The sequence below is a fragment of the Vipera berus genome (genome assembly GCF_964194415.1).
Source record: "Vipera berus genome assembly, chromosome: 1".
Classification (NCBI taxonomy): Eukaryota; Metazoa; Chordata; class Lepidosauria; order Squamata; family Viperidae; genus Vipera; species Vipera berus.
This window is the reverse complement of record NC_138202.1, coordinates 235,837,246-235,981,424: the sequence shown is the minus strand read 5'-3', so window position 1 is coordinate 235,981,424 and position 144,179 is coordinate 235,837,246. Positions and strand designations below refer to the sequence as shown.

The window sequence follows — 144,179 nt, the reverse complement described above, 5'->3', positions numbered from 1 at the left end:
CAAGTGGAGCTCCTATTGATTCTAGCAAATTTTCTTTGCAATATGAAAAAATTTATGTGCTAATAAAAAATAGAATATTGTTTCTGGAAACAATATTGGCTTTCTGAAGATAATAACAGCACTGCTTCTTGTTTGTGCATATAGTCATCATCATTCTCCAGCTGATGAATTTGATTTATGACTCTTAATACCTTTGAAGTAATGTTCATGGTAATTGCAGTGGCGCTATTGATTTTTGACAAAGCCATTTCATTCTGTACAAAACCTTGGATTTCAAATCAATGCCATGCATTGCTAGTTTAGCTGTAATAATGTTACTATTCTAATAAAGCTTAGGTTCAGCTTGGGTTTTGTCAACAGCTCTTGCTTGTCATACACAACATTTAAAGCCCAGAAAAATAGCTAAATATAACATTGGATGTTCACCAGTTCATGAGCCTTGTGTCATACAGAGTAAAATAGGCTTCATTAACCAGATTCTCCTGTAGAAAGGAAAAAGGGGGGGGAAAGGCTTGTTTCTAAGGGAGTTTAACATGAATGAATATTAAATATCTTGGAAAAAACTACTCACGCATGCCGACTTTTTTTATAAGGTTAGAAAATGCTGAGGGGAAAACCTTAATTACAGTAACACAGGAAAATAGCTGACAAAGTTTTAAAATGAAACCTTTTCCAATTAATACTGTAATAAAAAGCAATACTTATATTAAATTATATAATTATTCTACTTTATTGTATTATATATTATATAAATTATTACACTTATATTAAATGTAAATGATTTCAATCCATGCTTATTTAATTCAGAAAAATCATAATTCTTTTGCTGAAATTAACAGAACTTGGCAATTTTTTAAACGGGAAAAAAATCAGAACTACTTTCTCCAGGAAAATATCATCCAGATGTGCTAGCTAGAGTGCAAACTCTATAATCCCAGTCACCATGGCCCACAAGCACATTTGGCTTAGGTTAGGAGATTCTTGAAGCTGGGACTTAACGTGTCTGGAGGATATTAGAGACTGGGGAACATTGGCCTGTTATAAGGAACCAAAGAAAATCAAGAAGCATCTTCTAGAAGAATGGGGAGGAACTTACAAGGAGTTCCAGAACAGAAAAAAGAAACTGGAGACAAATAAAGATTAATAATGAAATATATGTGTGCATGTTTTACAATATGCAGATTTTTCAAAGGGGCAAAGTTATAAGCATATCATAGATTCATGGGCTAATTCACAGTATAGTGTGACTTGTGATTATTGCTCATGAAGAATTGACTGTGCATAACACAGAAACTTTCCCCCCCCCCAAATACTCATATTGTGTTTGTCTTCAAACCCCCTCTTCCTCCAGTGTTTTGCTTTACAGAGAAATAAACTATAGTTATCAGGAAAACATCTTCCCAGTCATTCCATCTAGGCCATGCTTTTAAAAGATGTACTCTGTTCCCTCAGGATAGACAAAGGGGGGGAGGGGGGAACGGAAATTAATTTAGAGAGCAACAATACAGTACTGACAGTAAAGAACACTTGAATTACTCGGCATTTTTCCTTCAGATACATTTCTTTAGCATCCGTTTAATAGTTTTGTAGATCAAGAGTTTTATTATTATTATTATTATTGGACATTGAATACACTTTCTGATGATGCTGGAGTCTTTATTAAACCACTGTCACTGCTCATGTCACAATGTTTGGCAACACTGGCAGGAGGTGAGCTGAATCAATCAAATTTCCAAAGCAACGTCAAAAATTAGGAAGCCCGTTCAGTACCAACATCAGAAAGAATAGACCATTCTAGCAGAAACATTTTTATGTCAGCAGGATATTTACTGTAGCTGTGAGCAGGGTACAATGAAAGCACATTCAGATTTATTTAGAGATTAATTCATAGCAGAATAACAAGGTTTAATTTTATGAGTAAGGTTTTATTTGTTTAAATTAGGATATTAGCTTCCCTACAGTTCAGTGCAATGCAGAATCCATATGAAAATCAGTCGTTTAAGATAAAAATCAACTTTTATTTTTCAGTCACTTAAATTCCACTAACTTGCATTGTTTATTGCAATTAGACCTTAGTTCTTTCTTTTTGCAAAATGATTGTTGTTGTTGTTTTACCCAATAAGTAAGAACTGAATTTCTAATAACCCATGACACATTCATGCAACCACATCATAACAATTGGAGGGAGCAGTTTAATTAGGGAGGAGGTCTGTGCTAACTAAGATAATAATTGACATCAAATACAAATTCAGTAAGGCAAAAAAATCAGTATTTAATCAAAATTGTGTCAACAAATTAGTAAGGTACTCCAGTACTCTTTTAGGAAGGATCATCTGAGTTTTTCCTTTTAAACAGCACTAATGCAATACACAGGGACGCGGTGACTCAGTGGGTTAGGACGCTGAGCTTGTTGATCAGAAGGTCAGCAGTTTGGCAGGTCGAATCCCGAGTGCCGCGTAGCAGAGTGAGTGCCTGTTACTCGTCCCAGCTTCTGCCCACCAAGCAGTTCGAAAGCATGTAAAAATGCAAGTAGAAAAATTGGGACCACTACGGTGGGAAGGTAACAGCGTTCCGTGCGCCTTTGGCGTCTACTCATGCCGGCCACATGACCACGGAGACGTCCTCGGACAAACGCTGGCTCTTCGGCTTTGAAACGGAGATGAGCACTGGCCCCCAGAGTCGGAAACGACTAGCACGCATGTGCAGGGGAACCTTTACCTTTACCTAATACAATACACAATGTTCACAGAGGTGGTAAGGCATAATGTTAAGAAATGCACTCAAAATCAGTGTTTTTTCAAACTCAGCAACTTTAAGATGTTTGGACTTCAACTCCCAGAATTCCCCAGCTGGCATACTGTCACTGTTTTGACTTTTTAAAAAAACATATCCCATGGATATCTTCACCACCACACTATGGCTATTGAGAAAGTGACAATCTAGTGTACCTTTTGCACTAAAATATGTTTAATCATGTTTTATAAATAATTCTAGCTGTTTTGGTCCTAAGCAAAACATTCTGTCAAATTTTAACCAGCTTTTACAATGGAAAGGCTTTCCTATCCTCCCTTCAATGGTACACATTATTCAGAATAGGCTAAATAAGAGCATCTGGTGGCAACTATTGTTGAATCTTGAATTCACATCCTTTCTATTACAATTAGGAATTGTACAGGTAGGAGAAGAACCTAATTTAATCTCTGGTTAGTCTACAGAGCAAAAGAGCAGCGGTGAAGACACTCAACGCCCACTCAGAAGGTTGAGAGTTCAATCCTAGGTAGTGGCAGATGTTTCTTTGCCAGGCCTTTGATGAAGTGAGCCGCAGCTCACAAAAGCTTGTCCTTTTAAATAATATCTGACAGCAAAAAAAAAGTTGCTGCCAAATGCTTTCTGATTTTTTGGCATTTTTCATTGCAATCAAAACATACCAGAAGAAAAGGATTAAGTCAGAACTGGACTTTAGAGCAGAACTTCTGGAGACCTTGAGGATTAGTTTCTCCCCCCCCCCCAAAAAAAAAAAAGATTGCTGAGTTTCTTTTCCAGAAATCAGAGTGTAAATTGGTCCATATGAATATTTTTTCCATATATTAGTAATTGTCTAAGAATTAATCTGAAGGACTCCAAAAGGAACGGAGAAATCGGTTTTTAATATGATTTTTTTCTCTCCACAAAACTAGTAATATAAACATATTTTTAAAGTCAAAGAGTAGCAGCGGTTAGCTTTATAGCTCTGTGGTTTTTATCACAACAGCATTCCTCCCTGGGCTGAAGGATCACTACTATTTTTTTTATTAACATGATACAGAATTACAGAGTTGGAAGGGACCTTGGAAGTTTTCTAGTGCAACTGTCTGCTCAGGCAGGAAACCCTGTACCATTTCAGATGAGTGGCTGTCCAATCTCTTCTTAAAAACTCCAGCGATGGAGTATCCACAACTTCTGAAAGCAAACTGTTCCACTGATTAATTGACAGGAAATTCTCCTTAATTCTAGGCTGGATCTCTCTTTTGTTAAGCTTCCATCATCTCGGGTGCTTTTGAGAATAAGTCAACTCCTCTTCTCTGTGACAACCCCTCAAATATTAGAAGACTGCTACTGTGTTACCCCTAGTTCTTCTCTTTGTTAGGCTAGATATCCCCAGTTCCTGCAACCATTCATTGTTCATTTAGCCTCCAGGTTTCTCTCTTTGTAGAATTTCAACATCTGTTTTGTATCATGGCAACCAAAACGGGGTACAGTATTCCAAGTGTGGTCTTACCAGTGCAGTATAAAGCATTATGTGGAGTATAAATACTCTGTAAACTAAAATGCTCACATAGATCCACAGTGGATAAGTTAATAGTTTTGCTGGAAAAAATTGCACAGTTCAAACATAAGATAAAAATGACTCTCCACCTTTCCAGAGACTTCTTTTACATATGCTAAGTATTCCTAAACAGAAAACGTAGGTTCAGCAACTTTATAAAGGGAAAAACAACAACAATGTGGGTTCTGCAAGTTGCGTTGCAAAAACTATGTTCCCTCTGTAAATCAGCTCACTCCTTCTCACTAGATGGTGCTCTAGGCCTTATCACAAAGCTGATGGGAAAACCTAAGGAACATATGGCTAAGAATTCACTAAGAAAATGGTGCAAAGATTACATTCCCATCGTGACACACAGATTTAGCCTTCCTTCTTCATCCAGGTAGTGGTTTATCTCAATGTCCCTTTAACCTAATGAAAAAGTGGTGATTAATCCAAGTATTTACATGGTCACTAGTTGTAAGAGACACAGACGTGGGCTTTTTACAAGTTGAAAGCCCCACTGAAACACAAATGCATGTAACAATTAATCTTCTGAATAAAAACAAATGCTTTATTCCTGCTGCTTAAAATATTTATGGTCTCTGTGGTTGACTTTACAAGCTTAAAAGCGCAGTGGGGATCTTGCTTCTTTCTTAGGAGGTTTATTGACTCTGCCATCTGATTAAATTCACAGTATGAAAATCGGGTTCAAATTCTTAATTGATTGTACTAGTTGTCCAATTGTACATCCTAGTATTATGCAATAGTACAATTCTTTCCTAGGAACAGATGTTAAAGATTAAAGTTTGATGTACCAAACAGATGGAGGTTGACTTGCTATATCATATCAAAGATTACACCCCACTGCACTGAACAAACTGGGATTTGTTCCTTTGTGCATGATTGCAATGGTAAATTGGTTATTTATGTATTTAGATACAAACCCCACCTTTTGTTCAGGAGCTCATGAAGGTGTGACTAGCACTCCCCTCTCTAGATTTTTTTCCCCCACAACTATCCTGTGAGGTGGATTGGGCTGACAGACAGGAACTAGCCCAAAATCACTCTCCCAGTGAGTTCTTGTAGTTGAGGATGGATTGCAAGCTGAGTCTCCTTCGTACCAGCTCCCTGGTATCTTGACCATTATACTGTAGAGAGTACAAACAATGACCTTGATGAAAACATGCAGGAGCTGGTACCTAGGCAAAAAAAAAAAAGGGTTAAACCGTCTCTGAATCCAAAACAATGAAATAATACTTGGAAGCAGGTCCTGCTTCCCTAATTCACTGGCATATAAAAAGTGGAAGGAGGTACAGCATAAGCAGACCTGCCAGATTAAAATCTGCTGAAACCTAGAGTGGTTGTCCAGATTCTTGCAACCCAGATATGGAGCTCTGGTTAATGCAGTCACAGATCACCTTGAAATTGTTTCTGAGTGCTTAGAGGGTAAAAAATTATAGTAATGGGATAATGTCATTATTTTACGCAGGCATGGTGTCAGCCCGGATACACTTTTTCTTTAAAAAATTAAAAACGTGATTCTTCACTATGGGTGACTTGTACTAAGCTGTGGTTGTTTAATCAATGCCTATTGAAAAGTCACATTTGTCTGGATTTCCTAAGCCATGCTAAATTATAAACTGTGATTTATAAACCACAGTGGAATAGCACACACTTTAAGCCAACCAATTTAACCACTTAATGATTTTGAAGCTGGCTATCAGATTTGGCTTCAAAGTGGGCCAAGCCCCATTAGACAAATTGTTTTACCTCCTCCCCCCCCCACATTTAAGAATACCATAAAATTAATAATATGAATTATCCCTATTTTGATATCAATACAAAGGGCTGTGTACTTTGAAAATGATTCAAAAATGCTTCGGATCTTGCATGACTATAACACCTTTCTGCTACTGATTAAATTGAGCCATCATTTTTTCTGGCTTCTGTGTGAACCTCAAGAGAGAAAAGAATAGTTGCTCTAAGCTTAACTTTAATGAGCAGAGCCCTGTGGGATACATTATGCCCACCCAAAAATGCACTTTGCCTCCTCTGAATCTGTAAAAAATTTTCTAGCGTGGCCAATATAGACTTATTGGCTCTCAAGTTTATCATTACTCACACCATCCCACAAATCTCCAGCTTTTTAGACATCTCTTTTTAATTCCTTGGAGTTTACTTTAACGCTCGTTCTTAATTTTGTCTGTTTTGAATACTAGCTTTTCTTGTGACCAAGTCTAGGAATCCATGAAAAAAATCTAAAAGTGGAGTAAATAATGCCACATCATATTTAGCAACCTCTGCCTTATATTTATGACTTTTGAACAGTGGCCGGTATCTGAGCTAAAGGAGATTGACCACAAACTACAGGTGGTCCTCAACTTACAACAGTTCATTTAATGACTGTTCAAAATTACAACGGCAGTGAAAAAAGTGACTTAGGACCGTTTTTCACAGTTACAAACAACTTTTGAAGCATCTCTGGGTTCATGTGATCAAAATTCAGATGCTTGGCAACTGGTTCATAGTTATGACCGTCACAGTGTTCTGGATCATGTGATCACCTTTTGCCACCCTTTGACGGACAAAGTCAATGGGGAAGCCAGATTCACTTAAGAACCAGGCTACCAACTTGATCAGTTGCAGTGATTCACTTAATAACTGTTGGGAGAAATGGGTCAAAATTCACTTAACAAGCGTCTCATTTAACAACAGAAATTTGGGGCTCAATTGTGGTCGTAATTTGAGGACTGCCTGTACACCAAGAGGAAAAGCAATTTAATTTGGATTTAAATACAGTAAAACCTTGATTTAACAGATCATTTGGGAAGATGAGGCATCCGTTATTCCTAACTGTCTGTTAAGTTTGAATGTACACACTTGTGTCAATCTGTGCTGTTTGCATTATGTAAATGATGTAAATTGACGCCAATGTCTTACAGGCTACATAAATTGTCCAGATTACTTTGGATACAATGAATTATGCTTAACACTGGGAAGATGTCTGGACACAAATTTAATCGGTTGATTCAAAGTCTGTTCAGAGAGTTCCATTAAGACAAATGACGAAAATTATAGGAAAAATGTGAGAAAAATACAAAATCCACTAAACTATATATTGAATAAGAACCTTTTTTTTAAGGCTAGGAACATATTTAGAGTCTTGAGAGTAAGTCGTGGGTTTGATAGGTTCAGCCTGATACAAAATATAAAATACAAATTATCAGAAAGTAAATTAATCTAGACGTTTTGTCTGCCCCACCAGTGGGAGCTTTATGGGACCTTAAGACTTTCCTACAAATAAAGTTGATTTCAGATTTTGCTCTGACTAATGCCAGCTTCCTTATACCTTATTATATATTTTTTTAAATTATACTAAAAGTATGGAAAAAATGAGAAAGAAAGCATTGTAACATCAAGGAAGATGCTTGCAGCACTATGTTCCATATCTCTGACATGGAAAATGATTAAAGAATAAGAAAGCAATTAAGATGTAATGTATTAAAGGAGTAATCACATTAAATAGTAAAAGCAAAATAGATGGCAAATTAAATCTTTAAAATGTATTCAATGGTAATAATGTCTAATTCTATTTACAGTTCATTTAATTTAACATTAGATGAACTATCGATTACTGTTAGGCAGATTTCAGGATAAAAGTCAAGTTAAACATTCCTCCTAAATAATTAGAAAGTTAGAGAAAAGTTGAAAGAAGTAAAAATAAATAAAATATTTAAAATCAAATCATATCTCTTCAGCAAACTATTGAATTCTAATATAGTTATGAAAAGAAAGCTATCAACAACAGAGGTTATGTAAAGCTAAATGGATTTAAACTAACACACCCAAACTTTTCTTCTTAATGTTTTTATGAATTATAATTCTAATAAACTGTGTATTGTTCCACAGCTAGATATCAAATTTGAGGAATACATTCTTATTTTTAATTATTCATTTAATAGGAAGAGCTATTCAAAGGCTCAGCGACAGCCACTGCAAATCACTGTATGCCTAAGTGACAAAATACATATAAATGTCACCATCGTATATAATTGTGTTCTGCTGTCTGATGCAAGTAGATTTCTCACTGCATTTGTGAGATTGCTTTGTCAATTGCCTTCTGTCATTTGCCCCCACTCCCTGAAAGTGTTGCTTCAGTTTCAAAAAAAAAATCAAGTTTCCATGGCCTCATCTAATTGCAAAGGGACATCAGACTTTATCAGTCTGATGCTTTTGGCTTTCAAGACAGGACACAGAATTTTGGATACAATATGTTCATTAGGATACTTCCCTACCGTTTCAACCTGGACTAAGCTTATTTCTTCACATCTTTGAGCTGGGATAGAGGATGGTTCTTACATCAATGCCTTGAGTAAGACTTTAGAAGGCCTTGTTCCAGGTTCACAGTATCACAGCCTCCCCCAAATACCTAGTTTCACCCAACATGTTTAACCATAATGAGGTTCATTCAGTTTTACTACAGTGGGCTGCATGAACAGAGTCAATAGCTGTTTCTGAAGCAAACCATGATTTAGCACATGGGTGTTCAACCTTTTGGCTTGCATCGACCACACTGAGTGAAGAGGAATTGTCTTGGGCCACACATAAAATACATAATATAGTTAATGTATGTAAATAGCAATATCACTTAGACTTATATACCGCTTCACAGTGCTTTACAGCCCTCTCTAAGTGCCTCCAACAATCTGGGTCCTCATTTTATCGAACTCAGAAGGATGGAAGGCTGAGTCAACCTTGAGCCACTGAGAATTAAACTGCTGGCAGTTGGCAGAATTAGCCTGTAATACTGCATTCAAACCACTGAGCCACCATGGCTCCTTATAAATCACGTAATAATATTATAAGTTTATGATCTTATGGGGTCACATTACTAGCTGCCCCAGGCTGTGTGTGGCCCATGGGCTGCCGATTGGACATGCCTGATTTAGCATACATGAACCAAGTACATGGGTTAAACTGTTCAGACTAACAAAAAACCCTGCACTTGGATGAGGCAGTCTTAAAATCTTTCCCTCAGCTATTTGTTTTGCAACATCCCCTATAAACATTTTACTAGTGATAATATTAATAATACTGACTTGATTAAATAGTTTCTGAATAATGCCACAGGATACAGTAAATATATGCTGATGATTAGCTAGCTGTACTATTAGCTCCTTCTTAGCAGAGCTCAAGTTAAACTTAGCAACAAATATCATCTCCTTTTATTTTGTCTGTGTTACAGAAAGCAGAATGCCCTCCAGTGCTGGTGACTCCATAGAGGACAGTTGATAGCCTTCTTCTCTAGTTACCTTATTTGGGGGTTCATAGATTTTTCCTGCCTCTCTAATAATTCTAGGGAAGTATTTGATACACTGATGTTCCCCAGGGCTATTTTGTGTTTTGGTCCCTGGCCTTGGTGTTCAGTCAAAGCTGCTCATCCTATGTTTTCAAGATTAATATTCTTTTGCTGTTCTTCAGGTCTTCATTCTATGGACAAGAATGATCAGTTTGTCCAGTATAACTGTCTGAAACTACATTGATTGTTTCTTTTACATATGCCTAGTTTGATTCCTAGTTTGGGAAGTGTATCCGTCTCATGGAGCAGCAGTTAACTGTTTCTTTCTTATCTAACATTCCAAATTTTCATGGCATGTTTTTTTTCTTGTACAGAATTTTCTTCATCCTGTCAGTCACAAGCTAAACATAGGTTTGTTAACAAATTAACTATATTTTGCCTATCCATAATCAAACAAGCCAGTTGGTTAAGTTTACATAATGCATGCATCCACAAACTAACGAGCCTGAGTGGCAAGGTTCATATAACCCACTAATTCACGAATCAGCAAGTCTCATCATAATTTGTGGTAACAGTTTTTTGGTTTGGGTTTCAAGTATTATATAAAACAAGTTTTTAAACCTAGGTTTGTGGTTTAGTACAAGGAGTGAACTCCATGCACACACATGGTCCAAAACATGAAAAAAGACATAATAAGTTTTGGAGCTGACTGAGGTTGACAGTAAATAATCTGGCATGCCAAGGGACTTGTTGCCATACTTCAGCTTCCAGCATCCATTACCACTGGCCATTATTGACAGGGAGTTGTAGTTAAAACAGTGAACGGAATGCTGCAGATTATCAAGTTTAACCTGCCTGGATAACTATAGGTTCCCCATCTACATTCTAAGGTGCCATTAATTTTTATTTTAAAATAAATTATCAAGTATGTTAGCTGATAGTAAGGTCTTCATTTCAGAGATGTGCACGAAACAAAGAAAACATTTTATTTTAGAAATTCTGCTGAATGGTCCCAGCAAGCAAAATGCTCAGAAGATCTAAAGGTCAGGACATTTTGGTTCTTCTGAATTGGGACTCAAATAAAATCCAGAGATGCCTTGCAAGGAAAGAAAGGCAAGGCTATGCTTTCTCCCCTCCAATTCTGCTTGTCATGTATGCCAGCCAGTCATCAGAACTTTCCTTTCCCCAACTGCAGGATGTCTGCAGATATCCTTGTAAGGCAAATCCAGTCAGCCCATCAGCTTCCAACCTCCCTAAATCCTTCAAGGATGCAGTGACAGTAGCTAAGGTGCTACTAAGGTGCGGTAGTAAGTGGAAAATGTTGGGAAATTCAGGAATAGCCAGCTGGTTGGAGGTACCATCAATGTAGCCAAGGACACTGCTGGGAGCTCACTTGGCTTCAAGTATAATATTTCCAACCAGCTTACTTCCCCAATTGGCCCTGCATCTTCCTTCCCATGCCTCTGTTTAGCTATTACAGCTGTGTCCCAAAGGTGTTTTTTTCAAAAAGCAATTGGACTATGTTTTTTTCCTGGAAGACATTTCACTTCTCATCCATGAAATTTTTCCAGTTCTGAAGTGAAGTAAAGAACTGAAGACGCTTCTGGGATGAGAAGCGATGACCTGGATGATTGAGAATCTCCATAGACATTTTACAGCTGTGCGTAATTTTCAAAGTTCTTGCCAGTATATCCTAAACCATTGTTACGTGCGTAGAATGTTTTATGCCCAGAATATTCGCACATTGCTACTCTCCATCTAGTTTACAGAGGAGAATTTGATGTATTAAAAATAGAGAAAGTGAAATGGCTTCTCCCACTGCAAAAGTAACACAGGCAAAGAATTGCAAAACATTGATGGGTAATGTTTTCTACCAACTACTCTTATGCCAAAATAATAGTAATGAGGTCAGTCTTTATATCACCCCTACGATGTTTGGATATTCCAGAAGATATGATAAATTAACATTGAGGATACTGCTAGAATCTCTTTTGCCAGCAGCAGTTGTTGTCAACACTGCTAATTGGAAAAAACCAGCTATTTGTACATGGTTGAACTTGCATAACAGAGAGATGGAAATCCTGTTATAGATCCACAGCAGAATCCTATTCAGAATAAAATTGATTACCAAAGTCCATGGCCAAAGTGCTCTGCTATTAAAGCAACTATTTAACTTCCCACAAGAGGAGCTATGGAAGAACATTATTCACATGCACTGCAGCAACCAGAACACCAGGGGGGAAAAAGACAGACTGCCTATACAACAACTTTCAACAAAATGGATACTAATGTTACTTTATCAAAAAATGCTTGACCACTCAACCCACTATAGCACAACCAACACAAGATTGGAAAAGAAGAATATTACCATACATCAGAAACATCTTAGAAACAGCCAACAGACTATTACAAACACACAGTATTGCTGTAGCTCACAAACCAACTAAAGTCCTCTAAAGCATTTTATGTAAACCAAAAGACCCAGAAGCCTGAGGGGGGAAAAAGCAGATGTTATCTACAGGGAAAAATAGGAAGAGGAAGGTGTGTTGGATATGTTTGCCACCTTGAATTATTTGTGAAAATAATAAAGGTGGGATATATGACTGAATAAGTACATTGTAAGGACTGGAACAGCCACTATGTAAGACAGACATGAAGAAGACTAGCAGAGTGCATCCATAAACACCAATGAACAGTCAGAAGACACAATGAAAACTTCTTAGTCTCACAACAGAAAAACTCAACCATAGTTTCAACTAGAAAACTGCGAACATCCCAGACCAAGCTAAATCCAAAAACACTACGGAATTCCTGGAAGTTTGGCATTCGGATAAATCAGCAAGCAATGGACAAGAGAAATAAATCATATTTATGCAACATTCAAAAGAGAGAATTAAAAAGCTAAGAAGGAAACAAAAAGACCAAAACATATCCTATTTAGCAGCCAACACTCAGATAAGCAAAGATTAATACAAGACAAACAATCATGCAGGAAAAAAAACAGAATCAAGGAACTACCAGGGGAAAAACCTATATCTCCAACAAAACCTGTCAGGGTGTTACATTATATAATATCACTCTCTCTTAAACTGATGGTGTTACCTAGTTGGGTAATGAAATGTCTGAAGCAAGAAACAAAGCTGACAAACCACCAAGGACTCTACAAAATCAAGTCAGACATCAGGTTAATCTATAATGCAGACCCTTAATAAGGAAAAACAAACTTTCCAACGTTATGTGAAAACCAAAGGCAAATTATAGCACCATACACTTGGTATTGGCAGGAGAGGGAAGTTCATTAAAAAAACAATGGGTATCATTTTCTTTTCTTTTTTTCTTTAAAAAGGCATCTGGAGCTGACAGCAACAGTCAGCTCTTTGCACAAAAACACTACTCCAAATATTGAAATGCACTTAAGAATATCAAAGAAAAGACCAACAAACCTTCTATGTGTTTATTATAAGTATATTGATTGCTTTGCACTTTACAATCATGGATTATTGCAGACAATACACTTTTAGTCCTTCTTTTAAGAGTTCTCATTGCTCCAAATCCTGCCTTTGTTTTTCTTTTAATTTTAAGAAATAGAAAGGTGTATCTAATTGTCCCAATAGAGTCCTTTCCTACTTGGAAGTAAGAGTTAGAAGGCTACAGGCTACTTCAGCCATTTTGGAAGGAGATGGCCAAACAACCTGTCATTATCACAGAAACAATGAGTGGGATACAACGAGTAGAGCAAACAGTGTAATCTTACAGAAATTTATTCAGCAGTAAGCTCCACTGAGTACAAGGGGGCTGCCTCCTATGCAAATAATTGCAGGAGTGATTTCAGGCAAGGCAGACCCTTCCAAGAAAGAAATATATTGGGATGAATTTGCTGAAAATGATCAATTTTTGCAGGATGCACAAATTATCTGCATGGACCATGGCTGCACCATTGTTTGGGTTGGAAGCCTAGCAAAATGTGTGAGAGGCAAGATAGGAAGAGGACAACAAAGGAAGTGGGTGTGATCAACCCCACATGTGTCCAGAATTAAAATTGTCTTCAATCCTGCCCATTGTTATTTCACAGGCTAATGCCTCTTGCCCTCTGCCTCCCATCTTATCAGTTTTAAAACTATTGATTTTAATTTACATCACAAAAATCAATGGAAGCTGGGCAGTTAGTGGGAGCGCAGGGGAACCTTTCGCACATAATTTAAGAGTTTGTTGAACTGTGATCCTTATGAAGTCAATGGGAGACAGAGGACAGGGAGAGACAGAGCCATAGATTGACACAGAGATGATACAGACAGCAATAAAGAGGAGAGCCAAGAAAATATATTTCATTATTAATTTATTCAATCAATCCTACCTTAAAGATTAACAACACTGTCTGTCTCCCCAGTCCAGCATTCCAATCAATGTATGGTTTCAGTAGAAGAGAATTTCTGTAGTTCAGGGCTGAACGGTGAAGGCCTTGGTGCTCTCTGAGCTTGGTTGTTGACTTGCAGATGTTTCATTACCAGACTGGGTAACATCTTTAGTTCTAGATAACTGAAGGTGTTACAGTATCTAATGTAATGTATTGGGGGGTTTGCTTGTACTGATTCACATCTCTGTTTAAATGCTGCTTAATGGTTACTCAGTGGTGTGTCTGTGTAACAGCTACGGACCAAGCCAGATTTCTTGTCTCCAGGAATATCATTGGTAGATTTGGGGTGAGAACGGGTTCCTTTAAACCTATTGGCCGCCATCTAGTGGCCAACCATATAAGTAGCTGTGCAGCAGCCACTGTTTCAGTTCTGTTCTGCTTGACTCCAATAAAGTATATTTCTCTTTGGAACCTTCCGTCTTGCTTATTGCCTGCAAAGAACCAGCTACACAACATCTAAAATAATGAAATGTCTGCAAGCCAACAATCAAGCTCAGAGAACACCAAGGACTCCCCAATCATTATGTAGCCTGAAAAAGCTTACCTGTCAGATAACTTGTTCATCTTGTTGTCCCTTTGCTATTCCTACTGTTCTTTAGCAAAACAAAAGATAGGGAGGGAAATGAAAAACAACAAGTCCATGTTGTTTTCTTAGCAACAACATGACAGCCATTTTATCATCTTCTTTTGGACTTTAACTTTACAATCATGTTACTGCTGTGTCATTTCCTGATGTACTTGCCCGGTCTGACTTTTCTCTTGTCCACCCAGGTTAACATGGTGATCACGTTCATTGATGCTTTAGATAGGTTTAGATACAGTTATGATATAATATACAGAAAGTTTAGGTTTTGCTAATACGACAGAGTGCATGTTTCTTGGCTTTTTTTTAAAAAAAAGTCCTCAACTTACAACAGTTCACTTAGTGACTGTTTAAAGTTATAACAGCACTGAAAAAAGTGACTTACAGTATGACCGTTTTTCACAGTTATGACTTTGGCAGCATCCCCATGATCGCGTGATCAAAATTCAGATGCTTGGCCACTGTTTCATATTGCTGTGTCCTGGGGTCAGGTGATCACCTTTTGTGACCTTCTGACAAGCAAAGCCAATGGGGAGGCCAGATTCACTTCACAACCCAGTTGATAAGATAATTTATCCGCTGCAGTGATTCACTTAACAGCCGAGGCAAGAAAGGTCTTAAAACAGGGCAAAACCCACTTAACAAATGTCTCACTTAACAACAGAAATCCTGGGCTCAATTGTAGCCATAAGTCGAGGACCTGTACCTGTACTGATACATCCTACATATTTCAAAAGAAAAACAAAAGCGGCTTTCCCTGCTAAGGGCAGAGTCAGCAGAAGTAATGAACAGAAGTAGGAGAAATGTTGTATACGTGGTCCCACCCCACCCCACCCAGGGATGGCAACATTGAAGGCCTTTGGGGAGGACCGTTGGGCTTGGCCAAAGGAACAGCAAAGGCTCCCAAGCTTACTGCACTGTGAGGTAATCAAAGCAATCCTCGAAAGAGCCATGTTCCTGCCTTCCACCCCATAAAATTGTTGAGACAGAAATGTATTTGAATAGCCAGCTCTCCCATCCATAGCCCGGATGCAAAAAGCATGTCTTTCTGTCGCTACCAGCATCCTCCCTTATTCCTGCCCCCACACTTTACTCCTTATAGGAAGCAAACACAACAGCAGCATGAAAATGTCTGGTCAATGCGCTCTGGGTTCCATCTCACTACTCTTCCCGTCTCCAAAATGCTTGCGTCTAGAGAGCACTAAACCTCTGATGGGAAAAACAGCTGAACAGGCTAAATCAACTGCGACGTGGTTTGTCTTGGTTCAGTTTGGAGTGGCCGCATCGTGTCTGGTTCAACTATTTTCAGACTGAAATTGAGGATAAGCCCAAAGGAAGATCAAAGCCAAGATAGGACCCCTCTTGGCCTAGTCCCAACTCAGCCATTCAGCCACCCAAGGGAGCCTAAAGCTGGGCAGCAGATCCTACAGGCACAGGAAGGGCAGTTACAGCTTGGAGATCTTTGTTTGTGGAACCTCCTTAAAAAAAAAAGAAACCTGTGAGAATACTACCGGCTTGCAGAATAGCACAAGGTTGCCACGAGGCAGCCTCTGTAAGAAAGCTGAGTCTCACATTGCATTGCAACGTGTTGCATTGACTGCGCCTGGATTCTTCTGCAAAAACCAGAAAAAGTAAGTTGGATGTTGCTTTGCCCCAGAGCTGGCTGAGGAGCAGGCTGAGTCCTGCAAGTCCCTTGGGTGGCTAGATGGGAAGTAGGCCAAGGCCTCCAAGTCGTGACCATCCTCAGTGTGCCAATAGCAACTGCTGCCCAGCTTTAGGCTCCCTTGGGTGGCTGAGTGGCCACGTTGGGAGCAGACCAAAGCCCGCAGGAACCCGAGGGGTGAACGGGGGAGATAAGTGGGGGAAGGCACTGCAGTATCCCTTTAATCAGTCATAAGGATGAAGATGAAGCAGTAGGTTTGAGTCTAAATGGACTCTAGAAGATGGCAGAGGACAGGAAGGCCTGGAGGAACGTTGTCCATGGGGTCACAATGGGTCAGACACGACTTTGCAACTAACAACAACAACAACAAGGATGAAGAACCATGGGGGCACTGCAACAGCCGCAATTTTGAAACCAAGTCATAAGTAGCTTTTGGAGTGTCTGTCGTAACTTCAGATGGTCACTAAGTGACCAGTCATAAGTAGAGGACTACCTGTACAGATTGAGGAGTCTCAATCCCATCCTTCCTGGCCTATTCAGACCACACCTTGACAATCCTTGCTCGTGAACTGAAAGAAAATGATTCACAGCCACCGGGGGGCAAAGACCTTGTCCTGCCAAACTGATGCCCCCGGCTCAAGTGGGCACCCTGAGAGTTGTTAAAGGGATGGCTGGCCTATAGACTGCAGGTTGGCTCTAATCGAATAAGCCACCCAAAAGCACCTTGTGCCACGTCAGCCAAACAACTGACGTCTTGGCACAGATCTTCCCTCTGACCTTCCTACCCTACAACTGCCTTTAGAGAAGCAAGGTGGTAAGCAGGAATATTAAAATCAGCTCTTGGTCTGAGAGAAGAGTGAAGGCTGACTGCTACAAGAGGATGTTGTCTCTCAATTTTACTCTGCCTGCAATTAGGAGTGGGTTCGAAAGGACTGAGGCTTGAAGGAGAGGCTGAAAACAGTTGAAAAAGACCCTTGAATCGGTGCAGTGAAAGTACCAGCGCCATCAAAGCCTGTTTTAATAGCTCATAGACCCCAGGGAAAACGTGAAGAAAAGGCCATTTAGTCCTTGGCTAGGAAAATTAAGGCAGCAAAAAGCCTTTTCAATAGATATTCTTAGAGCTAATGTGAACAGCTAAAGGGGATTCTCCTGGAGTTCTAGAGGCAATTCCTGAGATTAGAATTCTCATCTTCTCTTGAGCCTGTCAAAGTGCTTTTCTGACCCATTGGACTGGCTGCAGTGAATGGAATTCTTACTCTATGGCCACCAGAATGATGAAATTGAAATCATTTAACTATAAATCACTTGAAAATACTGTCCGGCTATGCTCTGCACTGCAGCCCAAAGAACTGGGAAGTTGGGAATTGATAGACTTATGCACAGATCGATGGTGTAACTTGCCAATCTTGCTAATCTTTCCTGACATTCAAAGGAAAGAAAATGAGGCTCTGTTTTAAAGCTAAGCAAGATACTAGCTTTTCTGCTAAATCGTTCATGTGAAAATATGTTAACAGAGGCAAATAAGGGTGTGGTTTTTTCCCCTCTTCCTTATCTAAACTTTGCTGTAGGTGAGCTTGGCAGGAATTATCTCAAGCTGAAAACGAACTTCTTTGGGAGCAAATGTTCTGTTTTTATTTATTTATTTATTATTAATTTATATATATATATATATATATATATATATATATATATATATATATATATATATATATATATATATATATATATATATATATGTATATATATATATATATATATGTATATATATATATATATATATATATATATATATATATATATATATATATATATATATATATATATATATATATATATATATATATATATATATATATATATATATATATATATAAAATTTATTTATTTTAATTGCATTTATATCCCGCCCTTCTCCGAAGACTCAGGGCGGCTTACAAGCTTAGCAGTAGCCTTCATTCTATGTATATGCCTGCTTGTTAGGGCTTTCACACACACCCCCAAGCGGCATTATTACAAAGTCAGCTTATTGCCCCCAACAATCTGGGTCCTCATTTTACCTACCTCGGAAGGATGGAAGGCTGAGTCAACCTTGAGCCTGGTGGGATGCGAACCTGCACTAATTGCAGGCAGCTGGTGTTACTTAAGGAGGCATTAGCCCACTGCTCCACCAAGGCTCTATATATACACATACGTACACATACATACATACATACATTGTAAATAATTCAAGGCAGCAAACATAGCTAATACTCTTTCCTCCTCCTGTTTTCTCCACAACAAGAAAGGATTGGCTGCGTGTTTTCTGCAACGAAAAAAGTTCCAGATATTGGGAAGAATGACGGACAAAGCCTTGGCCAATGCAGGGTGGGTGATTTAAATCATCTCTCTTCAGCTATGATTTCTGTTTAAAAATAATTAATCCTCGCACTGGTACTACATTTTTTTCTTCCCCTCCTCCTCCTCCCTTCCTCCTGAATATTCTCTGGTTTTAATGTGCTTTGGATTCAGCCCAAGCAAAAGAAAATATAAGCAACTGTCCACAACACCTAAATTTGCACGTAAGCACGTAACAATGCAGAAAGAAAGAATTCCACTTGTGTTTAGTCATTCCATTATATAGTTCATGTTCTACATACAAGAGTCTTTCTTAAAATAATTATCTGATACACAATAAACGTAATTCAGTAGCAGTCCACAATTCTGCAAGCAGAAGGTATCCATGACATCTTCAGGTAAAATGCTGGAAAAAATCAGAAATGAGATTATTTTTTCTTTCTAATAAGAATAGAGTCCCTGTCAATCAGCAATACATGATATTAAATTATATGGAGAAAATGCCCAGGTAGTCCTCAACTTACGACCGCAATTGAGCCCAATTTTTTTGTGGTTAACTGAGACATTTGTTGTGAGTTTTGCCCCACTTTACGACATTTCTTGCCATACTTGTTAAGTGAATCACTGCAGTTGATAAGTTAGTAACCTGGTTGTTAAGTGAATCTGGCTTTCCCCCTTGACTTTGCTTGTCAGAAGCTCACAAAAGGGGATCACATGACCACCACCCCCGGCCCGGGACACAGCAGAGGTCATAAATGTAAACTAACTGCCAAGCATCTAAATTTTGATCACATGATCATGGGAATGCTGCAAAGGTGGTAACTATGAAAAACAGTCATAAGTCACATTTTTCGTTGCCATTGTAACTTTGAACGGTCACTAAACAAACTGTTGTAAGTTGAGGACTACCTGTGCTATCTATGCTTACAAGCAGTATTTATATGAAACCTCTGCTGGCACAACTGACCGAACAAGATATTATTTATATACAGTATCATAATCTGAGACTTCAAAGTTCCAGTATTGTTGTTGTTGTTAGTTGCGAAGTCGTGTCCGACCCATCGCGACCCTATGGACAATGTTCCTCCAGGCCTTCCTGTCCTCTACCATCTTCTGGAGTCCATTTAAGCTCACGCCTACTGCTTCAGTGACTCCATCCAGCCACCTCATTCTCTGTCGTCCCCTTCTTCTCTTGCCCTCAATCTTTCCCAGCATTAGGCTCTTCTCCAGTGAGTCCTTCCTTCTCATTAGGTGGCCCAAGTATTTGAGTTTTAGCTTCAGGATCTGGCCTTCTAAAGAGCAGTCAGGGTTGATCTCCTCTAGGACTGACCGGTTTGATCGCCTTGCAGTCCAAGGAACTCGCAGGAGTCTTCTCCAGCACCATAGTTCAAAGGCTTCAATTCTTTGGCGCTCAGCCTTTCTTATGGTCCAGCTTTCACTGCCATACATTGCAACTGGGAAGACCATAGCCTTGACTATATGCACTTTTGTTGACAGGGTGATGTCTCTGCTTTTTAGTGTGCTGTCTAGATTTGCCATGGCTTTCCTCCCAAGGAGCAAGCGTTTTTTAATTTCTTGGCTACAGTCCCCATCTGCAGTGATCTTGGAGCCCAGGAAAATAAAATCTGTCACTACCTCCATTTCTTCCCCATCTATTTGCCAGGAATTAAGAGGGCCAGATGCCATGATCTTGGTTTTGGTCTCCAGTATTATATACAGATAATAAAGGTAAAGGTAAAGGTTCCCCCGCACATGCGTGCTAGTCATTTCCAACTCTAGGGGCTGGTGCTCATCTCCGTTTCAAAGCCGAAGAGCCAGCGCTTGTCCGAGGACGTCACCGTGGTCATGTGGCCGGCATGACAAGACACATGCAATGTTCATTGGTATTTCTGCTCTCTGGAATGGAGATTTCACTAGAAGAAAACCTATTTTGAGTTATTTTTATCCCCAGGGGTTCCAGGATAAAACAGTTATAATTAAAATATTCTCTTTCACACCAAGGTTTGAGGCAAGCAAACAAATAGAACATTTTCAGGAGATGGACTTATAATACATGTGAATTTATTTCTGGCTATACTGCCCCATTAAGAAGTTTCCTTATTGTAAGGGATTAAGATGGCACGAGCATTTGGTCTTAATCCAATGCAGCTCTTCCTGCCATTCTATAAAACTGATAGCACCAAATTATTTTCCAAGAAATAATATTCCTCACTTCAGAACTTATTATCCTTCTAAAATAGGTCTCTTCGGTAGAGATGATTGCATTTCGTGATGGATTTGGCTACCACTTAACCTTATTCGGGATGATCTGAGTTTGAGAGAACTGATCGGCAGTGCTAAATTGCTTCCATGTTACACTTTCCTTTCAGGACAAAGGAAAAGTTACATGTGAGTGAGGAAGAAAGAGGAAGATGTTCAGGGTCTGTATTTGCTTGGAGCTAGGTGATGAATGGCAAGACGTGTAAAAAGCAGGTCGCTTGCTGCGGAGCATTGGCCAAAAGCAAGCACACAGAGGCAAAAAAAATAAATAAACCCTAAACAGTTTCTGTTCAACCAGCACATCTACTATTTTATAAATTTACAGGGCGAGTCTCATTTATATGCAGCACATCGGCTCCTTGTTTAACTGAATCAAAGATAATCAGGAGAGAACTATGTTTTTAAAAGAAGTAAGGGGGAAATAAAACATCAAGAATAAGGACACTGGCTTTTTTGTTCCCGTTTCCCTGAACAGCAGGGCGCTCAAGGCTAAAATTCTTGGCACGTGGCTTTGCAAGCAACATCAGAGAATGGGCATCCAGGCCTTGTCCTTGAGCCAAAGAGCAGGATGACTTTGGGAGTTTCAGGAGTTGAAGCAACCTTAATTAGACCTTTTTATTCCCAGTGTGGTGTGGTGGTGCTATGAATGGAACAGGCGTCTAGATTTTGAAGAATAGCTATTCCTTAGAGCCTCTACATCAACTGAAATTTTGAAAAAAGGAATTTAAGAAACAAACCAATGAAAAGGCAAGGAGAAACCGCTAAGAAGGGTGGCGAGAGTAGAGAAACAAGGAATATCCCCTAGTGCTGCCAGACGTAGCACAAAAGTTTTGTTTTATTTATAGAAGGCTATGTATATATGTCTATATATGATAGGTATTATCAAAACAGTGATGGGAAAAGAATGCAAGGTTTACAAGCGGGAGACTATTTTGTCTGGATGCACAGTAAAGTTCCATGAATAAGGTAGCCTGATGCCATTGTAAATGCTTCACTTTGAAACAACCAAAGAAAATGTTGATTATTTCATGCAGCTTGTACTAATTCAGATCATCTTAAACTAATGACTGATGTGCCATTGTACGATATCATCCTTTAGTGACCACCTTATCTATGATGGTCTACCCCAGTCTGGCCCTTCAGGTCTCCCAATGGTGCACCCATCATTGCTGTAATTAAGTCCATGCATCATTCTGGTTGTCTTCTTCCTCCCTTTCCTTTTATCTTTCCCAGTATTAATAAATAAGGAAAGATTAATCTATATTCTGTCTATAGGCTGAATAAATAAGGAAAGATAATCTTGCCTCACTGTTTCACCTTGCTCTGTCTGGATGTAGCCTCCTGTCCTGTGCATAGATAATCCTCATTTTAGTGACTACAGTTGGGATCGGCAGCTCTGTCCCCACTCTCCTGCCCTTTGAATGCTCACCCCAGTGCTGAGATAGTTAACAGATATGGAACTGATCTTTGTATTTATATTAATTGGAGAGAAAAGGATGACAAGAGAGTAAACAGGCACACAATGGAGAATACATGAGGCTGTTTGTAGAGTGGTGCTTGCTGCTCCCAACACCAAGTGCATATAAAATATGATAGGGATATAAAGTTGCAAAAAAGGAGCCACCACTATTGTTGTGGCCATGCTGGACCTTTTTTGCTGGTAATGAAGGAGAAGGCTGATAAAGATATATGCAAATATCCCTGAGATGAATTTCTCCTTTTTCACAAAATGTTAAAAATAATCTGTTGAACCTAACCTCAGAAAGATTTACGACTGACAGAAGAAAATAACTTTTCACATGGCATTGTCATCATTTATGGTAGTGACAAGGGATCTGCACTTTAGAAAAAGACTAGAGAAATTCACTAGAGAATCCAGCTAACCAGGCATGGTGGATCCATGGGAAGAAATGAAGAAACCAGCATTGTATTATTGTTTGCTCAAGTTCCGCTGGTTTTGTATATGCGTTGAGATGTCATATGCCCATAGAAAAGGGGCACGGTTTGCATTGCAATGGCTTTGAAAACACCCTGCAGTCAATGAATATTTAGGGTAATATTTTCAAGTACTACCCCCTGAAATTGACATAGATTTTTCACTGTTTTATCCACAGTCGAATGATGGTCCATTTATATGTTTCTCTAACTGCTCCAATTTCCTGAAGGAGTGAAATGGTTTTCTCACACAGAACAATCAATTTTAATAGCTATTTCTCCCAAGTGCTGTTATCTACAACCCTAATTTCAGACAGCTACACTATCAGGCCAAAGAAAAGGAGAGACAGTGGGAATCCTAATGCCACAAAACCAGGGCAAAGCAAAAGCTAGAGTCAATTCACAGGGCCACCTTCTCATCAAGGGATAGCTTTAGGAAGATTTAATTTGTAATGGCAATCCGACGCCAGGCTTGTTCTTGTGCTTGGCTTGATGAGCAAATAATTGTTTGCCAACTTTTAGGAGTCTACCAGAAGAAGCTATTTCAGATTGTGCAAGACATGCCAGCAGGTTCCCTGTATCACTCATCAATTCCCTTCCAGCTTTCATGGCTCTTTAGCATCTAATCTCATTTACTTTCACAGAATCCCCCTGCTGCTAATTCAGAGCACTATTGTTCACCCCAGTGAGGATGATAAATATTTATTTAATAGATTTATATCTCTTCTCTCTCCTCCAGGAGCTGAAACAGCTTACATACCTAATATTCTGTGAAGTAGGTTCGGCTGAGAGAGACCTGAGCGTCCTCAAGTCTCCCTAGAATTTCCATGGCCAAGGGCAAACTTGAAACTGGGTCATCCCTAGTCAAAGTCCAAAAGCTTAAACACTACACCAGGGGTCCCCAACCCCCCAGTCTGTGGACCAGTACTGGGCTGCAGCATGCCAGCAAGCATCTGCACAAACAAGCAAAGCCCCATCTGTGGGATGCAGGCAGCACACAAAACCACACATCCTCCAGTCTGCGGAAAAACCTGTCTCCATCAAACCGGTCCCTGGTGCCCCAAAAGTTGGGGAACTCTGCACTACACCATCCCATCATCAAACCAGAAGGTTAAAAAAGGTAGAGGGGTGAGTGAAATTTGTATACACACACACACACACACACACACACACACACCTATATCTATATATATCTATATCTATATATCTATCTCTATCTCTATCTCTACATCTATCTCTATCTATCTCTATCTCTATCTCTATCTATCTATCTATCTATCTATCTATCTATCTATCTATCTATCTATCTCTATCTATCTGTCTATCATCTATCTATCTATCTGTGTGTGTGTGTGTGTGTGTGTAAATTATTCAAATTGCTAATAAAGAATTTTTAGGGAGGCTAATATGATCATTTCGAACTTATGTTCTCATCAGTTAGTGACTAACTGATGAGAACATAAGAAGTTCGAAATGATCATATTAGCCTCCCTAAAAAATTCTTTATTAGCAATTTGAATAATTTATACAAATAATGAGCTGTCATAAGTTGTGACTATAACCTGTGGATAGCCTTGAGTTAGGCCAAACAGAAAAGAAAGATTTAATTAGCAAGGCATATTCAAATGACTTGACAAATATTTAACACACACACACACACACACACACATATAGTGACTAACTGATGAGAACATAAGAAGTTCGAAATGATCATATTAGCCTCCCTAAAAAATTCTTTATTAGCAATTTGAATAATTTATACAAATAATGAGCTGTCATAAGTTGTGACTATAACCTGTGGATAGCCTTGAGTTAAGCCAAACAGAAAAGAAAGATTTAATTAGCAAGGCATATTCAAATGACTTGACAAATATTTAACACACACACACACACATATATATATATATATATATATATATATATATATATATATATATATATATATATATATATATATATATATATATATATATATATATATATATATATATATATATATATATATATATATATATATATATATATATATATATATATAAAACTTATAAAATAAACCACAATTATGCGGCTTCACAAATCCAGAGCTATCATTTACAGTAATAATGGAAAGCTTCATTCAACATACTAAATCTCAAGGGAAACCAACTATATTTTTACTCAAATAGAAATATAATATACACAAGCACTCTGAGGAAGACTAGGTGATCTGTAAAAACTTACAGTTGATAGGCAGCTCATGGTTCTGTCCTGTGCTAGACTCTGAATTAAAAGAATGTATGCGTGTGGGGGGGGGGTTTGTAAAAGATGACACAAGGTTGTTTGTGTCTCACAATGACCACTTGATGTATAGAAAAGAGAAAGAACTCTCATAAATCTTTAACTGTTCTGTACAGCATGGAGGAGAAGGTGATTAAAGAGTTCTTTAACAGGGCCTTAATTTATAAGGAAGACAATAAACAAAGGGCATAATGAGGAGTATTTGAGATGTAAATGTGTTGAACTTGCTGCGTGCCATGCTTTACTACTGATTATAAATTATGGGGGTTGAAATCTCATATATCTGGAGAGCAAAGAAAGAGACAATTGGAATAGCTGATGGCTAAAATATCATGGATTAATCACTTTGGCTCCCCAAATACCATCTCTGGGATGAATTGGAATAGAAGCAATCTTAAACTACATACAAAGACAGCAAATTAAGTTGGTTGCTTACCTGGAGAGCACTAAAAACTAAGCTGCTGTAACCGCTCTGTCTCTAGGCTCAAAGACTTCCCACTTCTTGTTGTACACACTGAGGTAAAATGAGATGGGGGGGGGGGAAACAGACCTAAGAGAGAGGGACAATCTGCCAATCATCACAAAGGGAGCTGGGATTCTGCTTAAGTAGACTGTTTCAGCCATCCGTTCTTGGGATGATTTGCCCTGGATCACTGTACTTTGGATTCATCCACACTAGGAAAGGTACGTTGTGTATATGTCACGCTACATAAACCAGTCTTGATTTATTTCTTAGATCTGGTATACTTGAGCTAACATATCAGACCAAAAGTATACAGATCCTGTTGGCTCAAAGATACCATTAGAGTACTTGAAAGCCACACTGAAAAAATGGGTGATGCCAACATCCATTTTATCAATGGGTTTGGGGTTTTAAGGGGAAGTTCTTTATTGTTTTATACCTACAGACAAAATCTTGCCAGACTGAGCATTGTAGTCCCTCCACCTACAATATACTATGTGAACTATTAGGGAGGACCTGCCTTCACCCTCTTTCTCTCACATGATATCTGGGCTGAGTTGCCTCTTACTGCTCTGGGTTCATCCCTTCCCTCCTGGGATCCACACTTCCTTACTCCATTCCATCATACCTGCTAGCTTCTAGTTTTGGCCCTACCAAATATGAGAGTTGGGGGAATCTCCAAAAAAAAATGATGCTAGTGGCCCTCTTGTGCCCCCTCATGACACACCTGTTGCACCTGTTCCTTAGAGCATTTGGTAAAATTGTGAAATGTATGCTTTTTTTAAAAAAAGAAGCCAAATATTACTGAAGCTTTTTACTACTTCTGCTTTAACGAGGGGCTTGAAACACAAAAGGAACTTAAACAAAGTTAGAGTTACAGTTAGAATATAAACTAGGTTTGGCTCACTTGGCATGATGCAGAAAAACAATAAGCACAATTTATCAGCCATAGCAGCAACATTGGAAAAGAAAAAAAAGAAACATGTAATTGCATAGAGCTAGCTAGCTGATGTGTCTGGACACTCTGCTAAAGTACAAGGGAAAATCAGCCGCCCGCTCTCTCAGTTCATTATTCTTGAACTTTTCTTTGACACTTCTTGTTTCTCTCTGTCCCGTTTTATTCTTTCTACTTTTGTTGGAATAACAACATGTATGGGTGGCTTTCCGCTTGCCCTTGCTTTTCACAGTGCAACAGATTCGAGCTTTGCTGATTGCATCCTTAATTCATATGCTGAATTCCACCATGGGTTATTTGCAAAATGGAAGCAACGCACGGACAGAGACGGGAACGTATACATGTACACTGATAGCAAATGGAGGAAGATGCTCTCCACTTTTGAGGGAGAGGCTATTTCTCTTATTGGCCTTCAGATAAACTGCCCCAGCACAAACCAGGCTACAATAATTTTCAGAGATCTTTTGATTGGGATGTATTGAACTATTTATATTTGTGCCGTCTTTCATTAATCACCTAACAAGTCTTCTATTTCTCTACAGAACACGCTAACTCTAATTATCTCTCTACTGCACAGATGTTTCCTCATTTAGATGTTTGCTGTGTGGCTATTTGTCACTTTGATCTCACATAGATTTCGGTTTGCATTATATCACTCTAATATCTTTGCTGCATCTGAGCCCCCAGGGGTTAGTATGTCCTCTCTGGGTACCAAAAAGATGAATGTGGCCTAGATAGGTGCCTGTACAAAATTGTGCAAGGAGTGTTCTGAAGCGATCTAATGCTTTGGGCTGCAATTCTGCACACATTATACTCATTTCCCTGGCAAGGCCAACCTGAATAAAACATTGTCATCAAATTATTACTTACAGCAATATCTGGTAACTGATAGATATTCAGCGTATTCTTCCTATAATGAAAACAAAGGAGACCCACCAAGAATCTGATTTTGTAATGGAAAATATTGAACTGGGCAATTGAATTTTCCAGCGATGGCTTTACTCTTTAAAAGTAAATAATCCCAAATCACTTTTGTCTTTCTGCAAAGTTCAGCTTGATAAGGCTTCATTTGCAGTCCAAGCCTACGCAAATTCACGGAGAATAATGTGACATGGATTCAGGGGTGCTAGCTCTCATGAAAGAATGCCTCAAGCCGAAGTCTAAGCACAATGACAAGGGAGTGAGAGCCAATGAATGAAATTTACGTTTTAGAACTGCAGATGCTAAGCAAATTTATGGTCAGTACTCCAGCACATATGTTCAGGATCCTCTTTTATTAATTTTAAAACTAAATTTTAATCTATTTTATACTGCATGTTTGCATAATTCTGATAAATGCTTCTTTCAAAAATCCCTATATTTTTCACGTGGGCTTGCTATCAAGTAAACGTCCATGAGATTCCAATCTAACTGAAATCCTTTTGTCTTTGTGTCCACAATCTATTTCACTGAAGAACAAGAAAAAGAAATGGGATTTGAACCCTCTCTCCAGAGGGGAAGGCTGCCAACTGCCTGCTTGGCGTCACATAGTAGGCTGTTGCTTCCTTGTGTATCTAACCACCTATTTTTCCTTGATAGCCTTGTTGGCTCTATTCTCACATGTTTTATGTTTATGTTAGAGTAGAGATCCCATTCCCACAAAAGTAGCTATATAAAAAAGTAGCTATATAAAAAAAGGTGAAGCTGCATGTTTAAAAGTAATCGGGAGGCCAGGCAAGATTTTGTGGCTCAGCTGAAATCAGGCTCCTGGGAGGAGTGCCAGACTCAACTAACTTTGCATCCTGCAATTGGGGGGGGGGGAATACAAAAAGGAGGGGGGAACAAAAAAATTCTCAGAAAGGTGTTTTCCTAAGCTCTCCCAGCATGACGCTTGAACTTTGACTCTCTCCTGGCTTAAGAAGGCAGTCTCTGGTTTTGGAGCATCGGTTCCTCACAAGCTGTAAAGCTGCAGGGTTATGGATAAAGAGATACTGAGGTTTATACTTAAACTAAGGGACGCGGTGGCTCAGTGGGTTAGGACGCTGAGCTTGTCGATCTGAAGGTTGGCAGTTTGGCGGGTCGAATCCCGAGTGCCGCGTAGCAGAGTGAGCGCGCCTGTTGCTCGTCCCAGCTTCTGCCAACCTAGCAGTTCGAAAGCACGTAAAAATGCAAGTAGAAAAATAGGGACCACTGCGGTGGGAAGGTAACAGCGCTCCGTGCACCTTTGGCGTCTAGTCATGCCGGCCACATGACCACGGAGACATCTTCGGACAAGCGCTGGCTCTTTGGCTTTGAAACAGAAGATGAGCACCGGCCCCTAGAGTCAGACTAATTTAAACTAATTTAATCTAAAGGCAAAGCAGCTTTGCCTACTTGAGCAAAGCACGCTATCAAGTAAATATCCTACAGTTGCAGTCAGTTCAGTTTCTCAGATATACTGTGCCTGGACTTTGTCTTTTGAAAGACAGTAGTGGAAAAACAGTCTACCTTGTTCTTTAGACACCAGGCAGTCCAATGAATTATCCAGTACTTACTTAAATGTCAGGATCATTTTAATAAAGGATAGCGTTAATAAAAGATACTTTTAACCTTTTAATTTCAAAAGGTTAAAAGTACCTTTTGGTACTTTAAACACTGATTATTTTTACCCAAGGTATAGAGTTTCTCATAATTTTGATTGCAATTACCACTGCACCTTATTTATTTTTTGCCTATATGTTCATTCATACATACTGTACATACAGTGGCTAAAACGTCATGGATATGTATTCCAGGTCCTCCTCTGGAAAATTGCTTAAAAGTTTACAAAAGACTTTCTTGGGAGATAAAGCCAAATCCCAGCTCAGTGTTTCGGATCAACTTCAAAAATTGACCCAGGATGGAAGGTTATTTAATCAGAACTCCTGGAAAGTAAGAGAATTAATTTTTTGTCACTCACACCATGGTGCAAAGAAGTTGATCCATCGGAGTTAAGTCTCCTATTTGGAAGCTGGTATTCCCCCCCCCCCCGCGCAGACATCCTCATAACCCCCATTACATAACCTCCTTCAGAGTATTGTCTGTGCACACGGAAGAACTTTTTTTTTAAATCACCATAAAGAGGCAATATCTTTCCCCCCCCCCGCCATGCTATTAAGTTTTAAAACAGGGCGTGCTATTTTGCCAACCGCAATTAAGCCAAATAAACTGCTAAATGCAGGCGACAGTGAATCCCAATAAAAACAGGGATAATTTACGCTCATTTAGATTACTTCCAGATGAAGCGTTTATGGGAAACTTGCCTTGTTCCTCAACGTCTATTGTGTGGAGGGGGAAGGAACGCTGTGGCTGTCATGTTCCTTTTGTAGGCATTCTGGATTTCTTCTTATACAAGCGTTACGTTAAAGGGGGTGGGGGTGGGGGTGAAAAATCGGGACAGCTGCAGTATTTTGCCCAGAAACGCTAAGAAGCGCCTGGCTGAAAGCAGTTCTACATTTGTGTGAAACCACGGTGGTTTTGGGTTTTGTACATCGTATTTCCGATGTAAAGAATGCGTTATCTTCCCTCCACGACTACTGCAGGGAAGAGCTTACAATCGCTTCTCCTCCAACTCCGAAGGCGGGCGGAAGGACTGAAGGAATCTTAACTCCAAAGCCCCCCCACCCCACCACCACCACCCCCCACCCGCTTTCCTCCACCATTTCTTCCCTGGTTCTCCCTCGGTCGCCCCCGTTAACAACTGCGGGGAAGGGAATTGCGAGCAGGTTCCCGGTGGGAGCCCAGCAGTCGGTCCTGTGGACAAACAACCCTCCTCCACTTCTTTCTTTCTCTCTCTTTCCCTCCCCCCTCCCCTCCCCAGCTTTGGACGTTTGCCCTGTTCAGCCCCTTCCTTCCAACACAATAGCCGAGCGGCTTTCATCGCTCGGCTGTTTGACTGAAAGATCAATAACCGGCTTTTTTTTTTCTTCCTCACTGGGTGACTAATCATCGCCACAAAGCCGGCTCCTTCCTCCCTCTTCGGATCTCCGGAGTTGATCGGCACGCGAACCTCTCTCCCTCTCCTGCCTAATTCTCCACGGAAGCCGCGGCTAAAGGGACGAGCGAATAAAAGCGGCGGCTGGCAAATCCTCTCCTGAAGAAGCAGCAGCAGGAGCAGCACCAGCATCTATTTCCCACCCCTGCGCCGCATCAGACCCGAGGGGATCCTACCCCCTCTTCCAACCCCCCAACCCCCTCCCGCCCCACACCAGCAGAGCAGCCCGGAGAAGCAGCTTGCCGCCCCGGAGCCTCCCTCCCGCTGGAGCTTCGCTTCTCCGCCTGCTGCTGCTGCTGCTCCGATTGTAACCACCGGGACTCCGACGCGTTTCCAGGGCCGCCCTTCGGGCAGGGCAGGCGGCGGCGGCGGCGGAGGAGGAGGAGGAGGAGGAGGAGGAGGAGGAGGAGGAGGAAGAAGAGCCCGTCACCCTCGCCGTTCCCTTCCCCTCAAGAGTCCCACCGCTCCGAGAGTGGGGAAGGCGCCAGGGAAGGGATGCTGAGCGGGAAGCGAGGAAGAAGGAAGCCGCGGGAAGCCTGAAAGAGCCGGCAGGAATCCCGGAGGGGCTCCTGGAAGCGGCCGGGGCTCGCGTCCCTCGCCACCCGTCTGGCTTCGGGCTCCGGCCAAGAGAGCCGAGAGTTGCGGGAGGGTCCCGCCTGCCCTCCTTGAAGCGCCTGGCCCGCGGGAGGTGGCCGGCCCGCCGCCCGCTTCGCCCGGCGGGCTCGCCAGAGCGGCTCCCCGATCTTCCTCAGCGCCGCCCTCCTCCCTCTCCAAGGTGTTGGGACCACGGCGGCCGATCCCTTCCCCTCCCCGCCCGGTGCCCGTCCGCCTCCGCTGCGCCGAGCTTCCCGGCGCCAGGAAAGCGGGGCTCCCGCCTTGCGCCCTGCCGCCCGCTCCATGGCGAGGAGGGCAGCACCGGCTGAGTCTCCGCGCCGGGGGAGGCGGCGCCGGCGGGGGAAGCCCGGGGCCCGCTCTCCCCCGCTGCCGCTGCCGCTGCCGCTGCTGTGAGGGCTGTAGCGCGGGCGGCGAGGCAGGGGGACGGCGCGGCGGCGGCGGCGGCGGCGGCCTGAAGTCGTTGATCTTGAGCCGCTTCTTGGTGCTGCTGCCCTGGGTGCTGCTGGTGATCCTCATGCTGGACGCGGACGGCGGCAACCGGGCGCCCCGTCCGTCCTCGTCCCACCTCGCCCGGCGGCCGCAGCCCGCGCTTCGCCAGGAGGCGCCTCGCTGGCGGGAGGCCGAGCAGCAGCAGCCGCCGCCGCCTCTCATCTATGCCATCACGCCGACCTACAGCCGGCCGGTGCAGAAAGCCGAGCTGACGCGTCTGGCCAACACCTTCCGCCAGGTGGCGCACTTGCATTGGATCCTGGTGGAGGACTCGGCCGTCGGCACCGAACTGGTCGGCCGCTTCGCCGCGGGGCTCGGCCGAGGGGGAGGCCCGCCCTGCACTCACCTCCACGTGCTGACCCCGCGCCGGTACAAGCGGCCGGGCCAGCCCAGGGCCACGGAGCAGCGCAACGCCGGCTTGGCCTGGATCCGCCAGCGGCACCAGCGTTTGCCGGCCCCTCAGCCGGGGGTGCTTTTCTTCGCCGACGACGACAACACCTACAGCCTGGAGCTCTTCGAGGAGGTAACGGAGGAGGGAAGAGGCGAGCTTGGCTAAGGCTCGGTCCCCGTCGAGCAAGGGGCTCGCTCCGTTAGAGCAGCGTTTCCCAACCTTAGGAACTTGAAGATGCGTGGACTTCAACTCCCAGAATTCCCCAGCCAGCTATGCTGGCTGGGGAATTCTGGGAGTTGAAGTCCACGCATCTTCAAGTTCCTAACGTAGGGAAACACTGCGTTAGAGATCCTCGGTGCTGCCTCCCAGCTTAGGAGCGTTTCGCTTTTCTGGAAGAAACTCCGCGTCGGTCGGGCAAACAAAACTCGCTTTCGCCCTTCCCTTTGCCTCTTGGACGAACCGTTCCTCCCCAGCGCTTCCGCGGCTTTCAATCCCTGGCGGGCGGCGTGTCGCGATCCCGCGAGGTTTTTCTCTCGTCCCGCCAGCCCTTTTCTCCACCCGGGGCTGCTGGCGGGGCTCCCAGCTCAGACGGACCGGTCGGCTGGCTTGACCCCGTTGGCTTTCCTTAAGCAACCACTGTGACCCGCGCATCCCCTTGGGCTCCCTCCCCACTGAATCAGGATCGGAGGCGTCAAACTTCATTTCAGCGCCAGTGTTGTGTGACCAGTAAAAACAAGGGGATAGATATTTGTTATTGTTATTTGCAAAGTATCTAGCAAAGAGATCCTTCCTCCCATCCTCCCTCCCTCCCTCCTTCCTTCCTTCCTTCCTTCCTTCCTTCCTTCCCTTCCTTTCCTTCCTTCCTTCCTTTCTTCCTTCCTTTCCTTCCTTCCTTCCTTCCTTCCTTCCTTCCCTTCCTTCCTTCCTTTCCTTCCTTCCTTTCCTTCCTTCCTTCCTTCCTTTCCTTCCTTCCTTTCTTTCTTTCTTTCCTTCCTTCCTTCCTTCCTTCCTTCCTTCCTTCCTTCCTTCCTTCCTTCCTTCCTTCCTTCCTTCCTTCCTTTCCTCCCTTCCTAAGATTTTAACTTCCACTTAAATTTACACTCCGGGCACTGCAGTAGATTTAATTGCAGTATCCTTTCCTCACTCCAAGCCAAAGCCTCAAACATTAGGAATACCCGTTATATACTGTATCAAGGAACAGTTGGCCACCAAACTGCCTTTCATCTTTTTTCTTCGGCATCCTCTTATTACAGTATTTGCATCTCCCAAGCGTTTAGGGGTATTATGCAGACATTTTCTGCAGTGTTGGCAGTGTCAGTTTGATGTGTTTTTTTTTAAAGAACCAAGTTTGATGCCTTTTCTCTTGCTGAAGTAACTTCCCACAAAAACCCTTACATTAAGCAAACATTTTTTAAAAAAAATTAAGATAGGACTTTGAGATTTGTAAAATATTTTAACTATTACTCATTTCTCTTTCTATCCTTTCCCTTTACACATGTGACTGATTACTTTCTTTTCTGCAGAGACCTCCTGAAAGTTTTGTAGGCTTGATGGTGTGTGTGTGTAAAGGCTTTTCCCCTCTTCATTGATGGCCAGTGTTTCCCAAGAGCAAGTTTTGTTCATTCTTTTAAATAAAAGTTTGGGACATATTTGGGAAAGACTTGGAAGAAACAAGGAGAAGTTAGACAGCCACCATCAATCCCTCCCCCCCCCCACACACATTTCCCTCTGGCAGGAAAAAAAAACCTTTTAAAGGAGAGAGATCAAGATTGATCAACTTCAGTAAACAAAATGTGCAGTTTGTAAGAGTTGGCCTGTCAGCTATTGTATATTGTAAGAGAAATTCTCTAATATATATATATACATATATTTAAAAATCCCCTCCCCCAGTTTCAGGTGAGTAGACTACAAATCCCATCTGCATAGGTAAGAATCCTCATGTGTCCTACAAAACTGGGTGGCATTTCTTTTCTGCTTTGGTGAGTCCAGATAGCGGCAAATTTCTTCTCCACCCCCCACCCACCCCCCATCTGCATGTAACAGTTTCCTCCTCCTTTTTTTCTTTTGCAAATAAGTGCATTAAGAATCGATAGATTAAATCCAGGCGCTGCTGAAAGATGCAGAGCACACTGAGTCCCCAAGAGCCTCTACGGAAGGCTGCTCAACTCTGCCGATGTGCGTTTAGGGTTCGAAATGAGTTCGGGTCTCTTTCAGCAGGCTTGCTTTTGGCAGGTGCTGCTCCTCCCCTCAAGAGCTTGGCTTCCCTTCCTTGTGCGGCAGCTTCTGGCTCTGAAGCTTTCATTGAAAGTGGCTGAAAAGGAGAACATCTAGCTGATTTGTTTTCTTTCCCATTAAGCTGTTGGAGGCTGCTTGGAACTCTTGAATGCATCCCAAGTTCTGGCTGTTCATTTCTTAAGTTACCCGCCTCTCTAGATGCATTTTCCTTTTGAACTGGTGATTTACTGTGAATACATCTCCCGCATTGGGTTGCCGGAAGTGGTACCGAGGCTTTTTTTTTCTAAAAAAATAAAATAAAAAAACCTACTCCACTCTCTCAAAGCCTAAATGAATGAAAATGCAGCGAGGACTAGCAAAGAGACCATACAGATCCACTGAGAACTTGGCTGAGTAAATACGCGATGATAAAACCTGCCTTTTTTCCTATGGTTAACCATCTCTCCTATTTCCCTCCCTCCCTCCCTCCCTCCCTCCCTCTCTCTCTCTCTCTTTCTTCTTTCAATTCAGCAAGGCTTTTATAAAAACAAGATTTTAAGGGAATAGTCTCTTCAGCATGCTAATTATTGGCTAAATTGCAAGGCTAACCCCTACCCCCCCCAAAAAATAAGGTCACTTTTGCACAGCTTTGAGAGACCTCTTGCCTTCTATCTCATTCGGGTTTTTTTAGCATCTTGAGGAAAGGCTGGTGCATTGCAAAGGCCAGCGTTGGCACTGGCTGTCATCTAAGAATGCCTCTGGGCTCCGTTGGGGGGCTGAGGCTTTCTTAGATCACAAGACAAAAATGGTGGATGGCTGCAGCCCAGCGATTCAGTGGATGATTGCCTAGAAAAAAAATAAAAATAAAAATGAAGGCTGGTGTTGATTAGGAATGTCCTGGAGCCTCCAGGCTAGAGTCCATCCTGAAGGGGCTAGAGGAGACGGAACGAAGCAAAGATAGCTTTTTAAAAAAACTTGTCTCAGTGTATTTTGTCTCAATAAAGGAAAATATTTGTAGCTCAGGGCTGAAATGAGGGGTCCTTGATGCTCTCTGGTCTTGGTTTTTTTCCTTCCTTGCAGACGTTTCATGACCCACACTAGATTACACGATCATTGCTAGTGCTGTACTAGCCTTGATGATGTTACCTAGTTTGGGTAATGAAACATCTATATTTTGCCTTGCCAGGTTGGTCAGGTTAGTTCACTATGTTTGTTTAGGCATGGTGTGCATACAGCTTGTGGAACATTCCCGAACAGAGGGACTTTTAATTTATTTGTTTTTCCCCTGCAGGTTACTCTGGGAATTGTAGTTCAGGGGAAAGGTGAATGAGATGTAAGAGAACAGTATTCTCTACATCAGGGCTTTTCAACTAGTGGTAGGGGTACCACCTGTGGTACATTGGCACCTGGCAGGTGGTACACAACCATCCTAGAAAAGTTGTAGCAGGGGAGGGGAATGAGCTGAACCGGTGGCAGCACCGCAGAAGCCTAAGCGAGAGATGGCTGGAGCTAGGCGACTGGTGGTACTCGGATGTTGCCATATCCTAAAAGTGGTACAATGGGTGAAAAGGTTGAAAATCCCTGCTCTACATTGACCTGGCACCCTTTCAAAATAAATATATGGCCACTCTTTGAGAATGTCACAAGCATGCTACATTCTTATCAGAAGGAAGGTGGGAATTGTTTTTTTTTGTCCAAATGATCATCAGGATTTGTATTGGCTACTGAAAGCCTGGGAAACAGTAAAGATTTCTGAGTCACTGCCTTTTCTGCCTCCAAGACCTGAATCTATTTACAAAGCAGTATTGCTTTTCTCTCAGGATAAAAACCTCCTAAATTCTCAGTATATCCTGTTTGGCAGGGATCCAGTCAAACTGAAAAATAGGTGCATGAGAGGAAATTGATGTTCCATCCTTCCAAGAGCAATTTCGAATGTTGATACCCTCACCAGCCATTATCAAGGCTTACCAAAGAAAAGATGTTTAACATTCTCATGACCTATTTCTGCCTTTTCTTAGTGAATGGATTATGAGCTGTAGCTTTCAAGCTGAATGAGTAAAGTGAGACTCCTTCAAAACCAGCCTGCATTTATGCATTCCTGCTACTAAATTTAGCAGGAAACTAACTAGGTTTTTTTTCCCTCTTTCAACAATTTGCTTAGGAGAGGGGAGTATTAAACCTTCTCCCACAATTCTATGTCTTTATGCTTTGTGTGTGTGTTAGAAAAAATGGGAATAAGGACTAAGCATCTCTTTTGGAGCAATATCTGGTTTGCATGTTTAAATTTTCATTTATCTATGAAACACTATTGAAGTGTTCAGAGTGGATTGTTGTATTTTTCTTTTATTATATATCCATTCTGAGGATTTAAGAGTTTATCTTTCTGAAGCAAACAAGATTTTTGTTCTAGGTTAGAATAGAATAGAGCTGGAAGGGACCTTGGAGGTCTTCTAGTCCAGCCCCCCACTCAAGCAGGAGAACCTATACCATCTCAGACAAGTGACTGTCCAGTCTCTTCTTAAAAACCTCCAGTGATGGAGCACCCATGATTTCTGAGGGCAAGCTGTTCCACTGGTTAATTGTTCTTTTGGTTTACAGTGACAACAAGAATATTTGATAAACTGGAGAAAATCCAGTTAACAAAGCTGTTTGGAAAATAAAGCACATTAAAATTATCGTATTACTGATCAGTTTTCAACAATGATAGGGTATAATTTGGGATCTCAAAAGAGTTTTATACTTTTTATAGTAGAATGATAGCTCCACCATTTTTAGCCCAGTGATCATTTTCAAATACTGAAATATATAATGTTGTACCTGTTTATACATCTATATTTATTCATTTAAGAATAGGATATGGTTCGATCATAAATTGTGAAGAATTAGGTGATGGAGGACAATTCCATCTCTGGCTTACTAAGAATCTAGTCTAGGAATATCTTATGACTTTTGAATGAGTTTAGAACTTTGTGGATTTCATTTCAGGATATTGAAGCAAGTTGCTTGTGGATTGGTTGAAAGTCTGTACATTATTACCATGAAGAAATTAAGGAAAATAGTTAAACATTAGATGAATGAAGGAAAGCAACAAAGAGAAACAAAAGCAACTGCAATCAGTTTGACACCATGTTGGACACTTCTAAAGTAAATAAAGATTGATCTTAAGCACTTTTACATATAGTAGATTTGTCAAAAATTAGTCTTGTTGGATAGCCTCATTTCAATTTTTTTGTAGCTGTTGTTCTTAGTAGACAGTGGTAAGGTCTTGACTTCTGCAAAACATTTGATAAAGTGTCCCTTGACGTTCAGATGAACAAACTAGTTAAATATGGGTTGAATGGTAGTGTTTATACAGTGAACCACAGCTAATTCGAACAATAGCCATCAACAATCTCTTCTTTATGAAGTGAGTTATCATGTGAATTGCCTCAGATTTGATCATTAACATTTTTATAAATGATAATCCTTTTCAAGGGTCCAAAAAGATGCCACACAAAAGAAATTTAAGAGCTGTTCTCAATCATTCAAGAATGCAGTACGCAAAATAATCAATTCAAATTATATATTCCAATGAAATGTTAGATGAAAAATGTCTTTAACAATAGGATAATGAGACAATTAAAGAAATTAGTTACTGGGTATTTTCAGTGCTTTAACTTGAACCCAACAACCAAAATGGTTCTAGAATTCTGTGAAATGTGTAGTAGCTCCTGCTCCCAAATCTGAAAAAGTACGTAATATTTTTGTGTCTGAATGTGTTTGTTTTGATAAAAGTTCATAACAGATTGACTGTGCTACCACACTAGCCATTTGTTGTACTAATAATCAATTCCTCAATTGGGGTTGAATGGTTGCCATGGTAATCTGAGTCCCGTAATTCCAATTTGAGTTCTCTGTCTCGGTCTTACCATCTGTATATAGTCTGACATAACTCAAAGTTGCCTTTTGAGAATAGGAAAGACCAATTATAGAACATAATTGTAGCATGACATTTTAAAAGAATAGAAGGAACACCACCAGGGTGTTATTTATGATCTAAAACCACAGGTATCTGTTGATTATTTGGCTTTGTTACTGTAGTAGTTCTTTAGAACGTTAAAGTGCTGAACTTTTGTGGTGAGCTGCTGTTTTTCAGGAATCATAGCAATAGCACGTAGACTTATATACCACTTTGTAGTGCTTTACAGCCCTCTCTAAGAGACAGCCTATTGCCCCCAACAATCTGGGTCCTCATTTTACCTGCATCGGAAGGATGGAAGACTGAGTCATCTTTGAACTGGTCTGGATCGAACTGCTGGTTTGGGCAGTGTTACCCTGCAAAACTGGATTCGAACCATTGTACCACCATGGCTCTGTTATTACTTTATTGCTGGTAAAGGTAGAACCCGTATGTTCCATATAGCAGAGGTCCCCAATCTTGCTTGTGGACTTCAACTCCCAGAATTCCTCAGCCAGCATGAACAACCACCTTGGTTAGCAATGGAAATGCTGGCTCCCAATTGTGGTCTTATGTAGACGACTACCTGTATTTTCAATTGAGAAGTTAAAAATTGTGTTTATAGAACTTCAGTTGCACTTGATTCAAAATTGTCATTTTAACTTTCAGAATTTCCTGGCTTAATTCTATGCATCCCCCAATTCATTCAGTTGTTTGCTTCAAACAAAAACATTTTGAGAATGCAATTTTTGAAGTTTTAAATAAGATTTTTTTACACATCCTTTAAAAATTTATTCCTGCTTTTGGAATGGATTGCAAAGGAAGTCCACAAACCTAATGCCGCTAAGGTTTAATTCTGTTTAGAAAAAAATCTTAGCATTTTATGAACTAAAACATATTAAGTCTTAGTAAATATCTTTAAAGTTATTTATTCCAGATATTGGTCCCCAGTGTTCTCCTTATGGACTGACTTTTATGGGTGAATTAAGATAATTCATGATATGTGATACAACAAAACTGCAGTATTGGGGTTGCTGTGATAGATGATACAATAGAATTCACCTGACCTTTACTGTCAATTATCATTATGCAAGAATTCTCTAGTGGATAAGGTTGCATCTTCGTTCTTAGGGATCAACAACCATTCTTTAAAAAGAGAGATAATCATTCAGCAACCACAATTTGTATATACAACTGGTTCTTCCCTCATTTGAGGTTTTGCTCTAAGAAAGCGGTTAAATCCCCATAGAACACAGGCAGTAACTTGTAAGAAAAGGCCTTGGCATCTAGCTCATATTTTGGAGTCAGAATGATGATGCATTACCTAGGTCAAGTTGCTGTTCTCTCCCCTTTCTTCCCCCCCCCCAAGCTGATTAAGAGGCAGTACTACTCTCTGGACTCAATAGCTCTATTTGAAAACTGTGAGCCGCTTACCAGATGTTTTATAGCCACTGCACTGGAATTCCTTAAGTCAGCTCCCTGGAATGACAAGTTTTTACAAGTCCAGTACAGGTAGGAATATGAACAGGATACTGCTCCAGAGCTCTTAGAAAATCTGGAGGAAAATATTTTTTGAAGGGGCAGAGATTATCTTGTCCCCAAAGATACTTATTTGGGTGGGTGTAGGGGAGGAATCGTTGCAGATCAGACCAATCTACCTGAGATGTTGTCAATATGTGATCTGACTCCCATTGCTGAAAAGCCACTGTTGGAGCTGGGATACCTTCAAACATTAACAAAAAGGCTTTAGAAACTGAGGGACACCCATGCGTAAGGCAGCAACAATTGCATTCTTCATCTGCTCAAGGACTGAACTGAGAAGAAGTCTCTGAAATACAGCTTTTGCAGGTTCTAGCTGCATTTACATCTTGGGTCAAGCTATAGATTATTTTAACAATGGTTTGTGGAACAAGACATCCTTTTTTTTTTTTAACCAGACCTGGAATTAAAGTATGCCAAAGTATAAGCCACAATTTACACATTGTAAGGGTAATGTGCCATGTCGTATTGTACCAGATAATCCCCATTCATCCAGACAGACAAATCTTGTTACGGGAGCCAATCGTATCATATCTAATGAATTCTTGCAAATAACCCTCACAAAGATGCCATCAAATGACTTAGGATACTGTGTGGCTACATCCTGAAAGTCTGATTGGAGCAGTGGCAGTGATGCTTCACCTTTATCAATCACTGTTTTTATGTAGAAAAGACATTTGACTGAAAATAAGGCCACTGTGCATGTTGTGCTGCTTTATCTTCAGTTCGAAGTCTAGGAGTTATACTTAGTACGCACAAGTGGAAGCTAAGATGGGAGGCAGGCAGTGAATCTGTAAGTATAGCTAGTGAAGTAATTCTATAATGGATAAGAAGACATTGTAACGCCACCTGGCATATTTGTTAAATATACTTAAACTTCAAAATCATCTGGGCGAGAACTAGGCACTATACTATGAAGTCATGGTGCTCTTGATACTGAGTTTTCTATTAAGAGTTGCACCATTCCATAGTATATTGGCAGTCCTTGACTTATGACCACAATTGGAACTGGAATTTCCATTGCTAAGAGATGCATTATTGAGTCGTGCCTATTTTTACGACCTTTTTTGGCTGCAGTTGTTTTGGTACAGTCATTAAGTGAATCTGATCTCCCCCATTGACTTTGCTTCTTAGAAGCCCCCTAGGAAGGTCATGACCCAAGGATGTTGCCACTGTTGTAAGTACACGCCAGTTGCCAAGCAATTGAATTTTGATCACAAGACTGTGGGCATGTTGCAATGGTCATAAATGCAAGGACTGGTCATAAGACTTTTTTCAATGCTGTTGTAATTTCTGATTGTTGTTAAGAATGGTTGTTAGTCAAGGACTACCTATAGTAAGTGATATGAAAGCAACAGGCGAGTAAAGATTAGCAGTGCTGCCTGAATTGTTGAAAATAATTGCTTTTGAATTACGGGAAGCTACTTTTTGAATGACAAAGGAGCCAAAAGGTAACAGTAATTGGTTTGTCATTTGTTCATTTTTATGTGACTCTTCCTTTAGAGTGCAGAGCTCTATCTGAAGAAGAACCGTTCATGCTTTCAATCCTGGGAGAAAATATCACACAAAACAAGAGAGAAAAATAGAAGCCAACCAGAGGGACCTAAAAAGGTGTTTTGTTTAAAAACCTAATGAGCAGGTGCCTCTTTGGTTCCAGGTTTTCATAGACAAGTTTATTATAATCTACTATGTATGTGTTATACACACAGACCTGCAGGAAAGTGTGTCTGTGTTCACAATGAATGAGGAAAATGGCTGTACATTTTGACATTGAAAGCTGAGCAAGCATTAAGAGCTAAGAGAGAAATCTACGTTTTATAAAATCAGCTGAAACAGAATATATTTTTCAATTTGTTAATAAACCAGATTTTGATTTTTCAGGGTTATTTTTTAACAGTGCTCTCCTTTTTTATGTTTATAAAGCTCCGTACCAAATTGGTTTTCGAGGAAGGTTAAATAATGCATGAGAGGTTTACCCAAATGCTCGTATTCTTGCATTTTATTAAGTACAAGAGGCCAGCATAATGTTTTATAATGCCTTGGTGGCAATAATACTTCCAAGGCATAGTGTTTACATCTTAAATATTTAATACAAAGAATTCTCTGTTTACTAACCTTTTAAAAAATGTCTTTTTTGAATTGACTTCATGTCTGTGTAATTTTCTTGACAGTTTTATGGGAAAGTTTTGCTGTCATCTGGGATATTTGTTGGGCTCTTCTGTACAACTCACTGGGTTATGACAAAACGTAGTCCTCTTGAAGACAGCTAGACACGCATTGTTGGCATAATCCTTTAATGAGGGGTCTTCAAACTTGGCAACTTTTAAGACTGGTGGACTTCAACTGCCAGAATTCCTCAGCCAGCTAGCTGTGAGGAATTCTGGGAGTTGAAGTCCACAAGTCTTAAAGTTGCCAAGTTTGAAGAGCCCTGGATTAGACTTAATGATCTCCAAGGTTCATGCCAATGATTACGCTTTATTATTTTGTGAATATAAAATTTTACAATGATCTACCCTCATTCTGTGAAAAAGTAGGTAAAGGTAAAGGTTCCCCCACTCATGCGTGCTAGTCGCTTCCGACTCTAGGGGCCGGTGCTCATCTCCGTTTCAAAGCCGAAGAGCCAGCACTTGTCCGAGGACGTCTCCGTGGTCATGTGGCCGGCATGACTAGATGCCAAAGGCACACGGAACGCTGTTACCTTCCCACCGTAGTGGTCCCTATTTTTCTACTTGCATTTTTTACGTGCTTTCGAACTGCTAGGTTGGCAGAAGCTGGGACAAGTAACAGGCGCTCACTCTGTTATGCGGCACTTGGGATTCGACCCGCCAAACTGCCGACCTTCTGATCGACAAGCTCAGCGTCCTAACCCACTGAGCCACCACGTCCCTGTGAAAAAGTAGAGAGAATGTTATCTTTTTTTTCTTCTTCCATTCAAGTTATGTCAATTGTCAGAGTCTGCAGTTTTCTTGGCAAGGTTTTTCTAGGACTGGTTTGCACTTGCCTCTTTCCTTGGGCTGAGAGAAAGTGACTGGCCCAGGGTCACCCAACTGGCTTCATGTCTAAGGTGATACTGGAACTCTCGGTCTCCCAGTTTCTAGCCTGGTGAAACTATTTCTTAGGATCATTTTAGTTATGCTTAATTAAATGTAAATAGAAATGATTTTTTTTGTCATAAACTCATCTTTTAAATGTTGGAGTGTGACTCTTAATGGGATCTTCTACCTAGAAAAAGTTTGTACCATTATGATATACCTTTAAGAATAGATACCACATCTTTTATTTAGTAAAATTGAACTTTCCCTCTGTAGATCTAAGTCGTATAAATGTGATTTCCAAAAACATCTGATCACGCTAGAACGACTGCAATAAATCCAACAATTTAGCATTCAGAACAAGCTGCCCAAGCATTGTGCTTGACTGCTTGCCTCTTCCAGTCATCCTCTAAAGCATGGGTGTCCAACCTTGGCAACTTTTAAGATGGCTGGCTAGGGAATTCTGGGAACTGAAGTTCACAAGTCTTAAAGTTGCCAAGGTTGGACACCCTTGCTGTGAAGCCTTTACTTCTTTTTGCAACTAACTGCAGCTACTCATTTGCCCAAAATCAGAATTGTTGGTAGTGCTAATTAGGTTTAGAACAGCATTTCTGAACCTTCCTAACTTAAAGATGTGTGGACTTCAACGCTCAGAATTACCCAGTTGGGGTGCTGCCACATCTTAAAAGTAGCTAAGCTTGAGAAAGATTGCTATAGAGAAAGGCTTGAAGTTATAATGTTTTCCTGAAACAGAGCTGGGAAACTTCATAGCTAGAATGTATCTGGAAGGCGTTAGGTAAGGAAGGTCACTGTACTTAGAACCTGCCATTAAAAATTGTGACTATTCTTTCTTTGTAAAGAACCTGTTTTGAAAAAGATATTCTTTCTGCTTTCTTCCTTTAGATGCGTACCACTCGCAAAGTCTCTGTATGGCCTGTAGGGCTAGTGGGGGGCCGACGCTACGAGCGCCCAATTGTGGAAAAAGGCAAAGTTGTTGGCTGGTACACTGGTTGGCGGGCAGGTAGGCCTTTTGCCATTGATATGGCAGGTGAGTACCTCTTCAGAAATCTCAGCAATTAATGTAGAAATGGGCATAGATATTAACACTTCTACTTATTGAAATAATAAGTATAAGCCTGCAAACTCCTGGATCTTATTGTGAGCAGAATCACTTAGAATTCTGGTAGTTTTGGCTTTTAAAATACTTATTTATCAGCAGTACCTTTCTGATTGGTAAGAAGTTCAAGAAGTTTGTAGAAATTTATGGGATTGGTATCTTAATAAACTATGGATTTTAATTTAGTAACTTTAACTGTCTTTTATTGTCAGGAGCATCCTGACAAAACTCAATGACCTTTTTTAATTCTCAGGGAATTCTGAATCAAATTGAATTGAATCACAGATTTTTGGACATCTTGGCCAGCACAACACTAGACCCACCAAAACCCAGTTTTATTCTATCTGTGTTGATGCTGGGGTTTTTTTTGTTTTGTTTTTAAAAGGATCCCTAATCTAGGAACTGCCTTGCAAACCAACATACTGTTGCCAATATTCCACCAAGTAAGAGGCCTTTTCTGTGACTTTTAAGTTTGAAAACTGCTAGTTCATCAAAAAGATGAATAATTTTGCACAAGCTGCCAGTTGAAGTGACTTGTAGGCAGATAATAGCTTGAAACGCTTTGCTTAAAGGAGAAATTGACAATAGCCAGCAAAGCAGGAAGACTTCAAAAATTAATCTTGTCAATCTTCAGCCGTATTGTAGGCTGCATAGTTAGCCTGCATGCTTGGTCAATCTCTTGTATATGCTAAAGGCATTTCAAATGCTGTCTGAATTGCTTTTGATGCAGTCACAGATCTATGCCTGCACAACTAGTTTTGAATTTTGATTCATGGGCGTGTGGCTAGGAAAGTGGTGAGCATGGAGGAAAGGGCTGTATAGACATATGGTTTATATTTCCTGCTTTGCAATTTATTCATGCGTTGCTGGTGAAATGATCCGGCTTATTAAAAACTTTCTATAAAATGTTTAGCAAATTAAAATAATAGCGGGAGAATTACTGAGAGTTGCTTCACTCCAACACCAGATTCTGTACTTTTTAATTATGAATAATATTGAGCAAATTGAAATGGGCTAATGCCCTAAGCTATGATTTGTTTGATCATGTTTATTGAATAAACCATAATTTGCCAAATTTCCCCAACTTATATTCTCCCTTTCCTCAGGCTCTTATGCTATGAAGGATTCAATAAATGTCTTTGTCTTCATTTAAAATTGTTTTGGGAAGACTGTACCGAAAGACAGGATATAAATAATAATAAGTCAGTAAGTAATGGGCAAAGCCAGAAAATATTTGTAAATGACGGCTGAATTTATGTAACAAGCTATGCCAAAATTAACGAACTCACATTATGACCTGGTTATTACAGTGTGTATATAGCTTTCATTCAGTCATACAGGGGATTGTCAAAATTCTTAGGTGAATACTGTGTGGAAGCCAACTTGGAACCTGATTGAACGTAGGCTGTTAGATGCATCAATGCATCATACTCGGGGATTAGATTTGCATGACTTCCCTGATCAAGCTGCATCCTTGGTAAGATGATTTATCCCCTGTGCTAATGGTACTTGGTAACTGATGACCCACTGAACTGGCAGTCGGAATCCTTGGAGTCCCAATGAAGCCAGCTGATAAACTATTGGTGCTTGGAAGTAGAAAGGACAGACTCAGGCTCCTACCTTGTTCAGATGACATAGCTTGAGGCATGAAGAGTCAGTTTAGCTCCAAAAAGTCCCAAGTTGTTTGAGGGTAACATTGATTACTTCTAGGTTAATTTCTAGAACAGTAGAAGGTTGGTGTTTTTATGTAACGCTTTACTCTAAAACCAGATAGACAATATTTGAACAGTTGAACCCAGCCTCTGTGTGTGTGTGTGTGTGTGTGTGTGTGTGTGTGTATTGGAAGATGTAACTAGTTGTGGTTTCCCATTAAAAAGTAAAGATACCCCCTCAAATTGAGCTCAATGTCTAGGAATATTTTTTTTTCCTTTTGGCAGAGTTGTGAAGATGATTTCCTGTAGACATGTTCCAGGATGTTTTTAACCCTGTTATTTTTTTTCCAGCTTCTTTCAACACCTCTAGAATTTTCATTACCTGAATATGAATATGTGCAGCAAAAACAATTTTCGCAGATTGTAGTTCAGATTTCACACATTAATTCCTATATTAAGTAGGTTGTTCATAAATGAAACCAAATGCCATCTCGAACTTCCCACTCAGGACTTAACAGGAGAAGAGTTACATTACCCCCTAAGCATCTGATACTAATTCTTGTTATTTTTAAAACTTAAAAGACTATTAAAGATATATTTAACTCTTAAAAGTTTTGAAAGCTAACTGGTTGCCTTTACCCTATACATAAAGCTGCAGCTTTATCTGGAAAAATGCAGACTACCTACTTGTCTGAATAATGGCTAGGAGACTCAATCAGAATGCTGAGTCCCAGCAATACCTTGAAGATGAAAAAAGAAAGTAATGTTCATCAGTCAGGAGCAACAGAATATTAAACATTTCCCTAAACTAATTTTTCGTTCTCCTTCCCTTGTCAGTCCAATCACCTTCCTTCTCTTCCTCCGTAAGCTCTCCCTTTCACCTTAAATTGGAAGTAGAATAAAGCTACTTCAGAAGAACTAGTGAAAAACATCTATTAAGGGACGATGCAGTACTAAACTTTGCAACCCAACATGATGCTGAGATGTTGTGCAAGAGTTTGTATAGTGTGTGACTCAGATGACAGAACTCCTTTATGTTTCAAGTTGTTTCTAATTCATAACTCTTGTAGATGTGTTCCATTACAACTAACAAAATGGATGCAAGAATAAAAATATTGGTGAATGTAGGGAATCACTACTTGTGTTCTTGTATCTTTCAAGGACTTTCTGACTTCTTAACAGCAATGTACCTTGTAAAGATTGTAGTCTTTAGCGATAAGCTTTTTTTAAAAAGCAGCTCCATACCAATTTCAAATTTAAGAACCAACACTTGCTGACTTTCAAGGATCTCATCATATATGGATTACTCTGTTTCAAATGTAATGTTCTTTCAAAATATATTCATTTAAATGGTATTAACGTTTGCCATACTCCTCATAATTAAGTCAAAAGCTTGAACAGAAATAATGTTAAGGATAAAATGCCATTTTTATTCCAGAGCTGCACAAAATTTTCTGGACTATGGGCTACACTTATATTGGGGGATGGAAGGCATATGGTTACTTTTCTAAAAATAGTGGGGCCAAGACAAAAACTAGATTTGATTGCATTTCATTTTCATTTAAAATCAGTTAAGATAGAATATAGCTAATGAGATTATTTTCCAATAATTTAATACATTTTTAGTGTCATTCAAATGTATAATTTGGTTAAGGTCTTAAAGGTTGCAAGTTGTGACTCTACAGAGAGGAATTCCTTGCAACAGATCAGCTTTTACTGAAAGGTTAACAAAACCAGAGGTACTCTGTAATAAACATTAACCAAATTACAGAATAACAGTTGGAAAGGACCTTGGAGGTCTTCTAGTCCAACCCCCTGCTCAATTAGGCAACTCTATACCTTTTCAGACAAATGGTCGTCCATTTTCTTCTTAAGAACCTCCAGTGTTGGAGCATTAATTTTTAAGAATCTGGTTTTGTATCACTTAAGAATTGCATCATTTAAGGATAGGCTATTTCACATATTAAAGTAGTGATGACATGGATTTTGGTTTTAATGTAAATAAAAAAAATGGTCGGCATGTAAATTGATTCAGTCACATTTATTTTTGTTTTAACCATTACATTTACCTTCAGCTTAAATTTTTAATTACAAAGGTGGTGTCAGGGAAGAATCATTGGTCTCATTTTTAAAAAAATCACATTTCCCCTCCAGCCAGCGTTTTGCTCATATGGAAACTCTAACTGCTTATGATGAATGTCACTATTTATACTTTAACAAACCATTTAAAGTTTTAAACAGATATGGAAGAACACAGTTTGTAACTTTTCAGAATAAAGGTGGCCTGTAGCACACCAGTCAGTTTGCATATGTAACAACATGATAGACCATTGCGTGATACTGAGTAAATACTTGGGAACGAATTTGAAACGGTAGGGTTAAACACTCCCTCCCCCCCTTTAATTCTAGAGTTCAATAAAATGTTTATAAAACGATTTTAATTATTATTTGATTTCCAAAGGGTTTGCTGTAAGCCTTCAGGTGATTTTATCCAACCCCAAAGCTGTATTTAGACGCCACGGGACACAACCTGGGATGCAGGAATCTGACTTTCTGAGGCAGATTACCACAATGGAGGAACTGGAGCCCAAAGCCAGCAACTGCACAAAGGTATCAATGTTATTTCTACAATGGTCATTAGTCTCCAACTCAACTTGTGGAGAATCAATGCCAACTAATGTTTTTGTTCAACTTTTTCCAGGTTCTCGTATGGCATACTAGAACAGAAAAGGTAAATCTAGCTAATGAGCCAAAGTATCACCTGGACAATATCAGAATTGAAGTGTGATCTGTCAGCACAAATGGGATATGCCATAATTAATGGATGCATCAGACATGCTTACCATATTCAGACTGTACAAATTGCTGTTGTACAGCTGCAGCCTCTAGCAGCCTAATGGAAGACTGCTGGCAGATAGCTGAAGACGTGTCTACTTAGGCTTCACTTACTTTGCATGCATTTCTCTGTCCTGCTTTAATTTTCTAACTGTTCACATTTCCTTTACACATGTTCAGTGAAGAGGCGGTAATGCACTGAAGTTATTAGTCTAAAAAAAATGAGAAGCTTTTACGGCGTGGCTTCCAGGTTTATTCCTGAATTTAAAAAGCATTGTTTTTAAGGACACAATTCTTATAGAATAAAATAATTACACAATGTTTATGGATTTCTTTAATATAGGGAAGCAACTGCTTATCAATATGAGGCACCATAAAATGTAAACACAATTTACTGGCAGAAACCTGGATACAACTGCAAAGACAAAATTAAATATATAAATTGAGTTCCCCTGTATAGATGCTGTGCAATACACTGTTGATTAATCCTGTATAGTTCTCTATTGGTCAAACCAGCTTCTTTTGACATAGGCAACTCAAAACAGTGGAAAGAAAATTGATGGAGCAGCAGTTCCCTCCAGGTTTATCTCTCTCTCTTGCGAGCCATTTTCCCTGCTCATCACACCATTATAATATCACAGTGAAATGAATGATGAAACAAAATCATTATCACACAAGGAAATGCATATTTCAATGATACAAGGTACATTCTTATTTATATAATTAACATTTTGTTCATACAGTACCTTCTACAGGATCACTGGGTAATTTGCAAGGTGGAGTTTACATTTTAGAGATAGCACTAACATACCTATTTCCCTTATAGGAAACAAATGCTCTACAAGATAAAATAATCTGAGTATGCAGTTGGTCATGTAGCTCTTCTGAAAAGTAAAATTTGCAAAATCAAAACATATTGTGGAATGAAGAAAGCTGCCAATGTATTCAACTTGCTTTTCACTACATCAGAATTGAAGTCAGTACAGACCACAACACGGTCAGTTAAGATTACTTTTTAAATGAATGTTTGAAATTGGCGGAAGGGGTAGTGTACATGGACAGAACAGGGAAATTAGATGTATTTGGGCATGGAATGTCAGGTCTCTGATTTATTTAAACTTCTATATTGCCTTTTCACTTCCAGAGTTGTGTACTGAGGGTTTGGCCCGAGGAACTTCCAGTCCATCCTGCCACTGTGTTTGGTGGTTGGCCAAAGCCCATCATATTATTGGAACTATTCAGAGTCATTCCAGCCATTTGTTGATTCATCTGTGAAACATACAGACAAGACTGTGGTTAGGTGCAGGCATCCAAACATTTCATATTTTATGCTGAAGTGCGCATGTGCACGTACGCACGCACACACACAATATAGATAGGTAGGTAGACAGATAGATGACAGATAGACACTGATGTATTTGCTTACAACATTAATTTCTCACAGCTCAAGTTTTTTTAAAAAAATATGTAAGAAACCCATGCCAAGTACAACCTTTTAAAAATGTCTAAAATTTCCCGGTTTGCGCGCGCAGCACCTGCAGACACACGGGAAGAAGCCTCTCCCCACCGTCCAATCTATCTTCCTTGGAGGACCCTGAAAAGGGTCGAAAGTCACCCTGGAGGTGTGACCACCATGAGGAGGTCCTCCTTGTGATCACGAAAGGGTGGCAGCCCTCCGTTTGATCCAGAGCAGCTCCTCTGGCTGAAACAAGAAGAGATCGGCCATTAAGATGGCCGATCATTAAGCCGTTCCCTGCCGAAAGCCAAAAGCACCATCAAGCACAACAAAGCAATCTGGAGGATCTGGGTGAGATCTTACCTCTCTTATTCCCCTAACTACTTTCCTGTGGGACCTTTTTGAAAATCTCCTCCCTGTCTTTTGAAAGATTGGCGACTGCTTACTTGGGGAACAAAAATTTTAAAGCCTTAAAAGAAACCAAATGATTAAGCTAAAAAATTAAGCAACCTTATTTGTACTTTTGAAATTCCTGGGCTATTAAAAAGCTTTTATTTCTGCGGGGACTGACTACCCTATTTTCTGCTTAAGCTGTGAAAGAAGATGAAAAGAAAAATACTGATTAATTGGATAAAAGCCTCATATCAGTCTGGAAAAAGATTTTACATCTTATTTTATATGCTATTGATGACATCTTGTGGCGAAACCTGGTATAACAACTAAACCTTTTCTTTATTGTGAGAGCTGGCTGAAACACAGATTTGTCCCTAACACTATCTTTAAAGATAAGAATTGAGAACACCTGGCACCGAAAACAATCTCTAGGAATAGTGGAGGTGGACACTCACTGACTCTTATTAAAATAGCCTCCACGAAAGACCTACCTGTAAACATCGAAGAAATGGAGGATTATATTCCACCACTTAACTATAAACTGATACTTGAAACAATTCTGGCACTGGCTGAGCAAACAAAAGCCAGACTGCAAGATAAATCTGACAGCTTAAATCTACCAAATGAAATTTTGACTTTAAATGATGAATTAACAATCCAAAAACAAATATAAGAGGAAATTAAAATCAAAATAGGAGACCCTAAAGAACAACAAATGCAATCTATTGAGAACCTTGATGCCCAATCTCGACTTTAACTATAAAACCTACAATTCAAAAAGCAATAGAAGCCGAAGAAAGCAACACTAAGAAGGAAGATATCAAAGGCTTTCAAATACAGTAAGTTGAGAACCTAGGCAACCAAATAATAACTATAACATTGGTCATCCCCTCTTATCTAAGCCAGACGGAATTGAAAGTAGAAGAAGACCAGACTGAACTAATGACAACTATACCATACCAAACATCGAGAATTGATATATTAAAGCAACATCTTAATAATTACAAAGAGGACACTTTCTTTGCAAAACTGACAATTGGATGGTCTCCCTGGATTCAAACAATGTGTGTTGGAAGAAAGGGAGAGACATTTGAGAATCTAAAGGTACCGATATGGAAGCCTGATTAGCACAAAAAGAAGGCGAGTTAGATTTAAAAGATTGGATTTGTCCTTCTGTTGGGACTTGTAATGATAGAGCTTAAAATTTCTTTTAATGGGCTAAGGGGAATCTTTAAAAGATATAAACTGATTCTATACTTAGGTTTTAGATTTTTAAGGGAAAGCAAAATTAGCTATCAAAACATGACTTTGAATTATATTATAGAATTTGGAATGATATAATAAAAACATTATTTTAATGATGAACTATTAAGATGATGAATAGAATATATTTGTTGTAATGATAGAGATTAAAATTTCTCTTAATGGGACTAAGAGGAACTTTTTAAAAGATATAAACTGATTTTATATTTAACTTCTAGACTTCTAAGAGAAAGGAAAGTTAGCTATTAGAATTGATTCATATTATAGAATCTGGAAGGATACAACAAAAGATATTTTTTCAATAATTGGTGAACTATTAAGATGATAGAATATACTTGTATAAAATAAGAATGCACTGAAATGAACCATGTATGTATTTCAGACAGGATAATTACTATATAATGAATGGGGGAAATGTGGGTTACCCGAAAATTAAGTTTTCTTTTATATATTACAGGCTACTTTGAAATATTTTATTGCAATTAGGTAAAATTCAAAAACAGGACATGGATAAGTGAAAATATATTGAAAATTGTTCTAATTGATTGTGTCACAATTAGAAATGTATTAATTTGATTAAGTTATCATAACTAAGGGAATCGGAGAGGGAATTCTTGTTGATCTAGCTTGAGCTATTCTACAAATGATTTTGTTATTTCCTATTGTTTACTTTTAACTACCCAACCACCATATTGCTTCATAAATACCTGGATGTAAAATTAAAAAATTAATAAAACTTGTATTAAAAAATGTCTGAGATTTGATTGATAATTTATTTTTATATACCAAGAAAATATAGAGGTAATGTACAGATTGCAATCCATGTGCATATCACATTTTTCCACTAATATCCATAGGAAATAATCATGGCTGAGTGATCAATTTTGCCATTTCAGTAGCAAATGTTTCAGTAAACATACTCAAGAAACTGTTTCCTGCCCATTTATCAAAGCACTGAAGTAACATTCTGGCAGCAAGTGGAATAGCTTTTAGTTAAAAGCTATAAATAATTATATTCTGCCTTTCCAACACTTGCATAATACTTACATTCCAGATAAAAAAATGAAATTTTATTTATTTATTTATTTATTTAAATATTATTTAAATCTGGTTACTATGCATTTTAAATGTCTCTTATAAGAATCCATGAGTACTAAAGGAAAACCCCATGACCTGCCACAATTTCCATTGCACTGTGAAAGGTAATTGTGAGTAGAAGGATTTGTTCAAGTCTAATTAGTTTTAACATATGGCAGGGGTCAGCAACCTGAAACAGTGAAAGAGCCACTCGGAACCGGTTCCCTCACAAAAGGAAAAACTGGGAGCCGCAAAAAATATGTGCGCATGCGCACACATGTGCGGGACAGGGTTTGACTGAAGAGTGGAGACAAGGCGAGATATGCACCTACCCTGCATATTTGAATTGATTGGTTGAACTTTTTTAGTCCCACTTTTTTTTTTGGACTGCACATGGCAGAGGACTGCCGCATGCGGCTCCAGAGCCGCGGGTTGAAGACCTGTGACATATGGGGTAGTAGTTAGATTGAAGAGGCTGAAGTTATATAGATGCAAAGGCAAACAAAATCACACCAGTCACTGGGAGTCAGGTGGTGTAAAAATTGGATTAATTTTTTTTAAAAAAACTATTCAAAATGCAAATCATTCAAAAACTATCCATCCTATCAAGAGGTGGAAAAACTGGGGCTGAATCTTGCTGAATTTAAGAGAATGAGAGGAAACATAAGGCCAGGGAAGCAGGATCGGAATGGAGTGCAGTGACTAGACACTGAGAAAGCTCATTGTACTGCAGGCCTCTCTTGCTCTGAAAACCTATTAATATTCTTGATGAGTTCTTGCTTGCCCATCCCTCTAGAGGCTTTTTCCAAAAGAACCCACCAGAAAGGATGTTTAAGTTGAAAACCTTATTAGCTCCAGTCAGCATAGCCCATGTTCAGGTTTATTTATTTATTTATTTATTTATTGATGGGATTTATATCCCGCCCTATCTCCTGAAGGACTCAGGGCGGCTCACAATAAAACATATAATAAGTGCATAAATCAAGATAAATGAAATTGAGAACATCAGTGCAATAAAAAATTAGAGAATTTAAAAATGAATTAAAAATACTAAATATAAATTAATTAAGATGCCTGTCAGTCTAGGTCAGCTTGGTGGAACAGGTGTGTTTTGAGGCCGCGGCGAAAGGATTGGAGGTTTTGGGCTATCCGAAGCTCAGGGGGGAGCTGATTCCATAGGGTTGGTGCTCCCACAGAGAAGGCCCTCCCCCTGGGGGTCGCCAGCCGACATTGCCTAGCTGACGGTACCCTGAGGAGGCCTTCTCTGTGTGAGCGTACTGGACGATGGGAATTTGTTCCCGGCAGCAGATGGTCCTGCAAGTATCCCGGACCTAAGCCATGTAGGGCTTTAAAGGTAAGTACCAGCACCTTAAATCTCACCCGGAGGGCAACTGGTAGCCAATGCAGCTCCCGCAGGAGGGGTGTAATATGGGAGTATCGGGAAGCTCCCATCACAACCCGCGCAGCTGCATTCTGCACCAGCTGAAGCCTCCGGGTGGTCTTTAAGGGCAGCCCCATGTAGAGAGCATTACAGTAATCAATACGGGAGGTAACGAGTGCGTGGGTGACTGTACGTAGGGCATCTCGGTCCAAAAAGGGGCGTAATTGGTATATAAGACGAATCTGGGCAAATGCCCCCCTAGCCACGGTTCCCATGTGATCTTCAAAACTGAGTCGTGAATCTAGGAGGACGCCCAGATTGCGTGCTTTATCAATGGGAGGTAACATCTCTCCTCCTATAGTCAGAGATGGAACCTCTTGGACTAAACGAGATGACGGTATGTACAGCCACTCAGTCTTGGCCGGGTTGAGTCGAAGCCTGTTTTCTCCCATCCAAATCTGTACCGCTTCCAGACAACGGGACATCACATCGAGGGCATCACTGGGTTGGTTCGGGGTGGAGATGAATAGCTGGGTATCATCAGCATATTGATGATATTTCACCCCGAAGCTACGGATGATCTCTCCCAGCGGCTTCATATAGATGTTGAACAGGAGGGGCGAGAGCACCGAACCCTGAGGCACTCCACAATTAAGAGGCCTAGGGCTTGACCTCTGCCCTCCTGCCAACACCGTCTGCGAACGGTCCGAGAGGTAGGAGGAGAACCAACGCATGGACTTGGAGCATGGAAGAGACAGGACATTAGCCACCTGCATCTTCAAAGATTTGTATGTCATATTCGGTCCTCCATTCTCTAAATTACAACTGTGTTATAATTTAGCTGTTAAAATCAAGATGAAAAAACACAAACCACAATGAAGAGACCCAATCCAGGAACCAATATAAAATAAAATGAAAATCATCATAGGCGGTATTAATACCCCTAATTTGTATAGTGAATACCCCAAAACTAGACAATCTCCTCAATCTCTCAATGAAATTTGGAGAAGCCAAGCTTTGCTGGCTGGCTCCTAGGTGGACAAGTCTCTCATACCTGCCTCTTCCTTTTTGGGATTGTTCCCTTCTCGCTACTCCCTGTTTCCAAGAAGTTTGCACACAGGCATGCCTACACACACACACACACACACCCCACTCCCCTTGGTTATTAATTCAGGCCTTTTCTTTTTCTTTTGCCCCTTACGGTTCCATGTTAGTCTAGTGCAGGGGTCGACAACCTGAAAAAGGAAAAGAGCCACTGGGAACCGGTTCCATCATACACACACACAAAAAGTGGGAGCCGCGTGCGTGCGTCCATGCATGCGCGGATGCGCGTGGTTGCCATTTTTTAAATGTATGATGGAACCGGTTGCGCGACGGTGCCGGCCCGTTTGCAGAGCTACCGCCTTCGGCGTGCGCACCTCTCAGAACGGGCAGCGGCGCCGCTTGTTGGGAAAGCTGCCGCGGCCCGTTTGCAGAGCTGCTGCCTTCGGCAGCCTGCAAACGGGCCGCCGCAGCTTTCCCAAAGAGCGGTGCCGCTGCCCATTCGGGCAGAGGTGCGTACGCACCTCCGCTCATTCGGAGAGGTGCGCGCGCACCTGTCGGAATGGGCAGTGGCGCCGCTTGTTGGGAAAGCTGCCGCGGCCCGTTTACAGGCTGCCGCCTTCCTCTGAAGGCGGCAGTTGTGCAAACGGGCCGCGGCAGCTTTCCCAATGAGCGGCACCACTGCCTGTTCGGGCGGAGGTGCGGGCGCACCTCTCCAAAGGTTTGGAGAGGTGCGCGTGCACCTCCACCCATTCGGAGAGGTGCGCGCGCACCTCTCCAAACGGGCGGTGCCACTCTCCATTCAGAGAGGTGCGCGCGCACCTCTCCAAACGGGCGGTGCCACTCTCCATTTGGAGAGGTGCGCGCGCACCACTGCCCGTTCGAACAGGTGCGCGCTCACCGGGCGGCTGGGAGCCGCAGGAGACGGCCAAAGAGCCGCATGCGGCTCCGGAGCCGCGGGTTGCCAACCCGTGGTCTAGTGCTACAAGAGTCAAAACAAGACAGATTGTTCTTTTGGATCTATAGTTCTCAGTAGGTCCACAGTAACTGTACAGGTCGTGCTTAACTTACAACAGTTCATTTAGTGACCATTCAAAGTTATAAATGGCACTGGAAAAATGACTTATGACCATTTTTCACTGTTACGACCATTGTAGCAACCCTACGGTCACGTGATCAAAATTCAGATGCTTGGCAACTGGTTCATATTTATGATAGTGGCCATGTCCCGGGGTCACGTGATCGCCTTTTGAAACCTCCTGACAAGCAAAGTCAAGGGGGAAGCCAGACTCACTTAACTACCATATTACTAACTTACCATCTGCAGTGATTCACTTAACAACTGTGGCAAACAAGGTTGCAAAATGGGGCAAAACTCACTTAGCAAATGTCTCACTTAGAATGGAAAAAAAGTCAGATTCTGCCTCTGCTCTGAACCGCTCAAGTCAGTTCCATTTTTTAAAAAGCAAAACAACAAAACAAAACACTGTTTTCTGTTTGAAATAGTGCAGAAAGTATTTTCGGTGAGCCGGGAATCGGAGGCTAGCAGGGAATGATGGGCAAAAAAGAAAGCATGGATCTGCACTTAGTTTTCTAAAGTTGAAAAGGAAAACAAAACCTCAACACCTCAACTAGAAGGGGAAAAAAAATAAGTTTTTTCAGGTATCTTTGTTAGCTAATTCTGTTATCGTTTTAATGTAATCCTTCAGTTATTTTTTTCCTCATTTAACTAATCCCTGACACTGGAATCCTACACCTAAATTCTCTAGCCCAGGGATAGGCAAGCTTGGCTCTTTTATGACTTGTGGACTTCAACTCCCAGAATTCCTGGGGGTTGACTCAGGATTTCTGGGAGTTGAAGTCCACAAGTCACAAAAGAGCCAAGCTTGCCTATCCCTGGGCTAGCTATCCACATTCCCTCCCAAATGAACAGAAAAAGCGCACACTCACCTGTGAAAGGTTCCACTGAGTTTGTTGCGTTTGCGGCTGAATGCCGTATTTCTGTGGCTGGGGTATCTGTGCCAATACTGTTCCTTGGGACCCACCAAGGTTTTGAGGGAGTCCCAAACCAGCAGTTTGTGTAGTGACTGCAAAGCCATTCGGCATCCCCATGCCCACCATCATGCCTACGTTCTGTCCAATTACAGGCACCGACGGGGCCATCATGTTTCCCATCATTGCGGGGGCCGATGGCACCGGTACAGGCAGAGGCAGAGGCACAGGGCCTCCCATGGCTGGAAATGCTGGAAAATGAGCCGAGGGCTGGGCAGCAAAGGGTAGCGGCTGGGGCCCCATGAAGACTCCTATTTGGGCGAAAAGGAGTGGAAAGAAAAAGAGGAGGTTTACGCCAATCAAAGCTCACAGATATGTCCAAAAGGTTAGGGAGGGATGGTGACAGTTTTTAAGAGCCATGTTTACCTTCCGTGCATGTTGCAATTTTCAGATTGGGGAGGACTGTAAAAACTGTTAATATAAACAAGTAAGGAAGAGTATGGACTCAGTTATCCCCCGATGCCTAAATGCAAGTTTGGAAATATTGCGCTCATTAATGGGATAGAAAACCCATTTTCTTCCTCTTGCTCTGGCCATCTTTTGTATTTCCTTTGATCCTTTGTTCATTCTCTCCCTGCATAAGATTACCTCTATAATGCGGGGAGAGGTGGGGCATGGCTTCATTATTTGTAGGGCTTTTTTTTTTTGGAGTCGAACAAGCTGAGAGTTCCTGAAAAAAGCTACATGTTTTCCACATCTATTACTTTACATGCAAAAAACATGCAAGATACACTGGTTGAAAGTTACAAAAACTGCTAGCACATGAACCCCTGAATCATAGATAATGAGGTATCACCTTATTTATACCAAGCACAAATCTGGGAAACCAGGGGTAATGGAACTGTGGATAACCAGGGCCTTGCAACTACATTATTCTCAAGCCAGGTCAGAGGGGAATTAATATAAAAAACAGTGGACTAGCCACAATCATCTCCATTCCTGCCTTTTAGGAGGTTAGCTTCATCTTATTAATACCAGATGAGTTAGAGAAAATCTATGACCAGGCAATTAATTAATTTTAAGAAACAGCTTCCCTCAAGCACCTTAATGGTGAACTATTTAATTGCTGAGGGTTTTTCTAAAGCAGTGATTGAAAATCCTAGCTAAATTTTCAGTGATTCTTAATCAAAATTCAACTTTTTGGGGGGGAAAATCAGTCAATAGTTCTGGCAAAAGCAGAATGTTTCTACCTACTGTAGTAACTGGTAAAAGAACTTAATCAGGAAAAAAAGGGGGGCAGTCCCACATCTGTTTGGCTCTACCCTCCTTGCCCCCACCCATTGGGATGTTATTATGTGTGGTCTAGACCAGGGGTCAGCAACCTGAAACAGTGAAAGAGCCACTCGGAACCGGTTCCCTCACAAAAGGAAAAACTGGGAGCTGCAAAACATGTGTGCGCATGTGTGTACATGCGCACATGCGCAGAACAGGGTTTGACTGAAGAGTGGAGCCAAGGCGAGATATGCACCTACCCTGCATATTTGAATTGATTGGTTGAACTTTTTTAGTCCCACTTTTTTTTTGGACTGCACATGGCAGAAGACTGGGAGCCGCAGGAGACGGCTGAAAGAGCCGCATGTGGCTCTGGAGCCGCGGGTTGCAGACCTGTGGTCTAGACCAAACCAAATAAACAAAGGTTGGTCACTTCAATTATAAAATTATCTAAATTCTATCTAGTTACATTGTTTTTATGTTTTAATGCCGTGGTGGCGAACCTATGGAACGCGTGCCACAGGTGGCATACAGAGCCCTCTCTGTGGGCACGTGCGCCGTCGCCCCAGGCCTAGGCCTTCAGCAGGGTTTTGTAAAACATTTTCACTTTAGGCCTCCACCGCCGTGTGCAAAAAAAATAAAGGATCAATCAATCAATCAATTTCAACTTCTCGCAGGAAAAGGGCGTTGTCTTACCTGAACGCCTTTTCTCAGCATGACGATGGAGAATCCACAGATAGGTTGATCTTCTCTTTCTGCCCTAGAAACTAAGTCAATCAACCTTTGCCACACCTCTCTTCCTCCGGCTAGGAATCCCCAGTCACGATGAAGGCACAGCAGTTAGGTGGTGGCTCAATTTCCCCTGACACAGGACCGGATGGACCCTAGGGGGCGAGTGGATTCTCCATTGTCATGCTGAGAAAAGGCATTCAGGTAAGATAACGGTCCTTCTCCAGCATGACAAATGGAGAATCCACGGGATGGAACATACCAAACCCTCACTGTCCCTATGGGCGGGAAGAGGTCTGTGCCTGTGTCCCACTATCTGTTACTACTCTTTGGAGAACTCTCTTGCCAAATGAAGCGTCTGCTGAGGCAAACTTATCTAACTTATAATGCAAATGGGGAAGGGGACGACCATGTCACTGCCTTGCATATCTCTTATAAGCAGCGAAATCGGTGGTGGTAAGAGGCGCTGAAAATGGCGGCAGTTAAAGCGGGCACTCAGCCACACTCTGAAGTCTTTGGAAATTTCCTGGACCGATTGAAGACCTCCGTAATGGCTGGGAGGCTGGAGGCTGTTGTTGTTGCCTCTAATTGTAATAGGAGCTGCCAAGGAGCCTGGAATTGGAGAAGCAGCACCCTCGAAATGCCGCTCCTTAATTCTGGCCTTCTGGAATGGCCTGAGAGTGTTTGTAAGGCTTTCAAAATTGCAGCCACTACTAAGCGACCTCTTGCTCCGTCATTATGTCCAAATTAATAAATGTGGCAGCTGCTTTTATGGCCGGGCTAATAAGACTGCTGACTGAATTCTGGCCAAAATTGACTATCTGAGTCTACCCAGAAACAATAAAAGCGGCACTCAAAATGGCGACCGCTACACTTCTGCCCTGTCTGGAAGCTATGAATAACCCGAGGCTTCAGCCAAAGCCTGCAAAACCGGTCCCTCTCTCAGAGGTTTGAAATGCAGCACTGATATCAGCGCAGAGAAGGGAAGGGAAAGGTACAACCTTGGAAAATCCAACAGTTTTGTCTTTCTGCTAGAAACAAGAGCCAATCTTTACCACATCACTCCTGGGCTAAGACTAAGTCGTGACTGGGGATTCCTAGCCGGAGGAAGAGAGGCGTGGCAAAGGTTGATTGACTTAGTCTCTAGGGCAGAAAGGCAAGATCAACCTATCTGTGGATTCTCCATTCGTTATGCTGGAGAAAAAACAGATCTTGCAAAGTTGGAATTGGTTGATTGAACCTTTTAGTCCCACCCAGTCTGCCGTTACCACTGCAGCCACACCCACCCAATTGGCCATGCCCACCCAATGAGCCACACCTACCCAATGGGCCACGCCCACCTGGCACCCGACAATACATAACTGGGTTTTGGTTTGCAGTTTGGGCACTCGGTCTCTTAAAAGGTTTGCCATCACTGTTCTGAAATCAGAACAATTTCCAACAATTTATATGTTTAAGGATGAAAACATTTCCTAACATAGTAACTTTGATACAATTGACCTAAGTGGAGGAGGGGGGAGAGGGATGTCCATTTAGTCCCAAGTCTCAAATGTCTGTTATATCTAAATCCTCCATGTAACCCATTTTAATTTCATTTACATAATGATGTAATTTGCAATACTATACAAATGATGGGAACTCATGCAAATAGCGTACATTTTAGTGAATTGTTAGTACAACAAATTTAGTCTGCTATTTCAGGGAAATGTCTGGATGTAGACTTTTTTTTCTACTCCACCTAGTCTCATAAACGCAGGCTGTTAAATCAATTTTACTGAACAAGCAGAAGCCTTTATTTCAAGTTATGCCATCTCTCTTAATTCCTTTATTTTCTTGATTGACATTTTACTTGTTAATCTATCCGTTTGTTCATCATTTTTTGTTTCAGAATAAAAGTAAAGATAGAGGAGTCCCTGTGGGTTTTACTCTGCTGGATATTTAGGATGCTGTGCTCATCTCTGTTTCAGAATATTTTTACACAGTTCTTTTATCATGAACAGTTTGCTGCTTAAAATGTTTCCCCCCCCCCATATAAATCTCTTTTCTTTTCCATCCCTTCCTCCACACTTTTGGGGATTAATTACATTAAAGTGCCGCAGTATAATACATCTGATTCAGGACAGATGTAATAGCCCCAGAATCATTTTTAAATTTGATTTGCCAAACTCTTTCCAGAAGGCAAGCAAGCATAATGGCATAAGTATACTATAGTAGAGTGCCGAGGTCTTCAAACTTTCCAGGCTCACGGCCCGGAGGGAAGGAGAGCAGCTTCCAAATTGGTGCGTGCTCTTTGCGCACGCAAACAGGACCACGTGCGCTGGTGCGGCACTAGCAGCCCCGTTCGTGCATGTGCAAGCGGGCTGCGCACACCTGCCCCCCCACGCTAACAGTCCTATTCGCGCCCGCACGCATGCGCAAACAGGGCTGTGGGCACTAGTTTGAGTGGGGGTGGGAGTGCACGCATAAGCGTGCGTGCAACGGACAGCCATTGCCGCGGCCCAGTAGTGGGCAGCGGCCCATAGGTTGGGGAACCCTATACTAGTGGACATTATTACAGTAATAGTAATACAACACAATACTTTTGTATCATTGTCAAATTGCCATAGCAACACAATAATGACCAGCACGGCCCTTCTAATACGCTATTGAGGAATTTTAATTAGCATCTATTCATTGGAGAAGTCTTCCTAGATGGGAGGCTGTAATTTCCATTAAGCATGTCTCTGAATTAAGTTCTACATGAAAAGAAGTCAGCACTAAGGAAAAGAAACTAAAGGAGAATGAAATCCCTCATCTCCCCATGCTACTGAGCACACAACGCTCAGGAATACTTAATTAAGTTGCTTTATATTCAAAGACTGGCCACTCGTTTTAAATAGGGGTTTCAATAATAACTGACACAATGTAAATCCAGACTCATTTCTACAAGGGCATCTCTTTTTTTGGAGAGAAGACCTAGCTGCAGGTTCTTCGGAATCTTTTTAAATAATGCAGACCGGAAGTAGATCAGGCAGTAAATTACCTGGGGCATTCTGCTGGGGAAGGGTGCCTGTGCTATACAAGGACAAGATGGAATCCTTGGAGAGCAGCTTCTTTGCCGACTCTTCGACTTTTGTCTGTTCGGTGAACAGATCAAGATCTCCAGATGCAGCAGATAACGTGGCAGCTGCTGGGTTGGTGGAAACATTCTGGGAAATAAAAGCCAGAGTCATGAATACAAAACAGCGAAGATAGAAGTAGGTGGTTAAAAATTATATAGCAACTTCAGAGACAAGTAGCAAAGTTCCCAAGTACTAGGATCACAAATTTATTTACAGTACATCAATAACACCAGTATCAATATGTATAAATTATATATTCTTTGCATGTCACAACAGCTATAGTAATATAGAAAAAATAATTGACAGCAGTTCCACATTTTATGCAGCAAATATATTATTTGCAATTAAGAAGCAAACGCCATTATTTTCTGTTTGTGTGTGCATATCTGGAAACTGACTTGATTAAGATCACATGTGCATCTATGTCAGTTTATTCTTTATATTTGATAAAGTGTAAGTAAGATGTCTTCAGATAGCTTTATCATTTTTTGTGGCTTTCTTAAAAAGTCCCTTATTTCCATATCACCGCTAGAATTCTCTTTGGGATCTGCTTTGCAAGGCATCTCTTTTTCAAAAGAAATTACCATTAAGTAAGAATTCAATTCTGCCTTTTTCCTTGGGTAATTTAAAGAAATATTATTTGGAAGAAGGAACTTGCTACAACTGAAATATTGAGCAAAATTTTCATCTTGAATAAGTTTTTCACAAATGTAATTAAATGAACTGGATGAACTTCTGTAAACTGATACTTATTCTTAATTAAGAATAAGGTTCAAAGAAAGAAAGTCTCAAATAGTTTATAAAGCTTGGATTCCCAAAGTTTTTAGGTGTGTTTCATAAAAGAGACACACATCCCTATCATAATCACAATCAGTTTTGCATTGCCCCCTGCACAGGAATGATGAAAAAGGTAACAGATCAAATAGCTTGACCGTTAGAAATTATTACAATTTAATGATACGTTCACCTTTTCTTCTATTTGCAAGGTATAAACTGGCACTCAGGTTAATAGCTCATTATTTCCCAATCTAGCCAAGGATGAGTGAAATAAAGGCTTCTTCAAATAATCTCTAGTTCTTCTTCTGATACAAGGGGCTATGTTTGACCTTACATTCATTTTATAATGCAACATAAAAATATAATGCATTTCATTGATAACCACTGATTTTGGGGTGCCTCGACTGAAAGAAGCAATAAGGGCAAACATTCTTAAACACTTTCCAATGGGCTGTTAAATTTTCCTTTAGTGCTTCCTTTAGGTTGGCACTGTAAATTGCCAGAGATATTACAGGTCTTAACATATAGATGTCCTAACTTAACAACAATTCGTTCAGCAACTGTTCAAAGTTAAAGGCAGCACTGAAAGGTTCTTACACCTGGTCCCTAATGGTATGGATGCTGCAGCGTCCCCATGGCCACATGATAGAAATGTGGGTAGCAGGCAGTACACCTGCACTTATGAGCACAGGGGCACTTAACTCTTCCTGCGTGCCTATATCCCCCCACCCACATGTGCCATTTTGGCTGCTCTGCACAGCACTACTCAGCAGATCCAATGCTAAGTAGAGGCCTGGGGCTTGGATCAAGGTGAGCCCTTGCTGAATGATCAGTGTTATTCTGTTAATGATGGCATCAGAGACAGCCGTGATTCTCATTGTGAAATCATGCCGCCATGTGATCTCACACTTTATGACTGCATTGTCTAGAAATTCTGGTCCCCACTACTGTCATAACTTGAGGACTACCTAGACATTAATGACATCGCAACATGCTGCTTTAAGTATGTATTCTATTTGTAGACACCTTGATAACGTGTCAGACACTGAAATAAATATTTTTTTCCTTCTATTATTTCTGATATAAATTCCAGAAGTCAAGTAACATATTAATAGTTTTTATACCTTACCTGAGCAGGTGGTATAGATGTGGCTGGTAAAGGATTAGAGATCATTGGGCCAAATATATCCAGGTCATCATCATTCAGAACTGGGGCAGGAGTGATGGTACTTCCGTTTGTAACAGAGGAATCAGCAGGACCATCTTACATTTTTTAGAATGAAAAATATTAAAGATTGATAATTGTGAAGCATACACATAGCACAGAGGCATGCTAATTCTGCTAAAATGAACAACACCCCCCCCCCCCAAGGATACTTATGATCCGGTTCTGAGGTTTCAATGGTCACCCAATGACCTGCATTTCCAGTGTTTGGCAACTAGGCTGCATTTGCAGCCACTTGTCGCCTCCTGTAGTCATGTGATTGTGATTTCTGACATTTTTGCAGAAAACCACCATTTAACTCCAATTTTCGGCAAAAGCATCCTAGAGCAAACAACTCGTTCACTTAACAACCACGGCAAAAAAGGTTGTAAAATCAGGTTGGTCACAAGGGTGACCTGCTTTATGACTGTCATGGCCCATGATCGTAATGGGCAAGTTCCATTATGACTGTTAAGTGAAGGACTACCTGTATATTGGGAGAAATCACCAAGTGTTTCCTAAATTGTACTTAGGCTCCATCAATATTAAGCCAACATCTTATCACTAAAATTTACAACAATAGAGTGCAATATTTCCATAGTCTCTTGGAAAATAACAAATAGGACAGAAGGTAGCACTTAATTCAGAGCTTGTTAAATTAGGCTGAAGATGCTAAAGATCCCCCCATCTGTATTTTACAGAAGCTGTAATAGTCTGCTTACGGCAAGGTCTGTTTTAGATATTGTGAGTCTGAGGTCAAAGGTACACAGACTCAAAACAAATGGTGGGTGGAAGAAAAGTAAAGAGGTTTTTGGTTTACATGATCACAAGTTGTAATCACAATATATGCAGTGGCCAAAAGAGATGCCCTAATCCAGGGGTCCCCAACCGTGCTGCATGACAGGATGGCCAGTGCATGGGCGTGTGTGCGAGCGCTCACCACCCACTCGTACTAGCGCCGCTGCAAGTATCCCTCAGCGCTAGTGCCACCCCGACCCGATCATTCTGCCAGCAGTAGCACCGCCTTGAGGATCCTGCCGGCCTTAGCACAGCCCCACCCTGAGCATCCCATCAGCACTAGCGCCGCCCCAAGCATCCCGCCGGCGCTAGTTTGCACATGCGCTTGCACACAGCCCATTTGTGCAAATGTGTGCATAACAGTGCCTGCCTCCATTTCTGGGCCGCCAAACCAAAAAGGTTGGGGACCTCTGCCCTAGCCTATTCCAAACCCATGGCAAATGTTATTCCTATCTACCTAGGTAATTCTAAAAGGAGATAAACCACTAGTTTGAAAAATAAGTGGTAGCTGACTAAAAAAATAATGTAATTTTTCATTTATTTTTTCTGGATGTTGAGTGAAATCTCTGTGATAGCCTTAAGAACCATCCTCCTACTACTGCAAAGTTAGAAACAGCCTCAGCATCATGTTTCAGTTGGATAAACATGAAATTAAATCTCTCTAGATATCCATGTTATTTTTTTCTCTCTCTTCTCTCAGCATGAAATTTGCAGCGGACTATTGAACTATTTTTAACATATTCATCTACACTTTATAGATTTACAAACCTATAAAATAATGTTGCAAATCATGCTTTGAAGTTTGCTTTCAGTTCCAAAGGACTAGAACTCTGTAATTTATGCATTTATTTATAACGTATCACACATTTCCACTATAAAGATCAGTTTCTGTTTTTTGAGTTTTCTTCCCTTTGGGATGTACTTCTTCCTGCTTTGCTTCTGACGGTAAAATTCTTGGAAAAAAATGCCTAATGTAATATCTACATTAGACTTAAAAATAAAATGTGCTCTACAGCAATATCCTAGATGTAGGCCAATACCAAATATATACATTCTGGCATTTAATGTTGGTCCAGAACAATTTATAAATAAAGTTTAAAGTGAATGTAGGACATCTCCAAGAGGATCTGCCAAACCTCTCTTTCTTTGGTCCCCCTCTCTATTAGAGCAAAAGTCTTTAGGAGGTATGTATGTATGTATGTGTATGTGTGTGTGTGTGTGTAATATATATATATATATACACATACACACACACACACACATACACACTATGTGAGTAAACATAATTAATGGAAAGATGAAAATACTCTACTTGGCCTATTTAATTTCTATCATTTTCTGTGTAGTTATCACAAACGTTAAATACATGCTTTACATGCATACATATTACACATACACATACACATACATACATAAACACAGATGAAGCCAATGCATTAAAACACTGCAGATTTATAAAAGGGAGAAGAAAAACAAACTAAATAACTTTACATGAAATTCACCCAAGAAAAGCCAGGATGAAAATAGGCACTTAGAGAGGTCCCCAAATTTCCTTGGTGTCTCAGTATGTTTTTCATTGAACCCCTAGGGCCTAGTCCAAAATTGTAATTAATAACCCCACAGTGCCACAATGTAGAGTTTGGGAACTCTTGTGGATTTCAGTGGGGAAATAAGTGAGTAAATTGCAATTATTATGAGTCAAGATTATCCTGTGTTGCTTATAGCAAGGACTTTGTGAATTAACTTACTGATCACCTAAGATTATCTAAATTTATCCTCCCCCATATTAAGAAGGCACATTGTTAAGGATGCTGATTCATCAAGCTGTTTAAGAACATACATGCCATTGCAATTGCTTAAATATATATATGTGATAATAATTTCATTCATCAATCTCATATTCTATATTGGCTGTAACCTGTAAAAACACAAATATAGTTCTTTACAATCATCAAGGTGTGAGATAGTATAGGAACTACAGAACAGTGAAGTCTCCGTTTAATGAACCTCTGCTTAGCAGACATGGCATGTAAGTTCTGTTAAGACAGTCTTCAAAATAAGAAAGCATCCAAGGTAAACTGGATGGAGCAATTAAATTACATTAATTCTTACCTTAGCTTACTTTACCTTACAATATCTATGGCAATTTATAGAATTTAAACATTACACAAATGACTTCAATTGCCAGGGTGACATACGATACTCGGGGAATAAGAGACAACCTTTCACTGTGGTTTCACTGTAGTTAGATTGCCTCTACCCAGGAAAAGTTATATCCAAACAAAACTTGTCAATTGATACTCCTAGCCATATAACTAAGTTGACCCTCCAATAACACTGGTTTTCAGAGGGAGAATTGGAATGGAGGGGGGGAGAGGTTAAAGGGCAAACTACTTTCTGCAGTAATTGCTGAGTCTACATGACACTCTGACATTAGTAGACTGATCCCAAACACATTCCATTCATATATCGCTTCTTCGTGTAAAGATAAATAAATTCCCTCCACCGGCCACACAACTTTCTTTTCTCCCTGTGCTCAGAAAAGGGTGGCACATAAATAGAAAAGTCTGGCCACCTTAAAAAACAAACAAACCAGTTAGTTGTTGGAATAAATGGGGTTAAGGAGAAGAAATTCCAGTTAGACCTTGGAAGAAATCAATGGGTTGGATTTGAAAACTGACATCTGTTTTGAACTCTACAGCTTGAACCATTCATGCTCGAGTGAAAAGTTTCCTCTTTCTAGCTGTAAAATCCTTGAATTAAATAATCACCTTTTCTCAGAGAGAAGGTGACTATTTAATTCAAGAATTTTATAAATAAATGCACGAATAAAGAGTTTATGAGAGGCCTCATGAATAACAAGTTCTTCAGTGGCAAACAGCACTTTCCTAGAAACAAAGGGACATTTGCCCACAGGCATCCCTATGTCAAGGGTTCTATAACAGGGGTGTCAAACTCAATTTCATTGAGGGCCGCATCAGCATTGCGGTTGCCCTCAAGGGGCCGGGTGGGTGTGACCTACTGGGTGGGCGTGGCCAGAGTGCGTATGGCCTACTGGGTGGGCATGGCCAGCTCTACATCGTTCGCATCAAGGGTGCCTATGGGGGTCTGGGCAGGAGTGGGACAGATCTGAGGGTCTCTGGCAGAAGGAGGGTCTCTGGGCCAGGGCCAAGGCAGTGGGGGCCGTTCCCTCACTGTTTCCAGGATGGCTTCACGGGCCACATGAAACCACTTCGCGGGCCGGATCCAGGCCCCAGGCCTTGTGTTTGACATGTCTGTTCTATAATAATCTGTCAAAATATCTATACCTTAAAATTGAGATCTCCTTTCAATGGGATCCATACGAAAGAGATTCACAGTTTTCAAGATGTATGAATTATAACTATCTTTTCACACTTGCATATTTTATAATACATTTCAAGTATCACCTCCAGGGAAGTAGTGATTCTTTTTAAGTAGAATCCTTAAACAGATATGAGATGCTATGGAGATCACTCCTGCAACGCCTGCTTGGAAACTTAACTTAGTTAACAACACAGCTGCTCCACTGAGGAGATTAGCCAATATGTGTATCACTCATAGTACTTAACAGATGCTCCGAGAGACCTTTTAATTATCTTAATGTCTACTCCAATATTATTCTAATACTGAATATCTTTTATTTTTCCAAGTTTGAGATGAGGTTAAATTTATAACTTTTTGGTTTTGTGATCTGATTTTATAATTTGTTTCTGTATGTTTTTCAGAAATAAGTTTCATTATTATTGGAAGGTAAACTATACATTTTAAAAATAATTCCAATCTGTGTCCTGGTTACCAGCCTATTCAGAAACTATTTATACAAATGATAAATAACAATTCAATTCCCTAATGTTCCATTCATGGACATAATACTCTAAGCCATTGATTCTTATCCTTGACAACTTTTAAGATGTGTGAACCTCAATTTCCAGAATTCTCCTGCCCAGCATGTTGTTTACACACTTTAAAGTTGTCAAGATTGAGACTTTTTATCTAGCTGTATCTGTCTAACATGCAGTAATGGCAAATGTTTAAATGTTAAGATACATAGACAAACATAACATGTAATCAACAGTTACTGGGAATAAAACAAAACTTGCAGATTTGTAACAGTTTGTTATGATAAACTGTGGTAAAATTAGCCATATTTGTTGTCCAATTCTGTCACACAGTAAAACCCTGATCCTCTGGACCTCTACATAGTGAACTTTAGATTCCAAGGACATTTTATTTGGATTTTAATCACAAAGGACAAGACCACTGCTTCTGAAGCAACTGGCTGCCTGTATTTGTCATTTATATCAACTTATATCATTATGTAATTGACAAGTTTTTATATTAATTTACATCATTTGGATTCAACAGATGACTATTCTTTCCCCCAAATGGTCTATTACAGGGGTCTTCAAAGTGAGCCCTTTTATGACTCATGGACTTCAACTCCCAGAATTCCTCATCCCGTTTTATTATCACTTATCTCTGCCACAAACCAAAAGGGGAGAATTTACTATTCTATAATTAATACTGGATCTCCAGAATCACAAAGTAGGATTATAAAACCTCAAAGGGAGCATTAGTTATACAGAAAATTCTTTAGGAAAAATATTGTTTACAAGGTGGAAATTTAGTTTCTTCTTGTTTTTGGTAAATCTCTTTCTTTAATGTCTGTTATTTTAAAATCAATCTAAAATGAATGAACATAACAATTCCCTGATGCCCTCACATGAAGTTTGAGATTATTTGTTTTTAAGTGATAATATGCTGAGATGGGTAAAGTCTGCAACTATACATTTTCATTTTTGATGGAACATGGTAAATGGTGCATCAAACAGAAAACAAGTTTTGCTTCTTTTGGCAAATTTAACCTTTCAGCTTGATGGAAAAGGTAATGCTGTAACATTGCATAGTTTTACAAGACATCCCCCCAAAAGGAGTAGTTTTGTAAAAGTATTATTTTAAAGGAAATGCCTGTTTCCAAATTTAAAAAATGATGTCACTTACTTTAAATCTCTAGTATGGTAAATTTATATCCACACATATACATAACATACACAGACACATATACTAATCAGTAAAGCTAAAAGACAAGTATTATCTGCAGAATTTTAAAAGGTTGGGAAATCAGTTGGGAAAAAATAACATTACATTATTAGCAAAGCCTAAAATACATTCTAAGCACTGTCATGAACCATGTGAACTGTTGGTAATATTGCTCTTCAATCTGTATTACCGTATATACTGGTGAAGATCAAAACAGTACACAGTGTACATTTTAAGAGGATGAGTGTAAAAATGTTGGTCCATCTCTCGCTATATTCATATACACAGAGAAGGGAAATGGTTTCCCTTTTTCCATATGCTTCTCCAATTCTACTGCAGATATTTGATTACTTTCCAGACATAAACAGGAAATATAAGAAGGGAAAATCTATCCATGACGTATTTGCAAATCATTTTAAACCATTGGTACTTTATGGTAACCTATATTCAAGTCACACATTAAATATTTGTAGAGCCCTAGAAGTGCTAAGTGTATTCTTTGCACTCATGTCACAGTAAAATATTCCAGTAATTTCCTGAATGTTTTTAAATATACAGTGCCTAAGATTCTCCTTTTTATATATAACAAAATGTAGAATATGAGAGAATGAACAGGAATAGCAACTAAGGCAACAACTGCTGCCCAGAGTCATCTGGAATGGGTGGCCATAACAACAATACCACTACACTACTAGTAAAAAAAATGTTATCTTTTCTCAATGAACTGGATCAGCAAAGTTGTTAACTTACCTGTAGAAAAATGACAATAAATCATTTTATTTAAATAACACCCACCATCTTAACTCCCTTTTGTTCTGAATACATTTTACCACATGATAATTTTTTGAGAACTCAAAAGCAAGCATACTATTTGTGGCTTTCTGTTAGGTGGATAATAATACTGTCCTAGAGTGGTAATTATTCTAATAACTAATATTTTTGGTCTCTTGAGGATCTTAAAATCTAGGAAAATTCATATGGGGGATTTTTTTTAAGTAGGACAATCCAGCATTTAATAGCTATCCTTGGAAACAGATTCAGTTTCCTGTAAAACTGTTGTAATGAGTGAATTACATGGTCTCCATAGTTGGTCTAAATTAATACATCGCTATGGCATTCTGGAACAGTGAAATCAAAGTCTTACTTAAAGTCTATTATAATATCCCGCAATCCTATCCCTAAAGGCTCTTTTCTCAAATTGGCTACAGAATATTGAAAATTAAGACAGCCATTGTTTGTGCCAATCTTAAATACTAAGAATCTACTTTTCTCACTTAGAAGTGAGCTGGCTCAAGGTTGACTCAGCCTTCCATCCTTCTGAGGTCGATAAAATGAGAACCCAGATTGCTGGGGACAATATGCTGACTCTGTAAACCACTTAGAGAGGGCTGCAAAGCACTAATGAAGCAGTATGTAAGTCTAAGTGCTACTGCTAATTAAAATATTGCTGACATGGTAGCAAGTACAACTCACTAGTGATACAATGCTAACAAAGCCTAATGGGATAGCAACACAGATGCAAGTATAAAGTTAGAATGGGGTGTGCTGTTAAGGATGAAAAGATGCTTCTTTGGCAGACAAGATAGAGGAGGTAGGAATAGCAGAGGCAAGGCTGGGGCAGCAGCATGGGCAAAATGGGGAGGCAAGCTGCAATTAGCATCATCATTAGTATAGCAGGTATAGTGCTAATATATAGGTAGTCCAACTGCTTCCCCAAAATTAAATAGCATGGGAGAATTCATAGGCTAATGGTCTCACTATTGATCACGATACCCCAGCACCCTCTAAGGAATCAGAACTAATATAAATTAACATCTAAAAATCCCAGCACAGCAACTTTAAAAGTGCACCAAAGTTCTGAAAGATGATTCAGGAATGCATCATCCACTTTGAGAGAAAAAAAGAATTTCCCAAAGTAATCAAAATAATCTCTATTTCACACTCAGACATGAAGCCATTATTTTAATTATTATTTTTTAAATGAAAAAAAAAGTGGGCAAGATGTTTGGGAGGAAACCAAGCAAAGAATCTGTATCCACACTGGTATCACCAGGTGGCATGTTGAGAACCCAGTTTAATTTATTATAGGATTTACATATCTAAGGTGTACATACATATAGCTTTGTTAAGTAATAGCAACCCTGAAACTAGGGACGGAAAGCTACTGGCTTAGGGTCAGCATTGTCATCTAATTGTCCTGCACAACTCACACAGAAACAAATCAAGTTGGTTGAAAAGGCCTGAATCACTCCGTCCTGCTATGATGAGAAGCTTGGTTCCTACGTTCCTTGGAGCCGTGGTGGCGCAGTGGTAAGACTGCAATAGAGCAGGCTTATTCAGTTCACTGCCAGGATTTCAATCCTGACTGGCTCAAGGTTGACTCAACCTTCCATCCTTCCGAGGTCAATAAAATGAGGACCCAGATTGCTGGGGGCAAAATGCTGACTCTGTAAATCACTTAGAGCAGACATGTCAAACACAAGGCCTGGGGGCCGGATCCGGTCCACGAAGTGGTTTCATGTGGCCCGCGAAGCCATCTTGGAAACAGTGAGGGAACGGCCCCCACTGCCTTGGCCCTGGCCCAGAGACCCTCCTTCTGCCAGAGACCCTCAGGTCTGTCCCACTCCTCCCCAGGCACCCATAAGCACCCTTGATGCGAACGATGTAGAGCTGGCCACGCCCACCCAGTAGGCCATACACACTCTAGCCACACCCACCCAGTAGGCCACGCCCACCCTGGCCATACCCCCCCCAGCCCCCTGAGGGCAACCGCAATGCTGATGCGGCCCTCAATGAAATTGAGTTTGACACCCCTGACTTAGAGTGTGCTGGAAAGTATGTAAGTATAAGGTATATAAGTCTAAGTGCTACTGCTATGCTCAGTGCAGAAGAATATTCATAAAAAGGGTGTGTGGAGAGATGTCCAGAATAAAAACTGAATTAGTTGCAGGAGAAAGGATAGAATAATATATTCCTTTCTCTGGCATTTATGGTTTTTCAGGATAGCTGGCCCAATGGGAAAAACAACAACAACCCCAACCCTTCATTAAGTCAGCACGACAATCAAGCTGAAGATTTATATCCTGAGAAATCAAACTCATATTCACACAGGATTAATGTTGATTCCTTAGGAGGGCACTAAACAAAAAAAATGCAATATTCACATGGCTCTGTGAATATTGCATTCTCTCATCAGAACGTTGTGATAACTTTCTCTTGCAAAAGAAACTCACTACTTTTAAGTAAGGCAGCACTGAATATATTTTTGTCAATTCAAATACACACATAGCTTCAATTTATTCTATTCAATATTATAGATAATTAGCTACTTACCAAGCCCCAAAAGATCAACAGTTGATTCTGATACTTTCTTAGGACTCGTTTTAAGATCAAGTTGCTGGTCTTCTTTCTTCTGAGGCTTTGTTAAAAATGAATAGAGATTGTGACAACACATATACACATGTGAAACACCACAAACAAGAGCCCCCATACAGTCTTACTTTAAATTGGAAAGATTATTAGTGTGTGTAGTAGAACACAAATAATAGACAAATTGGCCAAAAAAAAGACAGAATTCATTTCCTGCTGGTCAGAGACATTCATATACATGACTTCAACAACCTTCACAAGAACTCTTTGATTATTCTCTGCAAAAGGCCAGAGGGGAGCTGAGACAGAAAGAATACTCGTTAATTTATTCATTCATTCTTATGGTCTGTTTCAGTCACAAACAACTCTAAGCAGCACACATTTCAAAACGGGGGGGGGGGGGGAGATTATAACAACACATTATAACATAATATAAAAGAAGCAATAATACCACCTTACCAAGAAATTATCACTCTCAAAAAAACAATCACCTACTGCAAAGTGGCAATACACCATTCTATTTCACCCTGGGGGCTTTCTGAAACAGTAATCTCTTGGCAATTTTTGCAAATCTTAACAGGGTGCTGATCTGATCATTAGTGGGAAGCAACAATTTGATTACCCAATGCCAACTAAAGAGTTGTGGCGATCTGAAATGTCCTTTGGAACAAAGACTGTTAGATTACAGAGAGTACAGAGAAGAGCAACAAAGATGATTAGGGGGCTGGAGGCTAAAACATATAGGGAACAGTTGCTGGAATTGGGTATGTGTAGTTTAATGAAGAGAAGGGTGAGGGGTGACATGATAGCAGTGTTCCAGTATCTCAGGGGCTGTCACAAAGAAGAGGGAGCCAAGCTATTCTCCAAAGCACCTGAAAGCAGGACAAGAAGCAACGGATGGAAACTAGTCAAGGAGAGAAGCAACCTAGAACTAAGGAGAAACTTCCTGACAGTTAGAACAATTAAGCAGTGGAACAACCTGCCTCCAGAGGTGGTGAATGCTCCAACACTGGAGGTTTTTAAGAAGAGACTGGACAGCCATTTGCCTGAAATGGTATAAGGTTTCCTGCCTGAGCAGGGGGTTGGACTAGATGACCTCCAAGGTCCCTTCCAACTTTATTATTATTATTATTATTATTATTATTATTATTATTATTATTATTATTATTATTATTATTATTATTATTAATTATTATTATTATTATTATTATTATTATTATTATTTCTCATTTGCTTTGCTACAACACAACAGCAATATTACTTGCATATAATAATTTACTAGGATGTAGCTTTTTGAATGTCAGATAATGCGGGACAGATTGACTGATTATGTGACATCAACTCGCATCAATACTCTTAGTGACCATGTAAGCGGATGTCCAGGCTGATTTAGCCCCAATCTCATCCTTCAGGTCTTCCAGTGCTGTACCCATCATCACTGATCTTCCCCTCTTCTCTTTCTTTCCATCTTTACAGCATTATAGATGTCTCAAGAGAGTTGGGTCTTTGCATAATGTGTCTAAAATGTAATAATATGAACCTGGGTCTTTGTGCCTTGACTGCAACTCTGAATGGATTTGTTCTATGATCCTTTTGTTTACTTAGCTCTCCAATATTCTTCTCCAACACTGAAGTCCAAACGTTTTAAATCTTTACACCCTGTTTCTTTAAATTCCAACTTGGTGTCCATAAAGTGTCAGTGGGAAAACTATTGCTTGATCTGGTAGATAAAGACCTCTGAATATCTTTTCTAAGGCCTTCATTGCTAGCCTACTAATACTAATAATTCTGGATTTTTCCTTTGCTGTTGATAATCATAAAAGGCAGAAGCTATCTACCACATACATACATAAATCTATCTCTCTCTCATTCTCTATGTATCTATCTATCTATGTATCTATCTATCTATGTATCTATCTATCTATCTAGTATAGACACTCTTCTCACAGCTATTCTATGCTTGTTTGCTGCACTGTTGTCATTAGTTTGCTCTTCTTTATGTTTTTATTCATTGTGCTCCTTGACTTTCATTTCTAGAGTTTACCAATTATTTCCATTTTCACCTATCAGAGTAGTGTTATCAGCATAGTGCAAATTCTTAATATTTCTTCCTTGGTTTTTAAACACATGCTCATCTTCTTCCAAACAGGCTTACTCGTATATGGTCAGCATACAGGTTGACGATGATTAAAATCCCCACTCAGTCAAGCCATTCAATTTACTAACTATTCCCAGTAAGTAAGTTGCAGTTTCTGCAAAGATTAAAAGACAACTTGGAACATAAGCCAAATGCATATTTTAGCCTGGATCAAATCTTTGTGGAATGTGTCCAAACAGTAACAAGTTTTTTTTTTAGTGCGCATCCTCAGGAACCATTCAAAATTCGTTCCCTAGAAACATTAACTACTAGCTTTCACACAGAATTTATTTGACTATTTATGCAACTTCTAGTACAAACATTGGTGGGTGCCTTATTAACTTAGATCTGTATTCTGTTCTCTTTGCTCTATCACCAAAGAATGAAAACCAGCTTTATATGTGAACTTTCCAGCCAGATACTTACTTATTGAGTTTCTATAGTTGCCCAAGTCAAGCAATTGACTATTAGTGGTTACAGAAAATGAATGAATGAATGAATATTAGAAGAATTGTAGAGCAAGTAATAAGAGCACTTACATATATGTTCCCTCTGGGAATCTCTGTTATGTAAATGTATTAATGCTGTCTCTACTCATACAGGGGTCTGAACCTTGACAGATAAAAGGGAAGAGCCTTGGTGGAGCAGTGGGCTAATGCCTCCTTAAGTGACACCAGCTGCCTGCATTTAGTGCAGGTTCGAGTCCCACCAGGCTCAAGGTTGACTCAGCCTTCCATCCTTCCGAGGTAGGTAAAATGAGGACCCAGATTGTTGGGGGCAATTAAGCTGACTTTGTAATAATGCCGCTTGGGCCCTCCCCCCGAAAGCCCCAATAAGCAGGGATATACATAGAATGAAGGCTATTGCTAAGCACATTGGTTTGTGCTTAAATTGTAAGCCGCCCTGAGTCTTCGGAGAAGGGCGGGATATAAATGGGATTAAAAAAAAAGACTGGGCAATAGTTGTCTATATCTCTGGATCCAGGAAGAATCTCTTAAGGAAGAGATGATCAAACACCTGCAGACATGTCAAACACAAGGCCCGGGGGCCAGATTTGGCCCGCGAAATGGTTTCATGCGGCCCGCGAAGCCATCCTGGAAACAGTGAGGGAACGGCCCCCACTGCCTTGGCCCTGGCCCAGAGACCCTCCTTCTGTCAGAGACCCTCAGATCTGTCCCACTCCTGCCCAGGCCCCCATAGGCACCCTTGATGCGAACGATGTAGAGCTGGCCACGCCCACCCAGTAGGCCATACGCACTCTAGCCACGCCCACCCAGTAGGCCACGCCCACCCAGACCATACCCACCCTGCCCCCTGAGGGCAACCGCAATGCTGATGCGGCCCTCAATGAAATTGAGTTTGACACCCCTGCCTTAAGGCCATTGGTATTCACACAATGAGGTATTCACGATCTCCTGGACCCAGGAAACTACTGCTCCTCCCCAAGTGCCCAAAGAAGTCAGGTGTGGAAAGTATAGTCAGGAATATCCTTGCGCGCATCCTAGCTGCTTCCCCAGAGATAACAGGCCAAAAGAAAACCCAGATTATCTGGCCAGCTGATACTCAATCATCACACAAGACCTTACCCAAGTGGAGTCTTAATGAGGGTGAATTTGAGAGATTGTTATCAGTAATATGTCAAACAAACTGGTCAAAGCAGCAAGGTGATTAATCAAAAGGGAGTTGGCTACCCGACAGAGCGCTGACCACTTGTTGCTGTAATGAGAGGAAATTTAAGAATGCTATACCCTTATTGCTATAAAGCAGGTCTAACATTTGGTAACACCCACCCCCCCGCCCACCAGTCAAATTCAGTTACACAGTATTTGTTCATCATCTATGCTCTTGCATTGCTTTAGCTTTTCCTTGGAAAACCCAGGGATCAGCCACTCAGGGGAGATTTCATCAAAGGCCAAGTCACCACCTCTTGCTAGTCACAGACCAGGCATTTGCTTCCTAGTTTGTCAGGAAAATCTTAAAAGTGCTGCTGGAAATCAGAGAGTTTGGTCTGGTATCTGGGCAGACCATTAAAGCAGATCTGACCCTGCAGAGGAAAAGGATGTCAAGTCAATCACACCTGGACCAGGAATTGATTTGACCAAATGGTCAAGGATCATTTCAAGTGCCAATATTGCTACCACCTCTGTTTATTTTTTTTACCTAGAAATGTTAAAACTTTTCAGCTCTAGCTCAATCAAATTCAGAAATTACATATCCCACCGGAACAAAGAAAAGATCATTGAGCATATCCGCATGCAAATGCTCCTCATGAGTAAACCATGGAAACTGCCATTTTAATGGTTGGCTTATGAATGGATTGGCTGGAAGCTCATATCAAGCTCATATTGCAAAGCAGCATATATGGACATCAAGCTTGACAAAGCCTTGTATCTTAATCATTTTTTGGATTTTTTTGAGGAGGTGGGCATGGTGGAAAAATTAAGACCTTTTGGACAGCAAGTTTTATTGTATTCATTGGGTAGGTTTTCACTTATTTAAAAGATAATGATTCAAATTTGACTTCAAAAGTTTTAAAGACATTTTTTATTTTAGACTATGCCGCAAAAATGTGCTTAATATATGGATTTTGGAAGGTTAATAATGGATTAAGGAGGCAGAGAATTATAATTTTGAATTACATATTTTCTCATGGAAATAGGAGACTAGTTTGGATTTTCTTATAAGGGCAATGGTGGGATTCAGCTGGTTCGCACAAGTCCGGTAGAACTGGTAGCTAATTTTTTGTTGACTTCGGCAAATTAGCTGATGCCCTAGCCTAGCCCTTTTTTTGCAAGGCCCAGAATGGACCACTGGTTCTACAAATTCCATTGCTGTTCAAAAGCACTTTAAAGGATGGACAGTCACTTCCAAAAGCATATTCGCAAAATCAAATATTCATTTCTAATTTGATATAATTAATCACACTGCTTTGACTAACTGCTGCCAAATGGGCTAAATTGGTCAGGGTATTTCAGTTCTTAAGTTTTATACTTTTGTCCACTTCCATTAAACTCTAATCTTAACACCTCATGCAGAAATGAAAGAAGCAGATAATACTTGAATATGACTTACAACTCTAGGAAAAAAGTTTCATATAAGACAATGGAGAAATAAGGATAAGCAAGATGTCAACGCTGCTAACACTGGATGGGAATGAGAACTGTGAGATTACCTATAGGACCCAAGCCCCCTCTTAACTCGACTGATGTTACCGAAGAGTTTAGCCCATCTAACAAGCTAGCGAAGATAGCTGCTCTGCTTCAACCAGGTGAGCCACTCATCCCCAGCAGGTACCGGGACCTAGTGGAGGTGTTTAGTGAGAAAGAATGTGACACCCTGCCTCTCCACTGGCCTAATGATTGCTCCATTGAACTGTTCCCGGGAGCTAAACTCCCACGACTGAGGATGTACCCCGCTTGAGATGGAGAAAATGCAGCAGAATGTGAACAAGAACCTAGCAAGAGGGATTTATTGAACGGGCCAAATCTCAGGTGGGAGCCCCGGTGTTATTTAAAGAAAAAAAACGGGGGTGCAGTTTACAGCCAAGTTTTGGAAGGGTTTTCTTAAGCTAAGTGGCTTGTCTCTCAAGGACTGTCAACGGCTTTTCACCTGTCTACCAATGGGGTGGCTGAATCTGTGAACTCAATGGTAGAGCAGTATGTCAGATGCTATGTGGATTATCAGCAGACAAACTGGACTGACCTCCTCCCTTTTGCAGAGGTGGCTTACAATAACTCTGTTCACAGCAGCACTGGTTTCACACCTTTTAAAGTGGCCACAGGAAAACAGTTCAGCCCAATACCTGCATATCCACAGGGACCCCTCACTTCCCAAACTCTTGATCAGTGGGTGAGGGGGTAGGAAGAAGTCTAGAGAACCATGAAAATTGCTTTGAAAAAGGCTTTTACGACATATAAAAAAGCAAGCAGATAAAAAGAGAACTCCTCAAAGGCCATTCCAAATTGAGGAAAAGGTTTATTTGTCCACAAAATATTTACGGCTTAAGTTACCTAGTAAGAAGTTATGCCTGAAATACTTAGGACCCTTCCCCATGGTAAGGATCATTAACCCGGTCACGATAGAATTAAAGCTTCCCAGACTCTTAGGGAAAGTCCACCCTGTGTTCCATTGTAGCCTGCTGAAACCTTTTCGGGATTCCACCTTACGACCTCCCCCCAAGAAGGCACCAGGACCTCTCATAGTAGCAGGACAGACTCACTATGAAGGGAGGCGTATTCTTGATTCTAGACTTTTTAAAGGGAAGCTACAGTACTTGGTGCAATGGAAAGGGTATCCGTTGTCTGAAGCCACCTGGGTAAAAGCTAGCAATGTAAAAGCTGACAGACTCATTGATAAATTCTATAAGAAACACCCTAACAAACCAAAAGACAACCCCTAACATATGATTTTGTCTGCACTACAGGATTTGTCCTTTTTGTAAAGGGGGGCGCATGTCAACGCTGCTAACATCGGATGTTCTTGTTCTGACAACAGATGAAAATGCAACTATTTTCTCTAGGCTTTTAGGATTAGTTGGTGCTGGGAGAGGGGGATTGCAATGAGAGTTCAGTTAGTCATAATAATAATAACTCTGCCGTGGGAATCCAAGGACAAAATGGGTCCGGAGCTGATAATGTTTTGGCGGGCTGGAGAGCTGGGGAGAAAGCCCGCGCTTCAAGCTAATTGTGGAATGTGATTTATGACTGTTTATTAGGGGTGGGAATTGTACTTTGTTACTTTGTATCCAAGGCAGGGGAATTTAGTTTTGGGGTTCAACTATGTAGTGCCGATACTGTGTTTCCTGAATAAAAGATTCTTTAAAGAAAATAATGCCTCAAAGTTCTTTTGAAGGGTTTCATCTGTTGGAACCATGACACAATATTTCAGACCGAACATTTTCTACAAGGATCATAAGCAATTCTTTGGTATGCTGCAACATAAGATATACCAGTAATAAGAGATATTATTATTATTCATATACTGTATGAATGCAGAGTTTAAATTTATTAGCATACAATTCTTCCTGATTAAAGAATTAAACATTACATCAACAGAATTTAATCCCAATGGATTTTTCACATATGGGTTTTAAAATAACAAGACATAGAAAAACACTTTTTAAAACCAATATTTGCAGAAGTAGAATGTGGCCAAATGTCATGCTCTTCTAAGGCATAATCCGAGATCATTTTCAAAGCACAAGTCAGCTCTTCTCAGCTTAGCATTTCCTTGTTACTACAGGAGATATTTAAAGTTGCTTGTAATGTGTTCGTTGATCCAAGACAGCACTGCATAGTGAAATTATAAATATACACTGCATTCTAAATGCAAACAGACTCTACAAACAATACTCAGTTTGCATCAAATGAATATGCCTGGAATCTCTCTATAGGTTTTCAATCATAAAAGGAAACGAAAATTTAATTCCACAGTGCTTTTGAAGTTGAATCAAGTAAGCCTTCCAATGCTCACTGGAACAGCGTAACAAAAGAGCACTTAATGCTACTGCACGTTATTCAGCAGAGACAGCCAATGAATAATTAAGCCAGGCAAAAAGCATGTCCTGAACTCTGAAAATTGCCGCTTTTCAAAATTACAAAACTCATGCAAGCAAAATAATAAACAGGGAGCAGCAAACACAGCAGCTGGCTTCACTAAATATGTTCTTAGTACCAGCTGAATTGAAACAATAATCATCAGAGTTGTGATTTTCAACTAACGTAATTATCAGGCATAGCAATATGAAAGAGGTGAACATCAGGAGATGTATGCTATTTGTACCAAGCACAAGCAAAAGACCTAGAGTATCAATAGTAATGTCTGTAGCTTATTTTATTGTTAATACTTTTTATTTACTTGCTCTTTCTAAACTAATGATTCATAGTGTCATTAAGGCTGGGCTATACTGAGCGTAACACAGAAGTGCAGTCACTGAAATATAGGCACCCACCCACCATGTGTTCAACCAGCAGATAAAATAAACACTGTTTTGGTTGTGTTTTTTTTTTAAAAGTCAGGAACAAAGCACCAGCCAGGAATGACAGACTTGATTATTTAAAGAATATTATTGTAAGGGAAAAGGTAAGTGTTTCTTGGTTTATGTTATGAAGCAATCAAAGGATCACAAACAGAAAAAGAAGCACACACGTATCATCTTTCCCTGTGAATCTGACGCACTGAAGAGAAGTCAGGCTCTATTCATGTTGCACTGCAAACAGATGCAGAGGAAATGATGTATCCCAGGAAAGTTAAAACCTTTTTTCAGTTCACATTCAAATTGAGACGAACCAGCATAATTCTGATGTAACAGAAGAAGTAACTTGGGTAGAAGCAACCAACAACTAATCGCCGATATAATGGCTGATTGCTAACCCAATAAAGGATAAGCTATAATTATCATCATTTACGTGATGAACCCCTTGACAGCTAGAGTGAAAGGCTGAAAGGCAATAAATTTGCACTAGAAAACAATGCTGGTCCATTAATAAATGAAAGTAATATGTGTATCAGAATTAAAGAAATGTAAGTTATTGAGGTAAAAGTTTAACAGAATTGAGTCCCTCCTCCTTTCTCCAATATCTGCTGTTTAGACCAGAATGGCTAGTCCCTTTCCCCACCACCACCACCAAATTTGGCCAATTACAGATTATTTATTAATCGTCATGCTTAGAAATAGAAAGAAGTCAGGTATGCTGAGGAAGAATTGGTTTGGGACAGAGGCCAGCGGTCCTTCATGAAAGGAAATTGCATGGATAATTATAAATCTGGAAGTTGGGAGATAATGAAAGAGAACACTCAGAAAAGAATGGGATATAGAAAGGAGAATGTGAAAAGGGAGGCGAAGAAAGAATAAAAAGAACAACAGAGAATATTAAAGGTAAGAAGGATAGCATGGTGGCATAAAGTGCAGTTGGGTAGACTGCAAGATCATCTGGGGCAACAGGTGAATGAAAACAGGTAAGATGGTAGCAACAGCATTGCAATGCAAGTCTGAATCTTTTGGTTTTACATTTTGTTCCAATGAACTAGCTAGCCTGAGCCAGAACTGACTCCTTCAGGATGATTAATCAATTTAAGATGGTATGCTCCAGATACCACACAGATTTGCTCAACAAGCACCTGGAAGCAGGATGGGGTGCTCTTCCATGACTCTGGTTAGCTGCTAGGATATGGGATAACTTATGCTCGATCTTAGATCCCAAGGAACCCCTTGATTTACTAAGAAGCTCTAGGACAGGGGTCCCTAACCTGTGGTCTGCAGCCCAGTACCGGGCCATGCCCTGTTGACCCCAGGAATAGCTGGCGAGCTCTGCCCCACTTGCAATTGCACTGCCGTGAGGGCACTACTGGCCCCATTTGCACATGCGCAGAGATGCTAGTACTGCCAACATCACACAGGCGCCAGCAGCCTGTTTGCACATGCGCACACAAGCATGCAGGCCATGGGTGCATGCAGCCCACTTGTGCATGTGCGTGCATGCTACTGCCGTTGTGCATGCACATTTCCTGCTGCTCTCTTTCCTTCCAGGCTGCCAAGACCGAAAGGTTGGGAAATTCTGCTCTAGGAGATGAAGGAGCAGAAAAGATGAAGTATATGCCTCAGAAACAGAATGCATAGAGTTGAGTATTGGTACACACTCAAGTAATTTACCAGAGCCACTTGCAACATTCTCTGCCAGTTTCCTGACTGAGTTTGCTTATGGGAAACTGGCAGGGAAGAACACAAACGACAATAATGTCACCATGGGATGCTGCAAATGTTTTAAGTGCAAGCCGGTTGCCAAATCACAATTATATGAAAGGACTCGTGTGTGTGTGTGTGTGTGTGTGTGTGTGAGAGAGAGAGAGAGAGAGAGAGAGAGAGAGAGAGAGAATACATGTGCTGTGACAAGAACCAGTTGTTAACTTTCCTTTTTCAGAGTTGTTGTAACTTCAAAGAGTCACTGAATGAATGGTCGGTAAGCAAGATCTACCTGTATTTTATTTATGCTGCTTTGTTTCACTATTACCATGAAAACTATATGCTAGTGTGAGCAAAGTAGATGATATGAATAAAAAAAAACTTATAAAAACTTTTTGGGAAAAAGCTGTAAACTATAAATAAAAGCAAGGAATTTAAAACATGGCAATTTGAAACAGGATGTTGAGAACAGGCTGGACTAGAGGGTAATACTGATGTCATAGGATTTGCCCATTTTTATTAACAAAAGTACAAGTCATACAAAACAAAATAATTTTCATCCCTTTACCCCTTCTCTATGTCCTTGTCCAAGGTCAAAAGTAATTTTTTTTAAAAAAAATGGCAACAGTGACAGTACAGCTCATAAAACAAATTTAGAACTCTCAAGATTGTTGTTACTCAAGCCAGGATCTCTCTTATTAAAAAAAAGCACAACTACTCCTTTCAAGATAAACTATCAGCTATTATTAGTACAGAAGGAAAATTGCAAGAAGACACCTAACACCCTACTCCGACTAAAATAATGAAAAAGTTATTATTTTCCTTGTGAATTCATTTTTTTAGAGGAACCATCACAAACCTTTTACACTGTTAACCTTTCCGGCTGCAATATCCATGCAATTCATGCTATTAGGAAAAAAAATAGTCTCCCTCCAGCTAATCTTATTTCCTCATGACTATATAAACATAAACATTATCTGGACCCGTACCAATCGGGCTTCAGGCCCGGACACAGCACGGAGACGGCATTGGTCGCGCTGGTGAATTATCTCTGGAGGGCTAGGGACAGGGGTTGCTCCTCTGTCCTGGTCCTATTAGATCTCTCAGCGGCTTTCGATACCATCGACCATGGTATCCTGCTGCGGCGTCTCAGGGGGTTGGGAGTGGGAGGCACCGTTCTACGGTGGTTCTCCTCCTACCTCCAGGGCCGCTCGCAGTCGGTGTTGACAGGAGGGCAGAGATCCGCCCCGAGGTCTCTCATTTGTGGAGTCCCTCAGGGGTCGGTTCTCTCGCCTCTCCTGTTCAACATCTATATGAAGCCGCTGGGCGAGATCATTCGTGGTTTTGGGGTGGGGTATCACCAGTACGCTGATGATACCCAACTTTTTCTTTCCACCCCGAACCAACCCAGTGATGCCCTCTCCGTGATGTCCCGGTGCCTGGAGGCGGTTCAGGTCTGGATGGGGAGAAACAGGCTTCGTCTCAATCCCGCCAAGACTGAGTGGCTGTGCATATCGGCGTCTCGGGTTAACCAAGTTATTCCACCTCTAATGATGGGGGGTGAGGTGTTACCCCCCCGTTGATAGGGCTCGCAACTTGGGCGTCCTCCTGGATTCACGGCTCAATTTTGAAGATCACATAGGAGCCGTGACCAGGGGGGCTTTTGCACAGGTTCGCCTGGTGCGCCAGTTGCGTCCCTATCTGGACCGCGACGCCCTACGCACAGTCACTCATGCGCTTGTGACCTCCCGTTTGGACTACTGTAACGCTCTCTACATGGGGCTGCCCTTGAAGACCACTCGGAGGCTTCAACTGGTGCAGAATGCGGCCGCGCGAGTTGTAATGGGGGTCTCCCGATACTCCCATGTAACACCTCTACTCCGCGAGCTGCATTGGCTTCCGGTTGCCCTCCGGGTGAAATTCAAGGTGCTGGTTATTACCTATAAAGCCCTACATGGCCTGGGTCCGGGTTATTTGAGGGAACACCTGCTGCCGGCATCAAACGCCCTTCGCCCAGTGCGCTCCCACAGGGAGGGTCTGCTCAGGGTTCCGCCGGTGAGAGATTGCCGGCGGGTGACACCCAGGGATAGGGCCTTCTCAGTGGGAGCGCATGCCCTCTGGAACCAGCTGCCGGTGGAGTTGAGGACTGCTCCCGACCTCCGATCATTCCGCCGGGGCCTGAAGACCTGGCTCTTTGAGCTCTCGGGCCCAGGCTGAGGAGAAAATTTTAACTGGGGTTTTTAGTGTACAGGGTGAATTTAATGCTTTTTAACTGGTTTTAACTTTTGTATGTTTTGATTTTTAATTCCCTGTAAACCGCCCTGAGTCCTCAGGGAAAGGGCGGTATACAAATGCAACTAAATAAATAAAATAAATAAAATAAACGTCCATATCATTCGCTTCAATTTTCCAATTTTTCCCCCTACTTTCCAATGTAGTTTATAGCCCAGGCATTTCCTGGAAGTTTCTTTTTAAGATGTTAAGACAATTCATATTTTAAAGCACAATTGTACAAAATATTCAGATTTAATGCTTCTGAAACTAGTTAAGTCAAGTGATCTTAACTAAAACTATGAAAAGTTATTTTAGCCAAAAGGCCAAGACTTGTAACAGTAAGAGAATCAAATAAAAAAAAAACCTGCAATGAATTTACAACACTATGTACTATTAATTATGAATAATGATATAATCTTAAAACATACAAATAAACCAATCTTACTTTTTCAATTCCTAAGTTTTTCAAAGTTTTTTCTGGTTCTTTGTCCCTTTTTTTCTCTTCTTTCTTCTTTTCTTTTTCCTTCTGTGGAAAGATGTTCCATTAAACATTATTATATTGTATATAATAAATCTTTAAAATGTCAGTTATATTAACTTCTAAAACTTAATTGAAATATCTATTTCAGAAAGACATGTATTTCTATCAGAACTGCAATCTTCATATATTATGTATATATGGGTCTATATATGTACTATATGATATCTTAAGAGTTACATTACAAGGCTCACCTGACCATATACTACATTTGCAAGCACTTCAAATATCTAATATATTAAGCATACTCCCCTTAATATGCAGCAGAAAGACTAGAAAATTGAATATATCTCTTCTCTATTTTCCATTGGCTTTCTCCATAGTCTCATCATAGTAATCCTTTCCACTGCTATTGGTTTTGTGGGATTTTGAGACTTATAGATCATTTTATCCTGAGATGTTTGGCTAACAGGAATTGATAGCATGGTTTATTTAGCTAAAAACTGTCAGAGATGGTATGGGAATTACTGTTCAGTCCTGATGTCATTACACCAGAAGATTTCTAAAAGGTTGTATACTGCATTCTTACATCTTCTATATAAGATGTCATCAGAAAAACACTTGGAGCACTGAGATTAGGTTTCGCGATAATGCTGATAATACATAGTGCCTGTGATCTGATGATTGGGATACATGTCAGACAGATTATTATAACATGTTCTATACAGGATGTCACTTTTAAAGAGTTCAAAAACTTCACCCCACATACTTACCTGATGTGTACCTTAGGATTCCCATATCACTGATTTTGAACCAATTGTCCTGGCTTTCAATTTGTTTCCAACACAATTGATAATGTTAATATTGATCAATAAAGGCTTCTCTATCAATGAACACATAATTCTGACTTTCTGCATTGCAAGGCTTCCTCTTTCTTCGATGAAAATGTAGATTCTAAGCTTACTCCCAGAGACTCAGGTATGTCTCATGATTTAAAAAGGACAGGTTGGATAGTATATAAAATAGAACCCTTTTTGTGGCACCTCGCCAATTCTAGCTATTTTAATAGTAACTATCCTGCTACAGAGATGTTTTTATTTTTGCCCTTATTTCACTATACTATTTTATTTGTTGCATTTTTTAAAAATTGCACAATGCGCTGAATGTCTTAAAAAGCATCAGCATGATTCAGAAAATGACTATATAACAATACATTTGAATGTGATTATGTGGTTCATCTGACAAGGGATTAGTCTTCAGTCATTTTGATTGTTTGTGTAGGTTCCCCCCCCCAGCCTTAAAGGAGTGAATGGCCTGCAAATACTCTAAACAAACAAACAAGCAAACAAATAACTAAAAGCCTACAATTCCAATTCAAGCTCTATATGAAAACCCCAGTGGACGTAATTTAAACCAGGTTCAAGACTAACAAAACAATAAAGAGGTAGTCCAAGATACTGCGGCCGGCTCTCATTTTGGAAAGTATGTGGAATTGACATTTTCATTATTTATACAAAGACAGCCTAAAATCCCAAATCAAATCACTTGGAAATAAGTGTTATTGAAATGAAAGGATCTTATTTCAAAGAAAACATGTTCAGGATGGAGGATTACTGAATGAGTACACAGACGACTGAAAATGAGGAATGCTTTCTATTAATTAATAATTCGTTTTCAAAATTATGCTAATAACTTGGCAATTCTGCTTGGAATCCATTATCTTCATAACAATAATTATTTTGAGGAAATCTATCTAAGAAACAATTTAAGTTGCAAATCTAAGCGTCAACACTATAACATTGGATGTTTCCGCTCTGACAACTGATGGAAATTGCAGCCTTTTTTATTTTGCTTTTAACATGCTTTTTCTTCTGTTTAGAAATTAGGCGTTGAAGGGGGGATGGGGTGAATGCTTGAGCTCAGCTAGCCATAATAACAATGCAGCTCCATGGGAACTCAAGGACACAAACCGATAATGTTTTGGCGGGCTAGGGAGAGAGCCCGCGCTCCTGGCTAATTGGAGAATGTGATTTATGACTGCTTTGTGGGGGTGGGACTTGCAATTTGTTACTTTGTATCTGGGGGAAAGGAATCTAGTTTTGGGTTCAACTATGTAGTGCCAATCCTTTTGTTTCCTGAATAAAATGTTCTTTAAGGAGGAATTCTTGCCTTGAAGTTCTTTAATGGGTTTCATCTATCAGAACTATGACGCTAGGACAGACTTGTATGCTATTATGAAATGGTTCAAGCTGACCTGTTAAAAGTCCAAGGAGAAATTCTTTTTGGATGGATTTACAACATGCAATACAATAACATTTACGGTTTGACTTAAAATACTTTTAGTCCTACCTAAGACAAATTACAAATATATATCAGAATATAATTCCATTTTGGCTGAATTTGCATTATGCTAAAAGCCATGCATCATAGAAACCACAATGAACAACTACAGCTAAATTCACACACAGTAAGCCACAAACAAATGCATTAGCCTGCATATAGCCATTCAGAACAAAAGTAGAACACATCTGCACCAAACACAACATAAACACCAAGAAGAGGGAATACCTCCATTTTGCTTTGCTCAGAGGCAGGTTGCAGAGAAGGAGAAGATGTTTGAGGCTGAGCAGCATCAGAGGAAGACATCTATACAAAGCAGATGAAAGATGAAAAAAGACAATATGACAGGCAACGGTAAAGCCACCAGCATATTTTATTGCTTTCAATTTTTGAGAAGAGAAGAGAAGAGAAGAGAAGAGAAGAGAAGAGAAGAGAAGAGAAGAGAAGAGAAGAGAAGAGAAGAGAAGAGAAGAGAAGAGAAGAGAAGAGACGAGACTAAGTTTAGGCTAATTTTGCTACTGAAAATATTTTTAAAAATTCTGTTTCAAACAAGATAAATGAGTGTCAATGACTTCTTCAGTTCAACCTAGTATTTAACTGGAGGTACATAAATTAATTATTACATAGAATGCTACACAGATTCAACTGCCCTTTCAAAATTTACTAAAGACATTTTTAAAGGTTAAAATCTGATCAGGGTATAGTAAATGCTCAAATGGATGAATCTGCTAGAATATAAAGTAAGAACTGAAGTCTGATAAGATCACATCACTAACACAAGAGAAAATAATTAAGCCTCTCATCCCATTGTTCAGTTTTATCCAGCATGACTCATGAATTATTAATGTCCTGAACTAAAAAAAGGATACTATCCTACAGGAGTAGAGAAACAGGCAAAGGAATCTTTGTTTTTGCTCATTCTAGCGGATTTATTTAATGAAGGAAAAAATAATAATAATGCTAAACGAAATATATAACTACCTAACCCTAACCCTAACCCTCTTTTGAAAGCAAGGAGAAACTATTGTTAATCAACAAGAGCCTTTTAATCATAAACTAACAAGCATATTATAAGGAAGTTTGTAATTTTGTGAGCATTTCTACATAATCCACAATCTGTTGTATTATTTTCTGCTTTACCCACAGTATTGCTCAGTCAGTGTAGGAATGCAAGTGATCGTCATACATGAGACATCCACAAATGTTCATGTTACCATACACAAGCACAATCAAAAAGACTTGTCTTTTGTTAACTGTGGGTAGCAATAAACTTTAATTTTTCCCCAAATTCGAATCTTAAAAACTTTTCAACATGGAACAGAAATTACACAGGAAAGACAACTTTAAAATTACTTCTTCCTGTATTCATATTTTAAGTATATTCCATTTGTAGTCTCCCTACTGCATTGCCTCCTATTCAGTCCAATTAGAATTGTAGCAAACCATGCAGGTAATGGGACATAGGAATCTTGTACCAGAAGAATGATTACTTAGCCAAATACTGGATCTACTTTGACTGGCAGTAGCTCCTTCAGAAATGAGCAAAACCTTTTCTTAGGCTTGCGATCACCTTATTTATCAAATACAATGTTCTAAAGCAGGGGTCTCCAACCTATGGTCTGCAACCCACTACCAGGCTGTGGCCTGTTGGCCACTGGAATAGATGAGCACCCCTACTTGTGGTAGCGCCGCCATGTGGGCATTAGTGGCCCCGTATGCGCATGCGCGGGTGCGCTAGCACCATCACCAACGTCACGTGGGTGCTAGCAGCCCATTTGCAAGGGCACCAGCACACCGTGGGCATGCGTGGCCTGCTTGGGCATGCACGCTAGCGTCAATGCTGTGTGTGCACCCATTTGCACATACATGGGCTGCACGTGTGCATATTTCCCTGCTCCTCCCTTTCCTTCTGGGCCGCCAAGCTGGAAATTCCTGCTGGCTCAAGAATTCTGGGAGTTAAAGTCCACAAGTCATAAAGGGGCCATAGCTCCCCATTCCTATTATAAAGGGTCCAACCTCAGTCAGGACAAGGTGATTGCAGAAATGTTTACGCCACAACTGCTGTACTATGACAATAGGAAACATTGTTTAAGATTTACTCTAAGCAGGCTTACTCAATATGAGTACTGATACTGTGAATATCAGCTCCCAGGATTATTCAGTCAACATAGCTATTGCTGAAGATGTTTAAAGTTGATATAGTCCAGGGGTGTCAAACTGCGTCATCCGGAAGCCACACCCACCCCATTGCCGGCAATGGCAAAACAGTCCCAATACGTCTCGCGACGTCATGTGACATCGCGGGTTTGACATGTCTGATATAGTCGGTCCTCAACTTATGATCAATCACACATTCATTAAGTGAACTAGGTTTCCCCCATTGACCTTGCTTGTCAGAAGCTCCTTGGGAAGGTTGCAGTGGCAATCAGGTGACCGAGAGGACATTGTGACAGTCTTAATTACGTGCAAGGACTAATCACAAGTCACTTTTTTCAGTGTTACTGTAACTTGCAAATGGTCCTTGAATAAATGGTCATAAGTCAAGGACTACCTGTCATTGAAATCCAGCTAGAGGAAGACTGCTTTAGGTGTGCCTCTCAATTTATTCTTCCCATATGGCTCACAGAAAGGCCAGACCTAACTTTTTTCCTCCCTTCTAGCATCACTGCACAGCCTATACCAGAGATAAACAATGCAACACCATGGACATCAGTATGCATGCACAGTTCTAATAATGCCGTCTCATAGGGACATCTGCCTCAATTTATCTTCTTAAAAGAGTCCATTTAATTAATAAACGCCAGATAAGTGTACAATAAAGCAAAGAGATCAGTATCACATTTATCTAGAATAATGCTTTTGGAGTTTGTGCTGAGCTCGGAGGATTTTTTTTAAAAAAATAAGCAAGTAAGTAGTGCAGACCAGCACTTTTATGTGGAAGTGAGACTCCTTGCTTAGGAAAAACATTTGAGGTGAAAGGAGCAGAAGCAGGCAAACAAGGACCTCTATCATTTCCCTTCTGATAAAATTGAGTGTCTTGTGATCAATCTTACTCACTATGATAACCAGTTTATAAGGAGAGAAGTTTTTCTGCTTCCATGATGAGACCATTCTACAGCATGGGTACCAAACTTGATCGCATCACGTGACGTATTGTGACGTATTGCAGAGCCGGGGTGGGCATAGCCTGTGCATGACACATCCGGTCCATGGGCCACCAGTTTTGACACCCCTGATCTACTGTGTGCTCTTTGAATTACAAAAGCCTCAAAGATTTCCTGAAACTGTTCTACTACAGTTTATGTCGACTACACACTATTTTTTAGTAAAGGCAAGTGGCCAGTCCTGCAAGGAAAATCCAATGTATACAACGCTTTCTGAGTAGAAAAGTATCAAGGAACTATAACCCAGAGAACCCAGAGAATTAGGTACTGAGTTCCCATCTCAAGCGCAAGCTGCAAACAGGTAGTCCTCAACTTACAACCATTTGTTTAGTGGCCATTCAAAATTATAATGGCACTGGAAAAAGTGATTTATGACCGTTTTTCACACCCCCAAGACCATTGCAGCATCCTCGTGATCACTCAATGAAAATTTGGATGCTTGGCGACTAGCATGTATTTATGACGTTTGCAGTGTCCTGGGGTCATGTGATCGCCTTTTACGACAATGAGGAAGCCAGGTTCACTTAACAACCATGTGACTAACTTCACAACTGATAAATTACCCTATTTCCACTATGAATTAATTGAAATATTCATTCTTTTTGCATTAATAACAGCAGATCTATCCTGTTCTTCTGCACTGTGTTTCCATACCCTGTTCCAGATTTTTCCACTCTTCTTACAGCCCTTAAACTAATATAAGCACCTAATGTATTGTCCTTAGGGATTAAGATTAGAGTTAGATTCTATTTCAGACTCTGTAAACTGTCTAACAAAAGTAAAGTACTCAGAAACAGTGTTCATGTTTCACAACATACCATCCTGTACATTTAGAGGTGAAAGTTCTCACTGAATTAAGCCCTCAAATATCCATCAAGATATTTAATTATCTATACAAGTAAAACCAAGTATACAATTATAGCAATGGAGATAAGTGTTACTAAAATTTGTTTCTATTATAATGGGATTACTTCTCTGGTATATATTTAATACCTCTTCTTAGATGTATGTAATACTATTTATAGTATTAATATTATTAATAATAACATTGTATTAATAATATATTTCATACCTCTTGGATATAGATATATATCCAAGCTTATATATATATATATATATAGCTTATATATATATATATAAAAATCCCATTTATATCCCGCCCTTCTCCAAAGACTCAGGGCGGCTTACAATCTAAGAAGCACAAATCAATGTGCTTAGCAATATGAATTAACATTAATAATATTTATATTATATAATTATGTTTTCATGTGCACATATTACTTCAGAGTAATTCAGAGAATAATAATTTATATTTACTTACACTGGTGACATGGGTGGCATTTTTGTCATAGTATTTTTTCTTCTCGTACTTATCCCTGATAAAAAACTCCACAGCTCTGAATAAGTTAGTTTAAGGAAAAGACAAAATAAGAAAACAAAAAAAAGATGCATGCATATGCGTGCACAGAGACAAACATACACACAAAAGCTATCATACAACAAAAGTTTCCAGTGCAGAAACTGTAATTTTATATAATAATTCTAAAGCCAGAACTGAACTGCTTCAAATTTAGGATGCCTATTCAATATTCATTAGTATACTAGAATGTTCTTTCTCATATTTGATTTTGTAAAGGCACATTTTCATAATTTTATAACCTTGGTATAATCATTTTGATACATGACAAATACCACATATTTTCTCCAATTTTTCTATTCAGACTAAAGTTTAAAAATGGGAGTTCATTTTTTTTTACTAATATAGCCCCACTTGCACAATATGCTTTACAAAGCTGTATTTCATCACTTCCCCTCAAGGCGCTAGAATAAATTAAACTTGTCATTCCAAGCATATTCACTAACGGAAATTAGAATTTATGATGGATCTATAGCTTTATTTAGATTTCTTACTGATTGGATTCGCTCTTGCTCAACTAGTTTGGAAAACTGGAAGCATGGGGGTCAAAGCTGGAATACTGGTGATGAGAAGGATTGTTCTATAAGATAAGATAAATTTAGTTTGAGTTCAACCAATTTCCTCAATATAATTTTTTTTTTGCATGAGGAGATTTAAGTTTCTAAACCTTCCACTTTCAAAAATCCACCACCATGGTAAATTCTAATGCGCTATTAATATGCTAACTTTGGCTCTTTAGTTTAAATATGCCAGATGTACCACAGACATCTTTAGTAACTTTACATTTAAGCAATGGGACACTTTATCCTGTCTTCCTGTATTCCTGAAGTAAATATTATCTTTATCAAACTAAAATGGAAATAGTGTTTTAAGTTTAAACAGCCTATTTTTTTTTAAAAAAAAGTACTTTTACACCTTTGAGAATCCTGACATTTATATTTGGCCATTGTGCAGCATGCATGCATCCATTTTAACATCATCATCATATAAAAGTACTCCAATGTCCCTCAAAAATGGAAATGCAAAAAAGGATACTGATCTGTTTGAGGTCTTCGAAAGTTCTCTGGTAAATTAGCTTCATAAAGTAATCTTGCCTTGGTATTTCCCATCTCCTGCATGCACTGAAAGCAATGACAAAAAAGTTCAATTTAGTTTAATGCATGTTAGGATAAACTTGCTACTATAATAGTCATTTTACATTAACGTCATTGTTATGAGACAGAATAGGACATATTCATGAGCAAACATGTAAAAAAAATCTATAAAAGCCTAAGGTGTATAGATGCCCAGGTTACTACTTTTGCAGCTAATGATCATTCCCGTAATATGATAACAGTTATTGGAATGTTTTAATAGTGTTCTTCAATTATTATTATGAATGTAAGGCTCTTTGCAAGTCTGAGACATCCATGATAGACAGAGTAGCCTCTCACTCCAAACCATCAATATCCCCATGAGAGGCAATGCAGGCACAGAATTGTGTACAGAATGAAATCATCTTTCCTACTGTCATTTTCAGCCATTTTAACAAGTGAATGAAGAATTCCGCATATTAGAATTTTGTTTTTAAATTTTATCATAGGCATAATGATTAAAATTCGTTTGGTAGGCTCAGTGAGTTTTTAATTTTGTTTGAAAGCCTCATATCATAAAACAAATAATTCTAGACCCTGATTACAAACATCTGCATAAATATCAAGCCATATGGCAGCAAATAAGGATTATCTTGCTGCATACTATTCTTTCTGTTTGTACAAGGAGCAATATGCAGTAGAACTGAAAACAGACATGAACATTTTACAGAAATTATACAACAGAATTTATGTAACAAAAAACAGAGGATAAACATTTTACAAAAAATCAATCATGGAAACAAAACAAACAAACATTAGTTCACCATTTTTGAATATTAAAAATTGATGGATAAGTATTTTACTACGTAGAACATTATATTGTAAGCTTGAAAAACTGAATATTTAGACACTAAAGTTCTCCAAATTTTCTAGAAGTCAGAATGTGCTATTCTGACCTGCCAGAATACTTGAAATAGATCCAATTTGAAGTAAGAAAACTTCTGGAATACTTGGAATGGATTAAATAAGGACTGAACAGAACCTTTGATTCAGAACCTTTTGCACAATCTATCTTTCGCCAATATCCTTGTTATGTACAAGGTGCTACTAAGATTAGAAAGAAAACTTCTAATTTGAACACTTAAAATAACTTGTTGCAAGATGCAGTTCCCACATAAAAGTGCATTCAGGAAATAATTATACAACTACCTAGAAAAAATTGTTAGTTTTAAAAAAAAATATTTAAAATAAGTAAGAATAAAAAAGTAAAGGTAAAGGTAAAGGTTCCCCTGCACATGCGTGCTAGTCGTTTCCAACTCTAGGGGCCGGTGCTCATCTCCGTTTCAAAGCCGAAGAGCCAGCGCTTGTCCGAGGACGTCTCCGTGGTCATGTGGCCGGCATGACTAGATGCCAAAGGCGCACGGAACGCTGTTACCTTCCCACCGTAGTGGTCCCTATTTTTCTACTTGCATTTTTACGTGCTTTCGAACTGCTAGGTTGGCAGAAGCTGGGACGAGTAACAGGCGCTCACTCTGTTATGCGGCACTCGGGATTTGACCCGCCAAACTGCCGACCATCTGATTGACAAGCTCAGCATCCTAACCCACTGAGCCACCGCATCCCTACTAAGTAAGAATATTCCTTTAAATTAACATATATTTTAAAACAAACTCTCCCAAAATCTCTCATAATATAACTTGAATGTAACTTTTTAACCTGTATTTGTTCTGGTGTCCATTGGTCCAAGTTGACAGACTTGACTCTGGATATATGCACTCCCAAATTTCTATGTATTCCAGCACATCTGATACAAATAAAGACACCTGTATTCCAGGAAGCCCATCGTGGACCTAAAAGAAATGTATGAAATTAAACAACTGTATTATACCCACAGTATTTAAATATCTATCTATCTATCTATCTATCTATCTATCTATCTATCTATCTATCTATCTTATAAAAATAAAAACTTGTTTTCAGCCTCCTCTGGATTAAGGACCACTGCAATCAGTGCAAAGTCCCTAGAGCATGCCTGGATCATATCACTGAAATTCAGTAGTGTAATATCTACTTTGTTGCACTGTGAGATTCTTCTACTTTTATTTCATTTTTTACAACCCATCTCAACACCTAACCTCTTGGTAGCACAGGATATAAAAAAAAGATAAAAACAAAAGGAGGACATAATTAACAGAAATTGTGCAGATGGCAGAAAAAATTAATCCTGCATAAGAGTAGGGTACAACAGTGCTGTTTTAACAGCTTTGCACAATGCCAAAAAGAAAGGAGCTGCTTGAACATCTGGAAGGAGGTCCATACACAGGCTGCAACAGCTATGGTCTACACCTATTCTATCACCGCTTAGGCAGAATAGGGATACCAAGTTGGGTTTTTTTTGCTGTGCTCTTGCCAGATGGGCATACTTAAAACATGGCATTTTGGTGCCTAACCGCTGCTATGCAATAATAGATCTCTGTAGGCTTATGAGCTTATGTAATATCCATATAATGATGACACCATCCCCAAATCTTCAGAAGATTTATCCCAGCAGATTCATGAGTACAGGGTGGGCCTAACCGCTGCTATGCAATAATAGATCTCTGTAGGCTTATGAGCTTATGTAATATCCATATAATGATGACACCATCCCCAAATCTTCAGAAGATTTATCCCAGCAGATTCATGTGTACAGGGTGGGCGCTAAACCTTATAGTACTTTGTACTGAAATATTCATGGCCTTAAACACTATCCTTCCTATCCCCTGAATACAGACCGCAACTGCCCGCTCAGATAGAACAGAGGTACAGGACCCCGATTCCCAGCCCCTATAAGCTATCTAGGAAGATAATATACTTGATGGTTTCAAATGTTGCTGAGAAATCTAATAGAACCAGCAGAGGTGAGCTCCTTGGATCAAGGTCCAGATGGTCCTTCCTTCACTAGGTCTGAATCTTGACTGGCAGGAATCAAGATAAACCATTTTTTTCTAGAATTGTCTGTAACTGTCAGAACCTGTGAGGTTGGCAATCTAAGGAAACATTTTCTAGAAAGTTCTTTATTGCTAGTAGCTTAATGTAAATGAAACCTGAAAGCCTACCAAAAGTAATTTACCCACACAACATATTGTATGCCTAGTATAATTAAGGTGGAATTACTCTCTTACATTCCCCCCCTCCCCCTGGATTCCAGAATTTTCTCTGCAACAGCCTTGACTCTCCTGGTTTTTCCATCTAGTTGCTGAGCCACTACCACCATTTCAAAAACCATCCTTAAAATGTATCAGAAACAGTTGGGTCAAAGAAGCTTGTCTTCAAGGGAGAAAAGAATACAAATATCTCTTTTAAAATAGATAGTATGACTCTCTCTCTCTCTCTCTCTCTCTCTCTCTTTCTCTCTCTCTCACACACACACACACACACACACACACACACACAAACACACAAAGTTTTTAAAAAAGCACTGAACATTTCCCAGATCCAGCTGCTCACCCTCTCCAACCCAACTGCCAGATGGAGCCAGGGAAACATGGCCAAGCCTACCAGTGGCATAACTCACATCACAGAAGATTTTATCTATTATCTTTGGCTTAGGAAGCTCAAACAGATCCAGATAATAACATTAGATCCTGTTTCGCTCATCACATTAACTTTGTCTGCCAAGAAACTAACAAAATCATTCAGGCATCCTTCTTTATAAAGGCCCAGGTAATCCTGTAGAGGTCTGCCAAGTGGTAATCTGCAAACAATAAGCATAGTGAAGAGTTCTGCTCTTACTGTTATTTTATAGACTTAAAACCAAGCTCTTACAAGTGCCCCAATTACATCCATTTTGGGTAACACCACAGCAGAAAGCGTTTAGGAAAAAAAAGTTGTAATGAAATAAATGTGGAAATAAATATATTAAGGGTCTGTAAATGAAAATACATCCATTTCCATTCTGAAACCCACCCAAGCCTACTAAAAATGCAAATTGTTTTAAGATTTTCAGAACTGCCACCTGATGACGTCACCCCATTTATGGGACACCTGCAAGGAAAAAAATGTTGCACTTAGCCAAAAATTAAAAAAAAAATCCATTTCGACCTAGTTAGCCCATTTCCACATGTACTGCAGACAAGGATGAACTATTCATAGATTGAATGCAGCCCTAAATCCATCTCTCTGTCAAGATCAATTATAGACAAAATGTCACCAGAAACATTAGTTCAAATGGAAAGATTTAAGCTATCATGTATTGTCTAGAAGAGAGGTCTGTAGACAAAGTGCTGTCAAAACTATAGAAGGAGACAATATACAATCTGTTGGAAATCGTAGGTAGCCTGTACATGTGCTGATTTTTTCCCCAAACAACTTTATCTGAAGTCTTAATTCTGAATTTTTGAGACTATTAACCCTACGGAACATACTAAGGTTGAAGAATCTTGAATCGAAACCAAAACATACAATTTTATACCAGCAAACAATTATAAATTGTCCATTTCAAAGTAAAGCGGCTTTTGTGTCTAACCCTCCAGCTATTTTTTTTCTATAGCTCCTTAGGATTTACAGTTAATATGTGTGAAAGCTCTTCAGTCAGCACACTCCCGTTATTGATTTTTGTAAGCTGCTCTAGGAGCTTTCTCCAGTTGAAAAATGGGATAAAAATACTTCTGATGATTGTGTTGTTATCCTGGTACAGAGCTGCTTGTTTGGTTAAGGGAAACTTTCTATCCTCTCAAGTGGGTTTTAAGAGGTTTATTCAGACATTGCTAGAACTGAAGTTGCTTATCTGTTTAAAGCGTTTCTACCCATCAATCCAGAAGTCTCCCAGACAAGCTAACAGAACATTAATAAACCATAATACATGACGTACCTAAACTTATTATTGAAACATTTGGCAAAGGAAAAGGGGGATTAGGGGAAAGGGGGGGGGGTAAACCACAGCTTTTAAAATGAAAACTCTTATGAGAAAAACCAAGGGATAAATAAGACCACAAAATGGAGCTGGTTTCTCTGCAGTCAAGCAGAAGGAACTACCGGTACTCTGAACCAGGACACAAAATCAGAGACTTAGATTCTCCATGTCTTTAACTTATGTTCACTATCAGTGAAGCTAAACTACATATTAAACAGGAAAGGTAGTCTTGGCAACATATTTAGACATCAAAGCTTCAAAACAGAACTCCAATAAAGATGTATGTCCAGGAATAGCTTACACTTGTATGTACTGTCAGCATTTTGCTTGGGCGTTAGTGTGACTTCATGATGCATTAAATGTGGAAGTATGTAAATGTGAACAAACAGGTACCACTTCGGCAGAAAAGTTACTGCTTTCTGTATTTTCATGCTGGCTACATGATGACGGAAGCGTCTATCAGACAATACAGGCTCCCTCAGCTGAGAATCATAGATGAGCTCCACCCCTTGAGCCGGTTGTAACTGGACAGGGGAAACCTTTAAACATTTTTTCCTTTGCACATAGAGACATTCACTAAGACCTCATAATCCTAATCAGTGTAACTGGGGAGGCGATGTCCGCTGCTATATCTAAAGTTAATGGGAATACTTTGGCTTCCCCTTGATCAAACAACTCATTCGAAATTTACAGGGACTGAATTCTTCCTTGGGGGACGATGGTGTCGTGGACTTTCTTATGTAGAAGAGTGAAACTACTAGGTAAAACAAAGGGGAAAAAAGGGACATAAAACCTTCCTGGAGTCCCTGGGTGTTAATTCTTTGCCATTTTCCTCCCAATAACTATTCTTCTTCATCCGCTTTCTTAGGGGCGCAGAACTACGCGAGAAACTGGCACAGAGACTGAGGAAATATAATAGCTATGCCTCTTCTTTTCCTTGACTTAAGAGGACTTCTGAGGAATAAAATGACAAGTAGCACTAGCATTTCCATCTTTGGTGCTTTTAGGGATTGCCCTTACTGCGAGTATCCATGAGTGGAAAGTATGATGGTGCTTCTCTGTACTGAGCCTTCCCATAAACTGTACCTCCATAGGAACTGCTGTGGAGCCAGCTTTCTTACAGAGCCCTGGTAGCACAGTGGTTAGAATGCCATTTTGCAGGCAAACTCTGCCCACAGCCTGGAGTTCAATCCTGACAGGGATCAAGGTTGACTCAACCTTCCATCCTTCCGAGGTTGGTAAAATGAGAACCCAGATTTTTTTTTTTTTGGGGGGGGGGGAAATATGTAAATAATAAAAGGGACGCGGTGGCTCAGTGGGTTAGGACGCTGAGCTTGTCGATCAGAAGGTCGGCAGTTTGGCGGGTCGAATCCCGAGTGCCGCATAACAGAGCGAGCGCCTGTTACTTGTCCCAGCTTCTGCCAACCTAGCAGTTCGAAAGCACGTAAAAATGCAAGTAGAAAAATAGGGACCACTACGGTGGGAAGGTAACAGTGTTCCGTGCGCCTTTGGCGTCTAGTCATGCTAGCCACATGACCACGGAGACGTCCTCGGACAAACTGGCTCTTCGGCTTTGAAACAGCCCCTAGAGTTGGAAACGACTAGCACGCATGTGCGGGGGAACCTTTACCTTTACCTTTATGCAAATAATGCCACTACATTATAAACTGCCCAGAGGGTGCTGTAAAGTGCTAAATATTATTGCTATTAAGGGGAAGCTATCTTTCCAGAATACAAAGGATGATGACAAGCAAGAATTACTTGCCCAATGAGCACTATAAGTCCAGAGGGAAGGTGGTCCAATCATCAATAGTAACAGGAAACTGCTGATCTCTACTGTATTATTCCACCCTTAAAATCTGCACATTTCTCAATTCCTTGAAAAAACTTGAAGACAACCCTAATGGGTCCTGAGATGCGGCACAAGTTTCCTCTGTTACTGCTTTCAACATACACACAGTGGGAAGGTTGACAGGATGGGAGGGATAGGAAATCAACAATTGTGTCTCTTGGGGCTGCTGTTCAAAAAGATGAACCCTGAAAATGACAGCCCCAATATTTGAAAAGTTCTCCCTAGATATCTTGGGAGAATATAAGCTTTCCCAGATCTTCAGAGGCCATGAGTATCTGGGAAAAAGTAAAAGCACAAAGGGAAAGGAAAAATAGAAAGAGAAACTGCTATCTTCAGAAAGAAGAAAAGCTTCTAATTTTTTGTTGTTGTTCTCATATACAGTTTTTTATACAAAAAGCCTGAGAACTGTCAATAAAAACTCTCTGCATAAATTCCAGCACAAATGTTTGAAGGAAAAAAAAACACAGCAGTAGCACCTTTTGATATTTTAGTAGGGTTTTATTTTTGTTGGATCTATACATAAGACTAAATTGGTACTTTTTCTATTTCCAAGCACTACTGTACTTCTACCCTTGACCAAAATACCTAATTTGAGAAGGAACTGTATTTTTAAGATTCAGACGTAATCTTTGATGTTGTGTATTTTATTTATTAGAAATCCTTTTGCATTGTTATAATCTGGTCTTCTTAACTATAACATACTTTATGTATCTTAAACGAATATAAATTGCATCAAAATTACTCAGATGCATTTCAAAGGTTATTATAAAACAGAGCAAGCTATTTAAAAACTTGTAATAGTTATGTTCTGTAACATAGCATGTCCAACAATCCCTTAAGTTCTGCCTTTCTTCACCCAGTTATAACTAATATGTATGTAGAGGATTGCAATACTGAACTATGCACATCTTTTGGATGGAGATCAGACCATTTGTAATAGAAGCCAAAATGTAAATATGACTTTAATTCCAACTGAACTAGCTTCTATATAAATATTGTTTAAAACAGGGGTCCCCAACCCCCAGTCCGTGGACCAATACCAGGCCACTGGTCCACACAAACAAGAAAAGCCCCCTCCAGCACACAAAACCATGCACCCTCCCGTCTTTGGAAAAACCTTTCTCCACGGAACCGGTCCCTGGTGCCCAAAAGGTTGGGGACCTCTGGTTCAAAAGATCTATTAAAGAACATGGGGGGGGGGAGAATTTCAAAAGACAAGCAAAATATTTTCCTGAATTATAGTTAACGCTAAGAGCCTTACTTTGAACACATTTTTGTGAAAAGAACTTTTCCTTAAAATGAAAATGTCGTCTTCCACATTACTGCTTATTGATAGAAGGCAGCAATTACAGTTTTCAGAATTTCAATTGACATAAAAATGATTATCTGTTAGTAATATCTACTCTGAATGACTTTGAATATTACTCATCTTTCTGTAGTTTGGATTATCTTTATTATACTGATTTAGCTACAGGATAAAATGCAAAGTGATGACCACAGTGTTCCCTGTGATACTCCTGGCGTAGGAAGCAGGAAAATGGCTTTCTTGACATCTGCCAATCCCAGAGGGTTCTATAGTTTCTCTCTTTACTAACAGCTAGCCCAGGGGTAAGCAACCTCGGCTCTTTTATGACTCATGGACTTCAACTCCCAGAATTCCTGAGTCAGCATAGTTGAAGTCCATGAGTCATAAAAGAGCCGAGGTTGCCTACCCCTGAGCTAGCCTTTCCTGATGTTGAAGGAATTGTAACTTAAAGCCAACTGATTACCCGAGCAATTCACTTGGTTAATGGTTCCATCTAGCGGCACAGTATATGGAGGCACATAATGAGTAATTTAACCTATAAGCCATTAAAGGGTGGGGTTCTGTTGTCATTATATGAAACCAAAGATAATAAAAATATGACTAACAAAAGTACACATTCTATGACTGTATAAAAAATAAGATTGATGTTTTAAATGCATCAAGTTCTTATTGAGAAAGTTACATTATTGTTGCACTTATTTCAAGGATGGGAAAAGCAATGTGATGCTTATGAGCACCACAGATATTTTGGTATCCACAAGATCTCCAGACTCAGCCAATTTTATGCATGCATGCACTCAGCCATACACACAAACATAAACACATAAAACAGGAAGCGGGCTATTACAAATGAAAGCATCAGCTTTCAAGTATCATCCACATCCAGTAGTAATATTTCTGGTTGAAGGCTGTAGAAGGCTATACAGAGACAGTGTTAAAATACATGGCAATTAGTAGTAGTTAGTTTAGCCTAGGAAAATCAGAAAAAGTGGAAAATCAACTCAAAATTGTTTCTTTTTGTTATTAGTAGGAGAGAAGGATAAATGTCAGGTTTTCAATATTCTGTTATAGTCCATATCAATATCAATCAGGGTGCTAGTATTTGTTTTTCCTTACCTGGTCTACCTCAAAGAGCTGACAGAGGCAGACTGTTATTTTTTAAAAAAATAACATAGTCATGGCTTGACATTTATTCTGAAGTAATATGAGAGTATAGATATTTTATTGATTTATATGCAGTATTTTATACTGCTTTTGTTAAAAATTATTTCCATTGTAATAGTGAAATGTATAATAAAAATAGTAAAATGCTTCTGTCACTCTTTAGAACACAAGCATATGATTAGGACAGCTGATAATAAGAAAAAATCTACTTAAGCAGGTTTTCATTTGTGGTAAAAAGCATAAAAACAGTGTATTTCTTTCACTTCTTCTGACATTACCTAGCACTACCTTGTTTTATAAGTCTAATTTTTGTTGTTGATTTTTAGGGGAAAGGCTCCATTAGAAATAGGTCCATGGCAGCATGCTAAGCTACCTGAATTTATAGAAATGAAAATTAAAGACTTGGTATCTTTTACCCTGTGTATCTTTCTAGTACACAAAGCAAAGAAACTTTGGAGAAATGTAAATGATTTCACTTTTAAGTCACAATCTAAAATTGGCTGCCTAAACCAGGCATGTCAAACTGACGGCCTGCGGGCCAGATGCATCACAACGAAACCTCACCCTCCCCATTGCCGCAAATGGGGAAAAAATCGCGATATGTCACGCGATGTCACGTGACGTCGCGAGTTTGACATGCCTGGCCTAAATCCTTGGTGAAAAAGCAATCTGATTTTTTAAGTGTTCAAACCTGAAGGTTTATCAGTAAATAATGCAGAACCTGGATATCCTAAATAGCTAAAATTCAACTGACGGGAAATTCTGAAAGCCCAACTGCTGATAGTTTTCTTTAACCACAGAGTTGACTTCATTGTACTTTCTGCTATTTTTTTTAGCCCCATGTTTTGTTAATTTGTGTTACTACTTATGCCAAAGTAGAACTTTGAAATGTCAACTGCTATGTTTTGACTGCTTCAATTTCTTTAGGGCTGAGTCTAATTAAGTCAAATAAGATGCATTGAACAAATGACAGTAAATAACGCATTCTTGACTGTCAGACACATTCTTGTCAAACCCTTTGGACAAATGTCTTGCTGTGCTGTAATAAGCCTGTTGAAACCAAACCTAGTGAGTTTTTTCCTATATTTTATGGTTTAAAAAAGGAATTCCACTGAAGCTTTACAAAACCTTAATATACATACCTCCATAATTTAAGATAGCTTTTTTTTACTTTCTATCCCCGAAATTAGTGTCTCTCTCTATAATCAGCCATTTTATTTCTGTGGGTTAGGAATATTGCCATGTTATTTTTGAACTACCGTATATACTCTATGTGGATTTGAATTCCCTAAGGATAAGTGGCTTATTATCACTTATATCTACCTGGTCTGGAGATCCAGAAAATGACTACAGGTTTCATTTTATATACCGTATATACTTGAGTATAAGCCGAATTTTTCAGCCCACTTTTTGGGCTGAAAAATTCCACTTCGGCTTATACTCCAGTCAACAAAAAACTTACCGAGGACTTGTGCGCGGCCGAGGCTTTGGTGCTTCCGGGATCGCGCGCACCTCTCCCAAGCCACCGCAGTCCGAGACCTGCAGGTCTCCGTTCCTCCGCGCCCTGCCTGCCTGCTTCTTTCAGCTGTCTGCCCATCAGCTGTCCATAGGGATGCTGCAAAGCTCTCCTTCTCTAGGCCTTGGACTCCCTCCTGGCTGAAGAGTAGATGAACCAAGCCAGCAAGGAGACAAAATGTTTCTGCAGCTGTTTTTCCTCTGAAGGTTTTTTTTTTTTTTTTTAAAGTAATCTCCGAAGGTTATGCCAGAAAATGGAGGACGCTGGGTCTTTGCAAGCTTTAGCTGTCCGCCTGGCTGCCTGAAGGCCGCCCTTTTCAGGCAGTCTGACAGATAGCTAAAACTTGCAAAGACCCAGCGTCCTCCATTTTCTGGCACAACTTTTAGGGATTTATTATTATTATTCCTACTACTACTATTACTACTACTACTACTTCAGGAGTAAAAAGTTGCAGAAAAAAATTCTCTCCTTACTAGCTTAGTTCCTCTACTCTTCCATCTGGAGCCAAGGTAAGATTTTAAAAAGGGATATTGGTTGGAAGGCAGAGGGAGAGTTTAGTTTTAGCATCTAAAAAAAGGGGGGGGGGAAATCAGCGAGTACATCCCAACCAGCTTTTTATGTTTTTGTTATTGAAGAAATATGGGGGAGGGGGAGGGGTTCTGGGGTGGGTTGGGGAGGGGATAATATTGTAACTTCAATAAAAATTTTCAATAAAAAAAAAAGAAATATGGCTTTCTGGGGGAAGGTGGGGAGGGCGTTAAGGAAGGAAAGGGTTTTTGGAAGCTCGTCCTGAAGCTGCCTTTTGTGCAAGGGGCCTTTTCTCAAAGCCTAGAGAGGCAGCTTTGTTGCCTCCCCGTAGACAGCTGATGGGCGAACACCAAAAGCTCCAAAAGGCTAGGGAACTAGTCCCAGAACACCTTGGTAGGAGGAAGGGCAGAGGCAGAATTGGGAAAGAGGTAAGACAGGGTTTTCCTTCCCAGATGTTTCTCTTTGGCAAGACAGCCAGCTGTGCTGAAGCCCAGTATCTGGGGGTGGGGGAGACCTGAGGCAGGCGGGCTGGTGCTTGCATTAGGCCTCCCAGGATCCCAGAGGCTTGCAGAGCGCGGATCCAGCCTCCGAGGCATGCAGAACGGCGGATCGGCTTATACTCGAGTCAACAACTTTTCCCAGTTTTTGGGGGTGAAATTGGGGGTCTCGGCTTATACTCGAGTCGGCTTATACTCAAGTATATACGGTAATTAATATGTAAGGAGCTGGTAAGGATTTAAATAACATGATCAAACTTAAAGTGACATGCTTTCTTATTCTTCTCTGAAATAAAAGACACATGCTCTGTTTTACATTATTTCCTTTGTTTTCTCCCACAGCTGAAAGGTATCTTATAGACATGTCAAACTCATGATGTCACGGGACATCGTGTGACGTATCGGAACTTCTTTCCCATTGCTGGCAAAGGGGTGGGTGTGGTTTCCTTGTGACACGTCTAGCCCGTGGGCCAGCAGTTTGACACCCTTGTTATAGACTCTTTAGTATTCTACTAACATGGCCAACTTTGCTAAATTACTCATCTTGCACCCCTCAAAGGATGTCCAAATATTTCCAGAGCCCCTGCTCACTCCGTTTCACAATTCCAATCTTTAATCTTTTCTCATTTTATCATGGTTATCTTGAGCACATTAAGGTACAGTGTTAGAGAATGACATATTACTGTCAACTTTTTGTAGAAAACCTAGGCATAAATAACAATCTTTGAAACAGTTGCGTCTGAAACATCTTTCTCTTGTTTAGTCTAATGTAGGACTTAATTTATTTATTTTATTTATTTATTGATGGGATTTATATCCCGCCCTATCTCCCGAAGGACTCAGGGCGGCTAACAACAAAACATATAAGTACATAAATCAAGATAAAATGAAATTGAGAACATCAGTGCAATAAAAAATTAGAGAATTTAAAAAATGAATTAAAAATACTAAATATAAATTAATTAAAATGCCTGTCAGTCTAGGTCAGCCTGGTGGAACAGGTGTGTTTTGAGGCCGCGGCGAAAGGATTGGAGGTTTTGTGCCATCCGAAGCTCAGGGGGGAGCTGATTCCATAGGGTTGGCGCTCCCACAGAGAAGGCCCTCCCCCTGGGGGTCGCCAGCCGACATTGCCTAGCTGACGGTACCCTGAGGAGGCCTTCTCTGTGTGAGCGTACTGGACGATGGGAATTTACCTAATATATTATAACTGAAAAAGATTCAAACATTTTCAGTTCTATTAAGTACCGTACTCTGTTTTAACATGCAGTATATATATATATATATATATATATATATATATATATATATATATATATATATATATATATATATATATATATATATATATATATATATATATATATATATATATATGTATATATATATATATATGAGCTACAAATGAAAACACAAAACACAGTATAAATGAACATTGAATCAGCTTGAACATGCAATGAGAAAGCATTGAAGAAAGCATTTATGACAAAAATCTGAAATTCGCCCCAAAGAAATAAATAAATGAGGTACAAACTCACCAAGATTTATATGCTGTTGCTAATCTAATACAGTTGAAGGCATACATTTGAGACTGCAGATATGGATCAAAGAAACATCCTTTTAAAAGTAATACATGGTGCTGAAAATGAAGGACAAAACCCTGTGCACAGGTTAATTATCAATATAGTAATTAGCAAGAGCACACTGAAGAAAAGTAATTCTCCACTGGCATTTCACAAGTGAATTTTATCTTCAGATATCCCCTATCTGGGAAATGGAAAGAATTTCCATTGGGGAAAAAGGCAATGAAGAAAAAGGTAACAGTAACAGAGTTGGAAGGGACCTTGGAGGTCTTTTAGTCCAATCCCCAGCTCAAGCAGAAAAGTCTATTCCATTCTGACAAATGGCTGTCCAATCTCCTCTTAAAAATCTCCAGTGATGGAGCACCCACAAGTTCTGGAGGCAAGCCATTTCACTGATTAATTCTTCTCTCTCAGGAAATTTCTCCTTAGAGCTAAGGAGGATAAGTTGATAAGTTTCCAATCATTATTTCCTGTCCTCAGTTGTTTTGGAGAATAGATCGACCTCTTCCTTACTGTGACAGCAAATATTCAAATATTGGAAGACTGCTATCAAGTCACCTCAGTCCTGTTTGATAGACTAGAGACGTACTCATTTCTTGCAACCGTTCATTGTTTTATCCTCCAGTCCTCTAGTCATCTTTGTTGCTCTTCTCTGCACTCTTTCCAGAGTCTCAACATCTTTTGTATCTTGGTGACCAATATTCCAAATGTGTTTTTTAAAGGTTAATACTGTGTTTCCCTGAAATTAAGACCTGGTCTTATTATTATTATTTTTTGCCTCCAAAAGAGGCACTATGTCTTAATTTCTGAGAATGTCTTACTGACCTTAGGACCACCACAGCCAGGCCTCCCACACCCCGACACCTGTCATGCCACTGCTTGACTTCTTCTACAGTCACTTGTCACCACTTGTGGCCAGACACCATCTGGCACATTGCGCCATTGCCGCTCCTCCTGGCAAGATGCTGCATGATGCTTTGCGCCATTTCTGCTGCTTGCGGCAGGACATTGTGTGGCTCTTCGGGCCGTTTCCACAGTGGAAACGGCCTGAAGCGCCATGTGGCCTCCTGCCACAAGCAACAGAAACGGCCCGAAGCACTTCGCAAGTAGCGGAAGCGGCCCGAAGCGCTGCACAAGAGGGAAGCGGCCTAAAGTACACGAGCAGCGGAAGCGGCCTGAAGCGCCATGTGGCGTCCTATTGGGAGGGCCGGCAATGGCGCAATGTGCCACATGGTGGCCGGCCACAAGTGATGGCAAGCGGCCGCAAAAGTCAAGGTGTCGACAAGCCAGGTGTCGGGGTGTGGGAGGCCTGGCTGTGGTGGTCCTACCGGTAAAGTAAGTGGGTGCAGGGCACGTGGGGCAGCTTCACCCCCTCTACCCTGCCCTAGCTTGATTTTTAGGGGTGAGCCTTTCCTCGAAACTAGGGCTTACTTTTGGAGTAGGGCTTATATTAGGCCCACCCCTAAAAATCAAGCTAGGGCTTACTATCGGGCTGGGTCTAACTTTCAGGGAAACATGGTAATAGTTTTCCTCTTTTTTTCTTAAATAACATCATGATTCCAGTTCTAGATATCACATCTAGATGAAGCTTCAGTGTTAAATAAACAGCAATAAAATTAAGAAAATAGCCAAATTATCTAAAAAGCCCAATAAAAAAATACCGACCAGAATGTTCTAAAGATTTTAGCATTTAGCTAAAAATGGAAAAGTCATCCCTAGCAATAGTAATACAAAGTTGTAGTTACACTGTTAAGTTGGCTCGATTTTGGTAACTGCCAATGAAATGTATATTAAATACAGATTAAAGGAAACCTCTCCCAATTTATGGAATGTATTAAGAATCCTAAACAACACAGAATCAGGCTAGCATCATTATTTTAAACTGAATCAAGGAAAAACAATGGAAAAAAGTACTCCAGGATTAGAGAACGCTATCAGCAGTCTTTCCTTTACTTCACTTCAGGGAGTCATTTAGTAATTGCCCCACATAGTGACATAAATTTGCTCTTTTACTGAACTTCCTTTGAGCTGAGTTTGAGAAAACCTTTCCTGCCATTTGGGTTCACCTGGTTTCTGACACAGTAAAACAAAGGGAAGCTGAAGTAAAATTGTAAGCGGTGATGTGATTTTCCACTTAGAAACCACTTTGGTTAATAACCAGGTTGCTGGTCCCAAGAGTGGTAGCTAAATGAAAACCACCTATAATAGAAAGTAAGAGTAGGTAAGAAATAGGAGATGCTGAGCATGCTATAACTCAGGGGTCCCCAACCCCCAGTCTGTGGACAAGTACTGGGCCGTGGCATGCCAGAAACCAGGCCGCGCAAGCGAAGCCCCCTCCGTGGGATGCAGGCACAAGTGAAACCACGCCCCCTCCACCCCATGGAAAAACCTCTCTCCACAGAACCGGTCCCTGGTGCCCAAAAGGTTGGCGGCCTCTGGTATAATTAATAAAAAAGAAGTCACTTTGAAGATCATAAATAGCTGGTGCACAGACCATGAAGAAAAAGAGAAGACTGAAACATTTCCTTACTTGCCTGGTAAGTCTTCTCAAAATTTTCTTTCAGGAATAAACTACCTGCCCAGAATAATTCAGCTGAATTTCTGAGACACAATATTTTTTCTGTCACATATAAAATGAAACACACTTTCAGTTTTGCACGCATCCCTATATAATGTCCTCTGTTTTTACCATTCTTCCAGTGGCCACATTTTGCAAGGGGTAGTTTTAAAGGCAATCCAATAAAATATATCGAACCACTCTAACCTGGAAATAACATTTAGGAAAGTCAGACATTGCTGTAACAAGTAAGCCAAAGACCAAAAAAGGTTCAAAAGACCACCCAACTACCTAGTTCACCTTAGAAAAAATTTAGAGTAAACTGCACCCTAGGCACAGAATCCTTAATCAATGCCATTTTGTTTCTTTCTTGGTAAACATTTTTATTCGCTTATCTTAATCCAGGGCCAAACTATCTGGACACAGTAGTTTTATTTATTACATTTATATGATACCAATCTCACCATGAGTCAACTCTAAGCAGCTCAGAAACAAGATAAAAAACAATATAAAATATTACACTATTAAAATGATAAACATTAACATTAAAATTAACAAAGATGTCTAAGGAAGTAAGATACAATGGAATGAGGTGGAATCCATAGTGCAATGTTTCCAGTACATCTTAGAATAAGAACATGGAAACAAGAGAATTGTGAGGACAAATGTTCAAACTATTTCATCTCAGAATATTTCCATATATTTCAGACATCATGTGATCTCACAATGATTCATTTCAAAGTCAAAATAGATTTGAAGTTTTTTAAAGATAGAAATATTTTTCACACCCTGTATGGCATCTTTCAGCACAATTCTTTGCAGACCTTTCTGAATTTTCATTTTGTTCTTAATAGGATATGGTTCGATAGATGTTAACCTACCTACTCTCTGGGAACAATCCCATAGAAAGAGTCCCAACTTTTCAATCCGATGTAATGCCCCAGAAGAATATTAATATATTTGTTTTTATATTAGATGTGCATGCACAATCAATATATCCCATTATCTTTTGATGTTTGGATGTAGATTTCAGCTTTCTTTCAGACTGCACACCATCAAAAGGTTTTATAAACCACTACTATCATATTAATCAAGATTTAATCATTCTCCTTGTTCCTCATCACTTCTCCAAAACAAACAAACAAACAAATAGCTATAAAGCACTATTTAGCCATGATGTGAATACAGTTAATGGTTTGTACAGTAGAGGAACAGTACAATTCTATAATCTGCTGATATTTACACAGTTACACAGAGTAACTGTGTAAATTACAGTAGTTGAAATGTGGTCACTAATATATTTTTGACATCAAGAAACATGCATAGTAGCTGCTGGTTTAAAGTAAAAGAAGGCCTGAACTTTGCAGCTTCCAGATATTTAATGTTAATGGTGTTTTGTCTTAATAAGGTTTTATCACTATGTTTAAACTTAAACTTTACAGATCAGTTAACAATCCTAACAGAATTTTATCTTTGTAAATGATAAAACAATTATGAGACACAGTGGTAGCCAAAAATGTGTCAGTTTTAATATTTAATATGGTAAATATCAACAAGTATAACCCATACCAGGGGTCAGCAACCTGAAACAGTGAAAGAGCCACTTGGAACCGGTTCCCTCACAAAAGGAAAAACTGGGAGCCACGAAAAATGTGTGCACATGCGCGTACATACGCACATGCGCAGAACAGGATTTGACTGAAGAGTGGAGCCAAGGCGAGATATGCACCTACCCTGCATATTTGAATTGATTGGTTGAACTTTTTTAGTCCCACTTTTTTTTGGGGGACTGCACATGGCAGAGGACTGGGAGCCGCAGGAGACGGCTGAAAGAGCCGCATGCGGCTCCGGAGCCGCGGGTTTCAGACCTGTGACCCATACAAACAGTCCTCCATGCTTTTCTTGCAGTCCTCCACAATTTTTTAAAGGATCCTGAAACAAAAATGTTTAAGAAGCACTGCCTTAGACTTTACAACCCAACATAAGTATTGGCATACTGATAGATTGGGGTAGAAATGAGTTACTTTTACAACATTCAAGTAAGCTTCTATCATAACCCTTTAACAGTAATTCTAAGATGATGCGTTTGACTGTGGCAGTGGGAACAAGGCTGATGTGAGGAACATATGTTATTAGCCCAGACTCTGCAGCTAGATTTCCAGATCTGAATCTTTTGAGATTATTCTGTTACATGTCCACTGCCCCCTGCATAGCCTGTATAATCTGTCCTGGACTGGAGGGATGGGGTAATTGTGAGGGGAATGAGGGCTGCTGGTTGATTGGTTGAGTCACGCAGCCTGGCCTCTTAGTTTACTAAGTGCTAAGGGCAGGAACAGCTAGGCTTAGGTGTGTATTGATTGGAAAATTGATTTGATGAATTTCAGGAGAGTAAAGGCAGAGCTGGAATAAGAGAAGAAATGAAGGCGGGTGATATGGGCAGACAGAGAAGTGATGGGGATCTGATATTCATAGGGTGTTAGCTCAAACTGATCCAGCATTCCAGCCCTGAGAATTCACCTAAGTCATTGGAAAGTAGATCTAACATCAGATCACTCTTAAATGGCATTTTGCTGTTTGTTAATTTCAGAGAACTTCCAGGTTTTCATTTCCTCCAGGAAATGAAATGTTAGAACAGACACCTAAGAATACCATTGCAGGAAGCTGAAGAGTAAACCTTAATGAGCCCATACTTAGGATAACATCAGATTGACATCATCAGTATGTTGATGATACTCAGCTGTCTCATCTTGACCTTGGGCCAGCCAAGTGGTGCCTGGAGGCTGTTGGAGACTGTGTGGGGAGGAACAGACTCAAGCAAAATCAAATAACTGGGCTATCTAGCTCAGGGGACTATCTGACTGGGGCTGCACTTATCCACTTAAGGCTGGTGTGCAATCTGAGTGTTTTCCTGGACTTTCAATTCCTGTTCAGGGAACAGAGAGCAGCTGTGGCCAGGAAAACCTTGAGATCCATCTTGTATACCAGCTGCATTAGTTCCTGGACCAAGAGGCTTCCCTTTACATTCAGTCATGCCTGTGTTATTTTGCTTGTGGGCCACTTGGTCCAAAATGCAGCACAGGAACCAGTTTTAAGCAGCTCTCACAATGCTCCTGTAACATCTCTTTTCTGCAAGCTGCACTGGTTACCAATAGGTCCCGGGTGCAATTCAAGTACTGGCTATCACTTATAACAGACATGTCAAACACAAGGCCCGGGGGCCGGATCCGGCCCGCAAAGTGGTTTCATGTGGCCCACGAAGCCATCCTGGAAACAGTGAGGGAACGGCCCCCACTGCCTTGGCCCTGGCCCAGAGACCCTCCTTCTGCCAGAGACCCTCAGATCTGTCCCACTCCTGCCCAGGCCCCCATAGGCACCCTTGATGCGAACAATGTAGAGCTGGCCATGCTCACCCAGTAGGCCATACGCAATCTAGCCACACCCACCTAGTAGGCCATGCCCACCCGGCCCCTTGAGGGCAACCGCAATGTTGATGTGGCCCTCAATGAAATTGAGTTTGACACCCCTGACTTATAAGGTCCTACATAGTATTGGGGGTAGTTATCTGAGAGGCCAACAGTCTGCTTTGCCTTTTGTGCATCTTATACAATTAGATCAAGAGTTGACTCTTGGTCCCATCAATAGAACACTGTCATCTAGCAGGACCCCGGAAGTGTGAGTGCTCTGATGGAACACCAGTCCCCTGGAATATCATCTGCTCAGAGATTTAAACTGCATGTAACCTCCCAATCTTTAAATAAGCTTTGGACCCCTGCATCTTACCCCAAGCCTTGAAATAGAATAGTTGATGGACCCCTTTACGTTGGGTACTGTAATGGAAAGAGATTTTTTATTGCTCCCTTTGGGCAACTGTCAAATTTTCGTGATACTGCAATATTTCTTTCTTTTGTAAGGCAGCCAAGTTATTCTGGAGTTGGAGAGCCTAGATATGTTTTTTATAAATAAATTATAAATTTATACAGTCATTTTGTACAGGTTTGTTTTTAACCAATGAAAACAAACCAGAGTTTTTCTCTCAGAAGAATGATTCCAAGGTAAATTAAGTACACCCCAGGAAACACATGTTCTAAAAACTATTTTTTGAAATATTTCAAAAACTCTAAGTGTGCCAGTAATGAATCACACATATAATTTAATGTACATCAAGAGTCCATATTCCTTTCATTAAAGGTTTTAGCGTTTAGTACTTCCTATCTAAATCTTAAATGTATTGTAAAGCAGAGTCCCCCAACCTTTCTGGCTTTGTGGACAGGTGGGGAGTAGGGGGGAGAGAGACGATGCTTCCCTGCGAGCGGTGGGCAAGTATGTGTGTGGGCAGCTCCATTTGCAAAAGCAGCAGGCACGCTTGCCCAATACCTGTGCAAATGGAGCGTCAAGACACGCGCTCGCCTGCTGATCGTGCGAGTGGGGATGTGCGCCCGTGCTCACCTGCCACTTCTGTGGCCCAGTTCCAAAAGGCTCAAGGCCCAGTAATGGGCTGCAGCCTGGGAGTTGGGGATCCCTGTCGTAAAGGAAAGCATATAAAAATGTCTTCTGCTCTACTTTTAACCTAGAGGGGGGGAAAACATATTTATAAGAAAATATCACCATTCCTATGAAACATTTTGTCATTTGGATTACTAAAACATTTCATTTTAAAGTGTGAAGGTTTTTATGCAAATTTTATTCATCCTAAATAGAAAAAAATATGCCTAATTTATGGATTTCAATTTCACCTGATGTAGCTGAATCCTGCAAGAATAAGGACAGGCAAAAGGATTGGATTTTTTTTTTTGCATAAGGAATAAACTTTGGAATTCATTAGCATGAGATGTGATGCTAGCTACAAGATTGGATAGTTTCTAAAAAGGGTTGGACCAATTTATGGAAGTCACAGGGATCAGTCACTATTAGCCTTATTGGTAGTGTGTCTTTCTCTGAAGGCCACTGCTAGGAGACTAGGGGTTTCCTTTTGAAGTTGGTTACACACTGTGAAAACAGACAGGCCAGGGTAGATAGGCCAGATAAGTTGTGGATTGTTTATGTTTACATATTATGCTCTTAATAAAAGTAAAAAGGTTTCCCTGTAAAGTTGTGTCCAACTCTACATTCATCTTTATTTCTTGGCCAAAGAAGCCAGCGTTGTCCAAAGACAATTTCCGTGATCATGTGGCCAGCATGGCTATGCACCACATGGAATGCTGTTACTTTCCCACTGAAGTGATACCTATTAATCTACTCACATCTGCATGCTTTTTAGGTGAGCAGGAAGTGGGACAACAATTGGAGCTCACCTCATTGCACCTCATTCAAGACCGCGGTTGTCAGCTTTTCAGCTGACAAGCTCAGCATCTTTAACTAGTGAGCCATCGTGCCCCTTATCTTAATATGTAATCCAAATTGTTTAGTTTTGCCAGTAGACACAATTCTCATTGGTGAAGCTGGAAAAGGAGTGCTGAGACTTCAGCATTTGCCATGGAGAGTTTCACAATATCAGAGCAATATTTTAAATGTCATAGGAAGTTGCAGAGAGAAACAGTTCAAGCCCATTCAAAATACATTAGATTTCACCCAATATTTCAAGCTTATTCATAACAGATCTGCTGGCCCTTAATGTTGGTCTAAAACTGGACTCTTTTTGTTGAAATAGGTGTTTCTTACTAAGAAAACTTGGTTTTTATATTTTAAAGCTTTCCTATTTCTCAAATGGCAATTAAAATACATCTTTAAAATACTTTCTAGTATTGGCAATTTTGCTTATTTACTAGCAAGCTACAAACCTACTCCCATTTATACAGGAAAGATTCTGCTTAAAAAAAATAAAGTAGATCTTAATTTTTTTAGATAAGCTACACTGGAAAAATGTATTGTAAAACCTATCTTACAAATATTCAAATATATCTGTTCTTTATACCTCATAAAATATCAATATGTAATTTTATATACCGATTACACACACATATGTATACTATAAATTTAAATTTGATAAATGTATGCTGCACATATCCCAATTTCTTCCACAAATCACATTCCCTGCATTTTTCTCGTAAAATAATTCAGAGAAAATTTTATGACATCTTCATAAACTGCAAAAATGTTATACTCTAATGCAGATTAGGAAAACAAGAAGGTAAAATAAATTAAGACTAAATCAGCCTTAAAAGCAGGCCTCATCTTGAAAACAAGTAAAAAAATCAATCTCCATGTCAAAGGGGGGGGGGGGAAGTGCAAATGGTTTGGACCACTTTCCTATTCCTTAATTTGTTATCTAAGATTTCTAATATAGATGGCTTGATTACCATTTCTACATTTTTATTAAAGAATACCATTTTTCAAAGGAGTTTGGAACGGACTGCTTTACATTTGAATCCACAGTTCTTTCTAATAGAAAGCTTAAATTTTATTTGGAAAAGTCACAATTTGAAAATTACACAGTAGAGAAACAGACTGAACTTGTAAAATCAGCAAATGACATTTTATTAAGATAAGGAATCATGGCATTAATGTAATTATAGCAATCTACCGAAATACATTCCACTAACTTTTGCAATCAGGATTCTCTTTTATTTTCAGTGTGCCAATGTTTCCCAGAAGTAATTCAGTATTTACAAAGGTAGCTACTTCCTGTGCACTCAGGAAAAGCAATATTAACCTTCTGATATGACTCATATCTTTCTTCAGCCAGGACTGAGAATTGAGCAAAAGCAACACAAACTGAGAAAGCGACAGGGCAAACACTACTGTACCTACCTAGAAACCGCAAAGCTTTTCCTGACTCTGAAATAATGGAATGATCTAATCCATTCATGAAAGCGTAGACAGATTTCTAGCTTTATATATATGTACGGTTTACGTTCATCCCTCCATTAACTGACCTGATTTTACTGTCGTTACATTAACGAACACAAATAAAATGTAAGGGACACAACCAAAATCAGCTCACAATTAGAAACGCCAAAAATGAGAATAGAATTAAATGACCAGAGAAAACTCCTATTGCCACATGCTTCCACAAAGGCAAAACCTTAACAGCTGCTAACCTCCCCTAACCCAAACGGCGCCTACGCTTGCCTCTTGCTCAACGTGGCTTGCTCCACAACCACAATGGTGGAGCAGTGGGCTAATGCCTCCTTAAGTAACACCAGCTGCCCGCAATTAGTGCAGTTTCGAGTCCCACCAGGCTCAAGGTTGACTCAGCCTTCCATCCTTCCGAGGTAGGTAAAATGAGGACCCAGATTGTTGGGGGCAATAAGCTGACTTTGTAATAATGCCGCTTGGGGGGGGGGGCGAAAGCCCTAATAAGCTGGCGTATACATAGAATGAAGGCTATTGCTAAGCACATTGATTTGTGCTTTAGATTGTAAGCCGCCCTGAGTCTTCCGGAGAAGGGCGGGATATAAATGGGATTAAAAATAAATAAATCAAGGCGGTCCCTAAACTAAGCGAAGCCCGATTTCTACACCCCGAATGCTTCCATTCACCCCACCACGCTTCACCCAAGCCAAAAGACGCTCGCCTTGACGTCTCGCCTGGATCAGAGATGCCCCATTTCACCTGGCTTCACCCATCACCTCCATTCACCTGTCTCCCCCTCCCCCCCACACACACACACCGGCCGGCAAGCCTCGCAAGCCACGCCTCCTTCCCCAACGAGCGCCCCCCCTTCCCTTCCCTTCCCCCCCCCCCGCACCTTTGGCCTCACAGTCCGCGCAGTACTTGTTGTCCTCCTCTCGCAAGAGCTTGGCCAGGATGGCCTGGTGCTGCTCGTTCTGCTTCTGCGCCTTTTCTCGGCAGGAGCGGGTGGACATGGCGAAGGGGAGGAGGGCAAATGGACGGGCGGGGAAGGGGGGAAAAGCGAGCGGGGAGGTGAAGAGAAGAGCGGCGAGAGAGAGAGCAGCAGGGCCGGAGGCGGCCGGCGCGCTCGGACGACCCAGAGGAAGAACTCCAGCGGCAGCCGGCAACCCGAGGGCGGCGGTGGTGGCGGCGCTTCCTATTTCCCCTCCTGCCGCTCCCAGCTGGCTCTCGCTTGCTCGCTCGCTCGCTCTCTCCCTCCTCCTCCTCCTCCGTCACGGCGACTGGGAGAAGCCGGCGCGCCGGCTCAGCCAATCAGCGGCCGCCGGCATGTCAAGCCAGGTAGGGCGGAGCGGCCTTCGGCGTTCTCAACCGGAACTACTCCTGGCAAACCCCGCATCCGCTTGCGCAAAAGCGGTGCCTGACATCTTACTCAGCGGAGTGACGCGCCTCTGTCGCTGCTCCGCCCCGCCCCTCGCCTTCTCGTCTCTCTCCCCGTGACAAAGTAGTTCTGTGGAGGTTCGGAGTTTGCGCCCAGAGAGAGAGAGAGAGAAAAGATATGTTTCTTGGCACTCCGACGACACACTCCCCTCCCCTCGCCATTCAATAAGTGGTTTCTAAGTAAAATAGATAGGGACGCGGTGGCTCAGTGGGTTAGGACGCTGAGCTTGTCGATCAGAAGGTCGGCAGTTTGGCGGGTCAAATCCCGAGTGCCGCGTAACAGAGTGAGCGCCTGTTACTCGTCCCAGCTTCTGCCAACCTAGCAGTTTGAAAGCACGTAAAAATGCAAGTAGAAAAATAGGGACCACTACGGTGGGAAGGTAACAGCGTTCTGTGCGCCTTTGGCGTGTAGTCATGCCGGCCACATGACCACAGAGACGTCCTCGGACAAGCGCTGGCTCTTCGGCTTTGAAACGGAGATGAGCATCATCGGCCCCTAGAGTCGGAAACGACTAGCACACATGTGCGGGGGAACCTTTACCTAAGTAAAATAGGGACACGGTGGCTCAGTGGGTTAGGACGCTGAGCTTGGCGATCGGAAGGTTGGCAGTTTGGCGGGTCGAATCCTGAGTGCCGCGTAACAGTGAGCGCCTGTTACTCGTCCCAGCTTCTGCCAACCTAGCAGTTCGAAAGCACGTAAAAATGCAAGTAGAAAAATAGGGACCACTACGGTGGGAAGGTAACAGCGTTCCGTGCGCCTTTGGTGTCTAGTCATGCCGGCCACATGACCACAGAGACGTCCTCAGACAAGCGCTGGCTCTTTGGCTTTGAAACGGAGATGAGCACCGGCCCCTAGAGCTGGAAATGACTAGCATGCATGTGTGCGGGAACCTTTACCTTTAAGTAAAATAGGAGAGAAGACGGCTCTTTCTTGCATCTCGCAGTGCAAAGAGCGCAGCTGCCCACCCACAAAAACAATCTCCCCCTTGGGTATCCAGCATTCCAAGGCCGCGTATTCATCCGCTCAACGAAAGGCTGGGAGGGTAGCGGAGACGGAGCAGCCTTTTTCCTCGCAGTTGCCTGGGTCTAGCAGCCGATTTCCCAACTCAAAGGCATCTGTGCAAGGGAATCGAGGGATTTCTCGATTGGAAGTCCAACACTCAGGTTTGGAGCAGGGAACCTGGAAACGGAACGGCTTTAGAAATGCTCCCAAGAAACAAGCAAGCGCTTTCGGCTTATTTTCTTAAGCAGAACGTGTTTATCGGGAAGAAATGAATCCGTTTCTGACTCTCGGGAGAATTGAGGATGATACAGCCTTAGCTGCCTTGCCCCAAATTCTGTGCGTGCGTGGAACTACTAGGGTCCAGTAAAGATGATGGTGCGCTTCAATGTAATTACAAAAATACTGAAGATAACAATATATTGAAAGTTGTAATGCTATCAAAATAGGAAAAGTTTTCTTTCATGCAATTTTTTTACAATGGAAAATGACTGAAAAGTGTCAGTCTTTTGGATATTGTAGTAATTCTTGTTCACAGATGCAGTCAGATGCGTTCTTTTTAGGGCATTGTTCAGTCGTTAAGTCGTATCCGAGTTAAGTTATATCCAACTCTAATGGGCCACAGCATGCCAGGCCCCTCGGTCCTTCACTGTCTCCCGGAGTTTGAGCAAATTCGTGTTTATTGCATTGATGACACTTATCTATCTCTGCTGTCCTCTTCTCCTTTTGCCTTCAATCTTTCCCAACATCCAATAAATCCACTACTTCTCACTAAGTAGCCAAAGTTTTTGAGTTCCAGCCTCAGTATTAGTCCTTTCAAAGAACAGTCAGCATTGATTTCCTTTAGGATTGACTGATTTGATTTCCTTGCAATCCAAGTGACTCTTAATAGTCTTCTCCAACACCACAACTCAAAAGCATCAATTATTTGGAACATTATTCTGCTCTTTAATAGAGAAGACTGTCATGCATATCTGAAACCTATCCTAGGAATCTTCAATTTTGCTCTCAGTGGTATTATTGGCATAAGTCATAAAATCCAGGGGTCTAGAGGAGAGGGAAAGCATGTGAAACTAAAAGATGCCAAAAACAAGCCTCAGCAGCAGTGAGAGTCAATCAGGTATTGGCACAATCTAGCAGCCCAAAGCACAAACATCTGGGTGTTGGCAAGACAGAGCAGCCCAGAATGGATGTAATAGTGGAGCAGCATCAGAGGTAGCTTGCTTCCCCCTCCATAAGGAGATTGAACATCCCTACTTAAAGAAGCTTAAAGAACCAATAGGAATATAGGAAAGTAAAATATATAATGTTGAATAGATGTTCAGCTATGAAAATAAGAATTAAGAATCAAAAAGTTTACAGAAATAAAGCTTTTTTAATAAAGTTTATAAAATCTTATTACAAAGAAATCTATTTTTATAATAAAAATCCCATTTATAAAGAAACTGTCTCATCTTTGTTGCTATGCCATAAGGCAATTCTACAGTACTGGTTTTCAATATCTTGTCTATCGGTATATTGTCTGGTTGTTTGTAGGCTTTCAAGCCTTGTGTGCTGCCCACTTTTCACTTGGCTTCATTAAAATATGCCTTACAGAAGTCCAAAGTACAGTGATAACTTGGCTCTCAGTGTTAATTGGTTCTGGGAGGCACAATGACTAATAAAAATGATGAGTATCAAACAATTTTTCCCCATAAGGAATAATAAAGTGAGTCATAGGGTAGCCAACACTGATAAGTTCTAGCTTGTGCGTTGAGTACCAAACGATGAGTACCGTGACAAAATGTTCACATCAAAATGCGTTGAGTACCAAATTTGATGACTTTCAAAGCAGTTGAGTACCAAGGTACCACTGAATTGATTTGGCTCAGCTTTTCTTCTAGTTAACCTTGAACTCCAACATGAGGGTTTTTTTCTGAAGGTCCCTGACACTTTCAGTCCATCTCCCAAATCCTCTCTGTTGGTCAGGATTACATTTAAGATAACTGACTCAGTTGTCTTTGCTTTCATCTCCTGAAAAATGAGATTGTCTACAAGAAATCAAGACCTTCCACTTCTGGTGGACCTTCCACTCCTAGCTTAGTTCTCTTAGAGGGCAGCTGGAAATTTTACATTATTGCTATAACCTGCTCTCTTGCAAATTTAGTTGATGTAGAAAGACATTGTCAGCAACCTTCACCTGAGCAACTGGCTGAAATACTCCCATGATCACGTCATTTTTCTTTCATATTCCATTAATTGTATCCATAATGTTAACAATATCTTGAATCTCTGAAACACTGGGGTGGATTCAATTCTTTAACATTTCATAAACGATATTTGGGAGATACAGATTTTTTTATTTGGAGTTATCCAATAATTAACTTGGGGTACATAGCCCATTGGTTTTCTAACATTGTACGTTAGGTAGTATCTTTGCCCAAATCAGGCACTGTTATGGAGGCCATCCTGTGCCATCTAACAGGATATATGTAAAGTATGTATTTTTCGCTCCTTGTTGTTGTTGTTGTTAGATGCGAAGTCGTGTCCGACCCATCGCGACCCTATGGACAATGTTCCTCCAGGCCTTCCTGTCCTCTACCATCTTCTGGAGTCCATCTAAGCTCACGCCTACAGCTTCAGTGACTCCATCCAGCCACCTCATTCTCTGTCGCTCCTTACTTTGCAGTAAATAGCCTAAATCCTTACTTGTATATATATTTATTACCATGGAATTTATACAAGCCAATTACTTGAATTTAAAATTTGACCCAAAATTAATGATTGGGTTTAAATACCTTATGCTTTTGGCATTTCTACACCTCAAGGCATAGGAAGTAGGCTTTCTGTAAATATACAGAGATTAACAGATTTTGCCACATAATCATATGAAAAGAAAGATATTTGAGGAATGGAACATAATGTTGGCACTATCTTCTCAGTTATCCTCTGAGAATAAAGTGTTAGATTATGAGGTGAGATGGAAGTATTTCATATACAACACTAGGTTCTGCTGGCACAAGAAATTAATTTAAAAACTCAAAAAAATCAGTTTCATCCCTGACTGAAAAATAGTAAAGCAGATACTAACCAGATTTGCTATGAAATTGTTGAGAGAGCCCTGGAACACAGAAAGTACAAACTTAAATCTTATCATATGATATGCAATCCGTTACTTGCATATAATCTTTCTGCTTCTTCTATGAGGGGAGTTATGTAATCATTAAAATATGGAGCAAATATTTCAAGAGTTTATTATGTATTCTGGATTAATTAAAACAATACTTACACTTGGGATAATATCCAGGGGTATAATATTTTGGGGGTTTCTTACTCTGGGGATCAACAAACTCATATGGAGAAATCTCGCCAGTAATGAAGAACCTAGTCACTAATAAATTCCAAAAGAACATCAGGAGGATCTGATTCCGCCAGATCAGATCATTGAATCATCAGGGGAAGAGTATTTTTTAAACAGCATATGTTACTTGACAGGGCACCGGATCTATCAACAGACCAACTCAGCAAACAATAAAAGCAGAAGATGGAATCTTTATAGTCAAATAAATGGAAATATTTTTTTTGTAATCTGATCCGTGAATGGTTTTGCAAGCACTGCCTCAAAAGCACTTCCTTAAATCTTAAGGAGCCCCATTAAACCTAAGTAGAAGATGATGCCATTTTAAAGCTACAATTTATGCACATTCCTAGAATAAATGCAACTTAATTTTTTGAAACATGAAACAAGTTACATAGGTACATATTTGTTAGAAAACAGCAGAACTAAGTACAGTGACATAGAATATCAAATAAACTGCCTATTTGTATTTTTATTTTTTTAAAAAAATATTTCATGGGTGCTTTATTCATAGATCACAACAATTCCATACCACTATTAAAATAATTTCGATGAATTACACCCTGGTTCTCTGAAAAGAAAAACCAACAAATAAATAAATACAATTATTTATTTTATTTGTGCGCTGCCCATTTCATCCAGAGGCGACAAACATTATACCTATGTAAGAGCCTTGACCACTTACCTGTGAAATTCTGATAAATCCAGAAACTGTTAAAGAAATTATAACTTAAGTTTCTGTGATATCTCAGTTTATTTCAAAGGTCGGGTTTTTTTTAAGTAGATAATTTCAGAAAATTTCTTTTTTAGTAGGAAGCTTACAATTTTTATTCCAGAGGCATAATATAGTCTTAGAACAATATCATTAAAAATATAGCTCTTTTATTTTGCGATTTATTTATAAACTTTTCATTTATTTCTTGTGTAAATGTGATATTGCTGGTATCACCAGAATAAACTAATCCACAGAAAACTGTTAATAATAGCAATAGGAAATTGGCAGGAAGGCATAATCCCAGAGCTTTTCACAAACCCTGGGACACATTTGCTTTCTTTTCAATTTGCTTGGTTTTCCCAGTCTCTTTATGTGAAGCTTTTTTCTTTGGTTTACTAGGGAAATTTCAAACAAAATATAGTCAGGATTGTAGCCAAATACTGTTTGATTACAGTTAAAATGTGACAACAGTTGATTTCATTAGATTAATATTATCTTTATCCTTTAGTTTATTTTTTATTATTATTATTGTGCACTCTCTTGGGAGAATTGTGATGCCATTTTCTTGTTTTCCTGCTTTATTCTTATTCTTATCTAATATTTGATTATATAAAAGTAATTTTTATTATCAGGAGGGATTTTTTTGTTTAGATAATTAGCAAACATAGTGATGACAATTAGCTGCCTGGAGACACTGCAAAAATGAGATGGGCAATCTATAAATTTAATACATTAATAAATTAAATGCTTATAATAGTTTCCCGAATTTTAAAACTAAAGGCTGATGAAGAACTTCCTGTTCACCAACAATTATCCAAGCAATACTTTGGTTTAGTTCTCTCCCAAACTGAGAAATCATTGGATCTTACATCATAATTAGTGATTAGTGAAGTTGTGATCCATAAATGTCTCCTCTGTTTTTATTTTTTAGAAATTAAGCTCAGAATAAAATATTTTTGTTGTAGAAACCTTACCATTACACCCTAGGCTCTGTCCTGTGTTTTTCATTCCTGCTCTGTGATTCACTACTACACAACAAATTTTCCTGTATTTGCATGCATAAATGATGCATTTTTAAAAGCCACCATAATGTGTAGCATCTTCTTTCTGTCTTTTCATTTCTCTACAACATTTCTGTTCTGCCCAGAGCTAATTGCTATAGCAATAAGACTATTTTTTTAAAGCTATTGCATCATAATTTGGTTGAAAATAGACTATTTAGTACCAACTGTGCATAATGTAGTTGTTAGATTTAATTGTCCTTTGTTATGATTGACATAATTAGCCCGATGTACCATGTTCTCACAAATCTCATCAATCCTGCAACATTTTTGCATTCCTCTGAGGCAGACTGCAGAACTTTATATAGATCTGACCTTTCTCTAGGAAACCACTTTTTTCTTCAGGGCTATAATAAATTAAACTGGAAGACTTTTCCATGTCTGTGGAAGAAACCCCCACGACTTCTGCCCCTCAAGAAAAAAAGGAAAAGTGTCCAAGCACTTCTTGGTACCTGTGTACAAACTGCTCAGTGCTTTGTCAGGAGGTTGCAGCAAGAGCTCATGTGGCCAAGTTTATTTATTTATTCATTTTCCGAGTCCAGAACATCTTACATTAAAAAGGAAAAAAAAGATATTTAAAACCAATATAACAATCTAAACAAAGAAAACTTTCAATAACTATATTACAAATGTAAAAAATTTCAACACGGAAGGAATTTAAAACACTTATGTGACATTATATAACATTTGAGGCTCAGAAAGTAGCGGTCTGAATAGCTTTATCATTGGCCAGGAACAACTCACCCATTGTCCATTGGCCCATAAAGAGTATGGCATATCAATAAATATTCAGGACTCTGCAATTCCACAGTTTCCATCCCCAAGTTTGTTTGTTTATTTATTTATTTATCTATTTATTTATCTATTTATTTATCTATTTATTTATCTATTTATTTATCTATTTATTTATTTTTGGGACTTATATGCCGCCCTATCTCCCGAAGGACTCAGGGCGGCTAACAACAATAACATACAATAAATACAGAAGTTAAGATAAAATTAAAATTAAAGGCCCCTGTACAATAAATTAAAATTAAAATTAAAATAAATTAAAAATTAGAGTTAAAAAATTAAAAACATAATTAAAATCCCTGTCAGTCCAGGTCAGCCAGGTGGAAAAGGAGTGTTTTGAGGCCGCGGCGAAAGGACTGGAGATCTGGGGCCATCCGAAGCTCAGGGGGGAGCTGGTTCCATAGGGCTGACGCTCCCACAGAGAAGGCTCTCCCCCTGGGGGTCGCCCGCCGACATTGTCTAGCCGACGGTACCCTGAGGAGGCCTTCTCTGTGTGAGCGTACTGGACGATGGGAATTCGTTCCCGGCAGCAGATGGTCCTGCAAGTATCCCGGGCCTAAGCCATGTAGGGCTTTAAAGGTAAGTACCAGCACCTTAAATCTCACCCAGAGGGCAACCAGTAACCAATGCAGCTCACGCAGGAGGGGTGTAATATGTTATACCCCCTATTGTGGCCAAGCTAGCAGAGTGGAAAGAGTGAGGGAAACATCTGACTGAGAAACAGCAGCTTCCAGAACCAAATTGAATAATGGCAGCAATCAAAATGGTGCCCCAGAGAAGGACTTAATATCTAACATAAGTGAGCTGGTATCAGCCCTGACTTTTCAAAATCAATGGTTTTAGAAGACAGTAAAAGGAAAGTAGGGAGAGGGTTAAATGGGTATTCAGGAGAGATCCAACATTTCTACTGCTGGGAAGCTCAAGAGAATGGTCACGTCTGGGTATACAGAACTTTTAGCTCTGGAGACCAAGCATGGCTGGACCCTGTATTTTTGACTTCTCAGAAGCCACAATGAAATGCTTAATTACTGTAATCTTCAAAATATTCATTTATGGTAGGATTCCTGTCAGCATACTGCATAATGCAAAACAATGCTATTTTGTAGACATAATCTTCTGACGAAAGGTTCTGGTTGTTCATAACAAACAAGCATCATTTTCCATGATTATATCCATCTGTGGGGCAAGTTTTAAACAGCAGGCAGATATTTATACTTTATAGACTAAATAACATCTTCCATGCTATTCTATCCTATGGGGGAAAATCTGAAAATCACCTCAGAAAACAAATAGATTTCATATTTACCTGCAGAGCAAAGTTGGTATAATTTGCCACCACCAAATTTCAGCAACACAATTCCCTGCCACTTTGAATGGGAATCAGTGCCTCTTTGTCATGAAAATTGTAGCTTCTGCAACAGGATTGGTTTAAAACAAAACAAAGAAATCCCATTCCCCATCATTCCCCAATCTTTGGGGATACATTCAAAATTTGTGATCCCTCTTACGACAACATAGAGAGCTCTTCTTGCTCAAAATATGGCTGCCAGAGACATAGCCACCTATGAAATACCCAATTTCCAGAATATTACTTGCCACCAGGTTTATTCCCCCAAATCCGTGTTGCACCTGTTTATTTTTGTCATCTTTTGGGGTAATTTTGAAAATAATGAGGAAGAAACACGTTGCCATTCTTTAATAAAGTCCAATCTGTTTCAAGCTTCTACACAAGCCTGAAAAAGTGGTGCTGCTTTTAGAATTGCCTTTAATTAGGGGTTTGTTAAACAGCCCCTTTTTCTTCAGGCTCCCTCAGACACCTAAACAAAATAATACAGCTCTAATAAATTGTGTAAAAGAGCTGGGTTCATCCAAGAGCCAAAAAAAAAAATCATTTTCAAAAGGCCCTATTGCAAAATGGTAACATTATATCATACATAATGTTAAGCCATAAATTATGAGTTCAAGCCACTGTGATGACATTTACATTGCACTAAGTCAAAACCAAATAAAAATAAAAATATGGCTCTTAGTGACCCAGCCTGCATACTGTATAGCCAAAAAGCCAAATAATGAATTCTCTGATACAAATTCTACTTAAATAAGCAAAATTTGAGCTTTCTTTTATATGAAACAGAATTTTGCAGCGTTCTGCTTCCAAAAAAACTGAAGCTAGCGTATAGTATCATACAAAAAATGAAGATCACCTATCCTGGATGGTTTATAACAAATGAATTAAATTATCACACATTTAAGTTCCATTAGACTTTTAATACGGTAACTGGATGGGAGGTAAGGCTTATTATATAAACATTTTCCTGAAGAAAAGCAATGTCAATATAAACCAGTGCTTACATAACCAATTCACAACAGATAAATTATGACATTTGGTTTCAATTGGAAATTGGGAGAGGGTAGTCACAAATGTGAACATTATGGACCACCCACACAGATCTTTTCAATGATAGAATATATATTTAAAATACACAAATATTATAAATGATATTCTGCTATTATTTAACCATGGTTTGTAGATCACCAGGTTACTCCATATTTTTATTTTTATGTTTATATGCAGGTGCTATTCTTGTAACCCTATATTTCTGTATATGCTAAATTTTGTGTTATTAGTTTTAAATTGCAAGACACAATGACATATTTGATAGGAAAAGATAACATAAATTTTACTAAAACCCAAACAGCAATAAAACATGTAGAACAGAGGGAAAGAATAATATACAGATATTCTCTGATAACTTCTTTCATCACAGGTCTTTAAAAGTTCTTTTATCATTTTGCACTTTGTAATATTCACATACATATCTATAACCTGTCAACCTGTACCAGTTAAAATCAGCTAAAAATAAGTGCAGCAAAATTTCTTTGAAACCTAGACCAACTTGGCAACTCCACAGTTACCATCTTTTGCATTCTATTTTTCAGCTTTTTTTCTGGATCTTTTCAGATTCCTATAAAACCAACATTATTGTTGTTACAATTCTCATTTTCTCTGGTGCCCCACACTTATGACAGCTATAACCAGTGCTTTTTTGTCATAGAACGCTCAGAACGGAGTTCCGGCACCTTTTTTGGATGGAACCTTGTAGGGTAGGCAAGGTGGGTTGTATGACATGTGTGAGTTCTGGCACCTTTTTCTTTTACAAAAAAAGCACTAGCTATAACATTTAATTTAATTTAATTTAATTAGATTTATATACCGCCCTTTCCCGAAGGACTCAGGGCGGTTTACAGGGCATTTTAAAATACACCAATACAAAATACAAAAGTTAAAAGACAATTACCCCGTATTTATCGGTGTATAACATGCACCGGCGTATAACACGCACCTCATTTTAAAAAGGAAATTTCAGGAAAAAAACTTAAATTTCAAATAAATAACTTTAAAGCAAAATAAGGGTAGCTCAGAACTTTTTTTTATTAATATTATTAACACTTATAAGGTAAATAACATAAAATGACAGTAAAAGCAACTGTTTTAACAAAGAAACTTGGATCTCATATGTTTTTACAAAAGTTTACTCAGAAATCGCTGCTATCTGGGAAACCAAGAAACTCTTCATCTTCACTGCTATCTTCAATATCTTCGAACTGAACACTGCTGCTTTCACTGCTACTGTCTTCATAAATCAGCTCGTCTTCTTCACCATCCAAAGAATTGCTTATGCCACATTTCTTAAAACATTTGATGATAATATCTTCCTTAACTGCGTCCCACGAAGTCTTTATCCACTGACACACTTTTGAAATGCCAGGTCTTTTCATTCTCCCAGAACTTGTACTTTCATGTTGGCTTTCATCACACATGTATTTACTCCATTCTTCACGCATGAAGGCTTTGAAGGGCTTATTAATGGAAACATCCAATGGCTGCAATTGTGATGTACCGTCCTCCTGGAATGACTGCTACTTCTGTTTTGCACATTTGAAATTCTTTCTTTGTTGGTTCTGTAAGATGAGATCTGAATGAGTCCAGTACTAACAAAGATGGCTTCTTTAACAATGCACCTGGGCGCTTCTCCCACACATTTCTAATCCAAAGCCTCATGCCTTCTTCATCCATCCAACCTTTGGGATGAACATGCACCTGTATGCCACTTGGAATCTTCTCCATAGGAAAAGTTTTCCTTTTAAAAATGACCAATGGTGGTAGCTTGTTTCCGTCTGCAGTGACAGCAAGGACCACAGTATAACGGTTTTTTTCATGCCCTGAAGTTTTAATTGTTACTGTCTTGGCACCTTTTGCTTCAACAGTTTTATTTGAAGGAACATCAAAAGTGAGTGGTACTTCCTCCATGTTGCCGATTTGACCAATTTCAAAATTTTGTCTCTTCCTTTGTTTGATAATAAATTTATGAAAATTTATTATCTTCTCTTCATAATCTTCTGGCATATGCTGGGCAATCCTGGTTCTTGTTCGCATCCGAAGCTCATGCCTCTTCATAAATCTTTGGCACCATGATGCTGTCCCTTTGAAATCTTGTATTTGCAACTCTTTGCTGATTTTCACTGCTTGAATGATGATCATTTTTGTTGATAATGCAATGCCCGCTTTTCTATGATTAAGAACAAATTCCTTCACCCGTTCTTCTAATGTTGGCCATTTAGCAATACCGCTGCGAAAATTGCATTTTGTTTTTGATAATGTCTTGAGTTTTTCTTCCATTTTTCGCCACTCTCGTATTGTGCATTCTGTTGGTGGCTCTCCAAAATGCCTTGCTGCAGCCCTGTTTCCATGTTGCTTGGCATATTCCACAACCTTTAACTTGAAAGCGGCTGTATATGCTGCACGCTTTTGCTTTGATTCCATTAGGGATAGGGATACCGTAGTACGGAAATACCGTAAGTACCGTAATGAATGCACGTATGATAGTGCAGAGTTCAGCGTCGGAATGTCAGGATGAGTCACACTGCAGTGGTATACTTTTTACCTAAGTTTAAATTAAAAAAGAATAAGGTAGTATCAGGGGTCTGTAAATTTATGGTTACTCTTGTTATATACGGTATGTGTGTTGTAGGATGGCTGTGTTAGCATGTGTTTGTATGGTATGGTAAAATTAAGGATGGGCTCGGACGTATTCAGATTGAGCCCCCCAGGAAGCCAATCATAGGTAGTGAGGCATTTCCCAAAAGTCAGCTTCACATACACACGCTACCTATGATTGACAGGGTGCAGTGTCGGCTTCCCGGCGGGCTCAATCCAAACACGCCCATCGCCTGAAAGGGGGAGTGGGGTAAAATGACAGGGATGGGGTCCTGTGTGTCTCTTAGCTCCCATCCCCCTCTCAGGTAGTGTTTCTTTACTCTCTCCCCCCCCCAGGCAGATTTCTTTTGCCATTCTGGTCCCCTTAAGTGCCGGTTCACATTAGTGCGAGTACAGAGATCGCATGTAATTCGGAGCGCACTGCTCCTAAAATTACCATACATGCGATCTCATGTGCAGTGCAACTGTCAGCCATACAGTTTGTATGGCTGAATTTGCACCGCATCAGCACTAAACACGCACATGACCCTTTTTTTTTTTTATCCGCAGCAGAATCGGATCGCATGGTGGTTCACACTAGTGCACGGGTCGGCAACCCGCGGCTCCGGAGCCGCATGCGGCTCTTTGAGCCGTCTCCTGCGGCTCCCAGCCGCCCGGTGCGCGCGCACCTCTTTGAACGGGCAGTGGTGCGCACGCACCTCTCCAAATGGAGAGTGGCACCGCCCGTTTGGAGAGGTGCGCGCGCACCTCCCCGAATGGGCGGATGTGCGCGCGCACCTCCCCAAACCTTTGGAGAGGTGCGTGCGTACCTCCGCGCGAACGGGCAGAGATGCCGCTCTTTGAGGAAGCTGTAGCGGCCCGTCTCCGAAGCTGCCGAAAGCGGCAGCTTCGGAGACGGGCCGCTACAGCTTCCTCAAAGAGCAGCGCCCCTGCCCATTCTGAGAGGTGCGCGTGCACCTCTCCGAACAACCGGAGGTGCGCGCGCACCTCCCCAAACCTTTGGAGAGGTGCACGCGTACCTCCGCGCGTACGGGCAGAGATGCCGCTCTTTGAGGAAGCTGTAGCGGCCCGTCTCCGAAGCTGCCGAAAGCGGCAGCTTCGGAAACGGGCCGCTACAGCTTCCTCAAAGAGCAGCGCCCCTGCCCATTCTGAGAGGTGCGCGCGCACCTCTCCGAACGACCGGAGGTGCGCGCGCACCTCCCCAAACCTTTGGAGAGGTGCGCGCGTACCTCCGCGCGTACGGGCAGGGGCGCTGCTCTTTGAGGAAGCTGTAGCGGCCCGTCTGCAACATTATATCGGCGTATAACACGCACACATCATTTGCCCCCTATTTTCAGGAAGAAAAAGTGCATGTTATACGCCGATAAATACGGTAAAAAGATTAAATTATCCCTGAAAATAAAAACCCCAGTTAAAAATTCTCAGCCTGGGCCGGAGAGCTCAAAGAGCCAAGTCTTCAGGTCCCGGCAGAATGAACGCAGGTCAGGGGCAGTCCTGAGCTCCACGGGCAGTTGGTTCCAGAGGGCAGGCGCACCCACAGAGAAGGCCCTCCCCCTGGGTGTTATCCGCCAGCAATCTTTTACCGTCTCCTGCGGCTCCCAGCCGCCCGGTGCGCACGCACCTCTTTGAACGGGCAGTGGTGCGCACGCACCTCTCCAAATGGAGAGTGGCACCGCCCGTTTGGAGAGGTGCGCGCGCACCTCCCCGAATGGGCGGATGTGCGCGCGCACCTCCCCAAACCTTTGGAGAGGTGCGTGCATACCTCCGCGCGAACGGGCAGAGATGCCGCTCTTTGAGGAAGCTGTAGCGGCCCGTCTCCGAAGCTGCCGAAAGCGGCAGCTTCGGAGACGGGCCGCTACAGCTTCCTCAAAGAGCAGCGCCCCTGCCCATTCTGAGAGGTGCGCGTGCACCTCTCCGAACAACCGGAGGTGTGCGCGCACCTCCCCAAACCTTTGGAGAGGTGCACGCGTACCTCCGCGCGTACGGGCAGAGATGCCGCTCTTTGAGGAAGCTGTAGCGGCCCGTCTCCGAAGCTGCCGAAAGCGGCAGCTTCGGAAACGGGCCGCTACAGCTTCCTCAAAGAGCAGCGCCCCTGCCCATTCTGAGAGGTGCGCGCGCACCTCTCCGAACGACCGGAGGTGCGCGCGCACCTCCCCAAACCTTTGGAGAGGTGCGCGCGTACCTCCGCGCGTACGGGCAGGGGCGCTGCTCTTTGAGGAAGCTGTAGCGGCCCGTCTGCAACATTATATCGGCGTATAACACGCACACATCATTTGCCCCCTATTTTCAGGAAGAAAAAGTGCATGTTATACGCCGATAAATACGGTAAAAAGATTAAATTATCCCTGAAAATAAAAACCCCAGTTAAAAATTCTCAGCCTGGGCCGGAGAGCTCAAAGAGCCAAGTCTTCAGGTCCCGGCGGAATGAACGCAGGTCAGGGGCAGTCCTGAGCTCCACGGGCAGTTGGTTCCAGAGGGCAGGCGCACCCACAGAGAAGGCCCTCCCCCTGGGTGTTATCCGCCAGCAATCTTTTACCGGCGGCACCCTGAGAAGACCCTCCCTGTGTGAGCGCACTGGACGAAGGGAACTTGATGCTGGCAGCAGGTGTTCCCTCAAATATAAACATATATATGTTTATAAACATATAAACATTCCTCAATTAACTTCCCTCTGAAACAACAGACATATTTTGAATTAATTCTGTCCTACAGTTTTGGTTCAGCTTAGCATAAAAAGAACTGGATACAGAACAGATACAGACTAGATACAAGTGTTGCATCACTTCAGAATTACTCCAGAGCTATGTTTTCTCACATTGGCTGTGTTTGACAACTGAGCCAATTAATTTCTAGCTCAACTTTGATGTATCATCTGAAACAGCCAAAAAAAAAAAAAGTGATTCTCCTGCGTTCATATTGGTGGGAACATTTGCCTCATAATGTCTTATGTCTTCAGTTGTTGTAACATTTGAGTCAATGAAGAAAAGAAGCGTGACAGTGTCATAGAACCCCCTGTACAGCAACGGCCCGAGTTTTGCATACAATCTGACAAAATAATATCCTCCAGATGATTCCACGGTAAATTTACAGTTGGGATAGTCTGGGCTGTTTTGATTCTTTACAGATCCTCGTAGAACAGGTTTATTTTTAAAATAAATAAAACAAACAAGCTTAGAATAAAACCCAGGAGGAGCAGGTCCAGCCTACATTAATGTTCATATAATCTCTCACAGTATTTTCTCATGGGTAGTCTTCAAACTTTTCTTGAAGTGCTGCAAGCAAATCTATTCAACGGAAATCTGCAGTTTGTTCATACATCCTTATATACAATTAACTGAATAATGGTTTATTTTACTAAATTTTTTTGAGCTCCTGTGGCATATATAAGCTGATGTAGTAATACATGACTGGCCAATTTGCAATTTAGTGTTTTTTGAACCTGGCAGGTAGGCTGCCCTTATCATAAAATAAATCATTATGATCAACAAGTGCATCAGTTGGGAAAATTATTCTATTGTACCAGTAGGCGTGAGCCTAAATGGACTCCAGAAGATGGTATTGGAAAGGAAGGCCTGGAGGAACGTTGTCCATGGGGTCGCCATGGGTCGGACACGACTTCGCAACTAACAACAACAAGCATGGCATAGTTCTATTATCTTGTTGAAATCTTCAAGTTGAGTTTGAGATCACCAAAGCTGCTATAGTCTGAGAAATGGGAGTTTGATTTCTTCCCCATTGTGTTTTAGCTTTCAAGTAACTGAATTAGTTATAACTGTTAATTCTCAGAACCAACACCGCCAGACTTTCATGGTAGTATTTTTGTAGGACTCCTTGAAATAACACACAAGAGTATGCAAACCTTTTGGAGAATTCTTGGATTTCTTCTAGAAATCAAAAAATCAGGGGATGAAAAGAAGCAAGACTAAAGATTAACCCTAGCTTATCTTAAGTTATTAAGATCAAGAGCCAAGCTGTCCACTTGAGGGAGGTCAATGCCATCAACAATCTGAAATTAGGTTGAATTGAAATGATGACGCCATGAAACAAATGCCACATTTATGTCCCCATGTCAAGTCCCGTTACTGAAATGCCTTCATTCAAATTTCATTTTTAAACTTTTCACATTTCTAATTCTTAAGTCTTTTGCCAGAATTGCATGAAATATGCAAACCAACTTCTGGTTTAGCCTATGGTTTCCTTAAACTCCCTAACGTAATCTGAAGACTATTCTTTTCTTACAAGTTTATTTTCATAGTAATTTTGTTAGAAGATAAATTTAGCATTGTTTCTGAATAATTCTTTGTCACTTTCTTGGAAATGTGTTTCAGAAAACTTGTAAGGACATTACTAGGCATGCTAAAAATGCCACCTGGTTGCATTGAAGCCCTACCTACCAATTTTCACTCCGTTTGGATATTCTCCCCCATCTAAGGTTGCCCTGTAAGTTGTCTGCCTTTTTACTAGTTCTTGAAACCAGCGAAATCCAACTGACAAGTCCCACAGCAAGAGTCAGGATCCCATCATTGTAGCTTTATCAGGGTAATTTTATAAAGATATATTACGGAAGGTTTCTTTCTTTCCAAAACATACGAAAGTAGTCCTCACTTAACTTTCATTCAGTGACCACTCAGAGTTACAACGGTGCGGATCAAAGGGTACTTATGATGGACCCTTGTAGTTGTGGCTGTTGTAGCATCATGTAGTCAAGATTCAGGTGCTCAGCAACTGGCTCACAATTATGATATTGCAGCATCCCAGTCAGGTGATCACCATTTCTGACCTTCACTGCTGGCTTCTGATAAGCAAAGTCAGTGGGGAAGCTGGCAGGAGGCCATAAATGGTGATCACATGACTCACCTCATGACAGCAACTGGGAATTGCCATTGCAAGTCACCAAGGTCACATGATGTTGCACCTTGTGATCTCATCATTTAGCAAAACAATTCCCAATCACCCTCAGTGAAGACTACCTGTAATACAAAGCAAACCAATAAAATTATGCAACATAGACAAATATATTGTATCCAGACCCACTTTGTCTTTTCACTGTCATTTTGAGTATACTTTTAACAGCAGGCTGGAGGCATTATTTTCCTCTCTAATGCTTTAAGCACCAATGCTTCATTATCACAAAACACATTTTATCTTAAAAAATCTCTATTGTACTAAATACAGTATGGTCCATCACAAATAATATTTATTGCATTTTCTGTGAAGAACAAAAATGTATTTTTTGTTTTCAGTTGTGGTTATGAAGTACATGGTCAGATACCAAGTTATATCAGAAATGGTGTATACTTAAGTATTTGTGACAGATGAAGTTTTATTTACCATAAAATAACTACCTCGGTACAAATAAAAGTTGCTTGCATTCATTTTCCACTTCATCACCATAGGAAAAAGAAAACATATACTTCTATTTATATCTTTTCTAAAGATAAAAGGCCATGGTCAATTTTAACTTCATTTATAAAGTGACAGAATTTTAACCAAAACTGGCATCATGTGTAATGGGTTCATACATATAAATTATGATCTAAACAATCTTAAGAAGAGAAATCTTGGAAGATTTATAGTTAATTTATAGTCAATAGTGGGGAAAAAAGCCTCAGCTGCAGGAATATGATCCACCCTACCTCAAGATTTCCAAACATGAAATATTTATCCAACCATATAAAAAGCAGTTAAATTGGAGAAATTGTATTCAAAACAAAGTACCCATTGTCTCTAGAATTATTTCAATATGATAAGTTTCTATGGACATTTGTATCAATATTAATATGCTATGTTCTAAGAACTGTAGATACAAATGAAAAAACATTAATATTCAGAAAACCTGAATGTACTTCCACTTGAGAATTTACATTTCTATTTATAAATAAGCTAATAGGTTTTATAAGGAAACTTTTATTTAAATAAAAGTAACTGAATCAGACAGATAAATAATATCATAATCCAGACTGCTACATCTTCTAAATATATGGATAAACAATTAATTAAGTGCAGAGGAACAATAAATGAAATAGTTGGAATAAAAAAAAGTCACAGAGTTTATCATGTTTCTAAAAAGAAAAATACATAAACCTAATAGGTAATAATTAACAATCTTCTTGTAATTGTTAGAAATTATTTTGTGTATTTGGTTTAAATATAAATGGCCTAAATAATGTGCTAATTTTGGTACATTTTACAGTTAAAGATTTAGCAGTCCCCTCCATCATGATTAAACTGTTCATAAATGCGGAAAAATGAATTGCTTCATTATGTTATATAAATATATAAATCAAGGAATATTAGAAATCCCTTGCTGTGCCATACTTTGGCCTGTATGTAAAAAAGTCTGAAGATACTCTGCAAATTCCAATTAATGAACTGTTCTTATCACATTAAAGCTAATACAGAAGAGTTCTTTGAAAGTGAAATAAATTCAATAAGGAAAATAAATTCAATAATATTTTTTTTCAATAAGTATGTTTAATATTGCAATAGTAATAAAATCCTATTGAATTCTTATCACCATCATGGAACTTCACCAAAATGTCACATACTTACTTTGAAAACCTATAAAGAAAACTGTACTTTTACCACTTTCTCATGCAGAGTTTTACATCTTTGCTTAATAATGTCATAGCATCACCCAAATCAACAGCAGAGAACCTATCCACATTAGTTCATTAAAATGCAATTTCACTATATTTAACCATAAATATCCACAGAGAATCTGGTTAAATCCTACAAATATGACACTTTGTTACAGATAATTGGGAAGATATGGGTATATGTAGGAAAAGTGGGTTTTTTGGTTCTATTTTCACTCAAGTGTTTTTCCCCCAAAAAAGGAGTTAAAAATCAATGCAGCGTCCTTTTCGTTCCCAGTCTCCATAACGAGTTGGTTCAGGGCCTTTGGGACCACCCTTCTCTTTTGTTGTTGGATTGATATCATCAGGAAATTCTAAAAAAAAAAAGGGGGGGGGAATATGCAAAAATCCTAATGAATAGCAGATGTATTCAAGTATCATCCATAGTTTGATTGTATGTGTTGTTCCTTGATTCAGTTCGAGAGTTTTCCTTATTTCTAGCAACTCAGTTCATTACCAGCACAATGGCAACAATTATCCAGCATTTCTATCTGCTAGTTCTCAATCAGTTTAATGAAAGAGAGTCTGCTTTTCAAATGCATTTCAAATAAAAGAATGTTGGTGATGTTTTTATGCATGCATGTTTTATTTTTGCTTTTACTAAGTTGTGAGATAGCCAAAGAATAGTTGTGAATATCCTATCTGATACTATACAATACTCTCTTCGATGTATGTGCAGCCTCCCTGGCTTTCCATGTTTTACTTACAGGTAGTCCCCGACTTATGACCACAATTGAGCTCAAAATTTCTACTGCTAAAGAAAACATTTGCTAAGTGAGTTTTGCCACATTTGATGTTCTTTCTTGCCACATTGTTAAATGAGTCACTGCAGTTGATACGTTAGTAACCCAGTTGTTAAGTGAATCTTGGCTTCCCCATTGACTTTGCTTGACAGGTGGCGGCAAAAGTGATCACATGATCCTGGGATATTGCAACTGTCATAAATATGAGTCAGTTGCCAAGTGTCTGAATTTTGATCATATGACCATGGAGATGCTGGAATGGTGATAACTGTGAAAAACAGTCGTAAGTCACCTTTTTCAGTGTAACTTTGGGCACTATACAAACTGTTGTTAAGTAGAGGGCTACTTGTTTATCCATGAGAAATGCTTCTATTGGGCTTCTTTAAAGTGGGACATAGGGCCACCCAGGGTGGATCCAGAGTAGAGGAAAAAAGAATTATTGGCTGCCACCAGTAATAAAGTAACCATAACCCCACCACAAAAATTTGAAAGGAATGCCACAGTACTCCAGAATAAGATAGAAAATACAAATTTACATCATTGAAAGGTCATTTCTGCAAAATTGGAAGGCAAATTTTACAGAGCCTTGTTTATTATATAAGCCAAATTAATTGACCGACTACTTGTTCTAGCTTTATCAATGGGACTCAGATACACCCAAATAAAACTCAAATGACATAATAGTTTGATATTATAGGGGGTTTGAGGCTTCCCTTAGGCATAAAAGCCAGCTGGGTGACTTTGGGCCTGTCACTCTCTTCAGTCCAACCCACCTCACAGGATTATTGTTGAGGGGAAAATCGGACGCAGGAATATTATGTATGCTTACTGCCTTGAGCTCAATGAATATGAATACACCCACCCACACTCACACACCTGTTGGCTTTTTGTTTCAGCATGAGTGGATATTATAACTTTGTAGGAAGTTCTGCAAGCAACAGCATTTGGGAATAAACCACTTTGGGAATGGTTCCCGTGTTATGCAATTACTTAATTACAGGATTTTTAGGATGTGTAATGGAAAAAAGTACCCATCAGTAGCAGATGACAAGCACACTTAAAAATAATGTGTATTGTGTTCATTCCTATCAAGTGACACCATACCTGCATGGCACATTTGCCCATGACTCAAAGGACAGAGATAAATCTGAGCCAACATATTTTGTTGTACTTCAATAGAGCATTTCTTAAAGTAAATTATATTAGAAAATTCAAAGTTATGCTATATAAGTGATTTAAGTACATATGAAGCTATTTACCTATAGCTTCATAGCATACATATGTAGTTTCTTTGGACTGAAAGTTAATGATATATTGTCTAAAACATTATATACCACAGAATATAATTACTTTGCTGTATATTCATATTTAAACAATAAAAGGTATTTGAAAAGCCAAAGAAAAAATGTAAAGTAACTAAAGATTTAATAAGACATCATGTAGGAATTCTATTTTCTGAAGAGATGGACAGAAAAAAAACCTTGGCTCAGAGTTAAAAAAGATGAAAAACGTAAATGGAGAATCAATGGGGTAGAAATATTTTCAAATTCTCCCTCAATATCTTTTTCCAGAACATTGAACAATCTTCCAGACATAATTCCATGGATTAATTTCCTTTACTATTTCTCTGAAGGTATTTATAGCATCTCAAGACTATACCTGTTTTAACATTTATTATATTTATATTTTACACACCCGCACTTACTTTCTAGTGACTCCTTTTCTACATTTGATTCTTCTGGTGTATCAAAACGACCTACTGGAGTTACTGGCTTCTTAAGTGGTTGTTTGGTGGGTTCAGTACTTCGTTTTGCATTAAAGGTAATACATCCCAAAGAACTGTGCAGAAAAGCTGAGCCTATTACACATAAACATAAGATGTATGTTATAGAAGGTCTAAAATGGCCCATGGAAATGGACAAAAACAAAAATGGTTACCATGTAAGAAAAGTCTAATATAAATATGGATGCATACAGAACACCTATGGACAGATTCCTGTCTGTGTCAGAGGCCAATTTAAGAAGAGTCAGAAACAGGGTACGCACTGAAGAGAGTGCTTCTTCCCTTCACAAAAATAAATGTGTGTGTATGTATGTGTGTGTGTGTGTGTGTGTGTGTGTGTGTATGTATATATATATATATATATATATATATATATATATATATATATATATATATATATATATATATATATATATATATATATATATATATATATATATATAAAGGGAACACTTAAACAACACAATGTACTGTATTTAATAATAGGATGTTTTATTTTCTGTTCCCTTTATTTTTTGAGCAGTATATATATATGTGTGTGTGTGTGTGTGTGTGTGTATACAAGCACATGATCACATTAATGATTATTTGTAACCAACCTCTCTCTACATTAAACACTGTAAGGTTTTCATTGTGATCACAATCTCCAAGACAGATACACTCTGAAGTGCCTCTCTTTGATGTGCAGTTTTACAAGGCCACATTTGGAGCAGGGCAACTGCTGTAATTGCTGTTTTTAAATCCTGTTAGCACTAATTAATATGACAGTATTCCCATATTGTACCATGGTTTACAGGGTCATGCAGGTGAGAATCCCATATAATGTGATGCATGTGGTTTGCCTAAATCGAACAGCATGCTCAGAATTCTGTTCCACTACACATAATACTGTACTACATGTTTCTTCCAAAAGGAAGCATTTATATGAACTATTTTTCTTTGTTTCTTTCCATTGCCCAGTCAATAAGAAATCCCAGTCTCCAAACTCCACACACACACCCCTCTCTCTTTATTAGGTACACCTTTCTTGCCAAAGGAGAGGTAAGCTAGGAAATTTTTTTTAGTACAAATCCATCCACATTTGTACTAAAAGTTCAAAAAGTCCAGTTCCATTTGTTTAAAAAAAAATTCAACCTCTTTCATAACACAATTTACAGAACAACCCTTTGACCAGATTGGTGGTACAAAGGTGGGTAGCATATATTTGTTTATTTATTACATTGATGTACCACACATCTCACTATACAAGTGACTCTGGGGAGCTTACAACAGAATAAATATTGGCATTTTATTGAGAGAGGGAGAAATTGTTGTGCAGCTACTTATAAGGAATAAATCTGAAAATCTTGAAAAGCTTACCTAGGCCAAGATAGAGAAGCAAAAATAGCGGAAGAGGTACCCATGTACGTTAGAAGAAGTCCTATTAAGTACCTGGGACTTAACACTACTCAGAAGTACAGGTAGTCCTCGACTTACAACAGTTCATTTAGTGACCGTTTAAATTACATCGGCACTGGAAAAAGTGACTTATGACCGTTTTCCCACTCTTACCACCTTTGTAGTATGCCTGCGGTCACCTGGTCAAAATTCAGACGCTTGGCAACTGACTCACATTGATGACGGTCATACGATCATCCCTTTTGTGACCGAACAAGCAAAATCAGAGGGGAAGCCAGATTCACTTAACAACCCTGTTACCAACTTAACAACTGCTGTGATTCGCTTAACCGCTGTGGCAAGGAAGGTAGGTCGTCAAACGGGGGGGGCAAAGCTGGCTTAACGAACGTTTTGCTCGGCAACAGAAATTTTGGGCACAGGTTTGCACGAAGAAACGGCGCAGGGCAGAAATGGAGACGTCGGCTAAAAGAACGGAGACCAGGTGAAAGAAACCACGCCGTCCCCTTTAGGAGGGACACGAGCCGACAAGGTGCCCGAGGGCCAGGCAGAGGCTGCAGTCCGGGGCTGGCCCCGGTGGCATCTGGCCCCTTAAACCAGGGGTCTTCAAACTTGGCCCTTTTATGACTTGTGGACTTCAGCTCCCAGAATTCCTCAGCCAGCAATGCTGGCTGAGGAATTCTGGGAGCTGAAGTCCACAAGTCATAAAAGGGCCAAGTTTGAAGACCCCTGCCTTAAACGAAGACTCGGGGTTAGTCTACCGCCTCCCCTTACTCAGGTCCCCCGTCGCCAAACTCCCGTCCCCTCTTACTGGCTCGTCCACCGGCGGAGGCGAAAAAGCGGCCCTGCTGGAAAGACAGCCGCAGAGCCATTTCCTGCCGAGACGCGGGGCCGCCCCTCGCCTTGCCGCGCCTCCGATGCTCCGGGGAAGTGGGCGGCGCTTGTCAAAGAAACCCCGCCCCCGGCCCGACAACAATTTTTTTCCCCTCTGGCCTGGCGACGGAGGAGAGTCGCCGAAGGGCGCCTTCCGGAAGCTGCCTTTGCCGGGGCTCTTTGCAGCTTTGGACGGGGAACGTGGCGTTTTATTTCAAGGAGACAACAGAGGAGACGGGAGCCTGTTCTGTTTTTAGACGAGGCCACAGACTTGGAGGGCGGGGATCGCCGGGTTAAAGCGGCAGTGGATCGCGATTGATCACCGCAACGCTCCATATGGTCTAAGCCAGGGGTAGGCAACCTCGGCTCTTTTAGGACTCATGGACTTCAAATCCCAGAATTCCTGAGCCAGCTTGGCTGGCTCAGGAATTCTGGGAATTGAAGTCCATGAGTCCTAAAAGAGCCGAGGTTGCCTACCCCTGGTCTAAGCAATCAGCGGCACAGTATTTTTTTTAAGCGACGCCCTTTCCTATTTTTGACAACTTCTGCAGTCTGTACTGGAACATGGGAAAGCGCCTTTTCTTGGGACATCACTTTGACCTATAATAGTAGGTTCTATATTTTTTTAAATTCCATTTATATCCCGCCCTTCTCCGAAGACTCAGGGCGGCTTACAAGCTTAGCAGTAGCGAATTAGGCGGTTAAGGCTCTTATTTTGGCTCCTAGTGGCTACATAGGTAGATACCTTGATGCACTCTTTTTTTTTGCAACACTGCAGATCTGGTCTTTTCCTCAAGGATGTTTTTTAAATGTCCTAATCATTACCAGAGACCTCGAATACTCTGGGTTTCATCTAAATACTGAAGTGTGACGTCACCTGCAACATACTATTTTGACTTAGAAATGCTAAAATGTAGTTTGCTGAATTCACTCATGCAAAACCTCAGCAGCCATATAGTCTTACGTTGATGGTCAAACTGAACTGTGATAGGGTAACCCAATCTGAGGCCCAGTGAATTGTGCTAATGCAGATAAATTGGCATGAACACATCAGTTTTTAAGGCTACATTTGTTATCAGTCCCGCCAGGAGACATGAGAGATTAAATTTGGGGACCTGACTGCATAACAACTGGCTTTCAGCGCATTGCAGCTTTTGTTTTGGAAAGAAGCCAGTCTTTAGGGACCATGTTTTGAAACTGGGGTGGAATGGAGGAAAGCATATACTGGCAAAGATTTGGGGCTCCTTTTACTTAAAACAGCCTGTATTTAAAACTGCACAAATGCTAGCATGTTTGTTCCTGAAATTGCAGATTTTGTCTGTACAATTAAGTAAAAGAATGAATGAATGAATGAATGAATGAATGAATGAATATATGAATCAAGTCTACAGTTCTGGAAATGTTGACTCAGTGGCCTGGCCATCAGATTTACCAAGACAGAAGGATTTGGCTTTGAGAAGAATCATCTTTACCAATTTGCAGATGGAATTACTTTCTGAGTGCCAATCAACCAAGAGTTGAAGTCAAGGGATTTTTTAAAAAGAAACTCTAGAAGGGCAGAGGTTAGTGCTATGTTTACTTCAACCACATTCCCTAAAAACAAAGTATATGGCAGGAGACTGGGAAACAATAAATTACTTTGCAAGTTGTCATATATCATTATAACTCACCCCTTCAACAAACACAAAACAGCTTTGGCCTTTTATGTAGATCTAGTTTAATTATTGCTAAAATGAACTTAGTGATCCCTCTATTATTAATTAAATAGGATAGCAATCACCTTCCCACCAGGGAAAATTAGGCATAAGGCTAAACACTTTCTGTGAAAATTAAATCAGAAACTTTTCTCCATTCAGTGGCTGTGTTCACATAACTTCATGGTTAATTAAACCATGATTAATTTACTAAATTAATCTGATAACCTAGATTTACAAGACACACTAAACCATACCTATGGAACCGCTTGCCGGTTGAGCTCCGGACGGCCCCCGACCTTCGCTCCTTCCGGCGCGATCTAAAAACCTATCTATTTGAGCAGTCTGACCTGGTCTGATGGGTTAGGGTTGGGGTTTTAAATACATCTTAATTATTGTTCTAACCTTGGGCATTTATTTAATCGCTTTTAACTTTTGTATCCTGTTTTTGTATTTATTGCCCTGTACACCGCCCTGAGTCCTTCGGGAGAAGGGCGGTATAAAAATTTAATTAAATAAAATAAATAAATAAATAAATCAAACTGGATTTGTACAACACTGAGACAATCATACTTTAAGTATATGATGCAACAATGTTTGTCAGTCACTGCCAAGTCTGATTGTTGAGTAAAAAGATATTAGCAGGAAGACTTTGTATGAAGTGAATGAGTAGAAAGAGAACTAGTTTTTACCTTATATTCACTTCTAGAATACTATGGTGAAATGTGGGAATCTTGAAATTATTACCGATCCAGGATGGGTCAGTTAACCATTCTCTATGAGGAAACCTATTTCTTGAGGTCCTTACATGGATTGATAGTGTACCTAAACTCCTCATAACAGTCATCCTAAGGCTGAATGATTGGTAAGAGCTCTGTAGAGTATGGTAGATCAGGGCTAGTACAGAGCATGAGTCTTTCTTGACATACTTTTTCAAACACACTGCCAATTCACAGGGATGATAAAACTGGGAATGCCCCCTCCCCTCAAGTTTATGTTTATATCCTAAGAATTGTGGAATGACAACAATTTTGAACTTAATATTTAAAGGCAAGTGATTCTGGATTAAATGACATTACTTTGTTCTCTAAACTATCATTTCAATTCTGTGATGGTATAGAAACAGCACTCTTAATGATGGAGTATGAGTGTGCACTTAGTGCATTCAAGACCTGGAAGCCCAACAAGATAAATCTGCTCTAAGAACGCTTCCTTGACCAGTCATACCCCTTTTCAAAGCAGCAAGATAACTTCATTGTGTAATTGTGC

At 40.1% G+C, this 144,179-nt stretch overlaps 3 protein-coding genes across 5 annotated transcripts; 1 reads left to right on the top strand and 2 right to left on the bottom strand.

Annotated features, from left to right (window-relative positions):
• Positions 1–43,578: 43,578 nt before the first annotated feature.
• On the top strand, positions 43,579–48,232 carry B3GAT2 (beta-1,3-glucuronyltransferase 2; the record flags this gene model as incomplete). The annotated part of the gene is made up of 3 exons (XM_081335969.1): positions 43,579–43,723; positions 47,906–48,054; positions 48,146–48,232. 3 exons carry the CDS (start codon positions 43,579–43,581, stop codon positions 48,230–48,232), a joined length of 381 nt encoding a protein of 126 aa, XP_081192095.1.
• SMAP1 (small ArfGAP 1) lies at positions 47,473–117,732 on the bottom strand. 3 transcript variants are annotated; one of them, XM_081335943.1, is made up of 11 exons: positions 117,339–117,732; positions 95,474–95,607; positions 93,720–93,805; positions 92,589–92,664; positions 88,332–88,409; positions 85,731–85,811; positions 73,158–73,242; positions 63,891–64,024; positions 61,906–62,071; positions 56,841–57,193; positions 47,473–49,548 (listed from the first exon to the last, which is right to left on the bottom strand). In XM_081335943.1, exons 1-11 carry the CDS (start codon positions 117,454–117,456, stop codon positions 49,414–49,416), a joined length of 1,446 nt encoding a protein of 481 aa, XP_081192069.1. In that variant the 5' UTR covers positions 117,457–117,732; the 3' UTR covers positions 47,473–49,413. The 3 variants fall into 3 exon arrangements, with proteins under 3 accessions (XP_081192069.1, XP_081192071.1, XP_081192070.1); XM_081335945.1 differs by lacking the exon at positions 117,339–117,732 and adding an exon at positions 97,314–97,409; XM_081335944.1 differs by lacking the exon at positions 88,332–88,409.
• Positions 117,733–134,795: 17,063 nt separating this feature from the next.
• On the bottom strand, positions 134,796–141,276 carry SDHAF4 (succinate dehydrogenase complex assembly factor 4). Its single transcript, XM_081335983.1, has 3 exons — positions 141,155–141,276; positions 138,871–139,023; positions 134,796–136,736 (listed from the first exon to the last, which is right to left on the bottom strand). The coding sequence occupies exons 1-3, from the start codon at positions 141,213–141,215 to the stop codon at positions 136,627–136,629; spliced, it is 324 nt and encodes a 107-aa protein (XP_081192109.1). The 5' UTR covers positions 141,216–141,276; the 3' UTR covers positions 134,796–136,626.
• Between the last annotated feature and the right edge of the window lie 2,903 nt (positions 141,277–144,179).

Bases quoted from the DNA above. Each gene is read 5' to 3' on its own strand.
- SMAP1 (XM_081335943.1), bottom strand. From the start codon at position 117,456: ATGTCCACCCGCTCCTGCCGAGAAAAGGCGCAGAAGCAGAACGAGCAG. The intron at 85,812-88,331 runs GTATTCCCTCTT...ATCTTTCCACAG, and splicing joins CTGAGCAAAGCAAAATGGAG to AAGGAAAAAGAAAAGAAGAA. The intron at 62,072-63,890 runs GTAAGGTATAAA...TTTATTTCCCAG, and splicing joins CATCTATACCACCTGCTCAG to AATGTTTCCACCAACCCAGC.
- SDHAF4 (XM_081335983.1), bottom strand. From the start codon at position 141,215: ATGGCTCTGCGGCTGTCTTTCCAGCAGGGCCGCTTTTTCGCCTCCGCC. The intron at 139,024-141,154 runs GTAAGAGGGGAC...TATGTGTAATAG, and splicing joins CTCCGCCGGTGGACGAGCCA to GCTCAGCTTTTCTGCACAGT. The intron at 136,737-138,870 runs GTAAGTGCGGGT...TTTTTTTTTTAG, and splicing joins AGAAAAGGAGTCACTAGAAA to AATTTCCTGATGATATCAAT.